A 144,179-nucleotide genomic window follows, 5' to 3' on the forward strand; every position below is an offset into this window, starting at 1 on the left:
TACAGAGGATGGAACGGGAAGGCGTTATCAAACCGGTGAAAACTTCTCAGTGGGCCGCGCCCATCGTTCCTGTATTGAAGCGCGACGGCCGGGTTCGGGTCTGCGGCGATTTTAAGACTCCCATAAACCCGGTGACAGTCGTCGAGTCCTACCCAATTCCTAGGATTGAGGAACTTTTTGCGCGGTTTACAGGGGGCAAGAAGTTCACAAAGCTTGACTTGCAAGACGCCTACCAGCAGGTCCCACGCGATGAGAAGTGCCAAGAGCTAGTCACCATTAACGCTCCGAGGGGGTTATACCGATTCACAAAGCTGCCGTTCGGGGTTTCATCAGCTCCGGCTATATTTCAGCGAGAGATGGAAAATCTTTTGCACGACCTTGACCATGTCGTAGTGTACTTTGACGATATTCTGGTCACAGGAACCAGTGACAAAGAGCATTGGGAGAATTTGGGCCGAGTGTTGGATCGCCTGAGAACCGCGGGACTGCGACTGAAGTTATCCAAATGCGAATTCTTGAAACCAGAAGTCCAGTACTTGGGCCATATCATTAGTGCGGCTGGACTGCGTCCAAACCCGGCTAAGACTGAAGCAGTGCTGGAAGCCCCCGCACCCCGAGCGGTCAAGGAACTTCAGAGTTACCTCGGGTTGGTTAATTTTTACAGAAGGTTCTTTCCAAACCTTTCTGCCGTGTTACAGCCGCTCAATAGTTTGTTGGCGTAGGGAGCACAATGGCGCTGGGAAACTGATGAAGAGCAGGCACTTCGGAGAAGCAAGGAGCTATTGGCCTCTGCTGCTATATTGGCACACTTTGACCCAGGAAAGCCAACTGTGCTTGTCACTGATGCCTCTTCCTTCGGTATTGGAGCAGTACTGGGGCAGCGAGAGTCATCTAGAGAAGAGCGCCCCATTGGTTTTGCTTCCCGCAGCCTGGCAACCGCGGAGAAAAACTACAGCCAATTAGATAAGGAGGCATTGAGCCTTGTATTTGGCGTTACAAAGTTCAGGCAGTACTTATAGGGCCGGCATTTCGAGGCCGTCACAGATCACAAACCGCTGCTCGGCCTGCTCGCAGCAGACAAACCAGTTCCCGAATCCTGTTCTCCGAGAGTGCTAAGGTGGGCCTTGCTGCTGTCGGGGTACAGTTACGACCTGAAGTATAGGCCGGGTTCACAAATTGCACATGCCGATGGGTTAAGCCGGCTACCTCTGCCAACTCCCGAATTTGTTGTTGACTGCCCTGCCGAAGTCTCAATGCTGGAAGAAGCATACCCAGGGGTGCTGTCGTAACATGTTGCTGCAGCTACCTCCAGAGACCCGGTGCTGCCGCAAGTAAGAGCAGCATTGTGGTCAGGCTGCCAGATAAACCTAGGGTCAGAGGGAAGACCCTACGAGACGCGCTTTCTTGAGATGAGTGTGCATGAGTGTCTATTGTGGGGCAAGAGAGTCATTGTTCCAAAATCTTTACAAAGGGAAGTCCTCCAGTTGCTGCATGAGAGTCATCCAGGATTGTCCAAAATGAAGGCAGTTGCGCGTAGCCATGTGTGGTGGCCTAGCTTGGATAACGACATAGCGATAACCATTCAAAGCAGCCGTATGTGCCAGGAGCATCAAAGAGTGTCACGACCAGCGCCTGTCATGCCCTGGCCGTTCCCGGAGAAACCGTGGTCACGGCTGCATGTGGACAATGCAGGTCCTTACAGGAACACCTATTTTTTTATCGCAGTCGATGCGCTCTCAAAGTGGATTGAAGTGTTCCCGGTCTCGGCACCCTCGGCTGAAGCAACTATTTCCTGCATGCTAATTATGTTCGCAAACCAAGGCCTTCCAGATGTGGTCGTGTCGGATAATGGGCCAGCATTTACCAGTGAGGTCTACTCCACATTCCTCAAGAAAAACGGGGTGAGGCGAATGCTGGTGCCGCTGTATCATCCAGCGTCTAACGGTGCTGCAGAGCGGGCAGTGCAGACGGTCAAAAACAAGTTGCGGAAGGCTGGCCCTGGAGATATTCGCACTCAAATTGCTCGTATGCACCTGACTTACAGGTCAACGCCTCACGAGGTCACGGGTTGCTGTCCGTCGGAGCTGTTGTTGGGGCGGAAGCTGAGTACTGCGTTGGACCTGCTACACTCAGACCTCAGGACTAAGGTGCTACAGAAGCAACTTAAGCAGAAAATCAGATGCGACCAAGGAACAAGACTCAGGGTTTTGGGTCACCCTGGTGACCAGGTGTTCGCAAGGAACTTCCGCCCAGGTCCTACGTGGCTCCCTGCAGTCGTCGCCGAACAACGCACTTCGTCCATGGATGTTCTACTGGAGGACGGACGGCGTTTAACTCGACATCTGGATCACATCCGCCAGCCGCCTGAGGAACTAAGTGCAGACAACCAAGAGTCGGGCAGCCCAGTAGCTACAGGTCTGGCTCCAAGCTTGGACGTGGGTCAGAGGCATCTAACTCCGGATCGCCTTCACGACACCGAGTCTAGGCAAGATCCCAGGGAAGACGTGGCGAGAGAAACGGAACTTGCTGTCACAACACCCAGTACTCCTTCCCTGCGTCGAAGTACCAGAATTCGACGACGACCAGTATCGCGCTACTCACCTTGAACAAATTGCTTGCATCCATTAATAAAGGGGGGAGGGATGTGATAAGATTAGTTTGCCGTTCCGGCGCCCGGGGGCGTCGATGTTGCAAAGAAATAAATATGGCGCACATGACCAGCCAGTCATGTGTTTAACCCGCCAACGTACGTGTGTGTGTGATTCGGTCCGGTGACCGGCATGGCCCAGGACTACCCGGTTATCACATGTACATAAAACCAATTCATATTTACACCTAGAGGCAGTTTCAATTGTGATTCATCTAACGTGATGTACCTCCTTGAGTGCGGCACCTGCCACATGCAATACATAGGGCATACGCAAACACCATTCAGAATCCAGTTCAACAATCACAGATCGCATGCCAAATCCCAACTAAACCTTCCACTATCAAAACATGTCAACATGCCGGATCACTCATTTAAGAACCTCAAAGTGATGATACTAGAATCTGGATCCTGAATCGTTCCTTCCTGAATCGTTCCTGATTCATAAAATTAACTCTCTCCTCTGCAATCAACGAAATAGTGATGCAACAGCTGCGCCAATTTGATACAATTCCGTATTTTTGTGCGAAGCTGAGCCAAAACCTTGAAATTTGTTGAAATTGCGCCACGCTGCACCAAAATGCCCGACCAGCTTCAAAATGTTCTCAGTTGCGGAAATTTTATCGAGAAATGGAGGCCGCGTTGGTCATCAGCAATGTGGGCATCATCATAATTCAATACAGACGCGCAGACCCTAGCCCTAACCCCCCAGCGAAAGAAAAGAAAAAAAGTCAGTTTCGCCGCAAGGACTAAGCAATATATGCAATACCAAAAATTTGTAATGTTATACGAAGTGAGGCTGGCAGCAAACTCTTTTGTATTCGATCTTGTGTAACTCTCAAAACATTGGTGTAAGAGAATGCGGCCGCTCCAGGGAAAGATGCTCGTTGTGCACAGTGTCTTCGCACTGAGAGCGCAGCACGTAGCAGGATATATGAGGCGCCCGCTGACGGCTGCCGAGATAGCGCGCGCGCCAGCGATCGCGACCGCGCCCTTATAATCAAAGTTCAAAGTTACTGCTCGAGCGACAGCCCCCCACTCCTTGCGTCTTTTCATGCTCGTTCAAGACGGGCGGGGCGTTTTCTCTCTGCTTCGACGGCAGGCTTCCCGAGCGGAGTGGTGTTCTCGCATGCTATGTGCGGGGGAATGCTGCCAATTCGGACTTTATACGGGACATGACGGTAAAAACCCGTCAAGATCTATGTTCATATAATTGCTATCGCAATAAAAAACGCCAGGCCTGCGCGGAAAGCGCAGCACAGTCACAGTGAAAGCTCGAAAAGCAACATTTCTGGAGCCCGTTATAAACTCTCTTTTGGCTACTAATACAACTACACTAGCAACGTACCCACTACGCCACAAGCGATAATTTTTGTGAAGTTGGAAGCACCCACCACGACATTACTCGTCATTCTGCAGAGAAGCGAGGTACCATCTTTAAGGCATTATGTGCAGTTTCTTGATGCGACGACTGATGACGATGAAGAATTATGACTGAGCCTTTTGTAATGGGTTGGAAGCTTTAAATGATCCACTAGTTACGTACTTCGCATTGTGTGACGCCCGGTCGTTATTTCATTCTCCCACCACTTAACGTGAGAAAGAGATAGAGAAAGGAAATTAACTTTATTGAGACCCTGAGGAAATGGATCATGGCAGCCTTATGGGCTTCCTTGGCAACCAATAGAAGTGCACTTGCGCGGAACCCACTACGCTATAAATCATAATTTTTGTGAAGGAAGGAAGCAGCCACTACGCAATTTTTCGTCATTCTGCGCAGAACCGTAGTATCTGCTAAACACCTGTAAGACATTATGTGCACTTTCTTGATGCTGTGGCTAATGACGATGAAGAATTATGGAAGAGCCCTTTGTAATGGGTTGGAAGCATTCAACAACTCACTCGTTGCGCAATTCGCATTGTGTGACGCCTGGTTACAGAATTCGCATTGTGTGACACTTGGTTGTTATTTTACTTTTCTACTACGCTACATTACATATGTTAATGTGGTTCCTTCCCGACATGAAGACTGTATAGGGTCTTTTTGGAAGGCAGTTTCAAGCACCGGCATGGCTCAGAGGTTGAATACTGGGCTCCCACGCAGAGGGCCCAGGTTCAAACCTCGTTCCATCCTGGAATTTTTTTTTCTTATTTCGAGCGATAGTGGTTACGGACACCGGCGGCGGCGGCGGCGGCGGACAACTACGGCGCCAAAAACGGCCGGTGAAATGATCTCATAACAGCTTTCGCTTGTAAAATGAGAGTGGTTCCTAAATTTCCTGATCCTTGTTTTATTGCGTGCAGAACGCTTTTTAAGCTACTTTTCCTGCAGTACACTGGTGTCTTGCAGAAAAACGTATTGAGATTTAGAAGGGGCTATTAGTCATAGCTGCCAGGGACACAGCATATTTTGTTCTTTAATTACTCATTCGTGCGCGCGTTGTGTAATTACGAGTGCTAGTATGATCGCTGACGTCTAAAAATTATTGGCAATCACTTGAAGCTGCTGTGTATGGCGTTTCTGCGGCCTTGAGAAAGAAATAGATAAAAACGTACGCCAGTTTTATTTTTCCGCCTCCCCCACTTGCTCCTGCTTTACGCAACTCCCGAATTTCGAGGTTGCCAGGTTCGCAGGTCCACATTAGCATTTGCAGTGTCGGTCGAATTATTTTACAGGCCCTGCAAATGCTAATGTTGACTTATTTACTATTCGCATTGTAGGGTGGCTCAACACAATGCTTTTATTGAAATCGCAGTGTTCACGTGCACTGCGCACGAATTAGCTGATTTTTAATGGTTTGGACGTATTTCTGTTTTCTAAAAGTACGCCTTCTTTTTTATACTGTTCCAAATTTGGGATTTCCTGCTGAAAATTCAAGTGTTTTTTCGAAACTTGCTCCAAATTTGGATTTTTGTGCTCCAAAAGCAATATTTTGCTGCTACAAAAATTGCTCCAAATCCTATTTCGTCTGTTGTACCCCTGACGAAAGCAAAGGAAAACTAACTTGTTTAGCGCTAGATTAAGAATGAAGATGCGCTTGTTGCACAGTGTAGCGCCTGTATCGCGCCTTCTGGCTCTTTTTTTCTCGTTTAAAATTTTTGTTTTCAATTATTTATTGCAATGGCTTGCATTGTACGCTCATTTAACACCCTCGCTACACTGAGGTTGTACTTATACTGTCATGCCTTGTCATTACACTTGTGCATATGTACATCTTCTAACTACGCATAATCACGGTACCACGTCATAGTTATCGGAGAGATTCGATCTGTGTATCTCACTGTCTGTATTCGCGTTCTTTCTGCTCTTGAAACACGTGATAATATGTGATGCGCATTGCTGTGCTAATCAGTGCATTTGGCGCTGACTTGTTTTCGAAGAGTGCTTTTAAACCTATGTATCAAATGTTCTCGCATTACTCTGACGAAGGCTGGTCCACCAGCTGAAAACGCTGAGTTAATCTTCTTTCAAGAAAGTTTCGTCGCCCCTTCCTTGCACATAATACGTCGAGTCCAGCGTGAATGACGTTCAAAAAATCTGATATATATATATATATATATATATATATATATATATATATATATATATATATATATATATATATATATTGTTACGGGAGGTTTATTGAAGATTCTACAGAGCGACGATCGTAGCAGCAGCGCGCAGGGCGTAGCCAGAGAGCGAATTGTCGGTGTGTGCCAGCCGATGGCGATGGGCCTTCATGCTTGCCGATCTTCTTCCTCACAATCACCCCCGGTAAGGAGAGGTAGCCATCCTGGCGACCTAGATAGAAGTCAGAGGATCATAATATGCGTCGAGGCGGTCAGTGTGGACTGTCTCTCGCCCGCGACGACGGAGATCGGAAGATGGCGTAACGGGTTCGACCACATAATTGACAGGGGAGGTTTGCGCATCCACGCGGTAGAGTCCGTGGTACTTTGGAAGGAGCTTAGATGAAAGGCCGGGAGCAGCAACTGGAGGCACCCAAATCCACACGAGGGAGTCGATAGGAAAAGGGTCTGGAGGTGGCTTGGAGTCATGGCGCAGTTTTTGGCGACACTGTTCATCATAGGCGAAAGATCGGGCATCTCTCAGCGTGCTGTTATCGGCATCTCTCAGCGTGCTGGGCGAGCTCAGACACAGGTTGGCAGTCGGCAGGGTCTGGGTGATACAGGAGAATTGTATCAATCGTGCTGGAGGGCTCGCGGCCATAAAGCAAAAAGAATGGTGAAAATCAGGTAGTGGCTTGGCAGGCGGTGTTGTGCGCGTATGTGACAAACGGAAGTACAACATCCCAATTGCAGTGGTCTGAGGCAACGTACATAGACAACATGTCACCAAGGGTCCGGTTAAATCGTTCAGTTAAGCCATTGGTCTGTGGGTGATAAGCGCTAGTAGTGCGGTGAATAATTTGGCATTCAGATAGGAGGGATTGTAGCAGGTCCGAGAGGATTACACGTCCCCAATCACTCAGGAGTTCACGAGGTGCGCCATCGCGAAGAATGAAGTTGTGTAGAATAAACGAGGCAACGTCTTTTGCTGTTGCAGCTGGCAATGCGGCGGTTTCAGCATACCTTGTCAAATGAACTACGGCAACGACAATCCATCGGTTTCCAGCACCAGTGCATGGAAGGGGCCCGTATAAATGATGCCGACGCGGTCAAACGGGAGGGGTGGGCATGGGAGTGGCTGGAAAGGTGCTGTGGAGAGGTCGAAGACTGGTTTGCGTCGTTGGCAGGGGATGCAAGAGCGGACGTACTTGCAGACGAAGTTGTACATGCCCCGCCAATAATATCGTCGACTGAGCCGCATGTACGTCTTTACTCCACCGTGACCACATTGTGGGTCATTGTGGAAAGCGGAGCGCAATTCTTGACGAAGATTACGGAGTACGACTAGTAACCATGTGCGGCCGTCGTTGTGGTTGTTGCGGCGGTATAAAAGTCCGTCGCGGATAGCAAAATGCTGTGCCTGGCGTCGGTCGCAGTGCGCGAGGTGCCGACGCTGTCGGAGGGCTTGACAAAAAGTTCAAAATGGTGGCCATCCATGGGTCGTTTCGTTGTTCTGAGGCCATGTCCAAGATGTCAAGCGGCGACATATCTTGATCGCGAGTAGAAGTGCTGTCGTCTGAGATGAGGGGAAAACGAGAAAGGGCGTCAGTGTCAGAGTGTCGGCGGCCAGAGCGATAGACGACGCGGATGTCGTAGTCCTGGATTCGGAGAGCCCAACGAGCGAGGCGGCCTGACGGATCCTTCAGGCTCGACAACCAGCAAAGAGCGTGGTGGTCCGTTACGACGTCAAAAGGACGACCGTAAAGATAGCGGCGGAATTTCTGAAGAGACCATATGATAGCCAAGCACTCTTTTTCAGTGACGGAGTAATTGGTCTCAGGTTTCGTGAGCGCACGACTGGCATAGGCGACCACGTATTCGGTGTTGGCGTCCTTAAGTCGTGCGAGCACAGCACCAAGGCCAACACAACTGGCATCAGTGTGAATTTCTGTCCGTGCGCTGGGATCGAAGTGGCGCAAGATTGGCGGAGATGTAAGCAGGCGGCGAAGAGTCGTAAACGCGTGATCACAGGCTTCCGACCAGGTAGACAGTTCATTGTCGCCGTGGAGAAGTGCATTCAGGGGTGCGATGACATTAGCGAAATTGCGAACGAAGCGTCGAAAATACGAGCATAGGCCAATAAAGCTGCGAAGTGCTTTCAGGGTAGTGAGCTTTGGGAAATCGGATACGGCCCAGAGTTTAGCAGGGTCGGGGAGAATGCCTTCTTTGGAGACAACGTGGCAATATAGTGAGTTTTCGAGCCGCAAACTGGCACCTTTTCAAGATAAGCTGCAGGCCAGCATACTGGAGACAGGTCAAAACTTGATGTAAACGGTGCAGATGAGTCGAAAAATCTGGGGAAAAGACGACAATGACATCAAAATAGCAGAGACAAGTGCGCCACTTCAGGCCGCGCAGGATGCCGTCCATCATGCGTTCAAAGGTCGCGGGCGCGTTGCAGAGACCGAACGGCATTACAGTGAATTCGTACAATCCGTCCGGTGTTACGAACGCCAACGTGGATTTTTGGGCTAGTTGGTTATATGCTTCAGAATGGTGCATAGCGCTAACACACACGGACGAGGAAGAAGCGCCTGTCCTGTTGTCTCTTCCTCGTCCGTGTGTGTTAGCGCTATGCCCCATTACGAACGCCGTTTTCGAACAGTCAGCGTCAGCCATTGGCACTTGCCAGTAGCCAGAGCGGAGATCCAAGGAAGAAAAGAACTCCGCACACTGCAAACAGTCCAGGGCGTCATCAATACGGGGTAACGGATACACATCCTTTCGGGTAATCTTGTTAAGCCGTCGATAATCGACGCAAAATCGTATGATACCGTCTTTTTTCCAAACCAGGACGACTGGCGAGGCCCAGGGACTGTTGGAAGGTTGAATGACACCACGTTGGAGCATGTCTTTCACCTGCTCATCGATAACGTGCCCTTCGCTCACCGTTACTCGGTAAGGACGCTGTCGAATGGGCGCATGGCTTCCAGTATCGATGGTGCGCGACACAGCCGTCGTGCGGCCAAGCGACGTTGCGTGGGAGTCAAACGAGGATGAGAAACCTTCGAGCAAGCAAAGAAGGTGGTCGCGCTGCGTCGTCGTAAGGTCGCTTGCAATAGTTGGTGTGAAAGACCGCGGCAGTGACTGAGGAGGCGAGGTCTCGAGGATGGCCAGGTCAGCGGAGTCTTCCATGATGTCGAAAATTGAAGAAGATGGCAGTGGTTCGGCTCTACCTAGGCTTTCATGGTGGCGCAAAGTGACTGGTGCGGACGTTGGGTTTGACACGTACATCACAGAGGTGCCAGAATTGAACTGAACGACGGCAAACGGCAGTGGTAGTGATCGGCGGCGAAGTAGAAGGTCAGAGGGTGCGAAAAGCAAGGTGTCGTCGTTGATAGAAGTACAAGAGATGCTGACAAGAGCAGTAGACCAGGCCGGTATAACGGTGTCTTTGGAAACTGCGATTTCACAACAAGAGTCTGTGTGGCCATTGATAATATCTGGTGAAAACGGAAACAAGTCGATTTCGGCGCGGGCACAATTGATGATCGCGTGATGCGTAGAAAGAAAATCCCAGCCTAATATCACGTCGTGGGAACATGATGGCAACACGATGAATTCGATGACATAGACGACATTCTCTATGACGACACGGGCTGTGCAGGCGCCGAACGGCTCGACGTGCTGTGCGTTGGCGGTACGAAGAGAGAGTCCAGAAAGTGGTGTCGTCACTTTTCCGATTCGGCGGCAAATGCGGGCATCAATTGCTCAAAGAGCAGCGCCAGTGTCGACGAGGGCTAGCGTCCGTATTCCTTCTATGGCGACATCAATAACGTTCTTCGGGGAAATTTGAGGCCTTAGACATTTCGCTGGCACCGCAGTTTTTGTCTCCTGAACTGCGCTAGTTAGTTTTCCTGGCGCAGAGGGCTCCACTATCCTTGCATGGGTGAAAGGGAATGGCGGTGAGGAGAAGGCGAACGGCGGGAGGAGAATGGTGCCTCAGCGACAGGAGCAGATTCGTGGTCGTCCGAATAACTACGGCGGGGCTGGCGTGGCGCATACGTGACCCATGGTGGACGCATATTGTTGGAGACGTTCGGTACACGAAAGCGACAATAACGTGCCACATGCCCAGGAAAACCACAATGAAAACAGATAGGACAATTGTCTTCTGTGCGCCAAGGATCTTCAGCTCGTGCGTACTGGACTGCTGGTCGGGCGGGTGGAGATACAGCGGGCGCATATGTGGGCGACGTGGGCCGTAACATTGCAGCACAGGCCTCGAAGCGGCTTCAGCGTACGTCAGAGGAGCAGCAGTTGGAGCCTGAAGGAGAGAAGGTGGAACATGATCGGCTACCTGATCCCGGATGATGTTCTAGAGAGCGGACGTCAATGGAGAACTCGACTGGCCGTGAATAAGCGGCATCAGCGAAAGCTGACAAGCGACTTCTTCTCGAACGAAATCCTTAATCTGTTGCAGCAGGGACGTGTGATCGGGAGCAACAGCCAAGCCGGACATTGAAGTCGCGGGCGGTAGAGATTGGCGGGTGGCTGCACGTTGTTTGCGCACTTCATCGAAGCTTTGGCAGAGGCTGACTAGGTCACAGACTGTTGATGGGTGCCTCGCCAGCAGCATCTGAAAGGCATCTGCGATTCCTTTCAAGATATGCCTAATCTCCTCGGCATCGGTCATTGCTACATCAACGCGGTTACAAGAGACGGACCACAGCGCTTGGTCCGTCTCTTTCACTGTCCCGTGTGTCGCGCTGTTTCTCGTATCGTTGTACATAGGTCTAGAACGTCTTCTATGTAGCTTGTGAAATTCTCACCGCTCTGCTGCGCACGAGCACGCAAACGTTGCTCAGCGAGAGGCTTGCGAACGGCGGGGCGCCCGAATGCCTCCGTCACGTGAGTTTTGAAGGCAGCCCATGTCGGGAGGTCACGTTGGTAGCTTCGATGCCACACGCTGGCGACACCGCTCAAGTAAAATGACAGGTAGTTGAGCTTTCCTGCGTTGGTCCCAGCGGTTTATCACGCTCACTCGTTCGTATTCAGTGAGCCAGTCTTCCACATCTTGCTCTTCTGCACCGCTGAAGATTGGTGGGTCGCGTTGAAGGAACGGGCCAGGGCAGAGCACGGTAGTCACCGTGGCACCGAGTTGTTGCTGCATTGGTCCCACTTCCGTCATTGTAGAGGCGGGCTTGAGTTTCCCGTAGCGTAGTTCCAGATTTGGTTACCCCGCAGCTCCACCACTTGTTACGAGGGGTTTATTGAGGAGTCTACAGAGCGACGATCGTAGCAGCAGCGCGCAGGGCGTAGCCAGAAAGCGAATTGTCGGTGTGTGCCAGCCGATGGCAATGGGCCTTCATGCTTGGCGATCTTCGTCCTCACAATATATATATAGTTGAAGAAATGAAGGAGCACACTTAGGAAGAAGAACGTGTTGCTGGGCGAGTTGGTGCTTGCTGAATGATATTGTCACGTGGTCGTAACGTCGACGAAGACAGCAGTCGGCGTTTGCAGGATGAAACTGTTTATTTGGCCGAACTTGTGGCCGGAAAATCAGAACTAGAACTACAGCAATACACGCTGTTCAATGATAGCGGCGAACAGGGCGTCGTCCGTCGATCAACTGACAAGCGGTCAAGCGCGTCGGCTTTTATACAGGTGCTATGGAACTTTCCAGCAATATCGCTGGTGGCGGCGTTATCTCTCGACAACGCTGGAATATTCGCGTGCGGCGCGCAATCTTAACAAAACGATCTACCAGAATCGTGAAGCTTCTCGAACACTGCTTCGGGGCCAGCGTCGAGCGTTGATAACCGTCCTTGCTGGTCAAACTCGAACACATCAAAATAAAAGCAGAAGCGGGCGTGGCATTGCCCCCCTCTGAAAAAGCATCGTCCCGATGCTTGCAACAGAACATGGAAAGGAAAAAAAACAAGTGCATACACAAATAAATTACAATAACAAAGGAAAAAAGTAGAGTCTCCAGGGTCGCTAACGCGCAAAAAACGGCTTAAGGCGCACGACATGGACGACTTCAGGTCGTGCGCGGCGTCGCTGGGAGTTCGTAATGCCGTCCGGGACGACCTCGTAGTCAAGAGCGCCGTGACGTCGAAGCACCTTGTATGGCCCGAAGTATCGCCGAAGAAGTTTTTCACTGAGCCCACGTCGGCGTATCGGCGTCCAGACCCACACACGGTCACCGGGTTGGTACTCCATGTGGCGTCGTCGAAGATTATAGTGACGGCTGTCGACCCTCTGCTGGTTCTTGATGCGCAGGCGGGCGAGCTGTCGAGCTTCTTCGGCGCGTTGCAAATAGGCGGCTACGTCGAGGTCGTCTTCGTCGGTGGCGGTTGGTAGCATTGCGTCGAGCGTCGTTGCCGGGCTCCTTCCGTAGACCAGCTTGTACGGCGTCATTTGCGTCGTTTCTTGTATGGCCGTGTTGTATGCGAAGGTCACATACGGAAGGATGGCATCCCACGTCTTGTGTTCGACGTCGACATACATGGCCAGCATGTCGGCGATGGTCTTGTTTAGCCGCTCGGTGAGGCCATTGGACTGTGGGTGGTACGCTGTGGTCCGGCGGTGGCTTGTTTGGCTGTATCTCAGTATTGCCTGAGTTAGGTCAGCAGTAAACGCCGTACCTCTGTCGGTGATGAGGACCTCTGGGGCGCCATGACTCAGGAGGATGTTCTCAACGAAGAACTTCGCTACCTCGGCGGCACTGCCTCTGGGTAGGGCCCTTGTCTCGGCGTAGCGGGTGAGGTAGTCGGTAGCTACGACGATCCATTTGTTTCCGGTATTGGACGTCGGGAACGGCCCCAGTAAGTCCATCCCGATTTGCTGGAACGGCCGTCGAGGTGGCTCGATAGGCTGCAGAAGTCCGGCTGGCCTAGTCGGCGGTGTCTTGCGTCGCTGACAGTCCCGGCAGGTCTTGACGTAGCGAGTTACGTCGGCGACAAGGCGCGGCCAGTAGTACTTTTCCTGTATTCTTGCGAGAGTGCGAGAAACACCCAGGTGTCCAGACGTCGGGTCGTCATGCAGAGCCTGAAGGACCTCTGGTCGCAATGTCGAGGGCACTACGAGAAGGGAATCGGCTCGAAGCGGCGAGAAGTTTTTCTTAAGGAGAACACCGTTGCGCAAGAAAAACGACGTCAGTCCTCGCGTGAATACCTTGGGAACAACGGTGGTCCTGCCCTCGAGGTATTCCACAAGGCCCCTGAGTTCTGGGTCCGCTCGCTGTCGTTCGGCGAAATCTTCGGCACTTATGGTTCCCAAGAAGCAGTCATCCTCCGTGTCGTCCTGCGGCGGTGGGTCGACGGGGGCGCGGGACAGGCAGTCAGCGTCGGAGTGTTTTCTTCCGGACTTGTAAACGACGGTTATGTCAAATTCTTGAAGTCGTAGGCTCCACCGTGCGAGGCGACCTGAAGGGTCCTTCAAGTTAGCTAGCCAACACAAGGCGTGGTGGTCGCTCACAACTTTGAAGGGCCGGCCGTAGAGGTAGGGGCGAAACTTCGATGTAGCCCAGATGATGGCCAGGCACTCCTTTTCTGTTGTAGAGTAGTTGATTTCTGCCTTTGATAGCGACCGGCTAGCATAACTGATGACCCTTTCGAATCCGTCGATCTTTTGCACAAGGACGGCGCCGAGTCCTACGCTGCTTGCGTCGGTGTGGATTTCCGTATCGGCGTATTCGTCGAAATGCGCAAGTATGGGAGGCGTCTGCAGGCGTCGTTTCAGTTCTTGAAATGCTTGAACTTGCGACGTTTCCCACCTGAATTCGACGTCGGCCTTCGTGAGTTGCGTCAGTGGCTCGGCGATCCGTGAAAATTCCTTGACGAAACGTCTGTAATAGGCGCACAAGCCGAGAAAACGGCGTACGGCCTTCTTGTCGGTGGGCGTCGGGAAGTCGGCGATGGCAGCTGTTTTCCGCGGGTCCGGGCGAACACCATCCTTACTGATTACGTGACCCAAGAACAAGAGCTCCTCGTACGCGAAGCGGCACTTTTCAGGCTTCAAGGTGAGTCCGGAGGTCTTGATTGCTTGAAGTACAACTTCAAGGCGCCGAAGGTGTTCGTCGAAGTTTGAGGAAAACACAACGACGTCGTCCAAGTACACGAGACACGTCTGCCACTTCAAGCCGGCCAGTACTGTATCCATAACCCGTTGAAAAGTCGCAGGTGCCGAGCAAAGACCAAAGGGCATGACCTTGAACTCGAACAGGCCGTCTGGTGTTATAAAAGCAGTCTTTTCTCGGTCTCTCTCGTCGACTTCTATTTGCCAGTAACCGGTCTTGAGGTCCATCGACGAAAAGTACTTTGCGTTGTGTAATCGATCCAGGGTGTCGTCTATCCGGGGAAGGGGATACACGTCCTTCTTCGTGACTTTGTTCAGGCGACGATAATCGACGCAAAAACGTAGAGTCCCATCCTTCTTCTTCACTAGCACCACCGGGGATGCCCACGGACTCTTCGACGGCTGGATGATGTCGTCGCGTAGCATTTCGTCGACCTGTTTCTTCACGGCCTCGCGTTCTCGCGTCGAAACTCTGTACGGGCTCTGACGGAGTGGTCTGGCGCTTTCCTCTGTTATGATGCGATGTTTTGCCACGGGAGTCTGCCGAATTCTTGACGACGACGAAAAGCAGTCCTTGTATTGCAAGAGCAGGGTTTTGAGCTGTTCTTGTTTGTGCTTCTGAAGGCTGGGATTGATGTCGAAAGCTGGTTGCGGTGCTTTATTCGTCGGAGTACGCTCGGGAGAATCGGTGAGGCCGAAAGCATTGCTGGCTTCTACGATTTCTTCGATGTAGGCGACCGTCGTGCCTTTGCTCACGTGCTTGTGCTCGTTGCTGAAATTCGTGAGCATAACTGTTGCTTTCCCTGCCCGCAGCTCTGCTACTCCTCTTGCGACGCAAATCTTGCGGTTAATCAAGTGGTGCTGGTCGCCTTCAACAACGCCTTCCAGGTCTGCTGATTTCTGAGTGCCGACGGAAATGATGACGCTGGAGCGAGGGGGAATGGTGACCTGGTCTTCCAGCACATTCAAGGCGTGCTTTCTTGGCGGAGTGTGCGGCGGTAGTGCCTTTTCCGTGGACAGTGTTATTGACTTAGACCTCAGGTCGATGATTGCACCATGAAGGCCTAAGAAGTCCATACCAAGGATGACATCTCTCGAGCAACGCGGCAGGATTACGAAGTTCGCGGGATAAATCCGGTTGTTAATGATGAGTCTCGCTGTGCAGATTCCCTCCGGGGTTACGAGGTGACCTCCAGCTGTCCGGATTTCGGGGCCTTCCCAGGCTGTCCTAACTTTCTTCAGCTTCGTGGCGAACGGTCCACTGATGACAGAATAGTCGGCTCCGGTGTCGACGAGGGCTGTGACGCTGTGGCCGTCGATAAGAACGTCGAGGTCGCTAGTTCGTCGTCTTGCGTTGCAGTTAGATCGTGGCGTCGGGTCACGGCTACGTCGGTTTGTTCCGCTGCTTCCACGTTGCGTCGACAGGTCTACTTCGGTCTGCGAGGTTTCGTCGTCAGGGGTTCGCGTCGTGTCCTGGAGCCTTCGTCGTGGCGGCGGCGTCGGCGGCGGAGGGTCTTCGGTATTTCGTCGTACAGCAACCGCACCTCCATCGGTTGCTGCCCTTAGTTTTCCGGATGCGGGCTAGGTGACCGGCCCCGGGTTGGGCCAGTGTATGGTCGGCGTTGGGGAGAGGCGTAGCGGCCTGGCGACGGCGATCGGGAAGGCCCTCGGGGGGTCCACTGCGCTCCTGCCAGGTAGTCGGCGATGTCACGTGGTCGTTCCCCCTGCTGTGGACGCGGCGCGTCGACGGCGAACCCACGCAGTCCCATCTGTCGATAATGGCAGCGGCGGTAGGTGTGGCCGGCTTCTCCGCAGTGGTAGCAGAGTGGACGATGGTCGGGGGCGCGCCAAACGTCGGTCTTCCTCGGCGCGTATCGCTGACCGGCTGGCGGGCGGTATGACGTCGGTGGTGGCGGCGGTGGCGCCTGGCGGCGGAACTGCTGGGGCGGCGCGGCGTCTTGACGTGGGCGAGGAGGGGGGGCGTTGCGTCGGGCTGCAGCAGCATAGCTCATTGCTTGCAGCTGCGGCGGTGCCGGTTGAGGAACACCCAGTGATTGTTGGATTTCCTCGCGTACAACGTCCGCAATCGACGTCACTTCGGGCTGTGTAAAAGGTGCGAGCTTTCGCAGCTCCTCTCGCACGATGGCTCGTATCGTTTCGCGCAAGTCGTCGGAGCCGAGGGCGTGAACTGCTGCGCTGTCTTGGAATGCGCGGCGATTGTACTGCCGAGTGCGCATCTCGAGCGTCTTCTCGATTGTTGTTGCCTCCGCGAGGAATTCTTGGATGGTCTTGGGTGGGTTTCTGATTAGTCCCGCGAACAGCTCCTGCTTGATTCCTCGCATGAGGAAGCGAACTTTCTTCTCCTCGGGCATCTCAGGGTCTGCGTGGCGGAACAGTCTCGTCATTTCTTCTGTGAAGAGTGCCACGTTTTCGTTTGGCAGCTGCACGCGGGTTTCGAGCAGAGCCTCGGCCCTCTCCTTGCGGACAACGCTGGTGAATGTTGCCAGGAACCTGCTGCGAAAAATGTCCCATGTTGTCAGGGTTCGCTCTTGGTTCTCGAACCACGTTCTAGCTGCGTCCTCCAAGGCGAAGAAGACATGCTGTAGCTTGTCTTCACTGGTCCAGGAATTGAAAAGGGCGACTCGGTCGTAGGCTTCGAGCCAGCTTTCCGGGTCTTCGAACGACGATCCGCGGAAGGTTGGCGGCTCCTTGGGCTGGCGAAAAAGGATTGGCGCAGGCTGCACGTAGTCGGTCATCGTCGCTGTGGTCGATGTTGAGATCTGCGGCTGCCTGGGTTTTTCGGGAAGGAGCCCGTGCTCTGGCTGCAGTCCCTTCTGCCTGCGGCTTGTTCGACGATCCGGGATTTCCTTGCCGTCGTCCTCGTCGCGGCTTGGGCTTGGGTCAGCGCTCCGCGGTGGCGTCCGGATCATGAAGCAGCACCTCCACCAGATGTCACGTGGTCGTAACGTCGACGAAGACAGCAGTCGGCGTTTGCAGGATGAAACTGTTTATTTGGCCGAACTTGTGGCCGGAAAATCAGAACTAGAACTACAGCAATACACGCTGTTCAATGATAGCGGCGAACAGGGCGTCGTCCGTCGATCAACTGACAAGCGGTCAAGCGCGTCGGCTTTTATACAGGTGCTATGGAACTTTCCAGCAATATCGCTGGTGGCGGCGTTATCTCTCGACAACGCTGGAATATTCGCGTGCGGCGCGCAATCTTAACAAAACGATCTACCAGAATCGTGAAGCTTCTCGAACACTGCTTCGGGGCCAGCGTCGAGCGTTGATAACCGTCCTTGCTGGTCAAACTCGAACACATCAAAATAAAAGCAGAAGCGGGCGTGGCATTATAATGCAGCGCTAAAAACACACACAGCACAAAGTAAGGAACACAAACCGACGGGACAGGCGCTACTCACAACTTTAATGAAACTACAAGATTGTGGCACATATATACACATCCCAATGCGCAAACGCAACGTCACAACCATAGGGGGCGTATCATATCAAAGATTTGAAAAAATTGTGTTCCGCATTGTACAGTAGGACTGACGTCTGACTGACGCAATCATCATTCTTCTCTTTGATGTAGAAAGCCTCGAGAAGTTCACGCGCCGTTTTATCATGGCTTCTGCCCAGAATCCTCACATCATTAAATCTTGGCACACAAGAGCAGGTCTTACAATGCGCCGAAAGATGCGCAGTGAAATCCTTCTTTAGAATGTTTGCGTGTTCTCTCATGCGGTCATTAACACATCTGCCCGTTTGTCCCACATAGGACTTCCCACAAGTTAGTGGTATTCCGTACACCACCCCCGTCGCACACCGAGTGTATGGGGTGGCATGCTTGTCTTGGCAGCCCGTCTTTGAGGCGCCCATGATGCGGGGGCACAGTTGGGCCAGCTTCTTGGGTGCGGAAAAAACCACAGGTACATCGTACCTGTGACCCACCTTTTCAAATTGTGGCTCACCTTATGCAAGTAAGGCACAACAACCGGCCGTTGGCCGCTCCGCTCACCAGCTGTAGCCGCCCTGCTTTTAGCTTGCGGTGCAGAGAACCTGCCACAGATGCAATGACCAAATGAGGGAAGCCGGCTTTTGATAGCCGTTCCAATTGGTGAAGAAAGCTGTCCCGCATCTTGTGCTCACAAGACTTTCTGAGCGAGGATCCCAGACATAGTGTGGCAATGGCCCTCTTCACCAGCTTGGAGTGGGCAGACTCGTACGACAACAGTTCTTTTTTAGCTCTCGGTAAATAGCACCAGCAAACGTGATCCTCTGAAAAAGTTAGTCTCAAATCTAAAAACTGTACGCTAGGCAGTTGTCAATGCTCTGATGTACTTCCGATAGGAAAATGTCACAGAGTAAAGTTGCTACAAATACAAATGCCCTTCTTTTGAAGATACAAACGGTTGTCAAAGGTGATAAAGGTATTCACAAGGTAAGCATCAAGTAAAACTAAAAAGCAATCTACACCTATAGCCACGGCATTTTGAAACTGAACTTCCCCATTATATTCAACACATTTCTTAACCGTAGAGAAGAGAGCATCATGTGGCACAGAGTAAAACAGTTCTTCAATATCTACAGAAAAAGCGTAGCCAATTCTCTGATTATCCTGAAAGAACCGACATATTTCATCGGAGTTACAAACACGAAAAAGATCACGAATTTTCAGCTGTTTCAAGCACTTCAAGAGGAATCTACTAACATGCAATTGCCAAGTACCGCGTTCACTCACAATAGCTCTCAAAGGAACACTAGGTTCGTGCGTCTTAGCATTGAAAAAAATTGACAAAGCCCCACGAGCACTCATCTATGTTTCTCGCGAGTTGCTGCAAATTATTCTTATCACAAAGATTGAACATGTTCTTCTTCGCTCTTGACATGGTAACTTTAACCGGCTCGAAATTCTTGTGAACAGCCTGTGATGCTTTTTCAGTAAACAAATCCTTAGGCATTACAACAAAATTGCCCTCTTTGTCAGCCTGTAGAAGGCAAAGATTATTGCCTTTAAAATACCTAGTCAAGCGCCCTAGGGGGGCACTTTTGCTAAGGCAGTCTTTGTTTGCATACTTTTGTAGGCAGTCCATACCTTCTAGAAGGCATCTTTCGCGTTCTTCTGCAGTATATTTCTCATACAGTGTGCCCTGCTTTCCCTTCTCCTGTGTCTTCTACATTTCCTAATGTGTTCACGCTCATCGCCAACATCGTGGAGGCTACCTGTCGGGTGAGATAGATCGGCTTTTGTACCAGGAAAGGCTTCGTCCCAAACGAAGTGGTTGCCTTCTTCGGCACTACCACACCGACTTGGAGCCACGTTAAACGGGTGTGCAAAATTCTACGGTACGAATTGTGGAGCAAGATTCGTCTATGTCATGACTGGCTAAAACTGTTGTGCTTCTCTCGTCACCCGCACTTTATAGCGGCGAGAGAGTTACAAGGCTTTAGGCGCACCGTCCATGAAACCACAGAGGCTGCCTGGAATAGCATCCTGGTCAAGCTACTGGGACACCTTAGAAAGCCTCAAGAGAAGGACGGAAATAACAGCAGTACTATGGTTTGCTAGTGGTGGGAGGTGCGTCCGTTCCCGACGACTACGCAAGGATTCTTGGAAAAGGTCCCAAATACGATGTGGCTCCTCGGATACCCGCGCATGAGCTGGCAGCACTGAACAGACGTTTGGCGGGAACTACGAACTCTGAGCAACGCGAAAGATGCCTTCTAGAAGGTATGGACTGCCTACAAAAATATGCAAACCAAGACTGCCTTAGCAAAAGTGCCCCCCTAGGGCGCTTGACTAGGTATTTTAAAGGCAATAATCTTTGCCTTCTACAGGCTGACAAAGAGGGCAATTTTGTTGTAATGCCTCAGGATTTGTTTACTAAAAAAGCATCACAGGCTGCTCACAAGAATTTCGCGCCGGTTAAAGTTACCATGTCAAGAGCGAAGAAGAACATGTTCAATCTTTGTGATAGGAATAATTTGCAGCAACTCGCGAGAAACATAGATAAGAGTGCTTGTGGAGCTTTGTCAATTTTTTTTCAATGCTAAGACGCAAAAACCTAGTGTTCCTTTGAGAGCTATTGTGAGTGAACGCGGTACTTGGCAATTGCATGTTAGTAGATTCCTCTTGAAGTGCTTGAAACAGCTGAAACTTCGTGATCCTTTTCGTGTTGGTAACTCCGATGAAATATGTCGGTTCTTTCAGGATAATCAGAGAATTGGCTACGCTTTTTCTGTAGATATTGAAGAACTGTTTTACTCTGTGCCACATGATGCTCTCTTCTCTACGGTTAAGAAATGTGTTGAATATAATGGTGAAGTTCAGTTTCAAAATGCCGTGGGTATAAGTGTAGATTGCTTTTTAGTTTTACTTGATACTTACCTTAAGAATACCTTTATCACCTTTGACAACCGTTTGTATCTTCAAAAGAAGGCATTTGTATTGGTTCGTGCGTAGCACCTTTACTCTGTGACATTTTCCTATCGGAAGTAGATCAGAACATTGACAACTGCTTCATGGGCACGCCTGTTTTAAAGGTTTTTAGATATGTCGACGACTTTTTAATTGTGATGAACCACGCGTGCTCTTTTAAAGTTTCCGAAGTCGACAAGGTTTTAGATGTTTTTAAAGCCAATGGTAAAGGCCTCACTTTTACCCATGAGAACCCCATTGGAAATAGCATACAGTTTTTAGATTTGAGACTAACCTTTTCAGAGGATCAGGTTTGCTGGTGCTATTTACCGAGAGCTAAAAAAGAACTGTTGCCGTACGAGTCTGCCCACTCCAAGCTGGTGAAGAGGGCCATTGCCACACTGTGTCTGGGATCCTCGCTCAAAAAGTCTTGTGAGCACAAGATGCGGGACAGCTTTCTTCACCAATTGGAACGGCTATCAAAAGCCGGCTTCCCTCATTCGGTCATTGCATCTGTGGCAGGTTCTCTGCACCGCAAGCTAAAAGCAGGGGCGCGGGAAAACGCGGCTACAGCTGGTGAGCGGAGCGGCCAACGGCCGGTTGTTGTGCCTTACTTGTATAAGGTGAGCCACAATTTGAAAAAGGTGGCTCACAGGTACGATGTACCTGTGGTTTTTTCCGCACCCAACAAGCTGGCCGAACTGTGCCCCCGCATCATGGGCGCCTCAAAGATGGGCTGCCAAGTCAAGCATGCCACCCCATACACTCGGTGTGCGACGGGGGTGCTGTATGAAATACCACTAACTTGTGGGAAGTCCTATGTGGGACAAACGGGCAGATGTGTTAATGACCGCATGAGGGAACACGCAAACATTCTAAAGAAGGATTTCACTGCGCATCTTTCGGCGCATTGTAAGACCTGCTCTTGTGTGCCAAGATTTAATGATGTGAGGATTCTGGGCAGAAGCCATGATAAAACGGCGCGTGAACTTATCGAGGCTTTCTACATCAAAGAGAAGAATGATGATTGCGCCAGTCAGACGTCAGTCTTCCTTTACAATGCGGAACACAATTTTTTCAAATCTTTGATATGATACGCCCCCTATGGTTGTGACGTTGCGTTTGCGCATTGGGATGTGTATATATGTGCCACAATCTTGTAGTTTCATTAAAGTTGTGAGTAGCGCCTGTCCCGTCGGTTTGTGTTCCTTACTTTGTGGTGTGTGTGTTTTTAGCGCTGCATTATGTCATTCACACTTGGGAAAATTGCATATTTTTCCTCATTTACGTTCCGGCCGTGCCACGGCCGGAACGTAAATGAGTAAAAATATGCAATTTTCCTAAGTGTGCTCCTTCATTTCTTGAACTACATGTGCACCGGATCTTCAGAACTTTATTTTGAATTATATATGTATATATATATATATATATATATATATATATATATATATATATATATATATATATATATGAAGATCGATGGGTGCGGTGCAATAGATGAGTGAAAAGGACTCATGTACGAAATGTAGTTTTATTAACATTTCGGCTGGTGGGCCAGCCTTCGTCAGAATGAATGTAGTACATGTGACAGACACTATTTATAGGTGTGTAGCTTCACACCGTGGCGCAGTGCAACACAATCAAACGTTCTGCGCATCGAGAACCACAGGTGATAGGCGCATGGTGAACACAACACTGCGAATAACAATAGGAATAACAAAGATATCGCGTTAAACAAGAAACCGCGTCACTGGTCAGTGAGATACCGCGCGATATGACAATATCAGATTCATTGGCGTCATGCAAGGCGTACATAGCACAGAAGCCCACTCCGCGAATAGCATCGGACAAAAAATACACTTTATGTAAAGAATGCATGTCTAATCCAACAAAGGCAAGTTTGTGCCAGCAATGAAGTGTGCACTGTACACTAGGCAAGTACGCCAGCCGGCTTACCCGCGTTTTCGTTTAAGCCACCAGAAACCGTGTTGAACTTGTGAATTAAAAATGACTCGCACGTTTCGCGCTGATAATGTGACGTAAATCACGATTTCAATATAGTCGCCGTAAATGATTGAAAGGTATGCCCGGTGCTGGCGACGTGTCTAGATATTGGCAAATGAAGCATGGAGTGCACATGCGCCTTGTGGTTGTTGAAACGGTAGCGAAATGCATTTTATTGCGATAGCAATTATATGGACAGTCTCGGCTGATTTTTGCCGTCGCAGTCGCCGCCGTCATGCTGCGTATATGTATAAAGTATGTATATATAAATCAATATCCCAAAGAAAAATGAATCAGAAAAATGCTTCCAAAGCGCGGAATCGAACCAGCAACCTCTGAATTTGCAGCGCGGTGCGCTAAGCACTACTCCACAAAGCGTACATCTCTCAGGTAGCTAACGGCGAGCGTTATATACACACCCTTTACCGTTTGCAGTCCTCCGAGACGGAGGCGCTTATAAGCTTTTTCTTCATTACCAGCGAGATGGCGCTAGGGGTGCGACGGGCGCACTTAAAGGCGTCGGCCAGCTCTCTCGCTTCTTATATTTGCGCAGGGAGAACCTTGCCCTTCCGCTGTCTGCTCGCGCGGGCGCTCGAACAAGCTACCGCAGTGTTCATGATTCTCAGCAGATGGAGCTACGTGGTAGCTCTCACCGCGCGTCGCGTACGTGTAGCTAAAAGCGTTTCAGATGTCGTGCACGTAACGTACGTGTACTTTTCACGTTTGCGTATGAGAAGTCCCTACGTACGTGAAATTAAAACTGTCTAGTAGCTGCCGGATAGTGATGGACACACGGTAGTCGCAGCGCGTCCATCACGGGCCGCTTTTCTTGCTATCGCATTGATTGCTTCGCCCTTGCGGCGAAACTGTGACTTTTTTGGTTTGACCGATATACTGCAACTTGCAGAGGGAGCACTCAAGCAAATAAACTGCATGATCTTTTTCACACGTAAAATCGCCACGAATTTTCAAGTTAAAACTATTGGCGGTGCGTTTAGCCACAGTGGTGGTCGTCGTCTGAGTGCATACTTTGCATCGAGGTTTGTGACATGTATGGCAACCAGCGTGTGGGATATAGTTATTTCGAACTTTGGAGGACGTAAGGATATCCTGCAAATTACTACAACGCCGATACACGGCAAGGGGTGGCCCGGGAAAAACTTTCTTTAAATGCTCGCTTTGAGTCAACATGTTGTAATGCTTCTTCAGAATTGCTGCTACATTGGGCGCTGACGCGTTATGCGTGAGTAAGGTTAGCGCTATTGAGGCTACGGGGACGTTTCTCTGCGTTGATTAGCGTTTTACGGTCAAGCGTGTCTGCGTGTGCCACGGCGTCATCAATAATCTGAACCGGGTATACTTCTGTTTTAGAAGGGAAACACGTAGTTTATCGCTGCTGGCGCTGAAGCCTGCTTGCTCTGAGCAAATGCGCTTAAAACGGACTGCTTGACTGTATGGGATGCTTGATTTACAATGTTTAAAGTGACTACTGTTGAAATGAAGATATTGCTGTCGATCAGTAGGCTTCTGATAAAGCTTGCTGAATAAGTTCCCGTTGCTTAGGCATATAGCGACGTCAAGGAAGTTAGTAGTTTCCGCCGAGTGGGCGTGCGTGAAAGGTATGGACAGGTGAACGTTATTAAAATCTGATATAAATGCGCGAAGTTGAGATTCACCATGCGGCCAAATAAAGAAGATGTCGTCAATGTACATTTTGAAGCATAGCGGTTTTAAATGGCAACTGCGTAAAAATTGCTCTTCAAGCCTCCCTATAAATATTTTTGCATAGTTCGGTCCAATCTTAGTTCCCATAGAAGTGCCGGTAACATGTAAGTGGACTTCATTAAACACGAAATTGCTCAGCTGGAGAATCATTTCAAGTGGTCTCGCTATGGTTGGGCTGTCTACTGGCTTATCACCGGAAAATTTGTCGTACGCTTCAACAACCGCCAAGATGCCATCCAAATGAGGGATGTTTGTGTAGAGGGACGACACATACATCGTTACAAGGAAGGAACCATTAGGCACGGTAATATCAATAATTGCCGACAAAAAGTGGTTGGTGTCTCTCACGAAAGACTGAAATGTTGCTGGAATGTTACAAATTAGCGAGTCGACATAAAAAGACAGGTTTTCTCTGACCGTTCCGTTAGCGGAAACAATGGGGCGGCCAGGATTGTTCGGCTTATGAATTTTTGGCAGCATATAAAATCGGCCTCCAGATGGACATAGATGGACTAGTGTTGTGGCTGCCTTATCACATATTTTTTTCTCTCTGAAGAGTACGCTGATCGTTTCTTTCAAAATTCTTTTAAAGTGCTTTGTGCGGTCTGCATCAAGTCGCCTATAAAATGTACGATCATTAAGCTGCCTCAGTGCCTCCCCAATATAGTCTGCAGTGTTCATAACCAGAATGCAAGATTGAATTTAAAGAATGCATGATTGGACATGCATTCTTTAAATAAAGTGTTTTTAACACGAAAGTGTTTTATGCCGGGGTCCACCAAGACATCAGTGACGTATTTTCGTCACGGAAATGACGTTGAAAAAATGTACACCATCAAATGGCAAAGAAAAAACATTGGCCGCGTATCTGCGTGCTTCGCTGCAAATATCGTCTAAAACTATAGAAGAGGCGCTGCGTGAGATATGGACGCCATCTGACAATACGTCGGGAAACATGAGTGCTGTGTTGCGGGCTGGTAGTCCCGGCGCAGCGGCAGACGAAGACCGGCGGTGACCAACGCGACCGGCGGGGACGCCGGCCAGCCCGAACACGCGGTTTGGCGTGATGCGCCGAAGGAGAAGAAACATCCGCACTCAACGAGTACTCTCCACAAACTCTCTTATTTACACGTCGCCTGGGTAAAACAGGAATGCCAGAGTGGCGCCCCCTCTCATTCGTGCAATGCAATACTGAACCGAAACCGAAACACAACATGAGCTTTGTGCAGAGGGCACGGAGGAAGACAAGTTTCAGCGCAGTCGCATTCTCAGCGCAGCTTAAGAAACTAGGGTCTTTCAAATTGCGTATCTATGTATATTCTATTAAAGGAACACACCACCTAACACTTACCTAATGATGTTGTGCCTCAGATATGCGTAATATTTACTTTTTGATCGACAACGTTCATAAGTATGAACAGCCATATATACCTGTTCAAGATGGGTGGGCGGTAAGCAAAAGGTTCAGCTTTGGCCGGGTGGCTGAATCGAGTGACGTGCCGACAAACAGAAAGACAGACCAGAACTTCTGCGTTTAAGTTCCCCAAGAAAGACTATCGTTTTTAAAAAAAAAATCACAGCATATCCACGGAGTAGAATTATGATGAGTGGGCGAAGCTGCGGAGGTTCATCGGTAAACCGTGAATCTTCCGTGAATTCTGCCCAGTACATCATCACCGACGTGAGATCGGGCGCGTTTATTCTAAAGGTTCGATGAGAGTTATGACGACTTGCAGCTCACTTTAATTTTACATGTACGCTGTGAATTTTCATTGTTTAATCACGCACAGGAGAAATCGCACACACGCACTACCTTGGAGGTCAAAATCCAGTGCCTATATATACGGGGTGGTCAGTGAACGGTTGTGCAGCGCGAGCGGTCGGTTTTTTCAATCAAGACGCTGCCGCCACGCTGCCTCGCGACGCTGCCTGCGTCGGCGCCGCTGCGCCGTAGGAGGACCATGAGGCGATGCGAAGCCGGAGCACTTGCACGATAGCGTTCCGTTGGCGTTCGTTGGGCATGCTACCGACCTCGCGTCGTGGAACGCGAAGAGGGACGCTACGCGCGTCGTATCTTCCATCTAGCCTGGCCGTTATTTCTCACAGGGCGAGCGGGGAACGCGGTCGACAGGCGGGCGAGAGGGGGGCAGCGTAGGAGAGGAGAGAGAAGGGGAGGGGACGCGCATGCGCTCGAGCTCATCGCGGCGTTGCGCAGGAGAGAATTTCGGCATGTCTAGCCCGCGTTTCAGAGGAAGGGTGGAAAGGGGAGGGGAGAGGGAAAGTGGAGAGGAGGTGTGTGGAGAGGGTATGCGCATGCGCAGTAAGGGTGGTCACGCCGCACACCACCACCACCGGACAGATACTGCCGGCTGCCGGGAGATACGCCGGACAACGGAGACGTGACAAGGTTAGACTAAGAGGAGCTACGCCCCTAAAAGTTCCGTCAACGGGCATAGAACCCACGACGGCTCGGTCCGCAAGAACAGATGCCAGGCACGCTATCCACTGGGCAACAGTCATAGACTCTAGACGCTTTACAAACGCGCCTTCTATATCTCACATTCTCCTCTCACAGTGCTCTCGGTCGGCGGGATGGTGTTGCCCTTTATGAGCGGTAAAGTAATTCGTCATTACTGTGGCCTCCGCGAGTAGCACCTGCAACGCTTGTTGCTAAACGTCCGTCCCATTCGGCGCGTTTTCAATAGAATTGCAATTTTTTCAATGCCTTAACACACCCTAAGGTGGCGATCTTAGCCCAAGCGTCATAAAAGCGTCGGTCTCGCTCATAGCATTACGCTAATCCAAACAAAAATAGCTCTGCGACGCGCGCCTGCCTCACCTGGCTGTAGCGCGGCGTACGCCGCTTACGCTCCCCCCGAGAAAAATTGCGGCTGGGCTACAGGGGCGGTGCGACGCGCTTTGCGTTTCCCTCTAGTCCGGCCGTGGTGTTCAATCACACTTTAACATGCCACGGGATGGCGACCAAGTTCTGCGCCCAATATGCGACGCTCTTCTGGCTATCACACCTCGTTCTTTGATTACGCTTTCACCGTTAACTACTACAGCTACCACAAGAGTTTGTTTAATCATTGAACGTGTACGTTAGTCGTCGGGATGGAGATGAACCACTAAGCATCAAAGTGGGTGCATCGACGTTAAACGGTGCTATAGCTGCTGGAGATCTATATACATTGTGCAAACTCTCTCTCATGTAAATCATAACAAACATCCAACTACTTCTGTAAGGACACGTTTTACTTTCGTGTTATTCCGATTCCTATGACGGAGAGATCAACCATGTTTTTTTTGTCACATGCTATTCGTGGAGTGCGCTCCTGTGCTATGTACGCCTTGCATGGCTCCAATGAATCTGATATTGTCATTTCGCGCGGTATCTCACTGGCCAGTGACGTGGTTTCTTGTCTAACGCGATATCTTTGTTATTCCTATTGTTATTCGCAGTGTTGTGTTCACCATTCGCCTATCAATTGTTGTTCTCGATGTGCAGAACGTGTTGCACTGCGCCACGGTGTGAAGCTACACACATATAAATAGTGTCTGTCACATGTACTACATTCATTCTGACGAAGGCTGGCCCACCAGCCGAAGCGGTAATAAAACTACATTTCGTACGTGAGTCCTTTTCATTCACACACACACACACACACACACACACACACATATATATATATATATATATATATATATATATATATATATATATATATATATATATATATATATATATATATATATATATATATATATATATATATATATATGTAACGTACGAACAAGGCGATGGTAGGAGAAGGCGACGAAGAAGAAGTGCGCGTGCATTAGAATAAATGCATGGCAACTGAACCACGACGCATCTCTGTTTTGTAACGTTACACAAGTCGACAGGATCGACCTCATCAATCTGCCATGGCTAAGCCGAAGCCTCCGCTCAACATACCGAAGTACAAGGGAACACCAGAAGACGTCCCCGTCGACAAGTGGCTTCTTCTTTTCGATACGAAGGCGGTCGAGGCATCGTGGACACACAGCGATCGGGTCAGTCACTTCAGCGAATACATCGAAGGGGAAGCGTTCAAGTGGTACCTAACAGAGATTTTCGGCAAAGGCGAGACATGGGACGATATCAAGAGCGGCATGCAAAACCGTTTTGCTACGACCGACGGAGATGCCTTCCGTCTCTTCATTCACTACCGGCTGAAAGGAGGGCAGACCATCAAGGACTACTACGACGAGAAAAAACGACTGGGCTCCTTGGCCGACCTTAAAGAGTGCCACATCATTTCTGGACTGACTGACGGTGTTCCTCCTGATGTGGAACTAGCGCTCGCCGGACTGTCTTTCACCTCGTCATCAGAGTGGCTCGCCGCTGCTCAACGGGTCGAGACATCCTTAAAACGGGTGAGAGGAGTTTCTTTTGCTCGTAATCCTGGCACTACATCAGGAGCTTCACGTCTCTTCAGCAAACCGCAGCAGCCAACGTTGACTTCTCGACCGCGTGCCCCACAAAACGAATGTAGATATTGCTCAGCTGCTGGCTTCCCACGGCAGTTTCATTGGCACAACGAATGTCCGCGCCGCGGCAACGTGTCCGCTATTGAGACTAGACCGGGAAACGAGGAGAGCGACCCAGAGTTTCATTAATACGCTTCAAAGCTCTCATCAACGGAAGGTCAGTAACTGCAATTCTTGATACAGGAGCAACCATTACTTGTATCAGTGAGGATGTGTACAAACAGCTCAAACTTCAGTTGATGAGAGACTCCAGCATCGCTGTCCAGCAAGTTACTTCAAGCATTCGAACTTTGGGTCGCGTAAACATTCACTTGCAAATTGGGAATGTAACAAAGAAAGTTTATGTACACGTTCTGCGAGGCATGAGAACACAATTAATTCTTGGCCTAGACAGCGCTTCGTACTTCAATCTTTCTGTAAATTTGGAAAGCAAGTCAGTGACGCAAGGAAGTCAAAATTTGAACCTACCGGATCATAATGAAAAGCAAACCATTGAAGTCCCGCTGATGAACACCCTAACTTTGGAAAACTTATCAGAGCGTGAAGCTGCAGTGCTCGACTCTCTTTTAAAAAAGTATGACGAGATCTTTTCGAAATCCCAAACAGATATTGGATGCATCACTACTGAGCAACATAGGATCGCACTTACCAATGCTGTCCCAATTCATCGAGCGCCATACAGATGTTCACAGGCAGACAAAGCGGAGATTAACAAACAAGTTGACGCCCTCATTAAGCAAGGGGTTGTGAGACCTTCGTTGTCCCCCTACGCCGCACCGGTCATCTTGGCGGAAAAGAAGGGCGAAGGACGTACTCGGCTATGTATTGACTACCGCAAGCTCAACGCCATAACGGTACCCGACTATCAACCAATTCCACGTATAGATGATATTCTTGACCACTTGGGAAAGGCGGAGTTTTTCACTACATTGGATGTAACGTCCGGATACTGGCATGTCCGAATGCATCCCGATGACATTCAGAAAACTGCGTTTGTCACGGCTAATGGTCATTATGAGTGGTTGGTAATGCCGTTCGGGTTAAAGAACGCTCCGGCTACATTTGAAAGAGCCATGAAATCAATAATAGCCAAACACCAGCTCACTAATGTTAACAACTACTTTGACGATGTGGTCGTATACTCGGAGACATTTGACGATCATATACGACACCTTGAGGCTTTATTGAAAGCTCTTAAAACCGAGAACGTAAGACTAAAACGAAAAAAGTGCCAGTTTGCAAGATCCAGCATTGAATATTTGGGCCACAAGATTTCACATGGAATAGTGACACCTAAGCAAAGTAACGTGGCTGCAATACTCAGATTTCCGACACCTAAACGAGAGAAAGATCTCCAGCGTTTCCTGGGCACTGTAAACACTTACAGACAGTACATCCCACATTTCAGCGATATCGCTCTTCCCCTCACGAAACTACTCTGCAAAGGCAGCAAGTGGTCGTGGACAGAAGCATGCGAGCAAGCCTTTCGGGAACTGAAGGAGCGAATGACTGAAGAACCGGTGCTTCGCATATACGATCCTTCTATACCATGTACTGTGTACTGTGACGCGTCTGCCGAAGGCATTGGTGCAGTGCTGAAGCAGCCTGACGACAAAGGCAAGGAACATCCTATTGCCTATTATTCCCGCAAACTACTGAAGCATGAGATGAACTATGCTATTACAGAGAGAGAATGCCTTGCCATTATAGATGCCATTGATAAATGGCATTGCTACCTTCACGGAAAGCCATTCACTGTCGTAACGGATCACTCTGCACTTCAGTGGTTGAAGAATGTCAAGAATCCTCAAGGTCGTCTCTTCCGGTGGTCTTTAAAGCTGTCAATGTATGAAGTCAACATCAAACATCAAAAAGGCGTAAGCAACGTAGAAGCGGATACACTCTCCAGAGCCCCCATAGTTCAACTTCTGTCACACGACGAACTTCAACGATGCACCAATGAGCACCCAAGAGGACCGTATTCATTGGAAAACAACATAGTCATCGTCAAAAGAAAAGGACTAAGGAAGATATATGTGCCACATGAACTGCGCCCTACCATTCTTAAGAACGCACATCAACATTTCGGGCATGTCGGAGTGAAGAAGACACTGTCACTCCTGTCTCCACAATACTATTGGCCGGATATGGTAACCGATGTTGCCACCTATATTCGGCATTGCGATACATGCCAGAGATGCAAGAAGACGAAAACAAAGAAGTATGGGACACTTGAATCTCTGCCTCCAGCTGAAGAGCCTTTTGACCTCTTCGCAATGGACACCATTGGGGGATTTTCTGGATACGGCTCATCGAAAAGATTTATCCATTTGGTTATTGATCATGCTACTCGCTACGTATGGGCGTTCGCACATAAAAGTGAAAACAGTGACGCCTACATCTCATGCCTGAAAACCATTTTTGCTGCGGGAAAACCAAGGAAGTTCCTTTCAGATCGTGGCACGGGATTCACTGCAGGAAAATTTAAGCAGTTCCTAAAGCACAACCGAATACATCAACTCTTCACTTCATCTCATCATCCGCAATGCAATGGTATGAATGAGCGGACAAACCAGACCATTGTAACCAGACTTAAATGTAAGATCAATGACGAGCCACAGAAGTGTTGGACAAAACTGCTCTCGGAAGTAATAGACGAGTACAACAGAACGCCCCACGAAGTTACCGGCTACGCACCTTCATTCCTGATGTATGGAATTCCATCGTATCCAACTATTCTGGAACAACGAGAAGAAACTGTCGAAGAAGCGCGGAAAGCTGCGGTTAACAATTCCATCGCCTACCACAATAAGAACAAAGTCCTCTATGATAGGAAATTTCTCCCGATTGAGTTCCAAGTCGGTGACTTTGTCCTTTACGAGACACCATGGCATCCCAACAACGGCAAACTGAGTTCCATTATGGAAGGTCCTTTCAAGATTCTACGCAAGGTCTCACCAGTGAACTACGAGATCAACCGCTCTGTGTTTCCTTTAGGTAGAAACACTGATATTGTTCATGTTAGCAAACTGCGGCGTTATTTTGTACCTTCTGAACTGCGACTTTCTCGGGGGGAGGGGGAAAAGTGTAACGTATGAACAAGGCGATGGTAGGAGAAGGCGACGAAGAAGAAGTGCGCGTGCATTAGAATAAATGCATGGCAACTGAACCACGACGCATCTCTGTTTTGTAACGTTACACATATATATATATATATATATATATATATATATATATATATATATATATATATATATATATATATATATATATAGTTAAGGTGTTTATTGGACGGCACTCAGCGGCAATACGCAGTGGCGACAGTCAAGACAAAAGCACGGAAAACGAGTGCGAGCGGCGTTCAGCAGAGGACGACCCACTAGAAGCCTCTGGAAAGCACCACTCATTAAACAGTACCAAGGCTTCGCCACAATTACCCCGGGTACGAAAAGGGAGCCGTCCGGCGACCTAACAGCTCGTCTCTATGAGTGGATCATCTCTAACAGCTCATCTCTATGAGTAGGCCTTGAGGCGCTCCACGTTGACTATGTCTCGCCTTCGGCGGCGCATGTCAGAAGAAGGCTCAATGGGTTCGATCAGGTAGTTGACCGGGGATGTTCGTTGGACGACACGGTAGGGGCATTCGTATTTCAGCAGTAGTTTTGTAGAGAGGCCAGTTGCAGTGGTAGGGACTGAGAGTCATACGAGCGCTCCCGGGAGAAACGTGGGCTCAGAAATGGTGGTGTCACCTCGAGTGCTCTTCTGTCACTCTTTTTCATGCGTCGTAAAGGTCTGGGGAAGCTCGCGACACTCTTCAGCAAGTCTGGCTGTGGTAGAAATAGGCGCAGACTCAGATGGAGCCGGCTTGCACGGAAGTATCGTGTCGATGGTGTGCGACGGATGCCTTCCGTACAATAAGAAGAATGGTGGAAAACTAGTAGTGCTCTGAAGGGCGGTATTGTATGCTGTGGAGATAGGTTTAGCACAAAGCTTACCCTACGAGGCGACCGGGAAGGGACGCGACGTTCTCCACTGCCTCAGCGAACAAAGACGCTACGGCCGGGTTCGTCGACTCTCCGGCACGGCGCAGAAAATGCACTCGAGGCAGAATGTCAACATACACGGGTTTATTAACCCAAGATGTAGCACAGTACGACAGTCATGGGCTTGCAGGCCGTAAAGAGAACTCCGCAAGACCGATCGAGTACGTTTGCCAGAGGCGCTACGACCATCACACAAAAGGCAGCAGTCGAGCGCACGGACGAGAAGCCGCCTGCCAGAGCAGCGCGCAAACCTCTCGTGCCAGCCTGAGTGCATCTGACGCGGGCAAGCTCGCGTCAGACAGAATCGAGATCATGGGGGAAGGGGGTTGTCACTGGCGGCCACGGTGTTAGAATAGTTAGGTGGAGCGACGGCGTATTGGAATGAGGAGAAATCGGGGACCTCTTTCCCTTTCTTGCCGAAAGGAGGCGCGCGCGGGACGGTGGCCACCTGGCTATACCCAGCACAAACCTGACGCTTATAACATTCGGTGTTTTAGCGTGTTTAGCAATATCGCAAGGCCCTGTGAGGATTGTGTGGCGTTGTAATATCATATACATAAGTTAGATATAAAGACTTAGTAGTGTTTTATGCATGACAGTTCGGCATGCGGCGTGAAGCTCATAAACACCACCTACGGCCTCGGCAACACCGTGGCCTAGGCGATCGTGCCCGCATTTGTCTACAAATGTAAATCTGCAGTTGCGTGACGCGTGTTGAATTCACCCTTCATTTACTCTCGAAAGATTAATGTATTTGCAGTCAGCATCATATAAAGAGCAGGTGTCATGTTAAGGGGCATTTCGCATATGAGATCAGGTGAACCTTCAGAATCTTTTACTACGAACCGCTTATTTGCAAATTCCGTAAACATTTGCGAGAAGACGGATGCTTTGATGTAATGGAATAAAATAACTCTATTTAGGTCTTTCGGGGCGTGCACTAGCAGGTGACGCGCCGCTCCCACGTCGGAAAATACAGGATTCAAAGAGAATGCAATGAAGCGGGCGACAGCTTGTGGCCGATGACTACGAAACCGCTCTTTGACATATTCAAAATAAATAGACTGCAAGATATATACATTGTGGTGCGCCAAGAATTTTATCACAGTATTGGCACGATCTACGAATTTTACATATTTCTGCCTGAAAAAGCTGCTTTAGCTTGAGTATTGTATGGTGCGGCTAAATGATACGAAATAATGTTTCCTCACAAGAACGTTTCCTTTTAAATAGCGCTTCCCATTATTTGGTGACAAATCGCGCATCAAAATGTTTTTCACAAACAAAATTTGTTTGCGACTCGCGATTTTTCCGTGGAATAGCAGTGGCCACATTTTCAAGCGGTCACTATCCTTCGGAGCAGCGAAAAAGCAAATTTTCTCCGTGCACAATTTGTAGCCCGAGATGCATCGCGGCAAAGAGCACTTCTTGCCCATCTGGACAATATAAGTCGTGTAAATAAGGACACGATGAACAAGGATAAGCTATTTCAAATAGGCTAGTATTGAGGCGGCAGGCGTTTCGACTGGCGAACGTATGTGCGCGAATGGGGCCTCGTCTGGTTTGGCGTGTTAGTTTTAACGGGTCAGACAGTGACGTCACGGAATATGGTGTCACTCTCAATTCCTGTCATTCCCGAAATAAGAAACTGGAAAGAAAATGGTTAATATAGGACGCTGAAAAGGAAACGGGCACGACCATTTCACGTTTGTGCACCCAGAGCAGGGCACAAAGTTCTACTTCTGCTACTGCAACAAACAGCATGTCTGTGACGAATAACGACAGGCAGAATCAGAATGGCACATGGTGATTCATGATGGATTGGTCGGTAAACGGACGTTAACCTTCGCTACCACGCGCCAGCCAGCACATGTAAACGTTGCAAAGGCAGCTGAACAAATAACACCGTGGGCGGCTGCTTTAATCCATGCGATATGGTGCATGCACAACGACAAGCCATGAAAGGAATTTCTAACCTACCATTGTCAAATGTGTTGCTTTCTTCTTACAAGCATCATATAGAGAGACGTCAACCCCCCTCATCCCCGCTTTCTTTTTCAGGGAATACCTTTTTCTTTTTGACTAACCTAGTTCGGGTCCGCCACGGTGGACCAGTGGCTAAGGTGCTTGGCTGCTGACCCGAAGGTCGCGGGCACGGTGTTCCGTTGTCGCGGTTTTGATTCCGGCCGCGGCGGTCGCATTTCGGTAGAGGCGAAATGGTAGAGGCCTGTGCGATGTCAGTGCACGTTAAAGAACACCAGATGGTCGAAATTTCCGGAGCCCTCCACTACGGCGTCTCTCATAATCATATCGTGGTTTTCGGACGTAAAACACCAGATGTTATTATTAACCCAGTTTGTCGCGGCGGCCTCAACCAATTTGCCATAATGGCCTTATTTGTGCACGAGCTAAAATATTTTTGAAAATTCGTGTTCACCTGTAAACTCATTATCGCTGTTCGCAGAAGCTATATTTCCTATCTATTTCCATCTGTTGGCTACCGCCACTGAATTTCTTGATGTTGTGCATTTACTTTCAAATCAGATTGATATGTGCGGTTACCCTGATAAAAAACGAACGGCCAGCAGTTGAAGAGTTGTCGCAAATGCAGCTTTGTAAGCGACGCGGCCCCCGTTGAAGCGGCTGACCTGAAGCCTCGATACACCCAGCGCAGCCTGTCGGAAAAAACGCGAAGCGCGTCCCCATGTTCGGCGAGGAGGCTGCGTGGCGGAGGCGGAACGTCGGTACACATAACCTATTCTAACATCGTGCTGGCGGCCAATGAGGACAGGCGAAGCGCAGTGACGTAGGCTAGCGCAGTAAGCCGCGAACAGTGTTCAGACATGTCTGAACACGCGGTGCCGTGCGGGGAAGACCGATGCATGGCTCGAACCAGGCAAAAAGGCCTGGCGGCGTAGCCACGGTAGCCATATTGCCGATTAACGGCGGTTCCTGGCGCTCGAGCCGCGCGGGGCCAGCTCACGCGCTACCTGGGGAACGAGGCGCCAAAGGGGAGGGCGCGCTCGATTCCCACAATGCGTAGGTGCCGAAGGGCAGAATGGCATCTCAATTTGCGTGATCGGCGGTGATGTACAATGAGAGCATGTCGACGAGCGTGCGGTTGAAGCGCTCGGTTAGGCCATTCATCTGCGGGTTGTAAGCAGTTGTTTTGCGGTGAACAGTATGACACTTCGAGAATGGCTTCAACGACTTCCGACAAGAAGACACGGCCTCGATCGCTGAGAAGCTCCTGGGGTGGACCGTGACGCAGTATGAAGCGGCGTAGCAGGAAGGAAACAACATCGCACGCTGTAGCCGCTGGGAGGGCGCCGGTTTCGGTGTATCGCGTGAGATGGTCAACAGCGACGATGGCCCAGTGGTTACCAGCCGACGTCAGAGGAAGTGGTCTGTACAAATCGACGCCCAGGCGCCCAAATGCACGGTTAGGGCAAGGTAATGGTTGTAGACCTGGTGGCGACACGTGCGCTGCAGATTTTCGGCGTTGGCAATCGAGGCACCAGCGAACGAACTTCTGCACGTAACGGAACATCCCTCGCCAGAAGTATTGTTGTCGAATGGGGTGGTAAGTTTTGGATACACCAGAGCAACGTTACTAGAACAAACTCAGTTTAAAAGCTCCGCCGGAGAGGCGGTCCGCGTGGCGGTCGTGTGAACTAGTGGCGCTGCAGTCACGTCTAGCTCCCGCGGCTGGCGCTTGTTGTGATCGGCGCCGCCGATGTACGAGCGCACGTGGGTTACAGCGTCGTCTGCGCTTTGTTGGCTCGTCATTTTTGCGACTGTTCTTGACCAGGCTTAGCCTCTTGTACGAAGACACGTGCATGATGTACGAAGCGTAACGAGGGCGAACAGATTCACAGTGCGGTATGCCGACTTGCTTTGCGCCGGGCTGCAAGAGCGGCTACCGCAACAACGACTCCGCTTCACGACACTTCTTCGGACCTGCAAAAGACCCTACGCCATTCAAGCTTTGCATCGCAAAGATAGAAAGCTTACTGCGAAATGCAAGGTCTGTGACGTTAATTTTGAGAGTGACGACTTTGTAAAGCACTATCGTCGTGTCATTGCGGGACAAGAAGTTTTGATCCCACGTGGAAAGTGGGAACTCGCGCCAGGTGCCGTGCCCCGCTTGTTCCCAGCACTTCCACCCCACATTTCAAAGCCAAAATGTTCGGGGTTTAGGCGCAAATCCCCTCCAAAACGCACGGCGTCCCGCTAAAGCCAAGTGCCCAATTTGGAGGAGCCGCCAGAAATAGAACAGCAAAACGAAAGGCAGGCGATTGCATATATACGCTACCGAGAATGAGAGTTGCATCACACTGACATTCGATCAGTTGTCAGCTGTCGCTATGCCTTCAAAGCAGTGGATTTTCGAGAGATTTTACGACGAGGTATTGAACAAGATGTGCGGAATATTTTACACTCGCCGGCTCGGGAACGGGCTGCTCAGCGCAAAAATTTGACACGGTACACATAGAAAAGACCAGGACCAGCGCTGGTCCTCGTCTTTTCTATGTGTACTGTGTCAAATTTTTTGCGCTGAGCAGTTTAATAATGGAATACCAACTAGCCCAATCCCACACTTTGCTTCGCGAAGGGAGACTTACTTGTGCAAAAGATAATTGTAGTTGACGAGTAGTTTAACTGCGTAGTGAACGGCTACAGCACGAAACGCAAACGGCTGTCGTACAGTGTAAAGTGCTGCGGGCATGGAACATCTGTTCGGTGAAGTTGAAAAACTGAAGTTGAATACTGACGACTTTTCTAGCGACAGAGTACGCGCGAATAACTGCTCGGTGCTCACATCACGGCCGATCTGTTCGAATTGTTAAGGCAGCGTAGAAGGATGCGACGTAGAAAGATGAGACACCGAAAATACAACTATCCGCTGAAAATTTGCTCAGAGAAGGCATCTATTCGATGTAATCGCGCACTGAGATTTCATTTACCGAGTTCTCGTAAAATTTTCCGATTTTGGGTCAGTATCCCTTTAACCGTCGCGAAAACGTGTCTTGTAAACATTGCAAAGCATTGGTGATGTTTTTCGAGAAAGTTTTTTTCAATAAATTGTAGAAACATGAGTACTGTTTTTCTAGAACGTTCTTGTATCTCGAGTAAGTACGCTTATTTGTGCACTATAAAGGCTTTTACAAATGTGTTGGGTTGTTCTTGGTCTAGATAAGACGGCAGCGGCTAAAATTGTGGTAGTAGTTATAAAAATTACCCTGAAAACCCTCATTCGCTTAGAAACACCTATGCTTGGAAGTTAAGCGCAATGTAGACAGCTCAAATATTGTCAAAGGGTCGTGACGTCGACGAAGGCAGCAGTCAGCAGGTCCGAGATGAAACTCCTTATTTAGCCGAACTTGTGGCCGGGAAACTGAAAGTCAAACTGATACACTGAAAGCAATACACTGATAGCGGCGAACAGAGCGTCGACCGTCGATCAACTGACAAGCAGTCAAGCGCATCGGCTTTTATACAGGCGCTATCGAACTTTCCAGCGATATCGCTGGTGGCGGCGTTATCTCTCGACAAAGCTGGAACATTCGCGTGCAGCGCGCAATCTTACCAAAACGATCTATTACAATCGCGAAGCTTCTCGAACACTGCTTCGCGGACAGCGTCGAGCGTTGGTAACCGTCCCTTGCTGGTCAAACCCGAATACATCAAAATAAAACAAGAAGTGGGCGTGGCAATATAGACCGAACATCGATTCTTAGCCAATCAATGAACAACGCACGCGGGCCAATGCATACAGACGACCTTATGCATATCCACCTAACTAGTACAATAAGAAAGTTGCCGCGCAGTTGCCGCGAGCAACTGCGCGGCGTACCACACCGTTATGCCGTGGCAGCAGACGACGCGCCGATAGTGGCGCAAGACGGAACTGCAGCGCCGCTAGTTCTCGCGACCGCCGTTCGGACCACCCTCCTCCGCTGGCGGAGATACGGAGCTTTGAAACTGAGTTTGTTCTAGTAACGTTGCACCAGAGTGCGTGCATTGCGGATCAGAGTGGAATGACTCGCACATTCCAGAACGCAGACAGCGGGGTATCACGAGTAACCACTGGCGGCCGTCGGCGTTGTAATTCCGTCGGTGCAGTAGGTCGTCACGTATAGACGCCAGGCTCTGCCCAGGCAGCGTTGCGAAAAACCGGCCACCAGCGCCCCCTATCGCAGCCGCAGCAGTAATTGAGTAGTGCTCGGCAAGCGAAGGCGCATAGGCCACAATGGACCCCCCCTCTTTCGGTTTTGCTGAGGCACGGTTTTCTTAACCTCAAAGACCTCGAAAGCTTCTTCCGCCCATCCACGCTTCAGAAAGGGAGGAAGCTCTTCAAAGCGAACTGCGTGTGCGACGTAAAATAAGTTTCAGATGTCATTTCGGCGCGTTGCCATTCGCAAGTACAGCGATCGTCGTACGACATCGAGTTCGAGGTAAGCACTCAGAAGTCCGTATTCTAGCGCCTAATTGTGTTAAATTTGTGTGTATACATGATGTCAAAGTGATGAAGTACATACACGATCAATTTGGCTAGCTATGTAGCTTACGACCAGTGGTGCAAAGCTCGTTTTATCAGCTGGGGGGCATGGCCCCAGTGACCTTCGCTTTTTCCTATTGCGTTTTCGCTTTAGCTCTCGATTCATGTGCATTCGACCGTTTTATTGCGCGTCTTCGAATGTTCTGTTGGCGGTTGTCATCCGTTTGTACTTACTGCAAATGGGTATACGTCGATTTATTTCTAAGCGCACGTGTTAGCATTTACTATTCAAAAACCAGAATGTTGAGCCGTGATAATGTACGTGCGTGACGCTGTGTGGTGACGAACAAATCTGATTATGGGAGGTCGCGGTGTGCGCGATGTGTATCACGCGTGTTGAGCCTGCCTCTAGCTGCTTACTCACACGGCGGGCGCCGCGGTCAAAGGCTGCTGACCTTCATAGCCCGTGGGAACGTGTCTTGCTAGAAACAGCCGTCAATGAACTAAAGGAGACCCTGCGAAGCGGGGTTCTTTAACTTCAGGGGAATGCCCGAGAGAGACGAATCTCCGATTGCGCAGTGTGTGCATCGCGCAATAAACGAACTGCATTTGCTCCAGGCAGTTTAAACTTTTCTCATCAGCGGATGTACAGAATCAGGAGAAAGCAGCTCGTGAACATCCCTCAAAGCATAATTAATCTGTAGCTGTTCCCCACAGCTCTAAATTTCGTAAATGACGAACTGAGACGAGTGCACTCTTGACATATATTGATCAATACTTCAAGAAAACACACACACGCAGACACACACACACATTGCCTCAATGCTTGAAAGGGATATGCTTGTATTCTAGGTATATTGTGTGCCTGCACGTTACATTCCTTTACTTATCTGCGAACACTGCATTGCAGCTCACCTCTCATCGTTGCATTGCAACTGCAAAGTGCACCTGCAAGGCTGGGTGCCGTGGCACATGCAAACACGCTGCCGCTGTAGATGTCTGCATAAATGAACTGCAGCTGCCTTCATGCACAGAGCAGCCACAGGCGTGGGGCCGTCCGTCAAAGCCAGACATTGATGCCAAGGAGTCTATTGAGGAACTATTTGGCCGTGAGTTCCTTCTGTAATTTGTTATGTTCAAGAAGACAACTTTTTTTCTTTCGTTAGGCAGACCCTGCCCACTTTGCTACAGTGAATTTAAGGTTGACATTTTTCGAACCAGGTGACACGGAGGTGTTCCTAGGTGGATCAAGGCCAGCAAGAGTAGCACATTCATATGCATGGGAGCACTTTCCTGCAATTGTGTCTCCACACAACCAGATACAAGAACTTGCTGCCGTGAATACGGTTGACAAAGAGGTGAAGTGCGTGCTTGAAAGCTTACTTGATGAGGTGTGCAAGGCAGCAGAACTTTCACGCCTGCAAGAAGTGTGCACTCGGGACAAAAGTATGCTTGTTTATAGTGTTTTAGCACTCTGAAACGCGGTTCCGAAAACACAGCGCGGTTTATAAAAGTATCTCCACCATTGTTCCAACTATTTCTTCTTTCTCCTCAGCAGACTACCCACTACTAGTTTATGTCCCAAGTGTGTCGTGCCAGAAGAAGAAGAAAAGTATGCCACAGATAGCCCCCCCCCCCCTGCAGACAAGTGGCCGTGGGCACTTGAAGAAAAAAATGATCAGACGGAGCTTGTCGGAATGGGTGCCGGCTTGATCCTTTCAATGCTGACTGTGTCTTTATGCCCATTACGCAGGATTGTAAAATGATGTCCAGAACGCTTGATGACTGGGAAAGGACCGTGATAGCGAGGCTGAAGAGCACGGCGAGACGCATCGACACGAGCAAAAACGTGTGAAGATGTCTGTAGGTTTGCCGGCAGAAAAACGTCGTTCTTAGTGTGAGCTGAAGTTGGTGATGGGCGCAAGTTTTGCATGAAGATCCGCAGACGCTGGACGAAAGAAGATGGATCCGAAACACACTGCGTAGTAACGGGGCTGACGAGGTCACCAGGCAAACGGAGTGTGCAGCCATAAACCATCTCGGCTACAGAGCAGGCAAGTTCTGGCCGAAGTGTTGAACGCAGGCCGAGAAGCACGATGGGGAGGCGTGATACCCAATCTTCGGCGTGAGGCTGCGAGGCGAGTGCTCCTTTTAGATGACGGTGGAGTCTCTCCACTAAGCCATTTGATGCTGGATGATACGCAGTTGTGCGAATACGCGCACAACCCAGTAGAGATGTGACAGAGGTGAAAAGCGCTGACTCAAACTGTCTGCCTCGATCGGTAGTCACCGTTGATGGTACACCGAAACGGCTAATCCAGGTAGCAAGAAAGGTACGAGCAACTGTTTCTGCCGTGATGTCAGGCATTGGGGCTGCTTCAGGCCACCTAGTGTACCTGTCAATACACGTAAGCAAATACGTATTTCCCCGACATGGAGGTAAAGGCCCGACAATGTCCAAATGAAAGGTGTCGAAACGTGCATCAGGGAGAGGGAATTTTCCCCATGTAGGCTTGGTGTGCCGTTGTAACTTGATACGCTGACACGCTGTGCAAGTGCGAACCCACTCACGAATGTTAGCGCGTATGCGCGGCCAGACATAGTGTTCTGTGACCAGGTGTTGAGTAGCTCTTACGCCTGGATGGCAGATGGAGTGGAGAGTGTCAAAAACAGCACGACGCAGCTGTGAAGGAACATAGATAAGAGTGCAGTTGTGTGAAACATCGCACCAGAGCGTAACGTGGTCGTCGGGAAAGTTGATTTGTTCCAGTCGGAGGGAAGTAGAGTATCGGAGTCGTGGAAGCTCATCGTCTAATGCCTGTGCATCCGCGAGCGAAGACAATGAAAGGTCGGTGGTGCCTGTCGTGGCATTGATGGTAATACGACTGAGAGCGTCCGCTGCACTGTTAAAGCTGCCTTTTACATAACGTATGTCTGTGGTGAATTCGGCAATGAAAGCAAGGTGCCGAAGTTCTTTAGGAGTGTGCGTGGCACTGCAGGAACGTAAAGCTGGAACAAGTGGCTTGTGGTCGGTAAGAATCGCAAATTGTCGCCCTTAAAGGAAGTACCTGAAATGCTTCACCGCAAGGTAGGCCGCGAGGAGCTCCCTTCCGAAAGTACTGTATCGGCGCTCAGTGTCGCGTAACTTGCGGGAAGAGAAGGAAATTGGAGCCCATGCACCATTGATCCATTGATGAAGAGCGGCTCCAACTGCTTCTGAAGAAGCGTCCACTATGCGGCTAGTGGGAGCAGTTGGTGAAGGGTGGTGCAGGAGGGTGGCCTGGGCGAGTTTGGTCTTAACGGCGGCAAAAGCTTGATCCGCGACCGTGTCCCAGGGAAGTGCGGCTGACTCGGCTTGCGAAGTCGAGAGTAGTGCTTGCAGAGGCTGCAGCAGTGTAGAGCATGTAGGGATGAAGCGGCGATAAAAATTGACGAGTCCGAGAAAACGTCGCAGACTACGTATGGACGTGGGAGGCGGGTACTCGAGGATAGCTTGAACCTTGTCAGATAGAGGAGCGATGCCATCTTTCGTGATGTGATGTCCGAGGAATGCTATCTCCTAGACTCCAAATTGACACTTTTCTACATTGATGAAAGGTCGTAATCACGCAGTCGAGTGAAAAGCTCACGTAGATGGGCCTTGTGCGTTTCAGCGTCCTTGCTGGCAACGAGAAGATCGTCGATATAGGCGAAACAAAATGGCAAGCCTCTCGTGACTTCGTCTATAAAACGCTGAAATGTCTGAGCTGCGTTTCTCAAACCGAAAGGCATTCGTAAATACTCACAGAGCCCAAATGGGGTAATTATTGCAGTTTTGGGAATGTCAGAAGGCTCAACGGGGATCTGGTCATAAGCTTTCACGAGATCAATCTTCGAGTATACTGTTGCGCCTGTTAAAAAGGCAGTACAGTCCTGAATATTAGATAACGGGTATCGATCTGGAACGGTGACTGCATTGAGAGCCCGATAATCACCACAGGGCCGCCAGTCATTGTTCTTCTTGGGAACCATGTGTAGCGCCGACGACCACGAGCTTGATGACGGACGAATGATCTGCAGCTGTAACATATGCTCAAACTCGTTGCGAGCAATTCGAAGTTTATCAGGGCCAAGTCGGCGAGGGCGGCAGTGAACCGGTGGGCCTGTGGTTACGATGCAGTGGGTCACAGTGTGCTTGGGGGTCCCATCCATTGGAGACTGCGTTGTAATATCCGGAAACTCGTTGAGCAGAGCTGTATATGGTTACGTAGGCGGTTTCACGAAAGTGGGGTTTAGGGCCGTAGCGCGTGACAGAAAACCATTGACCGATAAGCCGGTATAACTATCCACCAGGCGACAGTGGTTCATATCTACGAGCAGATGAAAATGCCTTAAGAAATCGGCGCCTAAGATTGCGTAGCGTACGTTTGCTATCCAAAATAACCACTGCAGTTTCCTCTTGAGACCGAGATCAGGGGTCAGAGACTTCTGACCGTAAGTTGCGATGACCGAAGAATTGATCGCTAGTAAAGGAGTTGACTTCTCGCGGAGACGCCGGTCAGTTTTGGACGCTGGAATTATGCTGACTTCTGCTCCAGTGTCCACCAGCAAGCGAAGACCTGTGGTTCTGTCGGTGATGTAGAAGAGGCGGCTTGATGCTTGGCCTTGATCGCCCGCTGCTGTTATTGACGATCGGCCGGAGCGTTTCCCATGCGCCATGAGCAGGGTGGCACACATCTGCGAGCCGCGGCACGAAAAAGCCCGTGATAGTAGCATGTGTTCTGCGGTGAAAAGCGGTGCTCGGGTTGGTGGAGGGGCCGTTGCGGAGCAGGCGACGTGAGAGATGGTCGGTGTGGACGAGGCTTGTCATTTAAGTTGGGAATGCTCAGCAATTGCAGACGCAAGTTGGCGACTTCAGCTGCGAGATCTTTTACCGCTTCTCGAAGGGAATCTGCTTCGGAAATCTGAGAGGTGTGGGCAGCGTTTATGACTGCCGGAGCAACGTCAATCATGTCATCGGCCATTTCTGCCAGCTCCGACAGCGTCTTATCCTGAGCTGGGACAAGAGCCATTCGTACGGTAGGTGGAAGACGCTGTAGAAACACCTCACGTAGCATGGATGTTTCCAAGCCGTCCGGCTGGTCCCCAAGGAGGTGCTGCAGGTGACGTAGAAACTGTGTGGGACGGCGGTCCCCGAGCTCTTCGTTGCACAGAAGTTGCTGAATGTGCCGATGCTTAGGAGGAACGAGTCGCTGAAGAAGAGCCTGTTTGACTGTCGTATATGGAGTGTCACCAGGCGGGCCCACGAGGATGTCGCATATTTCGGCCATTGCCTGTGGCGGCAACGCTTCAACGAGGATCTCATGCTTGCGAACTTCTGACGTGATGCGATTAATGCGGAAATTGTTCTCGACTTGAATGAACCATAAGGATGGATCGGCAAGCCACAGCTGTGGTAGGGTTATGGTAGTAGTACCTCCAACAACACCCGAAGAGGGTACGTGGCCGGGTGCAGTATCAGGGCTGAGGCCGTCGAGATGCTCACGCTGCTCCATGGAAGGTCGCGTTCGTAGTCCGGGTCACCAATAAATATAGCACTCTGAAACGCGGTTCCGAAAACACAGCGCGGTTTATTATTGTATCTCCGCCATTGATGATGATGATGATGTGCCTCTACACATGGCTCATACCCACACTGGGGGATTGGCCAAGAATTGTAGATATGAAGATTTAAAGTTCTAACTACTGAGTTAACACAAAAGGCAAGCAAACATAAAAAAGAACTAGTGCAATAATTATTTCTACATTCAGCCGAGGCTTCTCATCCTAACTAGGAATTAGAATAATGAAATTAATGTGGTACCGAACATCTTCTTTTTTATTGATTTTGTTCCAACTACTTCTTTCTCCTCAGCAGACTACCCACTACTAGTTTATGTCCCAGGTGTGTCGTGCCAGAAGTATGCCACAGTGTAATGACATCTCAGCTTAAGGCACCAACCACAATCACCTTTGCACGTCGCCAACATGTGGATCATATGTCAGTCGCTGAGAGAGACTTTTTTTTTCCTCATGTCATGTGCACTCAGGAAGGTGCTGAAGAGATTGCTATCAGCACGGTGAAGCAGACAGGATCTGGAAGGTATATCTCCTCATAATTGAAAAAAATTATAACTGCGCTAAGGACGAGACACCAGAAACGAAGTGGACACGACGATCGCAGACTAACAACTGGTTTATTGAAACATACACCACCCTTATGAAACAAACTAAGCGCGTGCGCAATGACATTCATGACCACGTGACAGGTTTCACCACCCCCAAGACTCCTATCTACTACAAAGGAAATCACGCTCTTTTCTGGAAAGATACACGGATGTGTCGCTGACGCACTTATCAGGCCCGTGTCTAGCTATCCAAGATGCCTCCCAGATTTCTCTTGCTCTTTGGCTTCTGGCTCGGCCTGTCACCTTGGTGCTACTGAAGATGGGCTTGCATCCCTGCGCACATGCGCCACAATGAACTGGTAGGTGCTTCCCACTCCCGTCTCCTAATGAATTAGCATGCTCTATCAAACGCTTGTTAATACACCTTCCGGTCTGCCCCACATAAACCATTCCACAGGTCAGGGGGAATTCGTAGACCACTTCAGATGTACAGGGTACATACGCACGTCTGTGCTTAACATCACATCCTCTATTGTTCACTTTGCTCGCGTTGGACATGGCACACAAACGCGACAACTTGCAAGGCGCTGAAAAAACCATATCGACCCCGTATCTTCTCGCCACCTTTTTAATGCCGTGCGACACCTTGTGTATGTACGGCATCACTTTAAACTTGCGCCTTTCATTCTTCTCCGATTCTTTTCCTTCATTTACTTCTGCATTTCCGTCAGCTGCAGTGGTACGGTGGCAAATGACCCTTAAAAGTGATTCTGCTACAGCCTGAAGCAGCGTCTGCGGGAAACCTGCAATTCGGAGACGACTCACTTGTGTAGAGAAACTATCATTGACATAGTGGTGACATGACTTGGTCAAAAAAGACCTTAAGCACGACACCGCCATGCCCCTCTTCACAAGCTTTGAGTGCGAGGAATCGAAATGCAATAGGGCCTTGTTCGTGCGTGGCGAGTACGACCAGCACAAGTGTTTCCTGTCCTTAAAAAACAACTTTAAACCTAAGAACTGCAGAGATGCATTGTCAGGCAATTCAAAAGTAAAATTCAACTTAGTTGCTGTGGATTTAAAAGACTGAAGAATGCGCTTAGCTATCTCTTCAAGGTCATCGTTAGAGTCAGTTTTTACAAGTACTAAAAAGTCATCTACGTATCTACGGACACGAGCAATGTGATCGTCGGTGAGGACACGGAACAAGGAACAATCTATATCAGCTAAAAATATTTCCGCGAGCACTGGCGCTACGCAAGACCCTATGCATATGGGGTCGATATGGTTTTTTCAGCGCCTTGCAAGTTGTCGAGTTTGTGTGCCATGTCCAACGCGAGCAAAGTGAACAATAGAGGATGTGATGTTAAGCACAGACGTGCGTATGTACCCTGTACATCTGAAGTGGTCTACGAATTCCCCCTGACCTGTGGAATGGTTTATGTGGGGCAGACCGGAAGGTGTATTAACAAGCGTTTGATGGAGCATGCTAATTCATTAGGATACGGGAGTGGGAAGCACCTACCAGTTCATTGTGGCGCATGTGCGCAGGGATGCAAGCCCATCTTCAGTAGCACCAAGGTGATAGGCCGAGCCAGAAGCCAAAGAGCAAGATAAATCTTGGAGGCATCTTGGATAGCTAGACACGGGCCTGATAAGTGCGTCAGCGACACATCCGTGTATCTTTCCAGAAAAGAGCGTGATTTCCTTTGTAGTAGATAGGAGTCTTGGGGGTGGTGAAACCTGTCACGTGGTCATGAATGTCATTGCGCACGCGCTTAGTTTGTTTCATAAGGGTGGTGTATGTTTCAATAAACCAGTTGTTAGTCTGCGATCGTCCTGTCCACTTCGTTTCTGGTGTCTCGTCCTTAGCGCAGTTATAAATTTTTTCAATTATGTCTTACCAACTAGCCCCCCAACGTACGCTTCTCGAGTTCATATCTCCTCATGTTCTTCTGCTGGCAAATTGTAGCAAAAATAATTTTTGTGCTTGTTTTTTCAATCAGCAATTACTTGTGATCATCAGCATGCTCAAAAGAAAATTTCAGTTTGAAGGCCTCTACTTTTACTTAGGTGGCACAAGGAGAGGACAATACGTTTGTCGAGCTCAATTGCCCATAGAGTTGTGACTCGGAGGCTGCCACTTGAGAATCTTGGACAAGAGCTTCTCCGCAGAAAGCCGTTCAGTGGGAAGGCAGTGTTGCATGGTAACACAAATAACCAGCATGTTCACTATTGTTTGCACAAGCTTAAGCTTACAGAGAATTGTTCTTAATATTGTTATGGCTCCTGATTGCTTTTCATACTTTAGGGATGAGAACAGAAGCTGAGGCAAGGAAAGCTTTTGAGCAGAAAGCTCATATATCAGTTGTTGAGGTGAGTTATGCATGTGGAGATTTCCTCCTGACAGTAGCTGTCAAAGTATTTGAGAAATATATTGTAGCAAACCAGAAATAATATAATTTTTTTGTAGCATCAAATGTTTTATAAAACAGAAGTACGCAACGAAAAATGTGTTGCATAAATTAAGTCAGCTGTACTTGTAGTTATGTTTATGAAGAACTGTGTTTCAAATGACATATAGTAGATGAGTTATTGTCGTGTTACTACACCACACAGTTATTCAGTAGTGGTTACATTAAGAGACACAAGTTCTAGATGACATGTTTACATAAATAGCTATATGAGTTCATTTTCCCCAGACAAGTGTTGGCTTCAGCAGTAACTGTGCGCTTGCACATATGTACCGCTGGAGACAGAGTGACATCACAATACCTACTCCTTTCTTTCTGATCTAATTTCTAAAAAATAGAAATTGCAGTTACATGCATTTGAAATCCCAGAAATTGATACCAAGCACATCTTAATTGTGACAAACTTACATCTTGTATTTCAGCTTCAAGATTTTCTTGGGCTGCACAAGAGCTTGGTACAGTGCTGCTTGCACTCTCAGCAGAATTCGAGGGGTCTGTACTTCGCACATTTGTAGCTGCTGCATCTGCCTGGTGTCTTTTCTGCCATCTGAAAGTAGAAATGCTGAGGCATGTATATGACGCATGTAGATAGTGAACAAGAGTTGCTATAAATTTTCCAGTAATATATCTTTAGCTCTCTCAGGCACAAAATTGTTAATCGAGTTCGAGCCCACCTGTTTTTTTTAGTTTGTTCTACAGGTTTGTTCATAGGCATATTAGCATAAAAATCTAGGAATTTCAAAGTGGTTCACTATAAAAATGTCCTGAACATCAGACATGAGTATCTTCTCTATTTTTAGGCACATTATTGTAAGGTTTATTCCAGCAATTATTTACACAAAGTAAATTGTGCCAGTATTTTAATTTTTTAGAGCAGGAAAAATACAATATCTAGCGTGGCACTTTAAAATTCAATAGCTGTTCAAAAAGGCATACTGTGCTTTCTTTTAAAGCTAATCAAGCAGTACCGTGCTTGTTTAAAGAAATTATGGGGATAACCAAACCGTCTCAGACTTAACAAAACTATACAGAGCCCTTTCAGCTACATGTTAGTGTTCGTTAAAATAGAATGAAGGAGTAAAACTTATTTGCTGAACACGACTTCATGCACGCGTATTACAAGTCAAAGTCTCCGAAGATATGTGCACAAATGAACCATTCAATTGATATATTCGGAAACGATAAACACTACACACCAAACTCGAAGGATAAGTGACCGGCTTGTGTATTTGAAACGAATTGCCGTTTTTCCAGACCATATTCTGTTGCGACGCGCTGTTTTTTTGAAGTTCGTCACTTGGACTTCCCATCTGACGCAACAAAGCTGCTGCCTTTCCTGCGCGCTAAGTTTGGTATCGCCGGGATCGGGGCCTTGAATTTCGATTATTAATATCTCAAATTACATGAGTTTTTGGGGTTCTTTAAAAAATGGGTGTGCCATAAACACGTCCAGCATCTTTTCCTACAAAACAGCTGCCCCAAAGTTAATAATAAAAAGTTAAGGAACGAGCTTTTGTGAATGACATTTTAATGAAACTTTTGCGGCAAAGTTCTTCCGCCTCCGCGTTGAGTTCGTTTGCGGAGACGACAGGGACCTGAGTGTCAAAAAAGTTTTATTTTAAAAAAATTGTATTGTAAAAAAACGCCTTGCATATATGAGAGTGTCCATATAATTTCTATCACAATAAAAATATTTCATTGTGAAAAATATTTCATTTCAATAAAATATTGTCTTGTGTATACGCGTCCGTAATTCAGCGCCCACACGTCGTCCTCGGGCGCCACGGAGCGCTGGTTCAATCACTGCGCGTCTCTTCTCAGCCAGGGCAATGAGATATGGCGCGATGCGGTTCGGTCGCGCGCATCTCGAGATGAAAGTATGTGATATATTCTGTTACAGCATCAGAAAAACAAGAAATAGCGAGTATTCGGGGAAGTCTTCCAGACTCGAAAAGCGGCATGTAAGGGGAGACTACTAAAGGTGCATGCACGCGGTGCGAGAAAAATCTAGCTTCGGTGCTCACTCTATTCTTCTGCAAGCGATGCTATCAGCTCAGTAAGTTGCGCGGCTGCTTTTTGTCGTCTCCACCAATCTTCACGCTAGCGTTTAGCCCCGCTATCTTTCGTTCGCGGCACGGCAGTAAACCAACGAGTGTGTGTCCTATTAGTCTCGGCGGAGAACGCACCGGTGTACGCGATACCTTCGTGTGTCTGCGACACTACCAGCTACATATCGACAGGTGTTTTGGCGCCTCTTGGTCAGCAAGGGACGGTGTCCTTCAACCACATTTTTCGAGGCAGCAAAGAGCGTGCGAACATAAACGAAAAATAAATGTCGTGCAGTATACCCGCGCGCCGCATCTTTCTATACCGCAGGAGATATACGTACAGCACTGCTCAGTACCTTTGAATTTTTCGCAGACGCTTCAAACGCATTCACACCCACGCACGCGCGCACACACATACACAGAAATAACAAAATAAACACATAATTATTTAGACACGTGCGCGTTACCTACTACTCATCCAGTTCTCCAACAGCAACATTAATGCTCACATTTAAAAACCGCAGTCGAAAGGGGCTCAATGCATTGCGAAACATGCTAAAGAACAAAATTTTGAATTCTTAAAGGAACAAAAGGGTTGGTTAAACTGACCTGCCAAATCTTTCCTTTCCACTTGTTGAGTCAAGCGGAGGCGGACGTCTGTAAAGAGGTGGGAAGATTGATGGCACATAGGCAGGATGGTTTGCCACGTTATTTTTTCTGTTGCCAACAAAGTGGCGACTGCATATTCTTGCATTCTCGGCTTGTTGCCACAGTTCTCCGTCAGGACTACGCAAAACAATAACAGCAGAACAGCATTATCACACTTCTCCATGCGAGCGGCTGTGCTGTGGAGATGCAAGTAATTCGCTTACCCAACACATTGAACGGGTATCCAGCGCTAGTCGCCTTTCCGTTCCATACGACCGCGATGGGAAGCGGTAAAAGTGAACGTCGTTGTCGAGTCCTTCACGTTCGTGGCAATTAACAACACAACAGTACCGTCGATTGCGGCGCGTCCAACTGGCGGAGAGAAATTCATAGCTCCCCTGAGTACTAAATGCACAAAACTCGCAATATTAAGATAAATAGTTCTTTCGCACTGGCTTGTTGCACCTGGTTTCATAGCAAACTGTGCAAAGGAGTCGGACTTTGCACTACCCAAAACTGCTCCGACAGGTGGCGCCATGCGTCTGCAAAACTCCAGAGTCTGACGTCTATGGGGAAATGGTGGGCTTGACGACGCAACGCGCGAGTAGAGGGTGTTGCCGACGGATCAGTGAGCAAGTCGATGAAGGAGGCGATCCATTTATCCTTGCGCTGTTCGGTAGCGATGGTGTGAACGTCGATAGAAGAAACGGCAATGAAATATACTGAGCAAGGTGCGTTGTCGTCAGGCAAGGGGGAGCGCGAAATGGCGTCGGCGTCAGTATGCTGACGTCCGTTACAGAACAGCACGCGGATATTGTAGTCTTGGAGGCGAAGTGCCCAGCGGGCGAGACGGCCTGAGGGATCCTTCAATGACGACAAGCAGCACAGTGCAGGATGGTCGGTGACGACATCAAATGGGCGACCATACAAATAAGGTCGAAACTTTGCAAGAGCCCAGGTTATTGCCAGGCACTCTTTTCCATGACGGTGTAATTGGTCTCGGCTCTTGCAAGCGTACGACTTGCATATGCGACGACATATTCGGGGAACCCTGGTTTGCGCTGCGCAAGGACAGCTCCGAGGACTAAACCGCTGGCGTCCGTGTGTACCTCCGTTGGGGTATGGGAGGAGACGTCAACAAACGACGGAGCTTTGCCAACGCGTCGCCGCACTCGGACGACCACGAATTTAGGGGCCCGTTACTTCCAAGCAGCTTCGTCAGCGGCGATATTGCCACGTGCGTTTCTTATTATCACTTTTGCTATATTCGGTTTTCGCCCACAAAGGCTGTCAGCAACGCTCAGCGCAAACCGCGCCTCATTGGTCGAGAAGCTTCGCGATTATTGTAGATCATTTTGTTAAGATTGCGCGCAAGACGCGAACACTCGAGCTTATTCTAGAGATTGCGCAGCAACCAGCGATATCGCTGGAAAGTTCGATAGCGCCTGTATAAAGCCGACGCGCTTGACCGCTTGTCAGTTGATCGACGGTCGACGCTCTGTTCGCCGCTATCAGTGCATACCGTGTGTATTGCTGCGGTTCGCCATGTGAAGAACCCGAAACCTGGCTGGAGACGTTTGAAAGGGTCGCAAAATTTAACATCTGGAACGCCGACGACAAGCTGCGCCACGTGTACTTCTACCTGGAAGAAGCAGTAAGGACATGGCTCGAGAACAGGGAGTCCACACTTCAAACCTGGGATCTCTTTTCGGAGTGCTTTTTTGGAGACGATCACGAGCGTCGTCCGAAAGGAAAGGGGCCGAAACCTTGCTGAAGACACGGGTTCAACTCCCGAACGAAAAACGTGACCAGGCCGAAACCTTGCTGAAGACACGGGTTCAACTCCCGAACGAAAAACGTGACCATCTCTGCGGAAGAAATGACCCGGCTGTTCCGCCACGCTGACCCCAACATGCCAGAAGAGAAGCAGGTTCGCTCCCTCATGCGAAGAGTAAAGGAAGAGCTCTTCGTTGGACTTATGAGGAATCCACCGAATACCGTCCAGGAATTCGTCTCAGAAGCCACGGCCATCGAGAAGACGCTGGAAATGCGAACCCGCCAGTAAACCGCCCCTTGATCCAAGACAGCGCAGCGGTTCGAGCCATCGGCTCCGACGATTTGCGCGAGACCATAAGGGCCGTATTGCACGAAGAACTTCGCCGAATGCTCCCGTCGTGCCAGCCTCAAGCTGTCTCAATCACAGACATCGTCCGAGAAAAAATCGAGCAGTCGCTGGGCATCCCCGAGTCAGCGCAGCCGCAGCTGCAAGCAATGAACTACGCTGCTGCAGCCCGACGCAACGACCCCCCTCCTCGCCCACGTCAAGACGCCGCGCCGCCCCAGCAGTTCCGCCGCCAGGCACCACCGCCGCCACCACCAACGTCATACCGCCCGCCAGCCGGCCAGCAATACACGCCGAGGAAAACCGACATTTGCCGCGCCCCAGACAACCGCCCTCTCTGCTACTACTGCGGGGAAGCCGGCCCCACGTACCGCCGCTGCCAGTACCCACAGATGGGGCTATGCGGATTCGTCGTCAACGCGCCGCGCCCGCAGCCAGGCGAACGGCCTCGCGACACCGACGTCTACCTCACCGGAACACAGCGGCAAGAACGGTGACCTTCCCGCTCGCCGTCGCCCGGCCGCCACATGTCACCGCACCGCCGGCAGTACACTGGCCCAAACCGGGGCCGGTCGCCTAGCCCGTATCCGGAAAACTAAGGGCCGCAACCGATGAGGTGCGGTTGCTGTACGACGAACTACCGAAGATCCTCCGCCGCCGACGACGACGCCGCCACGAAACCTTCAGAACACGACGCGAACCAGACAGACCCCTGACGACGACATCTCGCGGACCGAAGAAGACCCGACGACGCAACATGGAAGCAGCGGAACAAACCGACGCAGCCGTGACCCGACGCCGCGACCCAACCGCAACGCAAGACGATGAAGTAGCGACCTCGACGTTCTCATTCACGGCCACAACGTCACCGCTCTCGTTGATACTGGAGCCGACTATTGCGTCACCAGTGGGCGCTTCGCCACGAAGTTGAAGAAAGTTAAGACTGCTTGGGAAGGCCCCGAAATCCGTACCGCTGGAGGCCATCTAATAACGCCGTCTGAAGTCTGCACAGCAATAGTCATATTCAATAATCGCACGTATCCTGCGAGTTTCGTAATCCTGCAACACTGCTCCAGGGACGTCATACTTGGCATGGACTTCTAACCATCACGGCGCCGTCATCGACTTAAGAACGAAGTCGATAACCCTATTGTCGGAAAAAACGACGCCGCCGGACACGAATTCATGTCAACATGCCCTGAACGTGCTCTGGGATCAAGTTACGAACCCGCCTCGCTCCAGCGTCACAATTTCCGTCAGCACCGAAAAAGCTGAAGACATCGAAGGAGTCATCGAGAGCGATCAGCGTCTGCTGCTATACCGTGACATTTGCGTCGCAAGGGGCACTGCTCGATTTCATGAAGGAAAAGGAAGCGTGATGCTAACGAACTTCAGCCAAGGATACAGACACCTGAGCAGAGGCACGACGATTGCATACATCGAAGAAAGCTTGGTCGTCAGCGATGCTTTTGCCTTTTCATATTCTGACGAAGCTACGACGACTACGCTAATACCTGAGTCACCCTTCGACGTAAACCCAAGTCTTCCTGCTCTCCAACAGCAACAGCTTCGATGCCTTCTGCAGGAATACAAGGACTGTTGCTCGTCGTCATCGCGGGTCCGACAAACGCCCCATGCTAAGCACCGCATTATAACAGAAGAAAATGCTCGACCACTCCTTCAGAGTCCCTACCGGGTTCCGACGCGGGAACGGGAGGCTGTTGGAAAGACGTGGTTGATCCCTCCGTCATAGGAATCGGAAAAACACGAAAGCCTGCCCTTACAGAGGTAACTGAATGTTTTCTGTACGTTGATATAAGAGAGTTTGCACAATGTATATTGATGTCTGGCAGCTATAGCACCGTTTAACGTGGATGTACCTACTTTGATGATTGGTGGTACATCTCCATCACGACGACTAACGTCCGTGCTGAATGATTAAACAGACCCTTGTGGTAGCTGTAGTAGTTAACGGTGAAAGCGTAATCAGAGAACGAGGTGTGATAGCCAGAAGAGCGTCGCATGTTGGACGCAGAACTTGGTCGCCATTGGTTAAAATGTGATTGAACGCCACGGCCGGACTAGAGGGAAACGCAAAGCGCGTCTTACCGCCCCGGTAGCCCGGCCGCGATTTTTCTAGGGGTGAGCGCGTGTGCGGGGAACGCGGTGTTACAGCCAGGTGAGGCAGGCGCGCGTCGCAGAGCTATTTTGATTTGGATCAGCGTGATTCTATGAGCGAGGCAGACACTTTTACGACGCTTGGGCTAAGGTCGCCACCTCGAGGGGTGTAAAGGCGTTGACAAAATTGAACTTTAGAAAGCGCGCCGAATGGGAGGGACGTGTAACGCGTTGCAGGTGCTAATCGCGGAGGCCACAGTAATGACGAATTACATTACTTTACCGCTCCCAGAAGGCAACACCACGCCGCCGACTGGGAGAGTGGTAGATATAAAAGGCGCGTTTGTAAGCCTTCTGGAGTCTGTGACCTTGGCGCAGTGGATAGCGTGCGCGGCATCTGTTGTTGCGGACCGAGTGGTCGTGGGTTCGATGCCCGTTGACGGAACTCTTTTTTTTCTTTGCCATCTGATCGTGTATATTTTTTCGACGTCATTTCCGTGACGGAAATACGTCACTGAAGTTTTGGTGGACCCCCGCATAAAACACTTTCCCGAGTAAAACAAGTCGACGAAATGCTACGCGATGACATCATCCAGCCGTCCAACAGCCCGTGGGCGTCTCCCGTGGTGTTAGTGAAGAGGGATCGGACCCTGCGTTTCTGTGTTGACGCCTGAACAAAATAACAAAGAAGGACGTGTACACTCTCCCGCGGATAGACGACGCCCTGGATCGACTCCACAACGCAAAGTATTTTTCGTCGATGGACCTCAAGACCGGCTACTGGCAAATGGAAGTCGACGAGAGAGACCGAGAAAAGACTGCCTTTGTAACACCGGACGGCCCGTTCGACTTCAAGGTCATGCCTTTTGGTCTTTGCTCGGCACCTGCGACTTTCCAACGCGTTATGGATACAGTGCTGGCTGGCTTGAAGTAGCAGACGTGCCTTGTGTACTTGGACGACGTCGTTGTGTTTGCCTGAAACTTCGAGGAACACCTCCGGCGCCTTGAACTGTACTTCAAGCAATCAAGACCTCCGGACTCACCCTGAGGCGAGAAAAGTGCCGTTTTGCGTACGAGGAGCTCCTGTTCTTGGGCCACGTCATTAGCAAATCTGGAGTTCGCCGCGACCTACGGAAAACAGCTGCCATCGCTGCCTTCCCACCGCCCACCGACAAGAAGGCCGTACTCTGATTTCTCGGCTTGCGCGCCTATTACAGATGCTTCATCAAGGAATTTTCACGGATCGCCGAGCCACTAGCTCACCTCACGAAGAGCGACGTGGAGTTCAAGTGGGGAACGGCGCAAGTCGAGGCATTTCAAGAACTTAAACGGCGCCTGCAGACGCCTCCGATACTTGCGCATTTCGACGAATACGCCGATACGGAAATCCACACTGACGCAAGCAGCGTAGGACTCGGCGCCGTCCTTGTGCAGAAGACCGACGGATTGGAAAGGGTCATCAGTTATGCTAACCGGTCCCTATCCAAAGCAGAAGGTAACTATTCCACAACGGAAAAGGAGTGTCTTGCCATCATCTGGGCTACGTCTAAGTTTCGCCCGTACAGCTACGGCCGGCCCTTCAAAATTGTGAGCGACCACCACGCCTTGTGTTGGCTAGCCAACTTGAAGGACCCTTGAGGTCGCCTCGCACGGTGGAGCCTAAGACTTCAGGAATTCGAAATTACCGTCGTTTACACGTCCGAAAGAAAACACTCCGACGCCGACTGCCTGTCTCGTACCCCCGTCGACGCACCGCCGCAGGACGACCACTATGATGAATGCTTCTTGGGAACCATAAGTGCCGACGACTTCGCTGAACGACAGCAAGCCGACCCGGAACTCATTGGCCTTGTGGAATACCTCATGGGCAGGACCGCCGTTGTTCCGAAAGTATTCAGGCGGGGATCGGCGTCATTTTTCTTGAAAAACGACGTCCTCGAAAAGAACTTCTCTCCGGCCCGGGCCAACTACCTTATTGTTGTACCTTCGGCCCGGCGGCCAGAAGTTCTGCAGGCCCTGCACGACGACCTGATGGCTGGCCACCTCAGCTTTTCCCGCACGCTCGCGAGGATACGGGAAAAATACTGCTGGCCACGCCTTCCTGCCGACGTCACCCACTACGTTAAGACTCCCCGAGATTATCAGCGACGGAAGACACCGCCGATAGGCCAGCGGGACTTCTACAGCCAATCGAACCACCTCACCGGCTGTTCCAGCAAATCGGGATGGACCTATGCTGGGGCCGTTCCCGACGTCGACTTCCGGCAACAAGTGGATTGTCGTAGCAACTGACTACCTCACCCGTTACGCCGAGACAAAGGCCTTGCCCAAAGGCGATCTTCAAATACAGCGAGACGAGCCACCGCCGCACCACCGCCTACCACCCGCAGACCAATGGCCTCACGGAGCGTCTAAATAAGACCGTCGCCGACATGCTGGCCACGTACGTCGACGTTGAGCACAAGACGTGGGACGCCATCCTTCCGTACGTGACCTTCGCTTACAACACGGCCGCCCAAGAAACGACGCAGATGACGCCGTACAAGTTGGTCTACGAAAAGAGCCCGGCGACGACGCTTGATGCCATGCTACCCAACGTCACTGACAAAGAAAATCTCGACGCCGCCGCTTACTTACACCCTGCCGAAGAAGCTCGACAGCTCGCGCGCCTGCGCATCAAGACCCAGCAGCACACCGACAGCCGTCGCTACAATCTTCGACGACGCTTCGTGGAGTACCAGCCCGGCGACCGTGTCTGGGTCTGGACGCCAATTAGACAACGCGGACTGAGGGAGAAGCTTCTTCGACGATACTTCGGACCGTACAGGGTACTTCAACGTCTCGGCGCACTCAACTACGAGGTTGTCTCCGACGGCATCACGAACTCTCAGAGGCGCCGAGCTCGACCCGAGGTCGTGCATGTGGTGCGCCTTAAAGCGTAATGTGCTCGTTAACGCACCTGAGGACTCTAATGTTTGCTTGCTTAATTTTCTCTAGTATTGCATGTATTCATGTTCTGTTTTAGGGGCGAAGCTCCTTAAAGCGGCACCCGTTCGTCCCTCGTAGTGCGTAACCAGTCGTAACGCTAGTACCAGATCTTGACCTCCAAGGTGGTGCCGGTGGGAGATTTCTCCTGTGCGTTGTTGAACAATAAAAAATTCGCAGCGTGCGCGTTAACTAAAAGCCGAATTCTTCTGTCTCTCATTCCCCATTAGCAGCCATTGGCATATTCCAGTAGGAAAGCTTAGTAGAAGTAGAAGTGTCAGTGTTAGCTAAAAGCCGACTTCTCTCTCTTATTCCCATTAGGAGCCATTGTTTACCTCCAAGGTAGTGCCTGGTGAGATTACTCCTGTGCGTGATTAAACAATAAAAAAATTTGTTCAAAACGCCGTTGATTGATGAAATAAACCAACGAAAGACGCCAGATGTTTTCTAAAAGCAAAACGAAAGAACGCCAGATGTTTCTAAAGCAAAACGAAAAGACGCCAGCTGCTTAACGAAAGACGCCAGATGTTTTCTAAAGCAATGGTTTTCTAAACAATGAAAATTCACAGCGTACATGTAAAATTAAAGTGAGCTGCAAGTCGTCATAACTCTCATCGAACCTTTAGTATAAACGCGCCCGATCTCACGTCGGTGATCATGTACTGGGCAGAATTCACGGAAGATTCATGGTTTACCGATGAACCTCCGCAGCTTCGCCCACTCATCATCATTCACTCCGTGGATATGCTGTGATTTTTAAATGCGAAGCATTTCTTAGCGAACTTCTGCGAGTTTGAGCGTATCCATCCATCCATCCATCCATCCATCCATCCATCCATCCATCCATCCGTCCGTCCGTCCGTCCGTCCATCCATCCATCCATCCATCCATCCATCCATCCATCCATCCATCCATCCATCCATCCATCTATCTATCTATCTATCTATCTATCTATCTATCTATCTATCTATCTATCTATCTATCTATCTATCTATCTATCTATCTATCTATCTATCTATCTATCTATCTATCTATCTATCTATCTATCTATCCACCCGCCTACGACTTTGTGCTCTCCTGGCCATTTCGTTAATCGGATGTATAACAAAATTGGTATGGAATAACATGACCGTATTACAAACATAAATGACAGCTCATAACACGAAAATCATGACATGCTTGTCATGAACAGCATGATTTGCATTCCACGGCCTTGGGGCTCTTGCGGCCATTCCGTTTTTTCATATATACCAAAACTGGTATGACGTGACAAGAGTTCATGGAGAACATAATGACAGGTCCTAACGTGCAAATCATGACACGCATGTCATGTGCGGCATGATTTACATGACATGGTCTCGGGGCGCTCGCGGCCGTTTAAATGAATGGATATATACGAAAACTGGTATGACGAGACATTTCGACATGACGAACATAACTGACACGTGGTAACATGAAAATCATGACACGCGTGTCATGCACGTCATGATTTACATGCCACGCTCATGACGCACTCGCGGCCGTTTCGCTAGGTTGATATACACCAAAGTTGGTATTGCGCGATGTGACTGTATGAAGAACATGAATAACAGGTGGTAACATGAAAACCATGACATGCATATCATGATTTACATGCCACGCTCATGGTGCATTCGCGGACGTTTCACTAGCTTGATATAGACCAAAAGTGGCATTGCGTGACGCTAATGTATGCCGAACATAAATGACAGGTGGTAAGATGAAAACCATGACATGCATGTTATGTATGGCATGATTTACATGCAACGCTCATGGTGGACTCGCGGCCATTTCGCTCGTTTGACATACACCAAAATTGGTATTGTGCGATGTGACTGTATGACGAACATAAATGACAGGTCCTAACATGCGAATTATGTTATGCATGTCATGTACGGTATGATTTACATGACACTGTTATGGTGCGCTTCCGGCCGTTTAGATAACTGGATATATACCAAAATTGGTATTGCCTGACAGGAGTGCGTGATGAACATAAATCACCGGTCACGCAGTGTATATACCAGAATATACGTTTCATTGGCATGGTATACACTACATTGTGCATGCACGCGTGCATGGCAAACATGCAATATATGGTGAACTAGATGCCATGGCATGAATGATTTCATTCGGCTCAAAAATAAACAAAGCGATGTATGCAGCTCTTTGCTGGCTGCTTCGCATTACATCGATTCCCACAGTGCGTGGGATCTGCCGGATTTTTAAGCATCGGGACGATGTTTTTTCAGAGGGGGGCATTGCCACGTGCGTTTCTTATTATCACTTTTGCTGTCTTCGGTTTGCGCCCACAAAGGCTGTCAGCAACGCTCAGCGCAAACCGCGCCTCATTATTCGAGAAGCTTCGCAAATATTGTAGCTCATTTTGTTAAGATTGCGCGCAAGACACGAACACTCGAGCTATTCTAGGGATTGCGCAACAATAAGCGATATCGCTGGAAAGTTCGATAGCGCCTGTTTAACTGCCCACGCGCTTGACCACTTGTCAGTTGATCGACGGTCGACGCTCTGTTCGCCGCTATCAGTGCATGCCGTGTGTATTGGTGTAAATTAACTTTCCGTTTCTCGGCCACAAGTTCGGCCAAATAAAGAGTTTCATCTTGGAGACGTCGCCTGCGGTATTCGTCGACGTCACGACCACGTGACAATATGATGGTGGCAAAGTTACGTATAAATCGTCGAAAGTACGAAGACAGTCCTACGAAACTGCGCAGTTCTTTGCAGGTTTGCGCAGGTTTGGGAAATTCAGCCATGGCCCGAAGCTTGGTCGGATCGGGAAGGATTCCGTCCTTGGACACGACGTAGCCGAGGATGGTCAGCTGCGGTGCTGGAAACCGGCACTTCTTCAGATTAAGTTGAAGGCCGGCGTTGCTCAAACGCGTCAAAACATGCCGGAGACGTTGGAAATGCGTGGAGAAGTCCGGAGCGAAAACGACGACGTCGTCCAGGTAACACAAGCACGTGTGCGATTTCAAGTTGCGCAGAATGGTGTCCATCATGCGCTCGAAGGCCGCGGGCGCACAACACAGACCAAACGGCATGACGTTGAACTCGTACAAGCCGTCCGGCGTGACAAAGGCTGTCTTCGGTCGAGCGTCATCAGCCATGGGCACTTGCCGGTAGCCCGAGCGCAAATCAAGAGATGAAAAGAATTCTGCTCCTTGTAGGCTGTCAATCGCGTCGCCGATTCCCGGCAGCGGATAAATATCCTTGCGAGTAATCTTGTTGAGCCGTCGGTAGTTCACACAGAACCGCACAGAACCGTCCATCTTCGCAACGAGAACAGGAGACGCCCACGGGCTGTCCGAGGGCCGTGTTGAAAAATAAGCCGGAACGGAGCAACAAGAACGTGCGGCACCCGAGGTTAAGAGGAGAAAGCTGAAGTGTGGGAGAGCTCGGGACTGGACTGAGCGGCGGACCGTTCGCCATGATTGTAGATTAAAGAAGCGTCCCTCTCTTACCGTTCGGGAGCCAGTCATTTCGCAATATTGTTGGTGCCGCGAAACCCGGGACGGCCCCTCGAGAGACGCCTTCACGTCACGGCCATGGCGAACTCGGAACAGCTGCGTAAGAAGCGTGGTGCACTCAGGGCTGGCGTCACGCGAGCCCTAACACAGTTAACGGACCTGTTACAGCAAACGGATCCCGACCTCTCGGAAGTTAGCGTGCAAGTCGACTATCTCAAGGACAGGGAATCAGCGTTATCGACGCTGGACGACGCAATTCTTGCATTAACAGATGAAGAGAACCTTGACCGCGAAGTTGAAACGGCACAGGATTACAGCGAAAAGATCAGCTGCGCTATAGGCCTGACTGGCTGCCCAGGCGGCGCTGCGAAAACGGTGCTAAAACGCGCCCCCTACGATAAGTGTTTTGGTTTCGAGTAGTCAGACTGGCGGCCGCATACAGCACTAAGCTCAGATGCGCAATGGAGCCGCCGCTGTCGGTTGTGCTGCGCTTTGGATCTCGGCCAATTTCTGGAATGGCTGAGTTCTTCAGGCCAAGCAATCTGCGTAAACGCAAGAATCTCGTCAACGTCAAGTATGTTTACGACGTGCAGGAGATTGACGGAACCATTTCGACGCGCTGCAACTCGCAAGTGCAGCGAATCTCATACGACGTTGAACTCGAGTTAAGTTTTACGAGGCATGCTCGCGCGATTAAAGACAGTGCATAAACGAAAAGATTGCTGTTAAGAAAGCCGAAATGATTTGCATTACACGACGAAACGGAATCAAGAAAGGTCCAGTGACGAAGGCTAGCCGTCAGCGGCCCGAATGAGCGCATTCGCGCCGTGTGCCGTTTTCTGCCGCATTCAGTCGCAAACACACTTTTTCCCCATGCACGGTCGTAATTTTCAACATTTGCTTCTAGGGAATTCGTCAAATTCTGTCAGCGTGCGGTGGCGGTCGAGAAGCGACGGCAGCAATGTTTACAGCCGGCCGCTGGAAGCAGCCGGCTGTAAGCTGCCGGAAAAATCGTAGGCACATACGCAGGGTGACTCATGGCATCGTTTTTCTCGTTTCCCACTAAATGCCGGCTGCATATCCGCGTGGTCGCCGTCGGCAGCCACGGCGTGCTGTCTGGACTGCACACTGGGAATATATACATAGATAAACGCGTGCACGCGCGTACGAAAAGTAATCAGCACGTTGCGTTGCAAACAACGTTTTGCTCGCGTACTCACTTCACGCGTCGGACGGCACGTATCCAGCGGTTCCGTCGCTCCACTTCGTACGGCTTTCAGGGGAACCAGTAAGACGCGACTGCATGATGAACGTAAATGAGATGTGGTAACATGGAAATCATGTCATGCAGGTTATGTATGTCATGAATTACATGCCGCGCTCATTGTGCATTCCCGGCCGTTTCGCTAGCTTGGTATACACCAAAATTGGTGTATGACGAACGTAAATGAAAGGTGGTAACATGATAATCATGACTTGCATGAAATGTACAACATGATTTACATGCCATGCTCATGGCGCACTCGTGGCCGTTTCGCTAGATTGATATGCACCAAAATTGGTATTGCGCGATGTGACTGTATGAAGAACATGAATAACAGGTGATAGCATGAAAACTATGACATGCATGCCATGTATTTCATGACTTACATGCCACGCTCATGGTGCATTCGCGGCCGTTTCGATAGCTTGATATACACCAAAACTGGTATTGCGCGATGAGACTATATGATGAACATTAGTGACAGGTGGTAACATGAAAAACCATAATATTCATGTCATATATGGCATGATTTACATGCTCTACTCATGGTGCACTCGCGGCCATTTCGCTCCTTTGATATACACCAAAATTGGTATTGCGCGATGTGACTGTATGACGAATATAAATGAGAGGTCTTAACATGCGAATCATGTTATGCATGTCATGTACGGTATGATTTACATGCCATTGTCATGGTGCACTTCCGGCCGTTTTGTTAACGTGATATATACCAAAATTGGTATGGCATGACACGAGTGCGTGATGAACATAAACGACAGGTCATGCATTTATATACTAGAATATGCGTTTCATTGGCATGGTGTACACTACATGGTGCATGCATGCGTGCATGGCAAACATGCGATATATGGTGGACTAGATGCCATGGCATGAATGATTTCATTTGGCTCAAAGACAAACAAGGCGATGTATGCAGCTCTTTGCTGGCTGCTTCTTTGAGCCTGAAAGCTAGGCGCAAAATTAAGTAAAACGCTCAAAGCAACTGAGAACTGCGTAACTCGCCGGTCGGCGTCCATTTTTGACTACCAAAGCAACTTCGGCGCACGTCACCAGGCTCCGCCACAGTACTCAAAACTCCAGCGCGTCAGCCCTATAGCGCGCGCCAAATACTGGCTCCAAGAACGTCAACAGGCTACCAGGACACATGCTCAAGCTTCTGGATCCGGATCAAGCAACTTAGAGCTTCCAAATTCCGTCGACGCTCCGGACCAGGTGAGAGAGCAGCGTCAGCGATCGGTTGTGCTGCCTAGACTACAGATACCTACGTTCGACGGCAACCTGCGTGAATGGCAGCCCTTTTGGGACCATTACGACGCCACGATCCACCAGAATGACGAATTACCGCGCATCGAAAAGTTTAAGTATTTACTCACGTACCTGACCGGCAGCGCGAAGCGGTCCATCGAAGGCATCCGGTTAGCCGAACAGAACTACGACTTCGCAATTAAAACGCTTACGGATCGGTTCGGACGGTGAGATCTTCTGATTAATGAACACGTGGATCATCTTTTGGCGTTAATTCCCGTGAAGAGCTCGTCACATGTTGCCAAACTTCGTACACTCCACGACAACGTGCAGTTCCGAGTGAGCGCATTAGAAGGCCTTGGAGTATCACCGGATCAGTACATCGTGGTGTTGAATCGCGTCATGATGCGCTGCTTGCCAGACGACCTGGCTACTATGTATCGACAAAAGACAAAAGAAGATGACCGCGCAACGAGCGGTACTGAGACTCCGGAAGACCGAATGCGTCGAGCGAAGGACCTTCTAACCTTCCTTCGCATCCAAGTAGAAGTGCGGGAGGAAGGTCGCCTGCAGCCACGTCGCCGTCCATATGAAAGCGAAGACAACATGGCGACAGAAAGCACGGACTGCACGGAACTCATTCCATCGGCTGCTGCTCTCACAGGTTCAACTAGGTCGGTCAGCCAAGTATGCCCACTTTGCAACAGAAATGATCATAGCATAATTTCCTGCACTGCCGAGCTGCCAGTGGACGACAAGCGCGTGAGGCTACGGAATAAAAACTGCTGTTTCCGCTGCGGTACCCGCAACCACATCGCAAGGTTCTGCAAAAAATCCAACAGTCTTACCTGTGGTACCTGCCGTCACCGCCACCTGACCATTCTGTGCGACCTATCAAGACCAGTCGTCGAGGGCCTAGCGCCTACTGCTGAACTCGTTGCGCTGGGAAGACCATCTTCGCCAAGTCTTCGAACCGTGACAACCGCCCAAAGCACTCACTGCGGATACACGGCTGTACTGTTGCAGACAGGCCGCATATGGGCAGAGTACGGTAACCGACGACTTCTCGTTCGAGTGCTTTTAGATAGCGGTAGCCAGCGGAGTTATATTCGCGCAGACGCGGCCAGAAAACTTCACTGTTCCGTCGTTGGAAGGGAAGAGCTTTCCCTCATCACCTTTGGAAGCTCCAAATCTCAGAGGCGACTATACGCCGAGCGTGTCTCCGTGCGACTGCGCAGCCAATTTGACGATGCTGCAGTGGAATTGGAAGCATTAACAATTCCAGATATATGCTCCGTAACGAGTCCACCGCTGGAGAACAATATCTTGCAGGCGCTCATCGCCAAGGAATATAAGGTGGCTGACGCATGTCAAGCGGATACGTGGCAAGAAGGCGACATAACCGTGCTTATAGGAACTGACACCTATTGGAAGGTGACAACCGGAAGAATTGATCGCATAAACGAGAGGCTAACAGCGATAGAAACAACATTTGGATGGATGGTACAAGGACCCTTATTGCCTGACATCCAGTTCCCGTCTAGCGCACTGTTGGTCTCGAGCAGCAATTCTTCTGCAACGGACATAGACATATCTTCGATGTGGCGTCTTGATGCCATCGGAATTGATGGAAGTTATTCAGAACCGTTACAGATCGACGCGCACCTCTCCGCATTTGAGCGCTACATAACGAAGCAAGGCAGGCGTTATCAGGTGCCGCTCATGGTCGGAGAGCCAGGGATACCAGCCGGAAACAGTAATCCCCGACTAGCAGAACGTCGACTACAACTTCAGATCAACCGCTTCCGAGAGCAGCCAACGTTACTAGAGAAGTACGACCAGGCCATTACAACATATTTCGATGACGGACATGCTGAAAGGGTACAAGAGGAGCAGCCACTCAGAGATAATGTATATTACATGCCTCATCACGCAGTAGTTCGTCGGGACGCCGTCACAACGAAGCTTCGAGTGGTGTTTGATGCATCATCACATGAAGCAGGTCGTCCTTGCCTTAACGATGTCCTGTCGAAGGGTATAAAACTTGGTGCCGACGTCATCCAGCTACTCCTAAAGTTCCGTTGCCACCCCGTAGTTCTCGCTGCTGGCATAAAGAAAGCATACCTCCAGCTTTTGATTCGGCCTGAAGACCGCGACACACTGCGGTTTTTGTGGCTGGAAAGACGGCCAACCAAGGAAGAGCCCATGCCACCAACCACAACTTGGCGGATGACCAGAGTCCCGTTTGGAGCTGCATCAAGCCCGTTTCTGTTGGCCGCTACAATTCGTCATCACCTGTTATCCTGTCAGCACCACTATCCAGACACTGTCGCCTTATTGGAACACGCATTCTACGTAGATGATCTTATCGTCGGGCTACCAAGCGCGCAGGCGGCAATGAAAGTATATGAAGAAACAAAGAGAATATTCTACGAGGCAAGCATGGAACTTCGCAAGTGGGCTTCGAATTGTGACGCGTTGAAGGAAACATTCTTACGTGACACCTGCGCCATCGAAAATGAAGCTGGAGATAATCATATTGTAGCGAAGCCTTTGAGTTGAGTAAGGGGTTGCGCTCTCTATAGCCTTCTAGTGGGTCGTCCTCTTGGGCTCTTCTCGCTCGCGCTCTGAGCTCGTGTTCTTGCTTGACTGTCGCCATTGAGCATCGTCGCCGACTGAGAAGCTCCTGGGGTGGACCGTGACGCAGCATGAATCGGTGTAGCAGGAAGGAGGCAACGTCGCGTGCTGTAGCCGCTGGGAGGGCGGCGGTTTCGGCGTATCGCGTTAGATGGTCAACAGCGACGATTGCCCAGCGGTTACCAGCCGATGTCAGAGGAAGTGGTCCGTACAAGTCGGATGCCCACGCGCCCGAACGGACGGTTAGGGCAAGGTAATGGTTGTAGACCAGCGGGTGACACGTGCGTTGAAGGTTTTCGGCGTTGGCAATCGAGGCAGGAGCGAACGAACTTCTGCACGTAGCAGTACATCCCTCGCCAGAAGTATCGTTGTCGAATGCGGTGGTAAGTTTTGGATACCCCAGAGTAAGCGCATTGTGGATCAGAGTGAAAGGACTCGCATATTTCAGAACGCAGATTGCGGGGTATCACAAGTAGCCACTGGCGGCCATCGGCGTTGTAATTGCGTCGGTGCAGTAGGTCGTCACGAATGGCGAAATGGTGGGCTTGACGACGCAATGCGCGAGTGGTTGGTGTTGCCGACGGATCAGTGAGCAAGTCAATCAGCGAGGCGATCCATTTTTCCTTGCGCTGTTCGGTAGCGATGGTGTGAACGTCGATGGAAGAAACAATAATGTTACGTGACGAGCATGGGGTATTATCGTCAGGCAAGGGCGAGCGCGAGAGGGCGTCGGCGTCAGCATGCTGGCGTCCGTTGCGGTACAGCACGCGGATGTCGTAGTCCTGTAGGCGAAGCGCCCAGCGGGCAAGGCGGCCTGAGGGATCCTTCAATGACGACAACCAGCATAGTGCATGATGGTCGGTGATGACATCAAATGGGCGACCATACAAATAGGGTCGGAACTTCGTAAGGGCCCAGATGATCGCCAGGCATTCCTTTTCGGTGACGGTGTAATTGGTCTCGGCTTTAGTAAGCGTACGACTTGCATATGCCACGACATATTCAGGGAACCCCGGTTTGCGCTGCGCAAGGACAGCGCCAAGGCCAACACCGCTGGCGTCTGTGTGTACCTCTGTAGGGGCCGTAGGGTCGTAGTGGCGTAGTATGGGAGGCGACGTCAACAAACGACGGAGCGTTGCGAAAGCGTCGTCGCACTCTGACGACCACGAATGGAGGGGCCCGTTACTTCCGAGGAGCTTCGTCAGCGGCGATATGATAGTCGCGAAGTTTCGAATGAAGCGCCGAAAGTAGGAACACAGTCCTACGAAACTGCGCAGTTCTTTGACGGACGTCGGTTTCGGGAACTCGGTCACGGCCCGAAGCTTGGCTGGATCGGGGAGAATTCCGTCCTTGGACACGACGTAGCCGAGTATTGTCAGCTGCCGTGCTGCAAATCGGCACTTCTTTAGATTCAGTTGCAGACCAGCGTTGCTCAAACGCGTCAACACATGCCGGAGGCGTTGAAGATGCGTGGAGAAGTCTGGAGCAAACACAACGACGTCGTCGAGGTAGCACAAGCACGTGTGCCATTTCAGGTTGCGCAGAATAGTATCCATCATGCGCTCGAAGGTGGCGGGCGCATTACACAGCCCAAACGGCATGACGTTGAATTCGTACAAGCCGTCGGGCGTGACAAAGGCGGTCTTCGGTCGAGCGTCATCAGCCATAGGTACTTGCCAGTACCCTGAGCGCAAATCGATGGATGAAAAGAATTCTGCTCCTTGTAGGCTGTCAATCGCGTCGTCTATGCGCGGTAGTGGATACACGTCCTTACGAGTGACCTTGTTGAGTCGTCGGTAGTCCACACAGAACCGCACAGAACCGTCCTTCTTCGCAACAAGAACGACAGGAGACGCCCAGGGGCTGTTAGATGGTCGAATAACATTGCGTCGAAGCATGTCGTCGACTTGCTCGTTGATTACGCGGCGTTCTGTGGGAGATACGCGATATGGACGTTGCCGCAGGGGCGGTTGAGCGCCAGTGTCGATGCGACGCGTAACGGTGGACGTGCGGCCGAGTGAAGTTTGAGCGACATCGAAAGACGCGCGAAATTCTTCCAAGAGACCCAGAAGCTGGGAACGCTGGACTGGCGTAAGGTTGTCAGCAATGGAAGAAGCGAATACGTCATCGGGTGATGAACCAGACGTGGTAACAGCACTGAGCGTACTGGAGTTGGGGCAGTGCGTGTCATCTGGTTCGTCCATAACTTCTGCGTCTTCGAGGGGTTCCACGCTGCCGAGACATTCTCCTCGCACCAACGTAACACTGTACGGAGATGGGTTAATAACAAAAATTGACGCGCTGCCCTGAGTGACTTGCACGGTCGCGAAAGGCACCAGCAAGCCTTTCCTCGTGCAAACACGGTCAGATGGCGAGAGGAGTGCAACGGTGTCGGAGAGACTGGCGCAGTAGACGGACACCGCCGTTGACGAGTTTGCAGGCACTGTGGTGTCGTCTTTGACAAGTACCTTGCTCACAGACGATGGACAGTCAGCCGGCGTCAGATCAGAGAATGGTGAGAGCTCTATTTCGGCTGGTGTGCAATGAATCACGGCGTCGTGGTGGGAGAGAAAATCCCATCCTAGGATGACGTCGTGAGAGCATGCTGGAATTATGATCAATTCGACGGCGTACAGAGCATCGTTAATCATGACGCGGGCTGTGCACACCGCTGTAGGGTGAATACTTTGTGCGCTGGCTGTACGGAGGGAGAGCCCGGGAAGTGGCGTCGTCACTTTTCGCAGTAATCGGCTAAGTTTGGCGTCAATAACGGATACGGCGGCTCCAGTGTCGATAAGGGCAGATGCGCGAACACCGTCCACAAACACGTCTAACACGTTCGATGGGCTTCTCTGAGGGCTTTCGCAGTTCGACAGCGTCGCAGCCCTTGCCTCGTGGACTGCGACGACTAGTTTTCCTGGTCACGTGGGACCGGACGTGGCCGCATCGGTGACAGTGATCGGCGTCGTGGGGACGGCGAACGGCGTGTAGATGGAGCTGAGCGAGACGACGGTGACATAGGCGGCGGTGAAGCGTAATACGGGCGGCTTGACTGGCTGGTGATGGTTGAGCCGACACGAGGCGGCTGCACGCGATTGCAATAGCGGGCAACATGACCGGCGCAACCGCACGCGAAGCAGATCGGGCGGTTGTCAGAAGTGCGCCATCGATTCGTCGGGGTAGGTCCCATCCATGACGCAGGACGCGGTGGACGAGGCGTCTGCTGATACGACTGCATGATGGGCTGCATTGGTGGCCCAGGTATGACGTCGGCAAACGCAGCCGGCACACTCGCTTCAAAAGCCTGAGGTCTGGCGACGGCTTCGGCGTAAGTAAGTGGGGCAGCCACAGAGATCGCTTGGGGTGACCTGGCTACAACTTGCGCGTAATTGAGCGGTGCAGGCGCCGGAGGGGGCTGGTGGTATTCCGGCATGACCTCCGCGATTTCCTGCTGAATAGCGCGGCGTAAGGGAGGCAGCAGCGTGGTCCATGGCTGTTCAACATGCTGCTGCTGAGGGAAGGCCAGTAGGGAGAACTGGCGGGCAATTTCCTCGCGCACAAAGGACTTGATCTCGGCTAGCAAGGCGGACTGATCAGAAATGGCCGACAAGCCAGCGAGATCGGCGTCGCGTGATGCAGGTCGACGGGTCAGCAACCGCTGCCGGCGCAGCTCCTCGTAGCTTTGGCAGAGCGTGATCACCTCGGCCACAGTACGAGGGTTCTTGGCGAGCAGCATAGTGAAGGCGTCGTCGTCGATGCCTTTCATAACGTTGCGGATCTTGTCAGGCTCAGGCATAGCTGCGTCGGCTTTCTTGCACAAGTCCAGGACATCTTCTATGTAGCTCGTAAAGGACTCACCGTTCTGCTGAGCTCGTTCGCGTAAACGTTGTTCGGCTTGCAGTTTACGAAGGGCAGGGCGGCCAAACACGTCGATGATGGCGGTCTTGAAAGCAGACCACATGGGGAAATCGGTGGCGTGGTTGTTGTACCACAGGCCCGCCACACCCGCGAGGTAGAAAACCAAGTTGCTGAGTTTGCCTGCCTCGTCCCATTTATTGGGTACGCTCACACGCTCGTACATCGCAAGCCAGTCCTCAACGTCGGTCCCATCCGCGCCGGTGAAGATAGGGGGGTCGCGGATGCGGGGGACACCGGGGCAGGAGGTCGTTGTTGGAGGAGGCGTTTGCTGAGCAGCGTCTTGAGGCATGGTAGTTGGTAGGGTACGGGATCTTAGCTCCAGGGGCATCGAATGGGAGCACAGCACTCTCCACCAATTTGTTGAGGTGTTTATTAGACGGCAGTCGGCGACGATGCTCAATGGCGACAGTCAAGCAAGAACACGAGCTCAGAGCGCGAGCGGGAAGAGCCCAAGAGGACGACCCACTAGAAGGCTATAGAGAGCGCAACCCCTTACTCAACTCAAAGGCTTCGCTACAATATAATGAAGATCTTGGGTGTTCCCTAGGAACGTTCGGGTGATTGCCTTCTCTTGAGCACTCAGCACGCAGCCATCTTCAGTGCCGGAAGGCCGGCTACCAAACGTACAGCACTCAAAACCTTGGCAAGAGTTTACGACCCGCTTGGTTACCTCACTCCATTCACCATAAAAGCGAAGGTAGTGTTCCAGATTCTATGGAAGAAAAAACTCGCCTGGGATGCCAGTATGCCAGAAGACGAACAGGCTGAATAGAATAGGTGGTGTTCCGACTTGTCCGACACGTCTGTCACTATCCCACGGTAGATATTCCTACGAGACAACATTGATCCCTTTTCATTTGAGCTGCACGTCTTCGCAGATGCCAGTCCCAGAGCATACGGTGCGTGCGTTTACGTACGAGTGAACTCGCAACCCGACACATGTTTCGCACGATTCTTGATCAGCAAGGGCCGACTTGCCCCCTTGAAGATGGTATCGCTTCCTCGCCTGGAGCTCCCAGCATGCACCATCGCGGTGCGGCTTATACGCTACGTGCAAAGGGTCCCTTTTCTCCAGCACGCCGCTGTTTTCTTGTGGACAGACTCGCTTGTGGCGCTAAACTGGATAAGAAGTACAGCAACCAAATTAGAACCATTTGTAGCACAACGTGTAATCGAAATCCAGCAGTATACCAAACCTTCACAATGGTTTCACTGTAACAGGAAGGAAAATCCCGCCGATGTTATAACTCGAGGACTATCACGCTCTGACCTCACCAAATCATCGAAGTGGTGGAATGGCCCAGCCTGGCTTTCTGACAACACCAGATTTTTCGAAGGTATAGACATCAACCAATCTAACGCAAATATACTGTTAAATGTGCCGGAGCAACCGAAGAATGATCAAAGCTTGTCCACAGGATCTACGTCTGTCTTTTCATCCGCCATTAGTGTTCGCAAAAACGTCATGCCCCTGGAAAACTACAGCTCTCTAACAAGACTGCTGAGAGTAACTGCATGGATCCAGCGTTTCAGCCGCAACGCAAGACGCTTCCTGTTGTGACTTCCTTTTCTTCGTCATTCGTCTACAGAAGACCAAACATCATCATTATGGATGCTCCTCACGAGCTGACGCGTGCTCACGTAGCAGCGCTGGCTCACCCTCTTCTTTTCTTTTTTTTCTAGTTCCATTAAAGCGGTTCATCTTGCAAGACGTGTTTTTGGCTCGATGTTAACCACGCCGCAGTTGGAAGGCTTAGAGGTCCAACACATGGTGCCGAAAACCCGGGACCTTTAGACACCGCTGACATCATCGACGCACGGAGCCGCGACAGCTAAGAAGACGCGGCGCCTGCGACCTCGGCGAGATTCCCCGACTGCGTGCGACAGAATGGAACGACAGCTTAGACGACGCAACAGCCTGCGGTCTCAACTAGATGTCCTGTTGGCCGAGGCGGAAGGCAACTTGCGAGAGAATCGAGAGGTCACGAAAGCTACTGTAAGTGTACTCCTCGATCGAATCAGCTCCTTTTACGGACAGATAGAGAAAGTTGATGAGGCGATTTTTGAAGAGACGCCAGACGACCTGTTAGACAGCGAGACGTTAGACGCTGGAAAATACCGTGACAAGGTTGTTACCCTGACAGCGAACCTACGCGTCAAACTGAATGAATGTCTGTCGCCTTCAACCCCAGGCCCTACTAACGTTCATCCGTTACCTTCCGGCAAGAGCAAGCTTCCGCAGCTAGAACTCCTAAAATTTGACGGGAACCGCAGACAGTGGCCGCGATTTTGGACCCAGTTTACATCAGCAGTTCACGACAACAGCGAGCTGAGCACAGCTGACAAGTTCAACTACTTGAGCAGTCTGGTGACCGGAGCAGCCGCCTCAGCTATATCGGGATTGCAAGCTACGGAAGAGTGCTATGCAGACGCCATTGAAATTTTAAAGAAGCGTTTTGGAGATGAACAGATCATCGTTCAAGATCATCTACAAGGTTTGCTAGACCTCAAACCGGTGTCATCATCAGCAGACGTCCATCAGCTGAGGAAACTGTACGACAAAGTACAGGTTCATATTCGAAGCCTCAAGGCGCTTGGCACGAACTCGACAACTTATTGCACCATGCTGCGAGAAATCCTGTTAAGAGTTCTCCCGACTGACATGGTACTTCGGTTTCATGAGGCGCGCAAGGCATCATCATCAGCTGCAGCTTCTTCGAATAAAGAAGATAACGAGCTTCAAATGCTTTTGGAATTCTTCGACCTTCAACTGACTTGTCGGGAAGCTGTGGCCGAACAAGAGATACACAGAAGTCGTCGCACACCAGAGCAAGGAGGATTAAAGCCCAGCCATCCACGAGACGTTTCCACGACAGCTGCTCTACAAAGCTCAGCTAGTAGTCCGCAGGAGTGCCTGTTTTGCCGTTCCGAAAAGCATTCTGCTGAAGTTTGTGATAAAAAGGAGATCAGCCTCTCGCTCAAAAAGGAGATGCTTACCAAAGCCGGAAGATGCTTCCGTTGTCTAAAGCAGGGCCATTTGGCGAAAGATTGCAGAAGCCGGCTGAAATGTGGAAAGTGTGCGAGAAGGCACGCAACATCCGTTTGCGCATCGGAAGAGATCAGAAGCGACAAGGAGAAGGTGCTATCTGCATCGGTCAATCTAATCTCCAAGCAGCCAAGCTCAGTCGTAATGCTGCAGACTCTGACGGCCACCATATCAGGAACCAAAACATCTGGTCGCTACCGAGTCCTTTTCGATGGCGGAAGTCAGCGGAGCTTCATTACAACGAAAGCTTCCCAAAGACTTGGCTGCGAAGTAATAGAAGAGGAGACGTTGACCGTAGGCGTGTTCGGTGGTGAAAACGCGCGGAAAACCATGCAGAGGGTGCGAGTATCGATTCTCCCTGCGAAAGAGGAAATTCCGATTTCAATCGATGCGCTGGTGGTGGACACAATATGCAGTGAATGCATTCCGGTACCAGAAGAAAACGTTTTGAGAGAAATGAACAAGATGCAATTGGATACGCAAGCTCTCTCTCTGCAAGGAGTTGAAGACAAACAGGTTGCGGTCCTAATTGGTTCAGACTATTATTGGGATTTAGTAACGTACCGTGAAGCCTGTGCACGAAAAGCTGAAAGCTGTCGAGACAAGACTGGGCTGGACTGTTCAAGGCCCGTTGTCTGCTACAACCAAAGTAATACAGAGTACCAATGTCGTAGTCCTTCGAGCCACGGTGACAGAGCAAGACATCTCGAAACTTCTGACTCGGTTTTGGGATCTTGAAAGTATCGGGATCAAGGCCGAACACGAAGAAACGAAGGTCGCCGATTCAGTGCTGGAAAAATTCGAGAACAACATCAAGAAGAAAGACAATCGGTACGAAGTCGCGCTACCGTGGAAGGAAAGGGTCGACCTGGCAGAGAACTATGCAGTTGCAACCAAACGTCTGCATAGTTTGATGAAGAAACTTAACAAGGACAGCGAGCTCTTGAAAAGATACGATGAGACTATTAGACTGTACCTCGATGAAGGATCTGCTGAAAGAGTACCGGAAACAGAAGAGCATCCACTTGGACCCCTGTATTATATGCCACATCGAGCTGTAATACGAGAGGACCGATCTACTACGAAGGTACGCATCGTATTCGACGCATCCTCTCACGAATATGGTTCAAAGTCCTTGAATGATAACCTGGAAGCTGGCCCAAATCTAAATCCTGACGTAGTGACCCTACTGCTTCGTTTCCGACGCTACAAGGTAGCGATGAATGCCGATGTCGAGAAGGCGTTCCTACAGATTGGCCTGAGAGAACCAGACAGAGATGCGCTCCGCTTTTTGTGGTTCAAAACTTCCCCACAAGTGAACAGCCCAATGCCGGAAATAGAAGTTTGGAGAATGACTAGAGTGCCCTTCGGAGCTACTTCAAGTCCTTTCTTACTGACTGCTACTTTGAAACACCACTTCAGGTCCGTAGAAACCCTCTATCCTGTGACAGCTCGACGATTGCAAAGCTCCATATATATGGACGATCTTCTGATTGGAGCCGACACAGCGGAAGAAGCTATCCAGATGCACAAAGAAATAATTGAGATCTTCACGCAAGCTTCCATGAACATTCGCAAGTGGGCCAGCAACGATCCTGTAGTATCTGCCGCCTTCGAACAAGGAATCACTTCACAGGAAAAATCTCTTTGCTCACCTTCTGGACCTCTGAAAGTACTGGGACTTCATTGGAACAAGAAGACGGATACCTTTTCGTTCAAGCCCCAGGATATCCTCCAGTTCATACAGGAGCATCGGATTACAAAACGCTTTGTGCTTCAGGCTGTTGCAAGGATCTACGACCCTTTGGGGTTTCTTTCACCTTTCTTAGTACGGGCGAAAATGTTCTTACAAGATCTATGGAAGGAAAACCTCGACTGGGATGAGACATTGCCACCCAAATTGTCTGCTGTCTGGCTGAAATGGAGCAAGGAGGTAACCATGCTTAGTGACCTCAGTATTCCAAGGTTCCTAGCAGCCGGCGGAGAAGGCCCGTACCAAAAGGCAGCACTCCACATCTTTTCTGATGCAAGCGAGTCGGCATACGGGGCTGCAGCCTACCTTCGTACGGCCAACTACAGTGGCACCGTCCGGACTATGCTACTGATGGCAAAGACCAGAGTTGCGCCGTTAAAGACGGTCACTCTAGCGAGGCTGGAATTGATGGCAGCATTGCTTGCAGCCGAATGTACGCCTACGTCGTGAAGAATTGCGACCTTGGTATTGGTGAAGCAACTTTTGGTCCGATTCCCAGATTACACTTTGCTGGATTAACAAGGATCCCGTTACCTGGAAGGAGTTTGTGCGGAACCGGACGCAAGAAATCAGAACTTTGACTGAGTATACCAGATGGTGATTTTGTCCTGGAAAAGAAAACCCCGCCGATTTGCTCACTCGAGGCTTGTCTGCGCTCAAACTGAGTCAGTCGCAGTTGTGGTGGTTTGGACCTAGATGGCTTGCAATGTCTGATACGTGCTGGCCCGTGTACGGGGGAAGGATTGACATCGAAAACGGAAAGCTCGAGGCAGCTGAGACAGAACTAAAGGTCAGTACTCATGCTGTTAATACGAGACCATTGCTGCCATCGCTGATTGAAATAGAAGGATTCAGCAGCCTCACCAAACTTTTAAGAGTAACGGCATGGGTCTTCCGTTATGCCAAAAGGTTGAAGAAGGAAAATGATAAGTCTGAGGAGCTGTCTGCTGAGGAAATTCAGCAAGCGGAGTGCTATTTGCTTCGAGAGGAACAGAGAGCTAACTTTGGTAAAGAAGCAGACTGTATCGCGAGCAAGAAACCGCTCCCTTTACAAAGTCCACTTCGGCATTTTAGACTGTTTATAGACGAAAACGGGCTTCTTCGGATACAAAGAAAAGCTCCCAGGGCTGACGTCTCGTACAGTTCTCGCCATCCCATCCTCCTACCAAAAGACTCACACCTCACTATGCTGATAATCAATCATGCTCACGCAAAGGTCTTCCACGGGGGAGTTCGAGACACTCTGACTGAAGTTCGAGAACGATTTTGGATTCTTCAAGCACGACAGTCTGTGAAGAAAACGATAAGACGGTGTGTCATCTGCCAACGCCTACAGAGTAAACCTGTTGAGCAATCTTCACCTTGTATGCCTCAGGATCGTGCTACTCAAGCCCCTCCGTTCCTCGTGAATGGAGTTGACTTTGCAGGGCCACTATACATCAAAGGGCATCCCCACGAGCGCTCCTACATCGCTCTCTTCACATGCGCGGTGACAAGAGCTGTTCACTTGGAACTGGTTGAAGACTTGACCACAGTGAATTTTCTTTGCGCCCTGCGGAGATTCGTATCACGGCGGGGTCTCTGTCACACTATCTACAGCGACAACGCACGAACATTCGTCAAAGCGTCCAAGGACCTACAGAAGCTTTGGCGAACGATAAGACACCCCGACGTACTCGCCTTCTTTTCCTCCTCGAAGATCCAATGGAAATTCATTTGCCCGAGCGCTCCTTGGTGGGGCGGGTTCTACGAGAGACTCGTTCGTTCTGTAAAAACCTGCTTGAAGAAGATGCTTGGGCGAAGGCTTGTCAGTCGGACAGAGTTAGTTACTCTACTAACAGAAGTGGAGGCCGTGGTGAATTCTCGACTTTGACTTACGTGTTCAACGATGTGGATGAACCGTACCCCCTATCTGCAGCAGATTTTCTCGTTGGAAGGAGATTGACAACGCTACCACATTACGAAATGAAAATCAACACCTAGTCTACCAACGATGCACTGAAGAAACTTTGGAGCAAGCGAGAAGATGATTTGCAAGCAGTTTGGTCTCATTGGTATAAAGAGTACCTTAATGAACTCAGGAACTTTACATCCAACCAAGCCAAAAGAAATGACTCTTTGAAGAAAGGCAACGTAGTTCTACTCGGGGATAAACAGCTTCCAAGGCAACTGTGGAGTTTGGCCCGCATAGCGGAACTGATCAGCGGACGCGACAGCATTGTCAGGACCTGCTCTTTATGCTTGCCCGACGGCTCTGTTGTGAAGCGGCCCGTACAGCTACTTTACCCGTTGGAAGCCAACTAACGTCATCTGTCGGCGCGGGAGACTGTTGTGACTTCCTTTTCTTCGTCATTCGTCTACAGAAGACCAAACATCATCATTATGGATGCTCCTCACGAGCTGACGCGTGCTCACGTAGCAGCGCTGGCTCACCCTCTCCTTTTCTTTTTTTTCTAGTTCCATTAAAGCGGTTCATCTTGCAAGACGTGTTTTTGGCTCGATGTTAACCACGCCGCAGTTGGAAGGCTTAGAGGTCCAACACTTCCCATCAGCACCTGGACCTCTTAGAGCGGAAGAATTATTTCAAGCTGAACGTTATTGGTTGCTCACATTGCAGGAAGACTCGTTCCCGATCGAAGTTAGTGCGCTCAAGAAAGGCCAGCCGTTGCCTTCAACATCCCCTGTGCTTCGTTTGTGCCCATTTATGGATGAGAACGGCCTAATTCGCGTCGGTAGGCGACTCCAAGAGCTGCATGCTGAACAGGACATTCGTCACCCCATTTTGTTATCAAGCAACCATAAGCTCACCAGCCTGCTTGTTTCAGCAGCACATTTGCGTACGATCCACGGTGGTGCTGAAGCAACTATCACGGAGCTTCGAGAACGCTTCTGGTTATTAAGAGGGCGCCAAACAGTGAAGAAAATTATTTTTCACTGTAGAATATGCAAACGATGGAAAACGACAGTGGAGACTGCACCAATGGCCAAACTTCCACGCGAGAGAATTAGGGAAACCAGCCCCTTCGCGGTCGTTGGACTTAACTACTGTGGGCCGCTGTACGCAAAGTCAACAAGCAGTTCAACAAAGGCTTACATACTTTTGTTTTCGTGTGCCGTTACTCGTGCTGTTCAACTTGAGCTCACGTCGGACATGACCACCGCCACGACTTTGCTCGCTTTCCGTCGTTTCGTCGCACGCCGCGGAGTACCCTCAATAGTGTACTCTGACAACGCCCAGACGTTGTGCTAAGCTCAGGATACAATGGAGGTTTATCGCAGAACGAGCTCCGTGGTGGGGCGGATGGTGGGAGCGTCTCATTCGTATAACAAAGGGAGCTCTCAAGAAATCGCTTGGACGCTGCAGTCTTAACGTGGAAGCCCTCACAACGATACTGTGCGAGATTGAAGCAGTGATCAACAGCAGACCGCTGACCTACCTCGACAGTGAGCCTAACGAGCTACAGCCCTTAACACCATCGCATTTCTGTATGGGTAAACGCAGCATATCATTACTGCAACAGATCTGCACATCAGAGCCTCATACTTCGGTTGATCTGCAACGAAAGGCTCGTCATCGCCAGCGTGTAACAGCGGAACTTTGGAAGAGATGGATACGAGCGTACCTGCTATTGCTGCGGTCAGCCAGGGCTGGGCAGTATCGCGATACAAGAGTATCGCGATAGTATTTCAGAGATACTTTTGAGTATCTGAATTTCTGTATCGAGATACATTTGAAAAATGTATTTGTATCTCAATAGTGAAATACATTTACGATGTATCGCCTGTATGCAGGACACGGGTATCTCGTTACATTGTTTTTTTGCGTCGGAAATGAGTTGAGGCGCGTTTCCAATGGGGGAATGACGTTTTTTTGTTCTTTTTTGTGCCAAGACAAGCAAAGGCGCGCCGCCGGTCGCCGACAGATAGGGCGGCGATGGTTTCCCCTCAAGCACAGAATGGTCCATGTGGTAAAGCGCGCGAAACGCAGACGGCAGAATCGTGGGGGCAGTGTTGTCGGCCTCTGCCGACGAAAGTCTCTGTCTCTCAAGGTCAGTGCAGCACGCCTAATTTTTTTTCGGGTGGCAAGCCATTACTTCGCGACCCCCCGCGCGGATACCGCCTTGGAACAAGCTTTGCAATGCTTCGCGGCCATTCAGTTCTCAAAGTGGCGACACTTCCAAAAGCAGTTCCCGTAGTCGCGGCGGAAGTGACTAGAAGATGGTTATCTCTGACGCGCTTTCAGCCACCTCTCTAATGTCAGGGTGCGTTCCTAATTGATGACATGCGTGAAACGGTCTTTTGTGGTAGCAGGCTCCCCCACCGCCGGAGCCGACTTCGCCTGTTGCGGCTTTCTAAAATGGGTGCTGGTAGCGTCGGTGGTGGTGACAGCTTCATTGAAGCCGACAGGGTCAGACGGCTGAGGATTCCGAAGATGGGGACCGACTTCGGATTCTGAACAGTCAGAACAACCTAAGTGAGGGCGGAAGTGTTTCGGTATCTAGATGACCCGAGAAGAGATATCGCCACGCTGCAGGGCAATCCGGCTATGAAGGCGGTATTTATTCACTATAACACCAATGTGTGCTCACCTTCAGCGGTAGACAAACCTTTTAAATGCGAAGCATTTCTTAGCGAACTTCTGCGACTTTGAGCGTATCTATCTATCTATCTATCTATCTATCTATCTATCTATCTATCTATCTATCTATCTATCTATCTATCTATCTATCTATCTATCTATCTATCTATCTATCTATCTATCTATCTATCTATCTATCTATCTATCTATCTATCTATCTATCTCGCCGCCTACGACTTTGTGCTCTCCTGGTCGCTTGGTTCATCGAATATGCACCAAAATTGGTATGCCGTAACATGACTGTATGACGAACATAAATGAAAAGTCATAACATGAAAATCATGACACGCATGTCATGTACAGCATGATTTACATGCTACGCTCATGGTGCGCTGGCGGCCGTTTCGCTAGCTTTATATACACGAAAATTGGTATCTTGCGACGTGACTGTGTAACGAACATAAATAACACGAGTTAACATGAAAATCATGACACGCATGTCATGTACAGCATGACTTACGTGCCACGCTCATGGGGCGCTGGCGGCCGTTTCGCTAGCTTTATATACACCAAAATTGGTATCTTGCGACGTGACTGTGTAACGAACATAAATAACACGAGTTAACATGAAAATCATGACACGCATGTCATGTACAGCATGACTTATGTGCCACGCTCATGGGGCGCTGGCGGCCGTTTCGCTAGCTTTATATACACCAAAATTGGTATCTTGCGACGTGACTGTGTAGCGAACATAAATAACACAAGTTAACATGAAAATCATGACACGCATGTCATGTGCAGCATGACTTACGTGCCACGCTCATGGGGCGCTGGCGGCGGTTTCGCTAGATTTATATACACCAAAATTGGTATCTTGTGACGTGACTGTGTGACGAACATAAAAACACGAGTTAACAGGACAATCATGACACGCATGTCATGTACAGCATGACTTACGTGCCACGCTCATAGGGCGCTGGCGGCGGTTTCGCTCGCTTGATCTACCCCGAAATTGGTATTGCGCGACATGACCGTGTGGCGAACATAAAAGCACGAGTTAACATGAAAATCATGACACGCATGTCATGTACAGCATGACTTATGTGCCACGCTCATGGGGCGCTGGCGGCCGTTTCGCTAGCTTTATATACACCAAAATTGGTATCTTGCGACGTGACTGTGTAGCGAACATAAATAACACAAGTTAACATGAAAATCATGACACGCATGTCATGTGCAGCATGACTTACGTGCCACGCTCATGGGGCGCTGGCGGCGGTTTCGCTACATTTATATACACCAAAATAGGTATCTTGTGACGTGACTGTGTGACGAACATAAAAACACGAGTTAACAGGACAATCATGACACGCATGTCATGTACAGCATGACTTACGTGCCACGCTCACGGGGCGCTGGCGGCGGTTTCGCTCGCTTGATCTACCCCGAAATTGGTATTGCGCGACGTGACCGTGTGGCGAACATAAAAGCACGAGTTAACATGAAAATCATGACACGCATGTCACGTACAGCATGACTTACGTGCCACGCTCATGGGGCGCTGGCGGCCGTTTCGCTAGCTTGATCTACCCCGAAATTGGTATTGCGCGACGTGACTATGTGACGAACATAAATGACACAATTTAACATGAAAATCATGACACGCATGTCATGCACAGCATGACTTACGTGCCACGCTCATGGGGCGCTGGCGGCCGTTTCGGTAGCTTGATCTACCCCGGAATCGGTTTTGCGCGACGTGACTGTGTGACGAACATAAAAACACGAGTTAACATAAAAATCATGACACGCATGTCATGTACAGCCTGACTTACGTGCCACGCTCATGGGGTGCTGGCGGCCGTTTCGCTAGCTTGATATACACCAACATTGGTATCTTGTGACGTGACCGCGTGAGGAACATAAATAACACGAGTTAACATGAAAGTCATGACACGTATGTCATGTACAGCATGACTTACGTGCCACGCTCAAGGGGCGCTGGCGGCCGTTTCTCTAGCTTGATCTACCCCGATATTGGTATTGCGTGACGTGACTGTGTGACGAACATAAAAACACGAGTTAACATGAAAATCATGACACGCATGTCATGTACAGCCTGACTTACGTGCCACGCTCATGGGGTGCTGGCGGCCGTTCGCTAGCTTGATCTACCCCGGAATCGGTTTTGCGTGACGTGACTGTGTGACGAACATAAAAACACGAGTTAACATGAAAGTCATGACACGTATGTCATGTACAGCATGACTTACGTGCCACGCTCATGGGGCGCTGGCGGCCGTTTCTCTAGGTTGATCGACCCCGAAGTTGGTATTGCGCGACGTTACTGTGTGAATAACGTAAATAATAGGAGTTCACATGAAAACCATGACACGCATTTTCCTCAGTGACATACAAGACGATGTACGCAGCTCTTTGCTGACTGCTTCGCATTACATCGATTCCCACAATGCGTGGGATCTGCCGGCTTTTTTTTTCCGTGAGTCTTGTGCTGAGGCTGAACCGACGCTGTTAGAAGACAGCCTACTTGAGAAGCCTACACAGCAACCTTCTTAGCAAAGCAGATCTTCAAAATAAATGTGCGCTTTTTCTCAATTCACTGAGGTTCATTAGTGCACTAGAAGAGATTCATTAGTGATTCGAGTGATTTGCTTAAAGTGTGCTATTTCTAGTATAGATTAGTTTGTTCGCCAAGTATGTCGATTTCGGTGTCCAAGCCTTGTTACTGTTGCTGTGAAATAGTGTATTTTAATTGCAATTGATACTTGTAAATATGTCATAATTATTAATTATGTACTTTGTCCACCCCCCTTCCCTGCAATGTCTTAATGGCGCTGAGGGTACTGTAATAAATAAATAAATGAACTGAACGTTTCGATGCGCTGTAACTTTAATTACAACATCATGCTGCACTAATACGTGTCTTTGCGTAGTATGAGCATCTATGAAATAAAAAAAGTATTCCAGTATCTGTATCGCTGTAACTGTATTCCGGAATACTTTTTCGTCTTATTGCAAAAGTATCTCCGAAATATCCCGTTACGTTAAAAGCAAATGTATCTCAGTATCTGTATTTTAGGCTTCCAGTTCATGTATTTCGATATCTGTATTCCGGAATACTTTTCTGAATATCTCTGCCCAGCCCTGCGGTCAGCACACAATCGCCCGACATGCCCGACAACAAAACTGCGAGTTGGTGATGTAGTGCTCTTGGAAGAAGACAATGCACCGGCGACATCATGAAAATTGGGCAGAGTGCTTGAGTTACTGCCAGGGAGAGAATGCAGTGCGCACTTGCTCCGTTCCTCTCGCCAATGGTTTTGTTGTGAATCGCCCGGTACAAAGGCTGTGCGCGCTTGAAGCCTCTGATTCACCCTGGCCCGCCCCGGATGATGTTTAAAAATAAGCCGGAACGGAGCAACAAGAACGTGCGGCATCCGAGGGTAGAGGAGAAAGCTGAAGTGTGGGAGAGCTCGGGACTGGACTGAGCGGCGGACCGTTCGCCATGACTGTAGATTAAAGAAGCGTCCCTCTCTTACCGTTCGGGAGCCAGTCATTTCGCAATAGGCCGAATAACATCGCGTCGAAGCATATCGTCGACTTGCTCATTAATTACCCGACATTCTGCGGGTGACACGCGATATGGCCGTTGCCGCAGAGGTGGTTGGGCGCCAGTGTCGATGCGATGCGTAACAGCGGAGGTGCGGCCGAGAGAAGTTTGCCCGACATCGAAAGAAGAACGAAATTCTTCGAGCAGGCACAGCAGCCGAGAACGCTGGACCGATGTGAGGTTGTCAGCAATGGAGGAACCAACCACATAAGCAGGGGACGAATCGAGCGTGGAAACAGCACTGAGCGTATGTGAACTGGGACAGTGCGTGCCATCCGGCGGGTCCATAACTTGTGCGTCTTGGAGGGGTTCCGCTCTGCAGAGACATTCCCCTCGCACAAACGTAACAATGTACGGTGATGGGTTGGTAACAAAAATAGCGGTGCTGCCCTGCGTGACTTCCACTGTCGCGAAAGGTACCAGCAAGCCTTTCCTAGTGTAAACGCGGTCGGATGGCGAAATGAGTGCAATGGTGTCGGAGAGACCAGCGCAGTCGACTGACACAGCCGTCGACGAGTATGGATGCACTCTGATGCCGTCTTTGACGAGGATCTTGCTCGATACCGATGAACTGTCTGCTGGCGTCAAATCTCAGAACGGGGAGAGTTCGATTTCGGCTGCTGCGCAGTGCATTACGGCGCCGTGACGGGAGATAAAATTTCATCCCAGGATGATGTCGTCGGAGCATGCAACAATTATGATGAACTCGACGTCGTACAGAACGTCCTGAATGACGACGCGAGCTGTGCATATTGCCATAGGATGAATACTCTGGGAGCTGGCTGTCAAGGGAAGATGCGCGAACACCGTCCACAAACGTCTATCACGTTCGATGGCCTTCGCTGAGGGCTTTCGCAGTTCGATAGCGTCGCAGCCCTTTCCTCATGGACTGCGACGACTAGTTTTCCTGATTGCGTGCGACCGGACGTGGCCGCATCGGCGACAGTGAAAGACGCCGTGGAGACGGAGAGCGCCGAGTAGATGGAGCTTGGCGTGACGTCGGTGACAGCGGCGTAGGTGAGTCGTAAAACGGGCTGTTCGACTGGCTGGTGGCGGGCGACGCGACTCGAGGCGGCTGCACGCGATGGCAGTAATGCGCCACGTGACCGGCGTAACCGCATGCGAAGCATATGGCGCGGTTGTCAGATGTGCGCCATCGGTTCGCTAGAGCAGGGCCCGCCCATGGCGCAGGACGTGATTGACGGAGTAGCGACTGATAGGACGGCATGGTGGGCTGCAGTCGTGGCCTATGCACGACGTCGGCGTAGGTAGCCGGCACACCCGCTTCGAAGGACTGAGCTCTAGCGGCGGCTTCGGCGTGTCTATGTGGGGCAGCCGAAGGAATTACTGGGGATGGCCTTGCGACAACTTGGCCTTAACTCAGCGGTGCAGAACCCGGTTGGTGCTGGTGGTACTCAGGTATAACCTCCGCGATTTCCTGTTCAGTCGCTCGACGGAGGGGAGGGAGAAGAGTGGGTAATGGCTGTGGAACGTACTGAAGGTGAGCAAAGTCCGGCAGAGATAACTGGCGCGCGATTTCCTCGCGCACGAATGACTTCACCTCTGCGAGCTAAGCGGACTGTTCGGATATGGTCGATAAGCCAGCGAGCTTGGCGTCGCGTGATGGAGAGCGATGGGTCATCGACCGCTGCCGGCGCAGCTCCTCAGAGCTTTGGCAGAGCGTTATGACCTGTGCCACTGTGCTGAGGTTTTTGGCGAGGAGCATCGTGAAGGCATCGTCGTCGATGCCTTTCATTTTGTGCCTGATTTTGTCAGATTCACACATCGTGGCGTCGGCTTTCTTACATAAATAGAGGAAGTCTTCTATGTAGTTGGTGAAGGATTCACCGGCCTGCTGAGCTCGCTCGCGTGAAAGCTGTTCGGGATGCAGATTACGAACGGTAGGGTGGCCAAACAGGTTGATAATGGCGGTCTTGAAGTCGGACCACGTCGCAAAATCTGAGGCGTGGTTGTTGTATCACAGGCCTGTCACACTGGCGATATTGGTCAATTTTATGGCGTCGTCCCATTTATTTGGAACACTCACGCGTTCATAAATCGCGAGCCAGTCCTCCACGTCGGTCCCATCTGCTCTATGGGGGTCGCGAATACGCGGGGCACCGGGACATGAGGTCGGTGCAGGCGGAAGCGTCTGCTGGGCGGCGTCTTGAGGCATGGTAGTTGGCAGGGTACGGGATCGAAGATACAGGGGCATCGAATGAGGACCGAAGTTGTGACGGCACAGCGCTCTACACCAATTTGTTAAGGTGTTTATGGGACGGCACTCAGCGGTAATCCGTAGTGGCGACAGTTAACGCAGAAGTACGGACTCCGAGCGCGAGCGGCCTTCAGAAGAGAACGACCCACTGGAAGCCTCTGGAGAGCGCAACCCATTAAAAAGTACGAAGGCTTCGCCACTATATATATATATATATATATATATATATATATATATATATATATATATATATATATATATATATATTGCTTGCACACCGACGCTAGCGGCCAATGGGATCGGTGCAGTTCTACAGCGGGATGCCACTTCACCAGAAAGAGTTCTTGCGTATGCCAGCCGTGCTTTCGCGGCTGCTGAACAGAACTACTTGATAACAGAGCAGGAATGGCTTGCTGTCGTTTGGGCCATACAGAAATTTCGACCATATCTGTACGGACGCCACTTCACAGTAATCGCAGATCATCATGCCTTATGCTGGCTATCTTTTCTGAAAAACGTGTCTGGTCGCCTGGGTCGTTGGGTACTCCGTCTGCAAGAGTATAATTTTGACGTCGTCGACAAGTCTGGCAAGAAGCACCAAGATGCTGACACACTCTCTCGCTGCTCCCTGCCACTACGATCGTCGAGTACGCTTGTCCATTGCGCGTCACGTGATCACGACGATGCGTCACTTCTTACGTTAACCCAACTAGTGTTTACTGACACGCTGGCTTCTAATCACTACGCTCAATTCGCCTCGTTCCAGCGTCATGATCCATACTGCAACCTCATTATCGAACGCCTAAGTGGCATATTGCCTCCGCCTAAAGCCAGATTGCGTCGACAACTACGGCAATTCAAGCTCGACGACAATGTACTACATAGTTACGTTTACACTACCGATGGACACCGATGGGTTCTAGTTCTTCCACGTTCGCTACGTCACCAAGTCCTCGAAGCCTTTCATGATGACCCATGTGCAGGACACTTGGGATTCCACAAAACATACAGCCGCGTCAGGAGACGTTTCTTCTGGCCTGGCCTATCTACCCTTGTGGCGAAGTACGTTGCATCTTGCCCTCTGTGGCAACGACGGAAGCGACCTACATCGTGTCCTGCTGGCCTATTACAGCCCATCCCGTGTCCCGAGACACCTTTCGCCATCGTTGGAATGGATCTAGTCGGATCGTTCCCAATCATACCAGTAGGTCATCGGTGGATCGTGACAGACCACCTGACACGGTACGCAGAGACTGCTCCTCTACATACTAGTTCTGCCTCAGATGTCGCCGATTTCTTTCTGAACGCCATTGTGTTGCGTCATAGGGCACCGCGCGTCCTGCTGAGTGATCGCGGCAAGACTTTCATGTCCACCATCATTGAATACCTAATGAGGAATTGTGGCACAGTGCATAAGACGACGTCAGCCAACCACCCTCAAACAAATGGGTTGACAGCGAGATAACATCGCACACTACAGATATTTTATCCATGTATATCGGACCAAACCACGGCAACAGGGATACAATTTTGCCATTTGTGACGTTCGCCCACAACACCGCTGTCCAACGCACTACTGGTTACTCTTCTTTCTACCTCGTGTACGGCCATTCACCGACATTCACCATCGACGTCCCTTTCTGAAGTGCTCCAACTAACGCCTCGGCAATCATATCCGACCAGTTCGTCTCAAGACTTGGCGAATGTCGGCAACGAGCTCGCCTCAATACAGAAGCCAGTCGGCAAGATCGCAAACAACGTTACGACAGTTCTCATCGCGATGTCGCCTTCAGTCCTGGGGATGAAGTGCTGCTTTGGACGCCTACTTGTACTCCAGGATTGTGCGACAAGTTCCAGTCACGGTTCATTGAACCATATATAATTACTGAACAAACATCCTCCGTGAACTATCGTGTCACTCCCGCCGAGCTTCCTTCGGATCGTCCTTGCCGTGGTTCTGAGCTCGTTCATGTTTCGCATCTGAAGCCATTCGTTCGACGTCCCTTTCCCATCTAAGACGCGGCCCGGCTGGCCGCTCGCGCGCGGGGAGGAAAATTAGTGTGAGCATTACTCATGCGCTTCATCTTCTCATCGGCTGTATATGCTAAGTTTACGTATATGCTGCAGGGATTTTGCAGGCGACTGAACGCTGAAAAAGAATATGGTTCTTGTTCCACTAAACATAGCGAGAAGTTCGTGGCCTGCGTTAAAGACGTAATTAATTCCGTCCCGCTGTCATGTTCTCGTGTGTACATGGCCAGACCGGCCGTTGTGTGAATCAAAGGTTGAGGGAACATAAGTACAATGTCACGAAAGTTGTTTCCGGAGATCTTGCTATTCACTGTGAAAGATGTGGCTGTTTTCCCATGTTTGATAAACCTAGCATTCTCAACACGGCAAAAGATCGATTGACAAGACAAATTATTCAGGCATATGAAATAGATAAAATGAGTTATATGTGTGTCAGCAAGCCATCTATGTCACTGTGCTTATGATAAAGAAAAGAGATTTCGGAATCCGTCACTCTCGGTAGGTGGCAACTGGTTGTGATTGCGGCAAAACATGCGCGTTTGAGTCCGGCTTTTTGTTTCTTGTTTTTGTTTGCACCTGCTCGCGTCTGTCTATGTAAGCGTCACGTCAATAACAGCGTCACCGAGCACAGTTAGGGTGCTTTCCTTAACACAGGATTCCTTTTTCCGGGACGGAAAGCTCCACAAGGCGCGATTCCACAGGAACTGAACAGAGATGGCAACCTGTTTCTTAAGTTGATCAAGTCGCCTAGACTCCTTTAGAGTATCTTGTCCATTTAGCACAAGACTCTTAACCAGTCTTGAAACATTCTCACTTCCCTCCAATATTCAGACTTTAGTATCTTGCAAATACGCTTGCAGTGACCCCACGAAGGCTGAACGACTCCAAATAACATCTGAACTTCTTGAGGGACTTGCTTGTGCTTGATGCAGAGGGACACAATTCTGGATTGACACGTCGTAACGGCGATCAGGTTGGCATACACAATAGCAGGATCCGAGCGGAAGAGACTTGACACGAGAGGGCCCATTGTATCAGAAATTTGTTCTAGCAAAACTTTGGTTTGGGCGAGCTGGTTCATCGTCGAACTTGTTTGGGGCAGCGCCAAGGAACACATGGACAAAGACACATAGTAGACGCCACGGGCGCAGACTTACAACTGAACTTTATTGCCTTTTCCAGTGCATTTATATGTGCCCTAATCGCTCGTTGTGACAGCCACGTTTTCCCAAAACTAACAAGCAGCGATAAACAACAATCTTAACAATTTTTTTAGCTATAGCAGAGGCATTTCACATGGATCATGCGTGCAAGAGAGGAAAAAAAAACAACTGGCGGACGCTTCGCGTGTAAAAGAAAAAACCATGAAAGATTACATGACAACAAAAGTGAGAACCGCGCTTAAATAAAACCTTTGAGATAATCAATCTCAGCGTCAGACAAAACGATTGAAGGCCTGCTAACGCAGTTGTCACCTACCTTATGTATGAAAAACGCTTCCATGATTTCGCGCTCAATTTTGTCTTTCGCTTTCTTAAGGAACTGTGTACGTTGAAAATCAAGGGTACAGCCACAGCGTTTGCAATGCTCACCTAGAAATCCTCCACTTTGATTGCGCACGTTCAAATTATGCTCTCTAGCTCTCTCGTTAAAACATCGGCCAGTCTGACCGATGTAGCGGCGACCACAACTGAGGGGAATGCTGTAGACAACATTAAAACACACCCTGTAAACTTGTTCCGGTGTTGCGTGACGCAACACGTCGCTTCTTACTGTTAGTCAAGGCACACAACTTTGAGAGTTTGCAAGGAGCGGAAAAACAACCTGGACGTTGTGCTTCTTTCAGAAGCCACGGAAGTGGCTATATCGCGCAAAGAAAACACAAGGGGAGGGTTAAGGGGAGCGCAAACTTGGGACAGTCGAAAGTTTGCGCACCCCTTAACCCTCCCCTTGTGTTTTCTTTGCGCGAAATAGCCACTTCCGTGGCTTCTGAAAGAACATGAACCGACTAGCCCAACAACGTGTGCTTCTGGATTACGTTGTGCTTCCTTGCTATTCGTTTAATATTATGCGACACTTACTGTATATATGGGATGACCTTGACCGGCATGTCCGCTTTGTTAGGCTTGTCGTTTGCTTTCGAACGTTTAATATTTTGCAGGAGACACTCACACACGGCAGTGATAAGTTCTGGGGGTAACCCGCACGCTTTAGTCTCAGAACTTGGGCACAGAAACTTTCGGAAAGAGCATGACTGCAAGTCTTATTGAGGGCTGAGTTCAAGGAGTTCTTTGCGATTCCGCGCTTGGCAAGCTTCGAGTGAGCGCTACTGTGCGGTAGTAAGGCTTTTTTCGATCTTGGGTTGTATAACCAACAGATATGATTAACAGAAAAACGCAACCTAGCATACAAAAACTGAAGCTCGTTGTTTACAGGCCTTTCGAATGTAAACTTCAGACGTTGCCCTTCATTCTGGAAAACACTGGCGACGTTACTAGTCACTGCATCAAGGTCAGAAACATCCTTCAAAAGGGCCAAAAAATCGTCAACATACCTATAGATGCTTACAAAGCGCGGGTCTTGCAATTCCGCTTGGATGCGGCTTCCAACAACGGACAGAAAAATATCGCACAAGAATGGAGCGACCGCCGAACCTATACAGATTCCTTGTTTCTCTACGTAGAATTCGTTGTTGAACTCGACCACGGTAGAACCCAAATAAAGTTCTAACAATGTTACAAATTGTTCACAATTAACACCAGTGGCACTTGAAAACGCGAGCTCACCATGATCCTCGATCCTCTCGCGAATAGCCACGAACAATTCCTTATGCAGCGACACCACGGACCCGTGCTAACGGGGGGGTTTCGACCCCCTCCCACGCCTAGCCGTGCGTGGCTTTGCCGTGTCCGGGGAAAAGGGGATCCTGAGGGTTGAGCCGACGCCGGGTGATTGGAGCTTTAAGGCCCCCCGGCAGACGCAACACACCCCTTTGGCCCCAGCTTGACGTAGACGGCACCCCTGGGCTGACCCACCCAGGGGAAATCGGCAGTCGCCTTTTGCTGTCTCTCTCTCCCCTCATCTTCGTCTTTCTCTCTCACTTTAATCTTTCCTGTCCTCTCCTCTCTTCCATTTACTTCCACTTTTCCTGGCGGCAAGGGTTAAACTTGCGTGTGTGCCCTCTCTTGGGCACATTATATTTGGTTATAGTGGCTGTGTACAGCTGGCGTTGGCATGCCTTATATAAACATAAGTGCTGTCGCGTCCCCATGTTGGGCTCCATGGTGGGCGGCTGGCATGGCTGCCGAAAATACACTTATCTTATGGCCTCCACTTCCTTTCCCAGACTCAATGATCGTCCTCGCACGAAGAGGGGACGCACTGAAGATACAGTTAACCTATTCTTAAAGCCAAATGAAATTTTCCCGCGATTCCACGTCATCCATTGTGAAACACTCGATAAGATTGCCAGAACAATCTCTCCCTTCGTTGTGTCGAAATGCCTTACTGAAACTTTGGGCCATGGTTACCAGGCAACTAGAATGGCTAGCGGAGACCTTCTCCTTGAAGTTCAAAGCAAAACCCAATACGAAAAACTGTCTAAACTTGTTTCACTGGGAAACACACTTGTCTCAATCACCCAGCATCGTTTTCTCAACAGCTCGCGAGGTGTGGTATCAGATCAAGACCTTCTCGACCTGACAGGAGCGGAGCTCCTCGAGGGCTGGAGTGAACAGCATGTGATAAATGTCCAGCGGATCAAAATCAGGCGCGATGACCAAGAATTCTTGACAAAGCACCTAATCCTCACATTTGGCACAAGCACCCTACCAGAACATGTCGCAACAGGATACTTGAAACTTAAGGTCAGACCCTACATCCCCAACCCGCGGCGTTGCTTTAAGTGCCAGCGTTTCGGTCACGGCTCTCAGAGTTGCCGTGGCCGTCAAACCTGTGCCAAGTGCAGTTCACACGAACACCCTGCTGACAACTGTGTCGAAACCCCACACTGTGCAAACTGAAACGGTGGGCACCCCGCCTACTCTCGCACATGTCCTTCGTGGAAAAAGGAAAAGGAAATAATCACACTCAAGGTCACAGAAAACATCTCTTTTAGGGAGGCGCGCAAACGCCTTTCTTTTGCACAGGGTCATTCGTACGCGGATGTGGCACGCACGGGGGCAGTGCCACAAAAGTTCGCGGCGGCCGCGCGTACCACGCACAGTGGACGGGCGGTAGCGCCATCCGCCCCCTCAGCGGAATCAGCCCATGCTGCTCCGCAACCAAAGGGCACGCAGGCCTCTGGATCTGCAGGCCGAGGGCCTTCTGCTCAGGCAGAAAGCCCCAAAGCTCTGACACCCGTGCGCGTAAGCCGCGAGCGGGCATCGAGCATCTCTGCCGAGGCGATGGAAACAACGGCAAGCCCAACGGCGTCTCAAGCGCCGAAGGAACGGCGGAGCTCCTTGGAGCGCGCCAAAAAAGAAAAAGCCCGCATCACAGGGCCTGGAAAGGGCTCTGTGACTTAAGGCAATAGTTCTTCCAGTACACACAGCACTAACTTACACTCAAAATGGACACACAAATTATACAATGGAACGTTAGAGGTCTTCTAAGTAACCTTGACGATATCCAAGAGTTGCTACATGAACACTCGCCAAAAGTGCTGTGTGTACAAGAAACACACCTAAAAGCTAAGAACACCAATTTTCTACGCCACTATCTTATATTTCGAAAGGACCGAGATGATGCTGTAGCGTCATCTGGTGGCGTAGCCGTTATAGTTAATGAAGGCGTAGCATGCACGCGTTTACCACTACAAACGTCCTTCGAGGCAGTGGCTGTTCGAGCGGTTCTTTTGAACAAACTCATCACCATATGCTCTATCTACCTACCTCCACACTACCACCTTCAGAAACATGAATTCCAGTCATTAATGGATGTACTTCCAGAACCGTATCTGGTACTTGGGGACTTTAATGCACATAGCTGTCTATGGGGTGACTCTCGCTGCGATGCGCGAGGTCGTCTTATTGAGCATTTCCTTTTCTCTTCCGACGCATGTCTCTTGAATAAAAAAGAGCCAACATATTATAGCCTCGCCAACAATACCTACTCGGCCATAGACCTCAGCATCACATCTCCATCACTTCTACCCCTACTCAAATGGAAAGTCATTAATAATCCTTACGGAAGTGATCACTTTCCTGTAGTTCTCAGCAGACCAATAGCAAATGAATGCCCTCCACAGGTTTCCAAATGGCAACTTGACAAAGCAGATTGGGAACATTTTCGTAAAGTGGCTCTCCTAAGTTGGAACGACATGTGTGCTTTAAGCATGGATGAAGCTGTAGAATATTTTACTGCTTTCTTTGATTGATGCTGCAATCAAATGTGTCCCACAAACAACTGCACTGCCCGGCAAAAGACGTGTGCCATGGTGGAACACTGAGTGCCGAAACGCGCGCAAAAACCAAACAAAGCATGGAGGCTGCTTCGGGACTCTCCGACAGCCGAGAATTTGGACACTTTTAAGAGCATAAAGTCCCAAGGCAGGAGAACGCGCCGACAGGCAAGAAGGGAAAGTTGGCAGAAGTTTTTATCGGGTATCCATTCATATACACAGGAGGCTAAAGTCTGGAACATGGTTAGTAGGGTAGCAGGCAGACAAGCACATTCACTTCCTCTAGTTAACACACAAGGCGACAGCTTGGAAGACCAGGCAAACTTCCTCGGCGCACACTTCGAACAGGTGTCGAGCTCGTCGCACTATACTGAAGCTTTCCAACGATACAAAACAAGAATCGAAAAACAAACTAGAGCGCAAATCCACAAATCACGAAGCATACAATGAACCTTTCTGCATAGCTGAGCTAGAAGCATCGCTTAATTGCTGCAATAATTCCGCCCCGGGCTCCGACCGTGTTGTATATGAAATGTTGAAACACCTGCCGTCTGAAACCCAAAAGACCCTCCTTTCCTTGTATAATGCTGTTTGGCTTTCCGGCGAGATCCCCTCTGCCTGGAAAGAAGCCATTATTATTCCGATTTTAAAACAGGGCAAGAACCCATCCTCAGTTTCCACTTACAGGCCTATAGCCCTAACAAGCTCTCTATGCAAGGTTTTCGAAAAGATGATAAACAGGCGACTCCTACACTTCCTTCAAACGAACTGTCTACTTGAGCCATACCAATGCGGGTTTCGAGAAGGTAGATCCACAACTGACCACTGCTACGTATCGAGGCACAAATCCGTGATGCTTTCGTCCATAAACAATTCTTTCAATCTGTGTTCCTCTATATGGAAAAGGCCTATGACACCACATGGCGCTTTGGCATACTTCGAGACATCTGACATTTAGGTATACGGAGTAGGATGTTCACCATAATCGATTGTTACTTGTCCAATCGGACATTCCGTGTTCGAGTGGGCAATGTTTTGTCCCGAATATTTGTCCAAGAGGCAGGAGTTCCGCAAGGTGGTGTATTGAGCTGTACACTTTTTATTATCAAAATGAACTCGCTGCGACTGTGCATCCCGCGTAACATATTCTATTCTACGTATGTCGATGATGTGCAGGTTGGCTCTAAGTCTTGTAATCTTATTATTTTTGAGCGGCAGGTTCAGCTTGTTTTGAACAAGGTTTCTAAATGGGCAGAGGAAAACAGATTCCGACGAAATCCACAGAAAAGCGCGTGCATATTATTCTCCAGAAAGAGAGGTATTCATCCCGATCCAGACATCAACCTGTATGGTCAACGTCTGTCTGTAAATACAGAACATAAATTCTTAGGGCTAATCTTATACAGGAAGCTTACCTTTATACCACATATAAAGTACATAAAAAGAAATGCATAAAAACCATGAATGTTCTGAAAGTGTTGTCACGCACTACTTGGGGAAGTGACAGAAAGTGCCTGATGAATCTCTATGGAAGCCTCATATGCAAGCGCCTAGATTACGGGGCGATAACCTATCACTCTGCGACACCAAGCGCCTTGAAGATGCTTGACCCTGTCCATCATCTAGGCATTCGCCTTTCTACGGGTGCTTTTCGTACTAGCCCCGTAGAAAGCGTTTACGTTGAATCAAACGAGTGGTCGTTACACCTCCAGAGGTCCTACCTATCTTTTGTATATTTCCTCAAGGTGAACGCGAACAACGAACACCTGTTACACTCTACTATAAATGATTTGTCCAGTTCTGTCCTGTTTGACAACCGTCCTGCCATGAGAAAGCGCTACGCACTTCGTGTGAGGGGCCTATCTGAAGACATGGGTGTGCCACTTCTTGAACACCGTCTGGTGGCTCCCGCTGCATATCCCCCGCCGTGGCAGTGGACACTCATAGACTGCGATATATCATTCGTGGAAGTTACTAAGCACGCGCCTGCTGCACATATCCGTACACACTTCCTTGAACTCCAGCACAAGTACACTTTCCCATAATTTTTTACCGGTGCCTCAAAGTCTCACACTTCTGTGTCCTACGCAGCGGTTGGCCCATCCTTTTCAGATGTAGGCGTTCTGCACCCCTATACAAGCATTTTCACAGCTGAAGCATACGCGATATTTGCGGCCATCAAACATATTAAAGAAAATAAACTACAAAGTGCAGTGATATACACTGATTCGCTAAGCGTAGTGAAAGCTCTGAAAACTCTTAAAATGCACAAGAACCATGTCCTAGTCTCGGTTTACACAACTCTATGCACGATCTACGCACTCAAACAGCATGTCGTAGTGTGCTGGGTGCCAAGGCACCGCGAAATTAGAGGAAACGTGTTGGTGGACAAGCTAGCTGCTTCTGCCCACGAAAATGCTACCGCCAATACATCCATAGCTGTCCCTGCGCTTGACCTAAAACCCTTTCATAAAAGAAAGCTCCGAGATCACTGGCAGCGGTCGTGGGACAGGCAAATACAAAATAAACTTCATGTCATCAAGCCACATATCGAGAATTGGCCGCCAGTATCGAAGTCACGCCACACAGAAGTAACACTTACCAGATTAAGAACAGGACATACACACAGTACACATTCACACCTCTTATCCGGTGGCGATCCACCTTTGTGTGACAGATGTGGTGAAGCACCAACCGTGCTTCATATTTTAATTGAGTGCAAGGAATTAGAGACGCTTAGGAAACATTTCTCTCTCCCCTACCGACAACAAATACTATTACACCCATCAATGCTCATCGGTAGGGAACCACTTTTCAAACATGACTCATTATTCGCGTTTTTAAAAGATATACATAGTTTTCACGTCATATATCCAGGTACCCGTACGACAACCTCTGAATAGAGGTAGTGGCTGCGGCAGCTACACTAGAAAAGCACCTGCCTCGCGGCCCTTGGACACAAGGGCCGTCGACGAGGTATTCGTGCTGATGCCATGTGTACATAGTTTTATTGTCACGACCTCTTGATATTGATCCTGAGTGAACACATTTCACGTCACTGTCATGATTTTAATACCTCTATGTTTTACCCGCCTTTAGTGCGAGGAATTTTAAGGCCCCTATACAGCCATTCAACGCAATCATTGTTCACATCCCTTACATATAGGAACTCAAGGATCAATGTCACTTCTTTCATAACTGTTCATGGCGCTCTTTGGCCAAGCATGGCCCTTGCGCCAATAAACTCCACATATCATCATCAATTCCTTATGCGGCACAGAGTAGTATAGATCTTCTATGTCGATAGAAAACCCGTTGAAGTTGCCACAGTTCAAACCTTGTAAATGTTGGACGACAATCGTTTTGTCTGACGCTGAGATTGATTATCTCAAAGGTTTTATTTAAGCGCGGTTCTCACTTTTGTTGTCATGTAATCTTTCATCGTTTTATGCTTTTACACGCGAAGCGTCCGCCAGTTGTTTTTTTTTCCTCTCTTGCACGCATGCTCCATGTGAAATGCCTCTGCTATACCTAAACAAATAGTTAAGATTGTTGTTTATCGCTGCTTGTTAGTTTTGGGAAAACGTGGCTGTCACAACGAGCGATTAGGGCACATATATATGCACTGGAAAAGGCAATAAAGTTCAGTTGTAAGTCAGCGCCCGTGGCGTCTACTATGTGTCTTTGTCCGTGTGTTCCTTAGCGCTGCCCCAAACAAGTTCAACTTCCGAGCCTGTTACAATTTTCAATGAAATCTGTACGGTCAAAGCATAATCGTTTAAAACTGTGAGTCTGGCTATAAGGAATTCCTGTTTTTCAATGTCGGGGGTGGTCGCTCTGAAAATGCGGAAGTTCATTTTTTTTTCATTTTCATTTTATTTGCCCTAAAGGCCCGTTGGGCATTACATAGGGGGGGGGGGGGTGAATAACTTGGTACAATGAACACAAAAATTGGATACACGGAAAAAAATATAGCGGTGCTAATAACACTAGTATAATCACTCTTGCATGAAGAAACGTGCGAAGGTGAGAATGTGCAAAAAAAGTATTACAGATAATACTGGGAGAAAAAGTATATACGATTCACCCACAAACGTGGGAAAACCGAAGAAGAAGAAAAAATATATACAGAAAACACTTGTTGAAGGAAGTGCGTACAATTCACTAAAAATATATATATATATATATATATATATATATATATATATATATATATATATATATATATATATGGGAAAAGCGAGCAAAGTGAGAGACAAGTATTTCCAGAAAACAATACAACGATTTGGACATATATATATATACTGAAGCGTGAGATGATTTCTTTGATGGACTTGAATACATCGTAATAAAGCGAGAATGTGTCAGAATCTCTGAGAATGTTGTGGATATGTTAGTGGTTTATGCTAGGCAACAGGAATTTCTTTAGTGCCTCCGAAAATTTATCAGCATTTACTTCTTCAGCTATTGCTCTCGGCAGTTGATTCCACTCCTGGATTGCCAAATGTAGAAAAGAAAAACGATGTAGAGCACAGTACGGGCGAACGGTTGACGAACTTTAAATGAGTGGTCCAAGCGTGGAAACGTTGCATCTGGCGTCGTTAATAATGAGGTAGTATAAGGCGTAGGGTTGTGATACAACTTATGAAAGAATGTTAAACGAGACACCTTCCGTCTACTTTGTAGTGTTGCACGGTCAAGGCAGTCTTTGATTTTAGATACACCTGAATAGGAAGAATAATCGGAGACGATGAACCTAGAAGCTTTGTTTTGTAATGATTCTAGCCTCCTAATGAGGTATGTTTGATGAGGACTCCAAATAAATGAACAGTACTCAAGTTTGGATCGGACAATTGAGTTGTATGCAAGGAGTTTTGTATCTTTATTAGCTTGGCGAAGTGTGCGACGGAGGGAACCAAGAGTTCGATTTGTTTTACCTAATAGCCAGTCGATATGTGTGTTCCAGTTCAAGTTAGAAGTTAAATGAACACCTAAGTATTTAAATGACTCGACCAGTTCAATTACCTCATTATTTATTGTATAGGTGTGCGACACAAAATTATTACAAGTAGTAAACCGCACTAGTTTTGTTTTACTATTGTTAATATTCATGTGCCAGTCATGGCACCACTCACTCAATAACCTCAAGTCTTTATCTAATTCTTCGCAATCATTATGGTGAGTCGGTCATGTCAGTGAATGGGCTTGCGGAACAGGTTTGTGGCAAGTTTTCCTTCGGAAATTGTGACTGTTACGTCGAGAAAATTTACAGAAGTGCGCGAAAATGGGGCGAGACGGGTGGAATTTATTAAACGCCTGAATGAAACCAAGCAGGCTTGCTTCGTCATGAGCCCAGATAAGAAAAATATCATCAATGAAGCGCCTATAGTAGAAAGGTTGAAACGAGGTTTTATTTAAAAATTCGCCTTCCAGAATGCCCATGAAAATATTCGCGTAGTTAGGGCCTGCTTTCGTACCTATAGAGGTGCCGTTAGCTTGTACGTGCTGAATGTTGTTGAATTCGAAATTGTTTAATTCAAGGATGAGTTTCAAAAGAGTAGCAAGTGCTTTCTCATCGATAAGTTTATCAATAGGGGAACTTTCATAGGCCTTTATAACTGCAGAAACACCATCTCTACGCGGTATGTTAGTGTACGGTGATGCTACCTCCAGCGTTGCTAGCATTGAACCAGATGGAACATGAAAGTCTACAATTTCTTCAAGAAAATGGCTGGTGTTTCTGATGAATGACGGAAATGTGGCTGTTATCTTGTTAACGAGGAAGTCAGCGTAACGGGATAAGTTTTCGGTGACGGTGCCAATTCCAGAAATGATTGGGCGGGCACGATTATTTTGCTTGTGAATTTCAGGAAACATGTAAAATCTTCCCGCTACGGGACTGAGTGGTATCAAAGAACGGACTATCTTTTCGTCCAATATACCAAGTTCCAGTAGTGGCGTAAGTGCGTCCTTAAGCTTAAATTTAAATTCTCTGGTGGGATCAGAACGCAAACCTTTGTAAAAGGTGGCGTCTGAAAGTTGCCTGTCAGCCTCGTTAATATAATCAACAGCATCGAGAATGACAATAGCCCCCCCCCCCCCTTTTATCGGCTGGTTTTATGATGATGTCATGATTTGTCGACAATTGTTCGAGAGCGACCCTCTCTTCTTTGGACAAATTGCGGCGGTAAGGCACCGATATAGGCATCTAAAATGTCGCGTTGTACAGAGTTTATGCAAATGTCTAGACATTTGTCGTGATGTCGCAGTGGTGTCCATTGTTAATACGTTGGTAGTGCTGGTCAGGTTTCGTTCAGGCTTCGGCGGTCATGATAGTATTCTCTGAGGCGCAAACTGCGGGAAAAATTGTGCAAATCTGTAAGAGTTGAAACTCATCGAAGCCACCTGAAGAGGGGGAAAAGTTGAAATCCTTCGACAGAGCACCCACCTGTGCGTTGGAAAGAACTATTTTTTAAATGTTTAAAACACTCCTATCAAATCGAGGGGACTGGTCTTTCAAATCTTTCGAGTGTCTTGTGTCGCGACCAAACGTGACACAAGACACTCGAAAGATTTGAAAGATTCGTCGAAGAGCGCAAGTGGCTCGGCGATCCGTGAAAATTCCTTGACAAAACGTCTGTAATAGGCGCACAAGCCCAGAAATCGGCGTACGGCCTTCTTCTCGGTGGGCGGCGGGAAGGCAGCAATGGCACCGGTTTTCCGCTGGTCTGGGTGAACTCCTGACATGCATGACCTTGAACTTGAAGAGGCCGTCTGGTGCTACAAATGCAGTTTTCTCTTGGTCTCTTGTCGACTTCGATTTGCGAGAAGCCGGTCTTGAGGTCCATTGACGAAAAGTACCTCGTGTTGCAGAGTCAATCCAGGGTGTCGTCTATCCGTGGGAGAGGGTAGACGTCCTTCTTCGTGATTTTGTTCAGGCGGCAATAATCGACGCAGAAGCGTAGGGTTCCGTCCTTCTTCACTAAAACCACGGGTGACGCCCACGGACTCTTCGAAGGCTGGATGATGTCGTCGCGTAGCATTTTTCTTTATGGCCTCGCCTTCTCGTGTCGAAACTCTGTACGGGCTATGGCGGAGTGGCCTGGCACTTTCCTCTCTTATGATGCGGTGTTTTGCGACTGGGGTCTGCCGAATTCTTGACGACGACGAAATGCAGTCCTCGTATTGCAGGAGCAGGGTTTTGAGCTGTTCTTGCTTGTGCTTCGGAAGTCTCGGATTGACGTTGAAAGCTGGTTGAGGAGCTCGGTTCATCGGAGTAGATTCGGTAGAATCGGTGAGGACGAAAGCACTGGTGGCTTGCAAAATTTCATCGATTTAGGCAACCGTCGTGCCTTTGTTCATGTGCTTGTACTCGTTGCTGAAATTCGTGAGCACCACTGTTGCTTTTAGATGCGAAGCATCTTATGGCGGAGTTCAATCCGTTGGTGTTGGTTGTGTGCGGCGTGACCACCCTTACTGCGCATGCGCAAACCTTCTCCATACACCTATTCTCCACTCCCCCTCTTCCCTCCTCCTATACACTACCATCCCCCTCTCCACTCGCCCTCCCCACTTCCACCTCTCCACTACTCCTCCCCCTCTCTTGCGCAGCGCCGCGATGAGCGCCAGTGCATGTGCGTCTCCCCCCCTTCTCTCCCCTCTCCTACGATCCCCCCTCGCGCGCCTGTCCGCGTTCCCCGCTGCCCTGTGAGAATTAGCGGCCAGGCTAGAGGGGAGACATGACGCGCGTAGCTTTCCTTTTCGCGTTCCACGACGCGAGGTCGGTAGCATGCCCAACGAACGCCAACGGAACGCGATCGTGCAAATGTTCCGGCTTCGCATCGCTTCATGGTCCCCTTTAGCGGGAGATGGTGTAATATTTAGGGGCGAAGCTCCTTAGGGTGTGGGTCGTTCCCTCCTTTGTAGTAGTAGTAGTAGTAGTAGTAGTAGTAGTAGTAGTAGTAGTAGTAGTAGTAGTAGTAGTAGTAGTAGTATTATGTAGCCAGCTCTAGTTTAATGAATTGCTCACTAGATGAGCAATTCACTAGATATCATAATATACAAGACATCGTAGTGTTCCTTGATTTAATCACACTAAAAGACATACTTTGCGGGCGACATATTCTAGTGAGCTTTCAACTTTTCATCTTAGTGTACATGATAAAGAAATTATTTCTACGAAAAACGCAAAGCATACCCTGAGCAAGATGTTTGGTTTTGGGACGCTTTATGTACAGAAAACGCCGTGCATTATTCGCGAAGCCGGAGCACTTGCACGATCGCGTTCCGTTGGCTTTCGTTGGGCATGCTACCGACCTCGCGGCGGGAACGCGAAGAGGAACGCTACGCGCGTCGTGTCTTCCCTCTAGCCTTGTCGTTAATTCTCACAGGGCGAGCGGGGAACGCGGTCGCTCTCGGCGTGCTTTCTCTTTCGCTCGGAGTCGCGCTCGCTCTTGGTGCGCTTTCTCTTTCGCTCGGGAGCGGACACTTTCCCTGCATTTCACCGATCACAAAGCGGTGATAATGATGGGACCACGTAAACCAACAGTACAATAAATGTTTGATGTTTAATATATACACGGTGTTTCACACTCTTTATATGATGTACTGGGCGAATTTCACGGAAGGGTTTCACGGTTTACCGATGGTTCCTTCTGGAGCTTCGCCCCATTTATCATCATTCACCCCGTGGATATGCTGTGATTTTTTTCTCCACGCAGCTCAGCTATTCCTCTTGCGACGAAAATCTCACGGTTGATCAACAAGTACTCGTCTCCTTCAAAGACGCCTTCAAGGTATGCTGATTTTTGAGTGCCGACGGAACTGATGACGTTGGGGGGGGGAGCGTGGCATGGTCTTCCAGCACATTTAAGGCGTGCTTTCCTTGCGGCGTCTGCGGTGGTAATGCTTTTTCTGTGGATAGTGTTATCGACTCGGATCTCAGGTCGATGACTGCACCATGCATGCTTAAGAAGTCCATACCAAGGATGACATCTCTCGAGCAATGCTGTAGCACTACGAAGATCGCGAGAAAAGTGCGCTTGTTAATGGTGACTCTCGCTGTGCAGATTCCCGCCGGCGTCGCTAGGTGTCCTCCAGGGATCCGCATTTCGGGGCCTTCCCGAGCAGTCCTAAGTTCAACTTTGCGGCGAACGGCCCACTGATGACGCAATCATCGGCTCCAGTATCTACGAGAGCGGCGACGTTGTGGCCGTCGATGAGAACGTCGAGGTCGCTAGTTCGTCGCCTTGCGTTGCGGTTAGGTCGCGGCGTCGGATCACGGCTACGTTGGTTTGTCCCGCTGCTTCGCCGGTGCGTCGTCAGGTCTTCTTCGGGCAGCGAAGTTGCGACGTGAGGGCTCCGTTCGGGTTGCGGCGGGTTCTTTAGATTTTGTCGCCGCGTCGGCGGCGGAGGATCTTCGGTATTTCGTCGTACAGCAACTGCACCTCCATCGGTTGCTGCCCTTAGTTTTCCGGATAAGGACTAGGTGACCGGCCTCGGGTTGGGCCAGTGTATGGTCGGCGTTGGGGAGAGACGTGGCGGCCTGGCGACGGTGATCGGGAAGGTCCTCGGGGTGTCCACTGCGCTCCTGCGAGGTAGTCGGCGATGTCATGTGGTCGTTCACCCCGCTGTGGACATGGCGCATATACGGCGAACCCACGTAGCCCCATCTGTTCATGATAGCAGCGGCGGTAGGTGTGGCCGGCATCCCCGCAGTGGTAGTAGAGCGGTCGGTTCTCAGGGGCACGCCAGACGTCGGTTTTACTTGGCGCATAGCGCTGGCCGACAGACGAACGGTAGGGCGTCGGTGGTAGTGGCGGCGGCGGTGGTGTCTGGCGACGAACTGCGGCGATGCGGTTTCTTAACGTTGTCGCGGAGGGGAACGGGACGGCTAACTAGAGCAACGTAGCCGATAGCTTGCGGCTGCGGCTGTGCTGGCTGAGGGCCACCAAGTGATTGCTCAATTTCCTCGCGCACTACTTGAGCAATCGATGTCACCTCAGGCTGCGGAAAAGGGAGCTTCCGGAGCTCCTCTCGCACGATGGCTCGGATAGTTTCGCGCAGGTCGTGGGAGCTAAAGGCGTGCAGAGCTGCGCTGTCGGGAATCAGGCGACGGTTGTACTGTCGGGTGCGTAAATTCTTGAATGCTAAGAGAACACATTTTTGGACAAGCTGGTTTGTTACGTTCATTGAAGCCATAGAGCTGATAAGACAGGGACCACAGAAACCACAGAGAAGACAGGGACCACGGCAGCTGCTCGGTGGTTTCCTCATCAGTCCGGCGAAGAGCTCCTGCTTGACTCCTTGCAGCTTGCGGCTGCGGCTGTGCTGGCTGAGGGCCACCAAGTGACTGCTCAATTTCCTCGCGCACTACTTGAGCAATCGATGTCACCTCAGGCTGCGGAAAAGGGAGCTTCCGGAGCTCCTCTCGCACGATGGCTCGGATAGTTTCGCGCAGGTCGTGGGAGCCAAAGGCGTGCAGGGCTGCGCTGTCGGGAATCAGGCGACGGTTGTACTGTCGGGTGCGTAAATTCTTGAATGCTAAGAGAACAAATTTTTGGACAAGCTGGTTTGTTACGTTCATTGAAGCCATAGAGCTGATAAGACAGGGACCACAGAAACCAAAGAGAAGACAGGGACCACGGCAGCTGCTCGGTGGTTTCCTCATCAGTCCGGCGAAGAGCTCCTGCTTGACTCCTTGCAGCTTGCGGCTGCGGCTGTGCTGGCTGAGGGCCACCAAGTGACTGCTCAATTTCCTCGCGCACTACTTGAGCAATCGATGTCACCTCAGGCTGCGGAAAAGGGAGCTTCCGGAGCTCCTCTCGCACGATGGCTCGGATAGTTTCGCGCAGGTCGTGGGAGCCAAAGGCGTGCAGGGCTGCGCTGTCGGGAATCAGGCGACGGTTGTACTGTCGGGTGCGTAAATTCTTGAATGCTAAGAGAACAAATTTTTGGACAAGCTGGTTTGTTACGTTCATTGAAGCCATAGAGCTGATAAGACAGGGACCACAGAAACCAAAGAGAAGACAGGGACCACGGCAGCTGCTCGGTGGTTTCCTCATCAGTCCGGCGAAGAGCTCCTGCTTGACTCCTTGCATAAAGAAGCGAACTTTCTTTTCTTCGGGCATGTTAGGATCTGCGTGGCGGAACAGTCTGCTCATTTCTTCTGTGTAGAACGCCACGTTTTCGTTTGGCAGCTTTACGCGGGTTGCGGACGACGCTAGTGAATGTTGCCAGGAACCTGGTGCGAAAAACGTCCCATGTTGTCAGGGTTCGCTCTTGGTTCTCGAACCATGTCCTAGCTGCGTCCTCCAAGGTGAAGTAGACATGCCGTAGCTTGTCTTCACTGATCCATGCGTTGAAAACGGCCACCCGGTCGTACGCTTCGAGCCAGCTTTCTGGGTCTTCGAAGGATGATCCTCGGAAGGTTCGCGGCTCCCTGGGTTGATGCAGCACGACTTTCGCGGACGGTGGCACAGTGGCTGTCATCGTTGCCGCTGTCGTAATCATGGCCTTGGTCTTCCGGTTCTTGTCGGGTAGCGGCCCGTGCTCTGGTGGTACGCCTCCCTGCCTGCGGATAGCTCGCTGGTCGGGGTTGGTGTCGATGTCTCCTTCGCGATTGGGACTGGGTTCACGTCTTGATGGAGGCGTCCGAAGCATGAATGCACCCAGCACCTCCACCAGATGTCACGGGGTCGTGACGCTGCGAAGGCAGCAGTCGGCGTGTCCATAATGAAACTCTATCTGGCCGAACTTATTGTCGTGAAATGGAAAGTCAACCTACAGCAATACACATTGTACAGTGGTCAACTCTCATATCTATAACGACGGAGCGTCGTGCTCCGAACTGCACGAGCGACATCTACAGTTGAAAACGGGGCACCTCTGAGCATGCGCAGCCCCACTGATGCGCCTACCTTGCATTTTCGATCGTTGGTTATCACCGCGAATGCAACAACTGCTTTGGCCGTTGGAAGCGCTGTCAACAGTTTATGACAAAAACAAAAACGAAAAAAAAGGAAACGAAGCGAAGCCAACCGTTGTCAGCGCGCGATGAAAGCTATGCTGCGTGTTGATTTGCCGTTCGCGGTCACATTGTCCCAGCAGCAGATTTGTGTCCACTTATAAGTGTATCCATTGTCCGACGCATTGTCGGTATGATATTGCCACGTGCGTTTCTTATCATCAATTTTGCTGTATTCGGTTTCTCGCCAACAAAGGCTGTCAGCAACGCTCAGCGCAAACCTCGCCTGATTGTTCGAGAAGCTTCGCGGTTATTGTAGATTGTAGAGAAGCATTGGAACGCTCTAATGGGTCGTCCTCTCAAGCGCCTCCTAGTGGGTCACCCTCTTCGCCTATCCTCGGAGAGCACGCCCCTCGTGCTCGTGCTCGTGAGAGTCTGCGAGTCTGCGCTCTGTCGTTGTGCATCGTCGCCGTCAATAAACGTCTTCACAAAGTGGTGGAGAGTGCTGTACCGTCACCACAACTTCGGTCTCCATTCGATGCCCCTGGAGCTTCGATCCCGTACCGTGCCATCTACCATGCCGCAAGACGCCGCTCAGCAAACGCCGCCTCCTGCTCCTACCGCTTGTCCCGGTGTCCCCCGCATTCGTGACCCTCCTGTCTTCACCGGCGCAGATGGCACCGACGTGGAGGACTGGCTCACGATTTACGAACGGGTGAGTGTCCCAAATAAATGGGACGAAGCAGGCAAGCTGAGCAACTTGGTTTTCTACCTCGCGGGTGTGGCAGGCATGTGGTACAACAACCATGCATCCGATTTCCCGACGTGGTCCGATTTCAAGACCGCCATCGTCGACGTGTTTGGCCGCCCTGCCGGCCGTAAGCTGCAAGCCGAACAGCGGTTGCGTGAACGGGCACAGCAGGCCGGTGAATCGTTCACGAGCTACATTGAAGACATCCTTGACTTGTGCAAAAAAGCCGACGCGAGCATGCCGGAGTCTGAGAGAATCAGGAATGTTATGAAAGGCATCGACGATGATGCCTTCACCATGCTGCTGGCCAAAAACCCTCGCACAGTGGCAGAGGTCATCACGCTGTGCCAAAGTTACGAGGAGCTGCGCCGGCAGCGCTTGATGACCCGTCGACCGCCATCACGCGATGCTGATCTCGCGGGCTTGTCGGCCATTTCCGACCACTCCACCTTGCTCGCCGAAATCAAGTCGTTCGTGCGTGAGGAAATTGCCCGCCAGATCTCTCTACTGGCTTTCGCTCCACCGCAGCGTCTTGACCAGCCGCCCACTACCCTCCTGCCTCCTCTCCGCCGAGCGATTCAGCAGGAAATCGCAGAGGTCATTCCTGAATACCACCAACCGCCTCCAGTGCATGCGCCACTAAGCTACGCGCAAGCTGTAGCCAGGCCGCCCCCAGCGATTCCTGTGGCTGCACCGCGAAGTTACGCCGAAGCCGTCGTCGGACCCCAGGCCTTCGACGCGCCTGTGCCGCCTACGTACGTCGACGTCGTCCCCAGGCCCCGACTCCTGCCCAGAATGCCCTCATATCAGCAGCCGTCTCGTCCGTCCCGTTCTGCGACATGGATGGGAACCGCGAACCGCTGGCGCCTTTCGACAACCGCCCCATCTGCTTCGCGTGCGGTTGCGCCGGTCACGTCGCATGCTACTGCAATCGCATGGAGACGCCTCGGGTCGCATCAGCCCTCCCCAGCCAATCAAGCCGACCTTATTATGACCAAGCGCCGCCTATGTCACCGACGTCCCGCGCCGCAACATCTACCCGCCGGTCACCCTCTCCACGACGTCGCTCACTGTCGCCCATGCGGCCACGTCCGGTCTCACGTGACCAGGAAAACTAGTCGTCGCAGTCCACAAGGCAAGGGCTGCGACGCTATCGAACTGCGAAAGCCCTCAGCGAAGCCCATCGAACGTGATAGACGTGTTTGTGGACGGTGTTCGCGCATCTGCCCTTATCGACACTGGAGCCGCCGTATCCGTCATGGACGCCAAACTTAGCCGGTGCTGTTTCCACGTCTGGTTCATCACCCGCTGATGTATTTGGTTCCTCCATTGCTGACAACCTTACGCCAGTCCAGCGTTCCCAGCTTCTGGGCCTGTTGGAAGAATTTCGCTCTTCTTTCGATGTCGCTCAAACGTCTCTCGGCCGCACGTCCGCCGTTACGCATCGCATTGACACTGGCACCCAGCCGCCACTGCGGCAACGTCCATATCGCGTATCTCCCACAGAACGCCGTGTAATCAACGAGCAAGTCGACGAGATGCTTCGCCGCGATGCTATTCGACCTTCTAACAGCCCCTGGGCGTCTCCTGTCGTTCTTGTGGCGAAGAAGGACGGTTCTGTGCGGTTCCGTGTGGACTACCGACGACTTAACAAGATCACTCGCAAGGACGTGTATCCACTACCGCGAATAGACGACGCAATTGACAGCCTGCAAGGCGCAGAATTCTTTTCATCTCTCGATTTGCGCTCAGGGTACTGGCAGGTACCCATGGCTGATGACGCTCGACCGAAGACCGCCTTTGTCACGCCCGACGGCTTGTACGAATTCAACGTCATGCCGTTTGGGCTGTGTAATGCGCCCGCCACCTTTGAGCGCATGATGGATACCGTTCTGCGCAATCTGAAATGGCACACATGCTTATGCTACCTCGACGACGTCGTTGTTTTCGCTCCGGACTTCTCCACGCATCTTCAACGCCTGCGGCATGTTTTGACGCGTTTGAGCGAGGCCGGTCTGCAACTGAATCTAAAGAAGTGCCGATTTGCAGCACGGCAGCTGACAATACTCGGTTACGTCGTGTCCAAGGACGGTATTCTCCCCGATCCAGCCAAGCTTCGGGCCGTGACCGAGTTCCCCAAACCTACGTCCGTCAAGGAACTGCGCAGTTGATGATATGTGATGTTTTATGGCGCAAGGGCCAATTAATGGCCAAAGAGCGCCAGGTCGTGGGACAAAAAGATGTGAGCAATGATTATGGTAAGTGGCTGTATAAGGGCCTTAAAATTCCACGCCCTAAAGGCGGGTAAAAACATATATCTATTAAAATCATGGGAGTGACATGAAAATGTGTGAATAGGTCTATATATATATATACAATGAAATTATGGCGATGACGTACGGAGTGAATAGCACGTGTGCCTCCTCAAGTCCTTTGTGTCCAAAGGCCTGGAGGCAAGTGCTTCTCTTTGAGAGAACTACCGCAGCAGCGGCCTCTGTTGAGAAGCCGTGCTGCGGCTGCCTGGAAATATAACATTAAAACTATGTACATCTTTGAGAAAACCGAGGAGTGAATCATATTTAAAAACAGGTTCGCTGCCTATGAACATTGAGGGATGGAGTGGGAGATGTCGGCGGTATGATGGAAAATGCTTTTCTCTGATGGCATCAAGATGGGTGCATTGAAGGAGGATGTGGAATACAGTGAGTGGCGCGTCGCATTTCTCACACATGGGTGGGTCACCGCCGGACAAAAGGTGTGCGTGTGTACTATGTGTGTGTCCTATTCTCACTCTACAAAGTGTGACTTCTGTATAGCGTGACTTTGACACCGGTGGCCAGGCACCAAGACAGGGCTTGATGACATGCAATTTATTTTTGGTTTCTCTATCCCACAAGCGCTGCCAGTGTGCCCTTAGTGATTTCTTTAGAGCGGGCTTAAGGTCCAATGCAGGGACTGCCACAGATGTATCGGCAGCGCTTTCTTGGACGGTTGCAGCTAGTTTGTCTGCCATAACATTGCCTTCTATCTCACGGTGTCCTGGGACCCAGCACACTACAACATGCTGTTTGAGTGAGTAAACGGTACATAGCAGTGAATACAGCGAGACGATGACAGGGTTTTTGTGTTTCTTGAGGGTTTTCAATGCCTTTACGACGCTTAATGAATCTGTGTATATGACTCAATTTTGTAATTGTAATTGCTTAATGTGTTTAACGGCAGCATATATCGCATAGGCTTCTGCGGTGAAAATACTTGTATTAGGGTGCAGAACGCCGGCATCGGAGAATGATGGGCCGACCGCCGCATAAGACACACCAGTGTGAGATTTTGAAGCATCTGTAAAGTATTCAGGGCAGGAATATTTGTGCTGTAATTCAAGAAAATACGTGTGCATATGTGCAAGTGGGGCGTGTTTAGTAACCTCTACAAAGGATAGGTCACAGTCGATAGTCTGCCACTGCCACGGTGGGAGCTCTATTGCGGGAGGCATCACGTTGTGTTCAAGAAGTGGAACACCCATTTCCTCTGCCAAGCCTCTCACACGCAGAGAGTAGGGCTGTCTCACTCGGGGGCGGTTATAAAAGAGGGTGGAGCTGGACAAATCATTTAAGGTAGGGTGTGCGGGGTTTTCATTGTTCGAACTAACTTTTAAAAAATACATGAATGATAGGTATGACCTCTGCAATTGAAGTGGCCACTCGTCAGATTCCACATACAGGCTTTCTACAGGACTCGTCCTGAAGGCACCTGTAGAGAGGCGAATACCTAAATGATGGACAGGATCGAGCATCTTTAGGACGCTTGGTGAAGCCGACTGATACGTTATGGCTCCGTAGTCGAGACGCGTGCGTACAAGACTCCTGTACAGATTCAACAGACATTTTTTGTCACTACCCCACGTAGTGCGTGACAGCAGTTTTAAGAGGTTCATTGTTTTCAAGCACTTGTTTTTCAGATGTTTTATATGTGGCACAAAGGTTAATTTTGAATCCAGAATTAAGCCTAAAAATTTATGTTCTGCATTTACTGGTAGACGCTGACCCTGCAGATCAAGTTCGGGATCGGGGTGTATGCCTCTTTTCCTAGAAAAGAGCACGCAGGTGCTTTTTTGTGCATTGAGGCTGAACCCGTTCTCGTCTGCCCATTTAGCCACCTTGTTTAGGCCGAGCTGTACCTGCCGCTCACAGATTGCGAGGTTGCACGACTTAAAACCTATCTGTATGTCATCCACATACGTGCAATAGAACAAGTTGCGCGGGATGGAAAGACGCAAAGAGTTCATTTTTAAAATAAAAAGAGTGCAGCTAAGCACCCCACCCTGTGGTACTCCAGTTTCTTGGACGAACAGATCCGATAAAACATTTCCCACTCGGACACGAAATGTGCGGTTCGACAGGTAGCTCTCTATAAGATTCAACATTCTACCTCGGATGCCTAAGTGTGAGAGGTCTCTCAGTATTCCAAACCGCCATGTTGTATCGTAAGCCTTTTCCATATCAAGGAATACTGAGAGAAAGAATTGCTTATGGAGGAATGCATCACGAATTGCTGCCTCGATACGTATTAAATTATCAGCTGTAGATCGTCCCTCTCGAAATCCACACTGGTATGGATCGAGAAAAATGTTGGATTCTAGAAAATGTAGCAGCCGCCTGTTTATGATCTTTTCGAATAATTTACAGAGACAACTGGTTAGGGCTATAGGCCTGTAACTCGTAACAAGAGATGGGTCCTTGCCCTGTTTCAGGATGGGAATTACGATGGCCTGCTTCCAAGCTGAGGGCATCTCGCCAGAAAACCATATAGTGTTATAGAGACTGAGGAGAGTCTTCTGTGTCTCATGGGGCAAATGTTTCAGCATCTCATACACTATTCGGTCAGAGCCAGGCGCAGAATTGTTGCAGCAATTGAGCGACGCCTCCAGCTCTGCTAGGCAGAATGGTCTGTTATATGGTTCGTCTGTTGTGGATTTGCGTTCAAGCTTTTGTCTCTCAATTATTCCTTTGTACCTTTTAAACGTTTCCGAATAGTGAGACGAGCTGGAAACATGTTCAAAATGTGCACCGAGAGCGTTGGCTTGGTCTTCCAGGGTGTCGCCCTGTATGTTTACTAAAGGAAGTGAAAATGTATGTTGCCCTCTTATTTTCTTAACCCGGTTCCAGGCTCTACCTTCGTCGGTGTATGAGTTTATTCCCGATAGAAACTTCTGCCAGCTTTCTCTCCTAGCCTGCCGACGCGTTCTCCTCCCTTGGGATTTTGCTTGATTAAATATTACTAGATTTTCAGCTGTGGGGGAGTCACGCAATAGCGTCCACGCCTTGTTTTGTTTCCTCCGAGCCTTACGGCACTCGTCGTTCCACCAGGGGACACGACGTTTGCTTGTGGCCCTGGCTATTTCCGGTATACATTGAGCGGCAGCGTTAATTATAAAAGCAGTAAACTACTCAACAGCACTGTCAATACTAAAAGAACACATGTCCGCCCACGAGATATTAGTAAGCTTATGGAACTTCTCCCAATCGGCTTTGTCAAGATTCCACTGAGGAGCCTGGGGTGGATAATCATTTGCTCTTTGTGTTTTGAGGAGTATTGGGAAGTGGTCACTCCCAAAAGGGTTTTTAACCACTTCCCAGTTAAAATCTAGTAAAATAGACGGGAAAATGATGCTAAGGTCGATGGATGAATATGTTTTGTTCGCAAGGCTAAAAAACGTGTGTTCTTTCTTGTTAAGTAGACATGCGCCCGTGGAAAAGAGAAAATTTTCAATGAGGCGGCCTCGCGCGTCGGTGCGAGGGTCGCCCCACAGGCTGCTGTGTGCATTAAAATCGCCTAGAACAAGGTAGGGCTCCGGCAACTCGTCTATAAAAGATTGAAATTCGTGTTTGTGTAGCTGGTACTGTGGGGGTATGTATATTGAGCAGATAGTCATGAGTTTGTTTGCAATTATAGCTCGAACGGCTACTGCCTCCAGTGCCGTTCGGAGTGGAAAGTGCTGGCATGCTACGCTTTTGTCAAGTATGATAGCTACCCCGCCAGAAGATGCGAGAGCATCCTGGCGATCTTTCCGAAAAACAACATACTGGCGGAGGAAGTTTGTGTGTCTTGGATTTAAGTGTGTCTCCTGTACACACAGCACTTTTGGACACAATTTACTAAGGGGCTCCTGTATGTCGTCTAGGTTGTGTAATAGTCCTCTGACGTTCCATTGTAATATTGTGTCCATGTTGAAAGTGTACGTGTGCTGTGTGTCGCAAAAGGTGAAAGTGACTTATTTTACAGAGCCTTTGTCAGGCCCTGTAATTAGGGTTCTGTCTTTTTTGGAGCGGTCGAGAGGTTCTCGCCGCTCCTTTGGCGCTGCCTGCGCCTTTCCACTTGGAGTTGTGTCCATTGCCTCGTGCGAGGCATCGGACAAGCGTTCCAGCGAGCGGTGTGCGCGCAGTGTTGGCTTCGCCTTCAAAGACAAAGCCTTTGGCCCGACCAACCTGGAGGTCGAAGGGAGCTCCTTGACCTCCGAGGTGCCATGGTTGGAAGAAGCATCTGGCATGGCCATGTTAGAGGAAGGCAGGGCAGCCTTGGCTGCTCCCACCGTGGGGGCTGATGGCGGTAGCCTCGGCACGCTACGCGTGGCTTCGGCAACCGCCTCATGCCGTTGTGGTGCTGCCCCCCGTTGCACCACTTCGGCGAAAGATGTTTTCGCGGCAATGTGCGGCGAGACACGCTGTCTTGCCTCACGGAAACTGATGTTATGTGTGACTTTGATTGTTAGAATTTCTTTTTCTTTTTTCCACGCAGCGCAGGACCTGGAATATGCTGGATGGTCACCGTCGCAGTTGGCGCAGTGTACCTCGGCCTTGCAATCATCATCGGTAGAGTGTCCCGTCGTGCTGCATTTTGCACAGGTTAGCTGCCCTCGGCAACTCTGCGAAGCATGTCCGAACCGTTGACACTTGAAGCAGCGTCGCGGGTTTGGAATGTATGGTCTCACGCGTAGTTTCAGGTAGCCGGTCTCAATTTCATCTGGTAGAGTGCTTGAGGCGAAGGTTAGGATGATGTGCCGGGTTGGTAGCTCTTTGTTTTCACGTCGGATTTTTATGCGCTGCACCTGTACGACGTTCTGATCTTTCCATCCAGTAAGGAGTTCCTCGTCTGATAGATCCATTAGGTCGTCATCTGACACGACACCCTTGACGGTGTTCATCGTTCGGTGAGGCGTGACAGTTATGGGCTTGTCCCCAAATGATACAAGGTTTGCCAATTTCAGAAACTGTGTCTTGTCTTTAACCTCTAGCAGAATGTCCCCACTGGCCATCTTGGTGGCCTTGTAGCCACTTCCGATGGTCTCTATGAGACACCTGGACACAAGGAACGGTGAGATGTTGCGGGCTTTCTTGTCTGGATTCTCGCAATGGATAAAATGGTACTTGGGGAACGGGTCTTGTTTTTTTAAGAGAGAGAATGCGTTTGCATAGGTGCGCCCCCTTTTAAGGGGGCGATCAAAACAGAAAGGGTTTGGTGATCCCATGGGAAAATGTGTTTTTTCGGCAACGACGCCTACCGCCCACCACGGAGCCCAACAAGGGGACGTGGCAGAGCATGTAAACAGGTCTGCACAACGCCAGTAGTACGCCGTTACTATAACCTAATATATATATCCAAGGTTGGACATGTACACCAGGTTAACCCTTGCCGCCGAGAAAAGTGGAAGTAAACAGAAAGGATGAGTAGACAGGAAAGATTAAAAGTGAGAAAGACGAAGATGAGGAGGGAGAGAGACAGGAAAAGGCGACTGCCGATTTCCCCTGGGTGGGTCAGCCCAAGGGTGCCGTCTACGTGAAGCCGGGGCCAAAGGGGTGTGTTGCCTCTGTCGGGGGGCCTTAAAGGTCCAGTCACCCGGCGTCGGCTCAACCCCCAGGATCCCCTTTTCCTCGGACACGGCAAAGCCACGCACGGCTAGGCGTGGGAGGGGGTCGAAACCCCCCCGTTAGCTCGGGTCCGTGGTGTCGCTACACACCAAACGCCTGCTTGCGCAGGCGCCCCTGCGGGGGAACTGCGCAGTTTCGTAGGACTGTGTTCCTACTTTCGGCGCTTCATTCGAAACTTCGCGACTATCATATCGCCGCTGACGAAGATCCTCGGAAGTAATGGGCCGCTCAATTCGTGGTCGTCAGAGTGCGACGAAGCTTTCGCGAAGCTCCGTCGTTTGTTGACGTCGCCTCCCATACTACGCCACTACGACCCTACGGCCCCTACAGAGGTACACACGGACGCCAGCGGTGTTGGCCTTGGCGATGTCCTTGCGCAGCGCAAGCCAGGGTTCCCTGAATATGCCGTGGCATATGCAAGTCGTACGCTTACCAAAGCCGAGACTAATTACACCGTCACCGAAAAGGAATGCCTGGCGATTATCTGGGCCCTTACGAAGTTCCGACCTTATTTGTATGGTCGGCCATTTGATGTCATCACCGACCACCATGCACTATGCTGGCTGTCATCATTGAAGGATTCATCAGGCCGCCTCGCCCGCTGGGCACTTCGCCTACAGGACTACGACATCCGCGTGCTGTACCGCAACGGACGCCAGCATGCTGACGCCGACGCATCCTCGCGCTCCCCCTTGCCTGACGACAATACCCACAGCTCAATGTCTCACAATGCCGTTTCTTCAATCGACATTCACACTATCGCTACCGAACAGCGCAAGGATCAGTGGATCGCTTCACTGATAGACTTGCTCACTGATCCATCGGCAACACCATCCACTCGATTAAACATGATGAGTGGTTTTCAGCGCAAACTACGAATACACAGAGAAGAAGGAACACGAACACCAGCGCTGTCTCACAACTAACTTTATTAGCAACGAAATCACACATTTTAAAGCACAACCTATCCCACGTGAGCGCACACGTCGACGATGCCATATCAGCGATACAGTACAAATTCAAAGGTGTAACTAAACATAATGTATCACGAAGCAAAACAGTTCAAGAAAGCAATCTCTCTGTCATGCAAGGCGATAGACGGCACACTTACACAACTAGGGCCTTTTTTGAAGATGTAAAACGCCTCCATAATCTCCCTGGTGGCTTGGTCCGCATGCGCGAAGATACATACGGTGTGTTGAAACATCGGTGTGCATGCGTGTTCTGTGGAATGCTTAGCCAAATGAGAATACGGATTGCCTACCAGTGAGCGCTGATGTTCCATTAGTCTAATATTCAGGCAACGGCCCGTTTGGCCTATATATACGTGACCACATGAGAATGGGATTTGGTACACAACGCCCACTCTGCATGGGACTACCGGAGATATGTGTTTCACCTTGCACGTTTTTTTATTAGAACCTGTTCTTTTTTCAAGCAATTTCCGATCTACGATTCCACAAATGTTCTTCATTTTGTTCGGGGCTGATAGGAGAACGTTAACGTTGAAACGTCCTGCAACGTTTTTTAGACCATGTGACAGTCTGTGTGCATAAGGTATTACGACACATTTAGCTTTGTTCGTTGGCGCCGAATTTATTTCTGTGGTGCGAGTTACTTTCATTCTTTTTATGAGCTTCTGCACACTCATCCTGAGAACATTATCTGAAAATCCCGACGCTCTGAGACGCTCTATCTGTGTTAAATAACTGTCCGAGATTAAATGACTACATGTTTTAAACAATGCCGCGAACAAGCAGGAAAAAGCTATACCATTTTTTACAACTTTCGAGTGTGCAGAATTAAAACTTAGTATGGGTTTGTCGGATCTTGGGCTGTACTTCCAGCACACATGTTTTTCGCCTAGTCTAAGGCTGACATCTAGAAATTGCAACTGTTTATTCTTCGGCACTTCATAGGTGAAATTCAGACCACGCCCACATTCATGAAAAAGATCAAGCACGTTTTTTACCGTCTCTGGGAAGCTGGACTCTTCAACAAAAATTAAAAATCATCCACATAACGCAACACCTTGATTACATTTTCACCCAGTTTACGTTTTACATTCATGTCCACCCTTCCTAGAAATATATTGCTCAGAATTGGCGCGACCTTTGATCCTATGCATACCCCCGATCTTTGTATGAAAAACTTCCCTTTCCATTCTACACTCGTTGACGTTAAGTAAAAGGACAGAATTTCCAGAAACGCGCCTACCCAAACACCACACCCACTAGCGAAGGCTATTTCATTATTATCTTCAGTGATACACATTTCTACACTTTGCATTAGGGCATCATGCGGTAAATTATAATATAAGTCTTCCACGTCTACACTAAACATATTGCATTGACCAGGGTTAGACGAGACAAGCAAAGAAACGAGAGCATTTGAATTGCGAACAAGAAAGGGATCCACAATTACCAAAGACTTAAGGTGTCTTTGCAAATACGACGACACACAGTATTGCCAGCTGTCCCTTTCCGTGATTATCGCTCGGAAGGGAACTTGAAGTTTATGGGTCTTCACAGCGAAGAAAATATCGAAATTAAGCTTTTTTGCCTTGCATACAGCCGAGGCTAACGTTTCCAGATTATGGCGGCGAAGTAGTGACAGTGCTCGTTCCTTAATTTTATCAGGTCTCCGGTATCAGTGTAGACGTGGAAGACTTATAATTTACCGCATGATGCCCTAATGCAAAGCGTAGAAATGTGTATCACTGAAGATAATAATGAAATAGCCTTCGCTAGTGGGTGTGGTGTTTCGGTAGGCGCGTTTCTGGAAATTCTGTCCTTTTACTTAACGTCAACGAGTGTAGAATAGAAAGGGAAGTTTTTCATACAAAGATCGGGGGTATGCATAGGATCAAAGGTCGCGCCAATTCTGAGCAATATATTTCTAGGAAGGGTGGACATGAATGTAAAACGTAAACTGGGTGACAATGTAATCAAGGTGTTGCGTTATGTGGATGATTTTTTAATTTTTGTTGAAGAGTCCAGCTTCCCAGATACGGTAAAAAACGTGCTTGATCTTTTTCATGAATGTGGGCGTGGTCTGAATTTCACCTATGAAGTGCCGAAGAATAAACAGTTGCAATTTCTAGATGTCAGCCTTAGACTAGGCGAAAAACATGTGTGCTGGAAGTACAGCCCAAGATCCGACAAACCCATACTAAGTTTTAATTCTGCACACTCGAAAGTTGTAAAAAATGGTATAGCTTTTTCCTGCTTGTTCGCGGCATTGTTTAAAACATGTAGTCATTTAATCTCGGACAGTTTTTTAACACAGATAGAGCGTCTCAGAGCGTCGGGATTTTCAGATAATGTTCTCAGGATGAGTGTGCAGAAGCTCATAAAAAGAATGAAAGTAACTCGCACCACAGAAGTAAATTCGGCGCCAACGAACAAAGCTAAATGTGTCGTAATACCTTATGCACACAGACTGTCACATGGTCTAAAAAACGTTGCAGGACGTTTCAACGTTAACGTTCTCCTATCAGCCCCGAACAAAATGAAGAACATTTGTGGAATCGTAGATCGGAAATTGCTTGAAAAAAGAACAGGTTCTAATAAAAAACGTGCAAGGTGAAACACATATCTCCGGTAGTCCCATGCAGAGTGGGCGTTGTGTACCAAATCCCATTCTCATGTGGTCACGTATATATAGGCCAAACGGGCCGTTGCCTGAATATTAGACTAATGGAACATCAGCGCTCACTGGTAGGCAATCCGTATTCTCATTTGGCTAAGCATTCCACAGAACACGCATGCACACCGATGTTTCAACACACCGTATGTATCTTCGCGCATGCGGACCAGGCCACCAGGGAGATTATGGAGGCGTTTTACATCTTCAAAAAAGGCCCTAGTTGTGTAAGTGTGCCGTCTATCGCCTTGCATGACAGAGAGATTGCTTTCTTGAACTGTTTTGCTTCGTGATACATTATGTTACACCTTTGAATTTGTATTGTATCGCTGATATGGCATCGTCGACGTGTGCGCTCACGTGGGATAGGTTGTGCTTTAAAATGTGTGATTTCGTTGCTAATAAAGTTAGTTGTGAGACAGCGCTGGTGTTCGTGTTCCTTCTTCTCTGTGTATTCGTCGTTTGCGCTGAAAACCACTCATCATGTTTAACGCAATCCAACTCGCCCAAATGTCGGTTCTTCTGCCATGCACTCGCGCGTTGCGTCGTCAAGCCCATCATTTCGCCATTCGCGATGACCTCCTTCACCGACGCAATTATAACGCCGACGGCCGCCAGTGACTACTAGTAATACCCCGCAGTCTCCGTTTTGACATATGCGAATCGTTCCACGCTGATCCGCAGTGTGCGCACTCTGGGGTATAGAAAACATACCATCGCATTCGCCAACGGTACTTTTGGCGAGGGATGTACCGCTACGTGCAGAAGTTCGTTCGCTCCTGCATCGATTGTCAGCGCCGCAAAGCTTCAACGCACCAGTCACCAGCAGGTCTACAGCCTTTACCTTGCCCTGACCGGCCGTTTGGGCGCGTTGGAATCTATTTGTATGGGCCACTTCCTCTGACGTCGGCTGGTAACCGCTGGGCCATCGTCGCTGTAGACCACCTTACGCGATACGCCGAAACAGCCGCCCTCCCCGCGGCTACAGCGCGCGATGTAGCCTCCTTCCTGCTCCACCGGTTCATGCTGCGCCACGGTCCACCCCAGGAGCTGCTCAGTGATCGAGGCCGTGTCTTCCTGTCGGAAGTCGTCGAAGCCATTCTCAAAGAGTGCAACGTTGTTCACCGCAAAACTACTGCTTACCACCCGCAGACGAATGGCCTCACCGAACGCTTTAACCGCACGCTCGGCGACATGCTATCGATGTAAGTCGCCGCCGATCACACAAATTGGGATTCGATTCTGCCTTTCGTCACCTACGCCTACAATACCGCCCCTCAAAGCACCACTGGTTTCTCACCCTTTTTCTTATTGTACGGCAGGCACCCGTCGCACACAATCGACACCATCCTTCCATACACGCCGGATCGATCGGAGTGTGCGCCTATTTCTGCCACAGCCAGACTTGCTGAGGAGTGTCGCGAGCTAGCCAGGACCTTTACTACGCAGGACCAAGAGCGGCAGAAGAGCATTCGCAGTGCCACCAACACTTCTGCACCCACGTTCCTCCCTGGAGCGCTCGTATGGCTCTCGGTTCCTACCACTGCAACTGGCCTCTCTTCCAAACTACTACCAAAATACGAAGGCCCCTACCGTGTCGTCGAACGCACATCCCCGGTCAACTACCTGATTGAACCTATTGAACCATCTTCCGACATGCGCCGTCGAGGGCGCGACATTGTCAACGTGGAGCGCCTCAAGCCCTACCATGACCCGCTCATAGTGACCAGCTGTTAGGTCGCCAGGCGGCTCCCTTTTCGTACCCGGGGTAATTGTAGAGAAGCATTGGAACGCTCTAATGGGTCGTCCTCTCAAGTGCCTCCTAGTGGGTCACCCTCTTCGCCTATCCTCGGAGAGCACGCCCCTCGTGCTCGTGAGAGTCTGCGAGTCTGCGCTCTGTCGTTGTGCATCGTCCCCGTCAATCTCGCCGTCAATAAACGTCTTAACAAGATAATTTTGTTAAGATTGCGCGCAAGACGCAAACACTCGAGCTTATTATAGAGATTGCGCAACAACCAGCGATATCACTAGAAAGTTAGATAGCGCCTGTATAAAAGCCGACGCGCTTGACCGCTTGTCAGTTGATCGAGGGTCGACGCTCTTGTTCGCCGCTATCAGTGTATTGCTGTAGTTTGACTTTCAGTTTCTTGGCCACAAGTTCGGCCAAATAAACAGTTTCATCTCGGACGTGCTGACTGTTGTCTTCGTCAATGTCACGACCACGTGACAATATGATACTGCGAACCGAGAATAAGTGCGCAGTATAATACACGCCGATCCGGTGATTGCACTCTCTCTTTTGTTTAGGCGCTATACGGTTGACAGTGCTTCCGAAGGCGAAATCAGTTGTCGCGGCCGCGGCGATAACAAGGACGGAAATTACATGGCGAGCGCATCAGTGACACTGCGCATGCTCTGATGTGGCCCGTTTCAAGCTGTAGATGTCGCTCATGCAGTTCCGAGCACGACGCTCCGGCGTTATAGACATGAGAGTTGACCACTGTACACTGATAGCTGCGAACAGAGCGTCGGCCGTCGATAATCTGCTCTGCGGTATGGCGTGTCGGCATTTATACATGCGGCATCGAACATTCGGGCATTATCGCTGGTGGCCGCGTTAGTTCCAAAATGAACTCAACTGTTCGCCATGGCACAACTTCAAAGCGCTAAAAAACAGGGACAAACGAAAAAGAGTGGACAGGACGAGCGCTAACTTCAAACTGAAATTTATTACACGAAAGACTGGAAAAAGGTAAACCCTAATACATGGCGCACATGCGTGCACACTTGCGCAGACTGCTCAGAAAAGTCCAAGAAAAAGAAAAAGAAAAACACCACAAAATCACTTTGGTATGACGCCAGATTTCTGCAGTAGATTAAACTCGCATTCCAACAGACTCAGTGAAGTCTGTCTGACACTTCAGTAATTTTCAGACACGATAATAAACTAACAAGGGAGATAGTCGAAGCCTATCTGATTAAAGAGAAAGGCGATGGGTGTGTCAGCCAGCCTTCACTGAGTCTGTTGGAATGCGAATTTAATCTACTGCAGAAATCTGGCGTCATACCAAAGTGATTTTGTGGTGTTTTTCTTTTTCTTTTTCTTGGACTTTTCTGAGCAGTCTGCGCAAGTGTGCACGCATGTGCGCCATGTATTAGGGTTTACCTTTTTCCAGTCTTTCGTGTAATAAATTTCAGTTTGAAGTTAGCGCTCGTCCTGTCCACTCTTTTTCGTTTGTCCCTGTTTTTTAGCGCTTTGAAGTTGTGCCATGATGTCTTACAAACTCGCCCAAGCTTCCGTGCTTCTCAACTGTTCGCGTTTGCGCGCTGAAGCCTATAAGAAGATTCTGAAATAATCTGGAAGGTTCCCAGCCATTAAGGCGCGGTCTGCGCAACACAGCGATTACACGTGTAACGGACCAGTTCGATAAACATAGCAAAGGAAGCGCGCGTGGCAGTATAAAGGCTTTTGGTGTATCGCGAAAGGAATCACGGATACGAGAAGGCACACAGGAACACCACACAGCGCTACTAGCAACAACATGTTTATTTTCAAGAACCAGACCGCTGGTATACCATCAAAATCAGGCAGACAGCTTAACACGTGGGATCACTCAGATAATGCGTAAAAACCACTTCGCCAAGCAAAAACATGACAGGAATAAAACTGTAAATCACCGCTTGCGCAAGAACCCCAACTCTTTAGGTGACAATGTTATCGATGGCTTGCTCACACACAACTCACCAAGCGCATCGATAAGCTCGGCTTCAACTTAAGACGGGTGATCTCTTCTTTATGTTGACCTACAATGACGGTGTTATGAAACAATGGTCGGCAACCGCATGCATGAACGTGGAGTGCTAGAAAGGCATCAGGCGCCACTCTATTCGATTTGTAATGGTGCTCTCTTAATCGCTCATTGACACATCTGCTGGTTTGTCCGGCGTATTGCTTTCCACAAGAAAGCGGAACACGATAAATTATAAAACACTTGCAATCTAGAGCACTGCACGGGCCGTAATTCTCGGCCCGGGCCCGGCCCGGGCCCGGAACTCGTTCAAGTTTACCCGTCCGAACCCGGCCCGGTGACTCAAATTGAGACCGGGGCCCGGCCCGAACCCGATAAAAAATTTCGCCTACCCGGCCCGGCCCGGCCCGACCACAGATCAGGCCCGACTGAGGCCCGACCCAGTAATCTAGGTGGTGGTGCCCGAACATGGAATCGAAGCAAGGTGTTTTAAGTGGCAAATATCTACGCTTTGTTGGCGCATGTTTCGCTAACAATTATACTTTAGCATACGGTAATTTCTTGTGAAAAGGGGCTCATGGTGCAGTTGAGCGGGCATGATGGATACAATGAATGTTTGTTCGCGAGGTGTATACTGTACCCATTTTTTCTGCAAATACACTGGGGATCATGAAGGGCGTTTTGTAGCAGACATTGTAGCAAAGAAAGTGATTTGTAGCACGAGTTCAGTTTCGACAGGGAGCGCAATAGCAACAAAGGATGAATTGACGGATGGATATACGTTATTATGGTCCATCGGAACGCGCTCTAGCACATTGCGGGCACTTCCGACATCGGAACAGAAAGACCAAGTGTCTGCGCTGCCTCGCGGGCCCGTTGGACTGCTCACATAGCTGTTCTAGCGCGGAGCTGGTAAGAACAGCCTCCCATTTGGACGGCGTGATGACTTTGCCGCCGCGTAACACGGAGCACCGCCAGAGCATGTGTTCTAGATTGGCGTGGCAGAGAACAAAACGCTCACTTCACTTTGTTTTTATTGCACTCTATAGCTCAATGACATTTATAGCCTGCTCTAACTACAAAGCCAGTCATGCATTCTTCTCGATATGTAGCATCTGTCTTCACCATTGTAGCACCTTGCCACAGCAAGAGAAACAGAGGGAAAAAACCAAATTTGTGACCGTTGCTGTAAATACACTAATCTTGGTAAAGGTATGGAACCGCGAACACCACGAGTATGCGTATAAGCAGCCGAAAGGAAGAAAAAAAAACAATTGGTCGTAGCATTATTTTCATATACCACACCACTGCTACTATATATAGTCTCTAAGTGTCTTATGGCATAGTTTATAGTTAACTTCTTCACATGTTATTGTGCGAAAAATCAAACTATAAAACGATTCCTGCTTTAAGCAGGCCATGCGCTGTTGCATCGCATATCCTGCCGCGTTAAAGCTTCTTGCACTGATCGCGCTGGCCGCACGGGCGCACCACATCTGCCTTGCTAATTGCGAAGGCGTCGGCAGTCCTTGTTCTTAACTTCCACTACTGGAGCAAATCTAGGATGTCTTTGTGGACCTCTGCAGAATGACCATAGCTGTTCAGCTCATCCTTTCACTTCTCTGGTTCCCGAACATCGTGCCACTCTTCAATGTAATCTATAAAACTACTCTTTAAGGGCTTCTCCTTGCAGTTTTCAGCAGTGTATACGTTATGTACGGTTTGCACCGTGCTCGTTTTTTTCATAATAAAATGGTTTATGCCTTCCCAGCGATGGTGTACCGGGAGAAGGTGGCCATTGGATTATGCGGTTAGGGCTGGAAGGAGGTGTACGAAGCAATTTCGATATATTTTCGGGGTTCTTTCGAGTTTTGTAATAAAGGCGCGACTAAGCTTCTTGAATAAAACTGAAAATTGGGCTAGATGGTGGGGATTCATTGTGGGCGAAGCGCAAAAAACATAGACGGAAAAGAGGAGAACGACACAAGACAGGCGCTAAACTTCAACTGGCTTTTAATCGCAGAAATCACACGCAAGAAAACTAACAAACAAAGCAACCACGGCAAAACACAGCCTGATAACAAAAGAACGAACACCAAATCCAACTGTGAACAGGCGAGGAACGTGCACCACATGGGTGACGTGTCCCTTTGCAAACAACCTTGCTGCACCACGCGCATGCCTACCCCTTTTCCAACAAGTGTATTTCATTATGTGATAGTGCCACAGACGACTGGCTGATGCATGAATTTCCATGTTTATTTATCTGGTAGGCCTCCACCACTTCACGTGCCCTCTGGTTTTTATGACGAAAGATCACGGAAGTTTCACCGAAGACCGGTGCGCAGCCGCAACTTTTGCAGTGCATGGCCAGATGAGAATACGGTGCACCCTTCAGTGAGCTATGATGCTCACGTAATCTTACATTTAGGCACCTGCCAGTTTGGCCTACGTATGCCTTCCCACAACTGGTGGGCAAGCGGTATACTACTACGCACTCGGAGTAGTATACCGCTTGCTACTACTCCGCACTTGGAGTAGTAGAAATATCTAGGAGTCACACTTACCAGTAACCTCAGCTGGGAAATGCATGTTGAAAATGTTTGTACGGGTGCACTGAAGAAATTGACCTTTCTGAAGAGAAAACTGCGTAATACTCCTCCCACGGTAAAACTGAACGCATATAAAGCACTAGTGCGACCAAAATTGGAGTATGCCGACATTATTTGGAGTCCTTGGCAACAATATTTGATCAATAAAATCGAAAGAGTCCAGAATTTAGCTTTGCGCTTTATATATTCCGCTTACTCCCGACATTATAGTGTAACAAATCTACGTAATAGGGAAGCCTACAAAAACTTGAGCAGCGCAGGATAGTATCCAGATTAAAATTCATCTACCAACTTTATCATGGGGACTTCAAATTATCACGGGAACGTTATCTTCAGCAACCTTCAAAACTTTCAGCCAGGACGAATCACAATAAAACTTTTAGGCAGCCACCTAGCCACATAAATGTCCACAAGTTCGCTCTCTTTCCTCGCGCAATTTTCCATTGGAATGCGTTATCTGCGGAAGCAGTGAATGCTGCCTCGACGGATTCATTTATGAAACACATTGAAAGTATTAGTTTCTCTGATATAAGTGATGTATATTGAATATACATTGCTTTGAGTGCAATTCAATGGCTTACTTATATTGAAAAATTTTTTAGTTGAGTGTAGTTATGTTGTCTCACAAAAATATATATGCACTGAACATTGATGACTTTCCTGGTGTGTACTTGTTATTTATGTATTCTTTGAATTATGCCAAGCTATCCAGTGTATAACTACTTATTCCTGATTGTATTGTTTGTATTTCACTCCTGCATGGGCCCGAGGAGGGCCTGCTGTATCTGTAAATAAATAAAAATATGGTTCGAGGTAAGGAGACATCACCCGCACGGAATCTGTCATTGTCCTTTTTCAAGCCACATATTTCCTCAAGTGAATATACTTCACCCCACGCCTTGTTTAATGGACCTATTCTGTTCCTGCACATTCCAACGCTCTTGCGGCAGTGTCATGTAGCTCTCGCACTATATGGCGCACTATATAGGGCCTCAAACACGCGGCTCGCGGACCTCTTGCTAGCGGCCCTCCGCCCGCACATGACAAGTCGAAAGCATATATTTCGTGAGGCATTCCCTGCGGTTACCGTGTTGATGCATAACCGTGAAACAAAAGCTATATTTCAGAATCGGCGTCCAGAGTTTAGTCGTTATGGGTATCGATATGCTGTTGGAATCCTGCCGCCAAATCCGCTTCAGAAATGATCGCGTGTATGAGATATGGGAAAGGTCTGCTGTGAAATGACAGCAGTTTTAAAACAACCTGTTCCCCCTCCGACGCTCCTATCCTCGTCATTGCCCTAGCCCTTGCGGGAGTAAATTTTCGTGAATGCGGCCCGTTAGCTCAGGTGAGTTTGAGACCCCTGATAGGGCGGAACAAGACGAAAGCTCAGACGTTAACAATGTGGGCACAGAAAGCTGGCTGTGTATGTCCATCTCGCGCCTCATGACCACTGGGAGCCGTCACAGAGTCACGTAAAAAGAGTGTGCCTTTATAGGGGTTCTATGTATCAAGACTCCATGCAGTCATTTCGTTTTAGAGGGGGCTGCACTTTCAACAACGTTTCCCCGCTTTGGAGCTCTGATTTTATTATATTACATTTATTACTGCGATTACAGAGTAACATTTGGGATATAAAATAGTAACGAAAGCAAATAAAGCATGGAAAAGCGAGATGTTAGATATAAGCGCCTGGTCTATTAACTTTTAGCTCGCCCGTTTCAGATAAATCAAGTACCTTATCTGCAACAAGCAAAAGAAGTTCAGTTTTTATCCCTCATAAAACTTCTCGAAATAGCTTACCGCGCCTAAAAAGAAAGCGTTTTTCCGAGATAAAATGTGGAACATATATGTATGCACAGCGTATGCTGAACAAGGCACATTAAAGAGAATAAAGATTTTTCTATTATCAGTAAATTACTCTTTTACCATTCCAAAAGCACCACGCTCGCCTCGAGAAGACTCTCGGTAAGAGAGAAAATTCGCAAAAAAAATGCGGGTAACGACGCTACCTTGAAATTCACTGAGCAAACGCCGTGACGTCATAGATTCTGACGGCATCTACTGGGCCCTACGTAGTTTATAGTAAGTAAACATGAAGTACATTGACCTCTGAGGGGGTCATAAACTTAACATACCAAGTTTCTGAAAATTTCGTTGAGCCAATGTCCACAAAATATGACGAATACAGTTTGAAATCTGTGATGTCAGACGCGGAGATTTTGAAATGGTACTTTGGTCCTTGATTTTCTCCCTTATTAATAAACTTATGATGACGAAGTTAATGACATTCGAGTTCTCAGAGTACACTTTATCAGTCTAACCCGATTCAGCAGTGTTTAGTGTCCCTTTAAGAACCCAGCAAAGTCCAAGCCCGGCCCGATCCGAGCCCGCCACCTCAAACCCGGGCCCGGCCCTAAGCCCGGAGCTTCAGGCCCGTGCCCGGCCCGGGCCCGCCGTGAAAATTACTTTACCCGGCCCGGCCCGGCCCACGGGCCGGGCCGGGCCCGGGTTTTCGTGTAGGCCCGAGCCCGCGCAGTGCTCTATTGCAATCAATAAATTTGCTTTGTATGCTTTTTTGTGCAACCAACTTTTTCTGCTGTAACAGGATTTGTCATGGCGCACAGTTTCCAGAGCTTATCGGGCACTGAAAAGACTACCCTAATATTATCGCGAAGTGCCACCTTCTTGAGATTATGACAGCTGGTGAACATAGGGGATTACAGCAGTGCGTCTCGTTTCAGTCGTTACGCGGCCTTGCGCGTTACACTCGCTTGAAGTTCTGAGACTTCTTTTCAACTGTTTCTCTGCGACAGATACAAAAACATGATTTGGATAGCCAGATTTCTTCAGGCGGGAAATCTGGTTCTGGAAGCTATGCTTCGTTAGGTGGCCACAAGATTTGTTCAAAGCGTTGCTGAGGCACATTGTTGCCATACCTCTCTTGGTTAGTTTCGAATGATTCGAATGAAATGGGAGTAAAGCTTTTCGAGAACGTGGTTCGTAGCTCCAGCATAGCTGGTTGTCAGAACAAACGAGACTTAAGTCTAAAAACCTAATACGCCCCTCGCTCGGCCATTCAAGTGTCACTTCTAGGGGATCAAGACCTTCCCGAAACACATCCAACACATTGGCACTCTCACTTTCAAAACTGTTCCACGAGTTGTCAATAAAAATAATAAAATCGTCTACAAAACGAAACACTTTCTTAACATTTGTCTCCTCGATACGATCTGCCACACATCGGTCAAGTTCCGCTAGAAAAAGGTTGCTTAACACAGGCGCTATACATGAGCCTATACAAATACCCTTTTTTGTAAAAGTGTCTCATCGTTCCATTTAATGAATGTCGAAGTCAGATAAAATTGTAACAAGGTAATAAAATTGTCAGCAGATACGCCCGACTCAGTAGAGGACTTGACCACACCGAATTCATCAATGCTGGTTTCGACACATTTTAGCAATTGTGCATGGGGGAGGGAATAGTATAAGTCAGTCACATCAATAGAAAAGGCTTTTAGCCCTTCATTTTCGTGAGCTTTCATGAAGTCTAAGACGTTGTCTCAACTCTTTACTAAAAATGGGTCACGAATATCGAGAATATTGAGCTTGTGCAAGAAAAATGTAGCAAGTTCCTTTTGCCAGGTACCTATTTCCGATACAATGACTCGAAAAGGTATCTCAGCCTTGTGGGTCTTCGAGCTAAGAATACGTCCGAGCTATCCTTCTTACTCTTTTGAATACCCTTAAGAGTTCCAAGGACTTTCATGTTTTTGCACAACTGAATAGCCTTGCTTTTACTTTCTTCAATGACACGCCTTTCTTTACCTTAAATAACCCAGAGCTTTTTCGGCAAAGCAAGAATGCGAAAACACTGCGAAGCCTCCCTCTTTATCTCCCTGTATAACACACAGCGAATTATCGTTCAAGTACGACAACACGCGCTTTTGAAGAAGACGTGAGACAACAGGCTTACACCGAGACAAGACGTCTACTCCTTCAGATGTAAGTCTATCTTCCTCACCTTCAGTAGCACGCCGCGACACCTGACGAACGACGGTCAGGAACTCAGGGTCGTCCTCTGTTTTTGAACACCACACTTGGGGCCGAGTCCTAGGATTTGAACGACGTCATCAGGTGGATGGAGGTCTTCAGGCACGTGGACCTTGCCCCCAGCTTTGTATATAAGCGGTATATATGGTATACAAGCGGTCTGGTTCTCGAAAATAAACATGTTCAGTTCAGTTCAGTTTTATTTCCTTAAAGGCCCCCATTCAGGGGGTGTTACATAAGGGGTGGGATTACAAATAAATGACAAACAGCGAACATTCAATTAACATTGCAAATAAGACAAACGGCGAAGTTTCAAATTAACATAGCAGGTGATCACTAACGCGTTCCTCGAAGGTAGATGATGAGGCAATGATGAATGTTGTTGCTAGTAGCGCTGTGTGGTGTTCCTGTGTGCCTTCTCGTTTCCATGTTTCCTTTCGCGCTATACCAAAAGCGTTTCAAATGAGTAACCAACAAGCCCACGTTGCAACCCTCGGCAGTATAAAGATTCGTGGCAAGTTTGATTGCGACACCTACAATGTTGTGTACATGTTGGAATGCAGTGCCTGTTCAAAACAATATATTCGTCAAACGGAAAATACATTCAGAATACCCTTTATTAAGCACAAATTACATGTAAATAATTTCTCTCATCTACCGTTATCACGACATGTTCGCATGCCAGGCTACTCTTTTGACCAAATGAAAGAAACCATTCTTCAACCTGAAATAACAGAGAGCTGAGCTAGTTGGTAAGTATTCATTCTAAAAAGACAGGGCGTGCACACAAGGACACAAGGAAGCAGTCAGAACACCACATTCGGGCGTTTGTGGTGCCCTGATTTCTTCCTTGTGTCCGTGTTTGCACGCCCTGTCTTTTTAGAATGAATCTTGAATCTGGTGCTCGCTCAGATCATGACAGCGAAATCCGGGAATCGTACCTGATATTCAAATAAAATGCTTTGGTTGGCGCGTTGGTTCATTCTGTAATATATTGAGCGCAAACGGACGGGACACAGTCGTCTTGTCTTCTTGTGTCTCGTCTGTTTGCGCTCAATCTATTACAGCCTGATATTCAAGTTCAACACTCCAGCGGATGGTATCAGTGAGGATGCAGGCATATTGACGTGTCTTCCTTCTGCCTAATTTAACTTGCTCAACAGCAACAAGTGTGCTTCTTTAGCACAACCCAGTAGGATGACAGTGGCATGTCTTCCGAGAGTGCGTTCTACTGAGAATGTAGAACGTGAAAAACCAAGAACTTTTGTAATCGTGCTCAATGCCTCCGCTGTGTTTCCGTCATTGTTTTTTTTTTACTGTTAACGCTTGTTTTTTTTAGTTTTGTCATCTTGAACGCGTATTTTTCACGAAACGACTTTCATTACTCACTTTCTATGAAAATACTTACGCTATTGTATCGCTGCCGCTATGTACACATATATCAGTTAGACCACGTCGCTTGCCAATCGCTGACACATGGTGATATCACACAGTGCTGTATTTTTGATTAGTGAAAACTTCTTTGTGCTGACACAGAATTGCCTTGTTCATTATACTAGAACACGTGTTTGGGGGCCCCCGATCTTCGGCATCCATAAGTGCGCGAATTTTTATGCTCTGTATTCCTAGGCGAAGGCCTGTGTGATACTTCCTGTAGCCCCTACACACACACACACACACACACACACACACACACACACACACACACACACACACACACACATATATATATATATATATATATATATATATATATATATATATATATATATATATATATATTGTAAGGAATGAGACCAGAGACAGCACCCGATCCTGGGCCAGTTGATCTATTCTAAACTACTTCTTCCTCTGCCCCGGTGTTTTCCCAGCTCCTCGCGCAAGCAGCCGAGCCGCATTGCCGTTCTTGCCTTTCACACTCGGCCACGCTGCGGACGTGGCAAACAAAAAGAAACAACAGTTCAGTCCAAACGACGCACTCGTTTCTTGAAGCGTGACACATGCACTGCTAAGTTGTTCGTTTTCCGCCGATCGAGTTCAAAGCTTGGATTTGAGGTGTTAACGCGCCAGGTATTTTGTCCTAAACGTTCGGTGATCGTGAAGGGCCCCTCGAACTTTGGTAGTAACTTCTTGCCCGGGCAGCTGCCGCCCCTTTGCGCCCACACCTCGTCTCCAATTTTATATTCCGGTGCAGGGCGCCGGCGGCGGTCATAATAGCGCTTTTGTTTTTCTGGTGCTCGTGCGGCTCTTTTCTTCGCCGCAGCTCTGATCTTCTGACAGGCGTCTGTACGGCTGTCATAGCGTGTGACGCTAACAGGAGCCTCTAGGCTGAGGACCGCGTTCAGCTAGGGCAGCTTTCCGTATACCGATTTCGTACGGTGTCGCACCAGTAGACGTCTGCAGCGCCGTGTTAACTGCATAGCCAGCAGCCGAAAGGTCTACGTCCCAATCGGCCTCTCCTTTCTTGTCCACTTTGGTGTACGGAGCGAGTCTTGCCTGAATACTGTGATTAGTGCGCTCAGTAAGGTCGTTTTCCTGGGGATGGAACGCTGATGCGTAATTGTGCTGTACACACGCCTTGGAAAGGTACGTTCGCAGTTCCCGGCTACGAAATGTTGTTGCACGATAAGATATCAGTTTTTTTGGCAAGCCATGCCTCCATTCAAATCTGCGCTGCAAGAAATTGACTAAATGAACGGAGGCAAGAGATGGTATGGCTGCCACTTCTACGTATTTGGAGAGATAGTCCACAGCTGCAATGATATAGCGGTTTCCAGCAGTGGTGGTGGGTAGCGGCCCTATGTAATGGATGCCCACCGTATGAAATATCTGATCGGGTATCTGAACTGGTGTTAACAGTCTAGGCTGACACCCCGGCAGTCGTTTAAACCGTTGACACTCTTCGCAACTGGCTAAGTAAGAGCGCACATTACTCTGCATTTTTGGCCACCAGAAGCGTTCTTGCAGCTTGCGAAGCGTGGCTCGTTGTCCAATGTGACCTCCTTCGGGATCATCATGAATGGCCCGTAGTATTTCGGTACGCAGACATTTCGGAACAGCCAAGAGGTAGCGTTCTTCCGAGAGATCGTGGTGCCATTGACGACGGCACAGTACATCATTGCGTATTGCGAACAACGAATTTGTTTCCGTGCCCGTTACAGATGCAATGATTGGCGCCAAGTCCTCGTCCTCTTCATGGGTTTTGCGCACGTTTACATGGGCAAAATAGATGTGATTTTGCTTGCTTCCTTCAACGCACATGAGTGGGTTGCGTGACAAGGCATCGGCGATGTTGTGCAAGACTCTAGCGCGATGACGCACGTCAAAGTCATACTCTTGGAGCACGATAATCCACCGAGCAAACTTATGCTTGAGCTGTTGCTGGGAAAACATCCAAGTCAACGCGGCATTATCAGTTACCACGGTGAAGCTGCGTCCGAACAGATAATGGCGGAATTTATCGTGCACGCTCCACTCCACTGCCAGACATTCCAGCTCATTGGAGTGATAGTGGCGCTCGGTCTCGGAGAGTTTCCGGCTGGCATAAGCGACGATGTGCTCGACGCCTTCTGGATCACGCTGGACTAGTACTGCCCCTAGACCAACTTGGCTAGAGTCGGTCTGCACTTCAGTGGCCCAGTCATCATTGAAGTCACTCAATACAGGACAGGCAGTGAGCTTTAGCTTTATCGTCCGAAAAGCAGTTTCTTGTTGCGGCGCCCAATTCAAACCGGACGTCCTTTTTGAGGAGATCGCTCAGGGGAGCCGCAATCGAAGCGAAGTGGGGAATAAACCTCCGCAGGTAAGATGCCATGCCCATAAACGACTGCACTTGTTTCAAGCTGGCTGGGGTGGGAAATTCCGACACTGCTGCGATGCGCTCCGGGAGTGGCTGTATACCGTCGGGAGAAATGTGATGTCCAAGGTACGCTATCTTAGACAGACCGAACTGGCACTTCTCTCGGTTTAAGCGGAACCCCGCCTCGTAGAGCTTGTGTAGCACTTCGTTTAAATTGCGCGTGTTCATCCTTAATGGTGCCGACGACGAGGATGTCATCTAAATAGACCACGCAGGCTCGGTTCTTCAGTGAGCCTTGTACGGAATTCATCGCGCACTGAAATGTGCTAGGGGCCGTTCTGAGCCCAAAAGGCATGCGATTGAATTCATATAGGCCTGACGGAGTGCGAAAGGCGGTCTTGCACTTATTCTCTTCTGCGACGCTAATCTGCCAGTACCCTGCGCGCAAGTCGAGGAGGAGAAGAATCTGCAGTGGCGGACTGTATCGATGGCGTCGTCGATGCGAGGCAATGGGTACGAGTCGGGCGTCGTACACTTGTTGAGCTGCCTATAGTCTACGCAGAACCGCATGGACCCGTTTTTCTTTCGCACGAGCACGACAGGTGCGGCCCACGGACTTGACGAAAGCCTAATTATGCCCGCGGAGAGAATTACGCGTACTTGATCTGCGATAACGGCGCGCTCCTTCTCAGCGTATCTTCTCAACGAAACGCATATCGGAGAGCGGTCCCCGGTTGGTATTGGATGAAAAAGTATCTTAGTACCCGGGAGATCTGCCATAGTGTCGGCGAATATTGCGTTATGCCGAGTCAGTATAGAACTTAAGGTAAGCGGACTCGGCGGCTCACCTCTCGGCGTTGGCAGGGGCGTCGCCGCAGCCTCGGTTGACGAAGGCCGGAGCTCTACATGGCCGCGATCGATGGCGATCTGAATGTTATCCGACAACAGGAAGTCTATGCCCAGAATCATGTCGGCAGGTAGGTCCTCGAAGACAGGAATGGCTTGCAGAAACTTTGTCCCCGCTGTCGTTCGGGCATAGACGTCGAGCATGCCCACTTGCATCACGCTGCCTCCCAGTCGGCGGAGTGGAGGCTGCGTCCATGGGAAAATGGCGTCGGGAGCGTGACGGCCGTGCAGTGCCGTTCGTTCAGCGGCGGCATCAATAAGCGCTGACAAGTCGCCGATCCCTTCAACATGCACTGGTAACACTGGAGTTTGAAATGCTTGGTACTGAATCCGAGGTTGGGACGATCGGCGGCACTCCTTGGCGTTGTGTCCAATACGTCCGCAGAAAAAGCAACCCCGTCGCGCGGAGGTGGGTGGGGACTGTCCGGCCTGCTGTGGCGTGCCGAAGGTAAGACGGCGTCGGGTACTCTGCTGGAGTTCCGCGGCCTTGTGAGCGAAGACGGTGGGTGAGATCTCAGGCAACTGAGAGGACAGGATGGCCGCATAAGTGACGTCCCACATTCCGTCGACCACGTACTGGCGCGAAGCTGGAGACTGCCACGTGATGCCACAGCCGTTGAGGAGCTGGAGCTTATCATAAATGTAGGTCGTGACATCTTCAGTGGACCTTGCCGGCGCGATCGCATTCGCATGAACTGCTCGTCACACGTGGACGAAAGCGGGCGGAAGGCATTCACTAGGGCGGCACTGCATGAGGTCCAAGTGGTGTGGCTAAGTCCGTCGTAACGATGCCAAGCTTAGGCCGAGTCGCGCAGTCGGTTCTCGGCGAAAGACATTTTGACGCCGTCAGGCCAAGAATGTTGGCGGGCTAAGGCATCGATGGTCTGCAGCCAGATCGTTGGGTTGTCTTGAAATCCTCGAAATTCGGGAAGTTGGGTCAGAGATGGCGGAGGCAGTGTTGTATGTGCCAAGGCTCTTGTAATGCATGCGTTTATGTCTGCAACGGACTTCATGGTAGAGACTGCCTGCGTGAGCACGGTGAAGTCGCTGCAGACCGCATTTGAAGTAGGAGTGTTGACTTCTGGCGTCGATGCGGAGGTCGCTTGGGTGGCGGTGTGCGAAAGATAGTCCGAGGGAGCATGGACAGCCTCCCTTGGGACTGAGGTAGCGCCCACCTGCAAGGCAATGAAGTCGAACACCGGAGCTGTCGTGACGCCTGTAGATGAGTCAGTTGGTACAGGGCCGGAGTTGGGCTCGGAGCCCGAAGCCGCTGTAGCGGAAGCCGCTGAACGCGAAACTGTGCGTCCGCTCCGTAGCACTTTGTGCGACTGCAGGTCATCAAGCAGAGGTCCGTCGGACGGCTGCGCCATTGTAAGGAAAGAGACTAGAGACAGCACCCGATCCTGGGCCAGCTGTTCTATGATGATGATGATAATGATGATGTGCCTCTACACATGGCTCATACCCACACTGGGGGATTGGCCAAAAATTGTAGATATGAAGATTTAAAGTAATAACTACTGAGTTAACACAAAAGACAAGCGAACATAAAAAAGAACAAGTGCAATAATTATTTCTACATTCAGCTCAGACTTCTCATCGTAACTAGAAATTCTAACCTTCTTCTTCCTCTGCCTCGGTGTTTTCCCGGCTCCCCGCGCAAGCAGCCGAACCGCATTGCCGTGCTTACCTTTCACTATATATATATATATATATATATATATAGGACAAAAATATATTTTTTTTTGTTTTAGGTACGCCTGCACTTCATATTGTACTATTCACCGAATCCGAGGAACGTAACCCTGTGCACACACACACACGCACACACACACACACACACACATATATATATATATATATATATATATATATATATATATAAACAGTAAAAGTTCGTTATTTCGGATATCACGGGACCGGAAAAAATGTCCGAATGCAGAATTATCGAACGTACGAAGAAAAGAATAGGCAAGTTCTATTACATCAATGCATTTTCATTTGAGGAGGCATTCGTGCTAGTTTCCCTTCTCTCACCTGTACATACCATGCTCACTTGTAAGTCATTCCACACCTATAGATCACATCACGTATCACTGGCATAATTTTATACTCTTTACAAACATTTTACGCTTCTTTATAGCGCGTGACTTTCGGCCCCTATACAGCCAAAATACACCATCATTGCAACCATCGGTCATCGCTAACACTACATCACAGACATGGCGCTCTTTGGCCACCCATGGCCCTTGCGCCACAAAACACCACTAATCATCATCATCATCATTTCTTTAAAAATACGCAAATACACAGCAAATACAGTTTTAGGGGCGTAGCTCCTCTTAGTCTAACCTTGTCACGCGTCCGTTGTCCGGCGTATCTCCCGGCAGCCGGCAGTAAACGGCAGTATCTGTCCGGTGGTGGTGGTGGTGTGCGGCGCGACCACCCTTACTGCGCATGCGGATACCCTCTCCACACACCTCCTCTCCACTCCCCCTCACCATTCCCCATGTCCTCTACCCCATAGAGTTTCCTAAAATGACCTAGAGGGAACTATGGCGCTGCGATCGTTCAGCCACCATGGGAATGATGGGTACTACACGGATTTGCCTAGTCTTCGTGCTTGTGGGCTTCGAACGCACTTGTGGCTTTGCTTATTGCTATGTTTTGGTTTTCTTTCGGATAAAAGAATCGATCATTGTGAACTTCGTGACCAGATTTGAATCGGTGAGCCTAAAGAAGTTAAAGTGGTGAAGTGAAACTGCTGATTTTTGCTGAACTTCGTTTTGCGACAAAGCGGATGCAGGCGACGCGGAGCCAAACGGAGCCGAAAGAACGAAGTTTAGACAAATCCGTGTACTACCCATGATTCCCATGCTGGCTGAAGCGCGATGCATTGCAGCTCCCATAGACACTAGCGCCAGAGTTCCCTCTAGTAAGTATTGTAGGAAACTCTATGCTCTACCCCTCTCCCCTTTCCCTCTCCACTCACCCTCTCACCTTCCCCTCTCCCATACCCCTTTCCTCTCTTCCTCTGAAACGCGGGCTAGACATGCCGAAATTCTCTCCTGCGCAACGCCGCGATGAGCTCGAGCGCATGCGCGTCCCCTCCCCTTCTCTCTCCTCTCCTACGCTGCCCCCGTCTCGCCCGCCTGTCGACCACGTTCCCCGCTCGCCCTGTGAGAATTAACGGCCAGGCTAGATGGAAGATACGACGCGCGTAGCGTCCCTCTTCGCGTTCCACGACGCGAGGTCGGTAGCATGCCCAACGAACGCCAACGGAACGCGATCGTGGAGGTGCTCCGGCTTCGCATCGCCTCATGGACCTCCTACGGTCCCCCCCCCCGCCCCTATCTTGCCTCGCGGCGCTGCGGCGCCGACGCAGGCAGCGCCGCGAGGCAGCGTCGCGGCAGCGTCTTGATTGAAAAATTGGCCGCGTATCTGCGTGCTTCGCTGCAAATGTCGTGTAAAGACGATAGAAGAGGCGCTGTGTGAGATATGGACGCCATCTGGCAATACGTCGGGAAACATGAGTGCTGTGTTGCGTGCTGGTAGTCCCGGCGCAGCAGCAGGCGAAGACCTTTGCAGAGAAACGTCCGCACTCAACGACTACTCTCCACACACTCTTTTATTTACACGTCGCCTGGGTAAAACAGGAACGCCAGAGCGGCGCCCACAACCGGCAGCCTGAAGGCCGCCCACAACGCTGCTTTTTCATTTTTTAAATATTTTTTTCACCTTCTTGGCCTTCTCAAAACTAAAGTTTTTCAACACCAACCCATGGCATTCGTACAGTGCAATACAGAACAGAAACACAACAATGAGCTCGTGCGAAGGGCACGGAGGAAGGCAAATTTCAGCGCAGTCGCATTTTCAGCTTTGTTGAAGCAGCGCTCACTAGACGACGACGAAGTAAAAGAAGGCACAGGACAGGCAGCGCCTGTCCTGTGCCTTCTTTTACTTCGTCGTCTTTTACTTTTAGGAAACGGTGAAGGAGACAGGAAACATTACTGTCTCCTTCACCGTTTCCTGTGTTCGTCCGTTTTTGGCTGGATATATTTCCTCGATCCTACGTACAGTTGAATACATTTTGGATCTGAATGTCGATGACAGTGCTCGCCGCGGTCGTTGTACTGCAATTTTTTTCCCTGTGCCGGGCGCAGGTTCATACAGCATAGGGTTCAATCATTACCGATTTTACATCAGCGTTCTTAACTATCGCAACACTGCGGCAGTATTTATATGAAAACACTATATTATGCTTCTTCTCAAAAAAGTATATTGTACCAGCGTTACATTGTGCCACAGTGTTCGTCATTAATGCTAATAGTTTGTTGATCACGGTCGTTAAATTTGCATGTTATAGTATACGAGTAATCAGCACTCTGAAAGCTACAAAAGATTCACTCAGTGGCGTCGCGCCATATAGCATCAGTCATGGCGTCCGTGATGGAGGCTACTGATTAAGCTTACAACCACGAGTTCGTTTGCTCACCTTGCATGCTTGCTAAGTCATTATTTTCGTTTTCTTACTATTGTTCTGAGCTAATAAAATTTTGCTTCTGTTTAAATGTGAGTACGACTAATTCAAACCGCTTTGACAGAAAGCAGCAAAGAAAGGAAAGTTGAAAAAGGCGCCGTCTACTACTACTAATGTTTGCCACTGTTAAAAGGTAGGTCAATACCTTCAAAAATACATTTTTTGAAAAAAAAAATCCGGCGGATCCCACGCACTGTGGGAATCGATGTAATGCGAAGCAGCCAGCACAGAGCTGCATACATCGCTTTGTTTATTTTTGAGCGAAATGAAATCATTCATGCCATGGCATCTAGTTCACCATATATCGCATGTTTGCCATGCACACGTGCATGCACAATGTGGTATATACCATGCCAATGAAACGTATATTCTGGTATATACACTGCATGACCGGTCATTTATGTTCATCACACACTCATGTCATGCCATACCAATTTTGGTATATATTCAGTTATCTAAACGGCCGGAAGCGCACCATAACAGTGTCATGTAAATCATACCGTACATGACAGGCATAACAGAATTCACATGTTAGGACCTGTCATTTATATTCGTCATACAGTCACATCGCACAATACCAATTTTGGTGTATATCAAACGAGCGAAATGGCCGCGAGTCCACCATGAGCGTGGCGTGTAAATTATGCCATCCATGACATGCATGTCATGGTTTTCATGTTACCACCTGTCATTTATGTTCGTCATACATTCGCGTCACGCAATGCCAATTTTGGTGTATATCAAGCTAGCGAAACGGCCGCGATCGGACAATGAGTGTGGCATATAAATCATGCCGTAAATGATATGCATATCATAATTTTCAAGTTACCACCTGTCACATATGTTTGTCATACAGTCACGTTGCGCAATACCAATTTTGGTGCATATCAATCTTGCGAAACGGCCGCGAGCGCACCGTGAGCGTGCCATGTAAATCATGTCGTACATGACACGCATGTCATGATTTTCATGTTACCACCTCTAATTTACGTTCGTCATACGGTCGCGTCGTGCAATACCAATTTTGGTGAATATCAAGCCAGCGAAACGGCCGCGAATGCACCATGAGCGTGGCATGTAAATCATGACATACATGACATGCATGTCATGGTTTTCATGTTACCACCTGTTATTCATGCTCTTCATACAGTCACGTCGCGCAATACCAATTTTGGTGTATATCAACCGAGCGAAACGGCCGCGAGTGCGTCATGAGCGCGGCATGCAAATTATGTCATGCATGACACGCGTGTCATGATTTTCATGTTACCACCTCTAATTTACGCTCGTCATACAGTCGCGTCGCGCAATACCAATTTTGGTGTATATCAAGCTAGCGAAACGGCCGCGAATGCACCATGAGCGTGGCATGTAAATCATGACATACCTGTCATGGTTTTCACGTTACCACCTGTTATTCATGTTCTTCATGTAGGCACATCGCGCAACACCAATTTTGGTGTATATCAACCTAGCGAAACGGCCGCGAGTGCGTCGTGAGCGTGGCATGCAAATTATGTCATGCACGACACTCGTGTCATGATTTTCATGTTACCACCTCTAATTTACGTTCGTCATACAGTCGCGTCGTGCAATACCAATTTCGGTGAATATCAAGCCAGCGAAACGGCCGCGAATGCACCATGAGCGTGGCATGTAAATCATGACATACATGACATGCATGTCATGGTTTTCATGTTACCACCAGTTATTCATGCTCTTCATACAGTCACGTCGCGCAATACCAATTTTGGTGTATTGGCCTCGAGGCCCACCACTGGAAACGCCGGCGCCACCGTCGGCGTGACGTACTTGGCAGGATCACGTGGTCTCCGCGGCCGCGTCGGCTGCTTGTGGCGCACTGCTGCGTGCTTTGAAAACGAGTTTCAAGTCCAACATGCGCTGCGGTCTATTCAAATTCGAAAGTTTTCTCTCATTTTCCGCTCAATTGAAACCATTGTAATAGATTGACTGCCTCCGAAGGCGACGAACATAGGGCTCTACCGCTCGGTGCCGCAGCGCCGCGCTTACGCAAAGGAGCCCAGTATCAGCCTGCACTGGTAACCGCGGGACAAGAAACAGCGTGAAGCATGGGTTGTAAAGCTAAGAACCAGCAAGTAGCCGTCCGCTACGAGTCTTGTGTGCAACAAGCACTTCCGCGACGAAGACTTTTGTTACTGCGTCGGGCCTGCGATGTTCGGTGAGTAGCAGACAGCGCGCACTGAGACGATGGCTCGCGCGCGTTTCCCGCCGGCGAATGATGCTTATCTGCCACAGGATGGTAAAAGCGCTACATTTTACCACGTGCGATGCCATCTCAGAGCCCTCCAATGCGACCTCTTGATCGTCGGCCCCGTGCTCAGCGTCCACAAAATCGGCTGCAGATGCGCAAGTCATTGTTTAGATGCCTTGAATTAAAAAACGCACAGGGTTCCTTATGCATTCGTTAAAGATGACTAGAAGGCGAAAGCCATCTTCTTCTTGTCAGTCGATGTACTGATTCTCCCGCGTTACTGTATTTTCTTTCTTTTCCTAGGCGTCGCATGCTACTACATGCTCGGTCTCGTAGACTGGTTCTCCTTCCACCAGCAGTCTCGAAGTGGTGAAGCTTTGGTCTATGAATTTGTTGATGACAGAGAGCGGCAAGTTCACTGGAATGCAAAGGGATCGATAATTAATTGGAGCATTAAAAAAAAGGCGTCGCATTTGCTCACGTTTTGTGTGAGCACCAAACGAAACGAATGCGCTGAATAAAGAGACAGAAGCAGCGGCATTTGCCCGCTGAGAAGGCCGATCAATACGCAGTGCGAGACAACTTGCCAAATGACATTGAAACGTGCCCGAATTTAGACCGAAAAAGAAAAAAAAAACACTCAATCGTCGGGACGGCAGATCACAAAGTTGTCATGCGCACCGAAGCCGCAGTTGTAAGGAAATTGTTTTTGAACTGCTCTGATAGCGTCCGCGCAACAGTAGTTGTTTGTTTACTCACAAATTCTCATGTCGTGCGGCCTAAAGTTCACAGCGCGGTGCCAAAACGCGCTCGTAGCAAAAACGAAACCATCAGTACGAACATACATGCAGACGCTCATACATGTAGAGGCACCGTCAGTCGTCGCTAACCCGTGCGATCGCTGGCTTGAGGCTTCTTTCTGTTATGCTCCGTTTGGTTATACAGGCAGTCTACTCTAACGAGATATTTCGCATAGTTTGCACTGAGCGAGTGACTACCTTTCACGCAAGAAGCCGGTTCAGGGGTCTCCAACGCGGTGACAGCGTGAAGCGGGTGCTCGGTTTTCTGCAAAGAGACAGCGACTGTAGACTACCTTGTGCTTTCAGTTCGTCGAAAATGATTATCTTGACAGTAAAGAACACAGTTCATTTCGAAAGTACTTACAGAAATGCCCTGGATGGCTTCCGCGAGGTGTTTTTGTAGAGCGCGGACAGCAAAACCTATGGGGAGCGCGCCGGCGGCATCCTGCCTAGCACGCAATCGAGGCGTGTCCGACAGAGGGCGACTCCGTAACTCCTCGAGGCCAATATCAACCAAGCGAAACGGCCGCGAGTGCGTCATGAGCGTGAAATGCAAATTATGTCATGCATGACACGCGTGTCATGATTTTTATGTTACCACCTATAATTTACGTTCGTCATACAGTCGCGTCGCGCAATACCAATTTCGGTGTATATCAAGCCAGCGAAACGGCCGCGAATGCACCATGAGCGTGGCATGTAAATCATGACATACATGTGAGGGTTTTCACGTTACCACCTGTTATTCATGTTCTTCATGTAGTCACATCGCGCAACACCAATTTTAGTGTATATCAACCTAGCGAAACGGCCGCGAGTGCGTCATGAGTGTGGCATGTAAATCATGACGTGCATGATACGCGTGTCATGATTTTCATGTTACGACTTGTCAGTTATGTTCTTCATGTTGAAATGTCTCATCATACCAGTTTTGTTATATATGAAATTAACGGAATGGTCGGAAGAACCCCAAGGCCGTGGAATGTAAATCATGCTGTTCATGACATGCATGTCACGATTTTCATGGTATGACCTGTCATTTATGTTCGTATTACGGTCATGTTATTCCATACTAAATTTGGTATGCATCCGATTAACGAAACGGCCATGAGAGCACAAAGTCGTAGGCGGATAGATAGATAGATAGATAGATAGATAGATAGATAGATAGATAGATAGATAGATAGATAGATAGATAGATAGATAGATAGATAGATAGATAGATAGATAGATAGATAGATAGATAGATAGATAGATAGATAGATAGATAGATAGATAGATACGCTCAAACTCGCAGAAGTTCGCTAAGAAATGCTTCGCATTTAAAAAGATTTTTTTTGTTTTACCATTGTCAAGTTCTCTGTCTATTCAAGAATATTAAACAGAAAGAATTATGTAGTTATCTTGGGCCGTTCGAAAGTTACGGTCAATTTTCTGAACCCCCATAGCAGTATCCCAAACCGAAACTGAATGTTTCTGATTCCACAACACCTGGAATCTCGTTATAAATGTCTCTTCGTGTACATGTTACGTAATGCTAAGTTGTCTAAGCACGTTCTGAACATTGTCAGACATGATGTTTTCTATTTATTTATTACTTTCCACTACACGGCTACAGCACTCTGTTTTAAATTGCGCACGTTTTCGTTCGCCTGTCTGTGCTTTTTCGTACGCCATTTCAAGTTCTTGGACTTAGTTTTGGCCTTTCAAGGAGAAAGTTACTGTACTCCATGAAATATGGCGAAATATAGGACGAAAAAACATTCACCGCCATATCCACGAAGTGAATGATGTTAGGGGAGCTTGCTCCGAGATGATCGGGTAACCCGCGAATGCTCCGTGCACATTCCTCTACCATCATATATAGACGTGACAACATTGTTATACATACATTACATCCACGATGTTTATTAATGTAAGGCTGGATGCACTATATACATTTTGATGAAGTATATATACATTTTGATGAACTATAAACATTATATATACACAAGAGATGTTGTTTTACCAAGTTCAAGAAGGGCGTCCCTCGATGAGTTCGCGGACTGGTTTCCCTTTAAAGATGATTGCTTTATTACGGATGAACTAAATGCATTACATATACACAAGAGATGTTCTTTTACAAAGTACAAGAAGGGCGTCCCTCGACGAGCTTAGGGACTCGTTTCCCTTTAAAGATGATTGCTGTATGATCAGTAAAGTATGTTGCCAAGGGATCGTCGATGATGGGACGCAATGGAAAGTTCGAGAAGGCAACATCGATACAGATGCCCCTGATAATGGTGGGACGTTTGCAGTCGTACGATACGCATCGGAGAGCGTAACGTGACATCATGTGTTGGCTGGTTATTGGCAAGGCGAGATCTTCCCGAGCTGCTGCTGCGTTGCGAGCCCGTCGATACGCATCGAAGAGCGTAACGTGACATCATGTGTTGGCTGGTTATTGGCAAGGCGAGATCTTCCCGAGCTGCTGCTGCGTTGCGAGCCCGTCGCGCTGCTGCCGTTCATGCTGCGGAGCGGCAACGAAGAGTGTTCACTTATACCCTTGTTACACAGGCAGCCTAAACCTCGGTTAGTGTAACCGCGGTTACGCGCAACCGCGGTTCGCTTATGTTACACGGTATGCGAAACCGCAGTTATGCCGCTAACCGCTGTTGTACCAAACCGAGCTTGGCGACCTCGGTTTGGCAGTTAACCGAGAAAATGGCGGCCTTCATGGAGGATGTATGCACGCAGACGAGCGTTCGTGAAAACGAACGAATTGGACTGCACGAACAACGGAAAGCCTGATTAGGCTTCGGGAAAACAATTTGCGTCATCTGCGGAGCACCTCAAGGAATGCGAAAGTGGACGCGGCAATAACAGCCGAGTTGAACGCCGGACTGCCGCCACACGCAGAGCCATTCACGCCAAAGCAAGTCCGCTTTAACCGGGGACGCTTGTACGCAGTGTAACATCGGCGAACCGTGGTTGGCGCTAACCGTGGTTCAACGCGGTTAACCGTGGTTGGTCGTAACTGCGGTTAACTTGCCTGTGTAACAAGGGTATTAGTGAGCTCCCGGCGAAGAGAAAGCAAGCGAGCCAAACGAGAGGTGCGGCCCTCGAGCAGTCACCAAAATAGCGCTTGCGCCGAGCGTGGTGTGTGCCGGTGTGCCGCCTTGAGCGGAGGCGCCATCTAGTGAGCGTTCCCGAAATTACCGGAGAGAACGCAGCTGCGCCGAGCGTGATGTGTGCCGCCGGTCACGCGTGTGAGGACAACGCGCGAGCACAAGGAGCTTGGCGAGCAAGCTCCTAAAATTCGGTAGATCTCACGTACCGTGGGAATCGATGTTATGCGAAGCATGCGCGGGAGGGCGACGGTGGCGTAATTTCTGATATTGAGCGAAACGTTACAGAATGACGCTAGAGAAATGTGGAAGTACTATGAACACACTCATATGCTGAAGAGTCGCATATGTATTATATAATCAGTTGTTTACAGTTGCGTAACGATGCCAACAGCAGCATGTGTGTTACAACACCAGACGTGGTAAGCTGATATGTAGTGCTTATATTCTTCAATACTGGATAGCGCGAATCCGAACAGCACAAAGAAGAAACACAAATGCATAGGACAGGCGTTACACGCAACTAAGATCATTCAGGAAAGTTCCCCTGGATATACACACAACCTAGTGGAACGTGCAGGCGCACTGCACGTACTTCACAGTCAGAGTTGCAGTTATTACAGTTGCGTTACAGTTGTTATGCTTATGCTTGTTCGTTATGGCGGAGAACGCAAGCACGTTTCACGAACCCGTGTGTATGTGTAGAAGGGGTTCTTGACAGCTCTTGAACAAGGTCATCACCGTGATCAGTTAGTACCAGCAGCTGAACCGGTCTTGTTAATCGG

The 144,179-nt window shown here is 49.4% G+C and overlaps 2 protein-coding genes across 2 annotated transcripts; one reads left to right on the plus strand and one right to left on the minus strand.

Moving 5' to 3' along the window:
• The first annotated feature begins 1,805 nt into the window (after positions 1-1,805).
• LOC119395560 (uncharacterized protein K02A2.6-like) lies at positions 1,806-2,606 on the plus strand. Its single transcript, XM_037662535.1, has one exon. It carries the CDS (start codon positions 1,806-1,808, stop codon positions 2,604-2,606), a length of 801 nt encoding a protein of 266 aa, XP_037518463.1.
• A 3,991-nt stretch (positions 2,607-6,597) lies between these two features.
• On the minus strand, positions 6,598-104,970 carry LOC125758759 (uncharacterized). The gene is made up of 3 exons (XM_049416423.1): positions 104,552-104,970; positions 16,625-16,795; positions 6,598-6,622 (listed from the first exon to the last, which is right to left on the minus strand). Exons 1-3 carry the CDS (start codon positions 104,968-104,970, stop codon positions 6,598-6,600), a joined length of 615 nt encoding a protein of 204 aa, XP_049272380.1.
• Between the last annotated feature and the right edge of the window lie 39,209 nt (positions 104,971-144,179).

This window comes from Rhipicephalus sanguineus, chromosome 6, assembly GCF_013339695.2.
Source record: "Rhipicephalus sanguineus isolate Rsan-2018 chromosome 6, BIME_Rsan_1.4, whole genome shotgun sequence".
Classification (NCBI taxonomy): domain Eukaryota; kingdom Metazoa; phylum Arthropoda; class Arachnida; order Ixodida; family Ixodidae; genus Rhipicephalus; species Rhipicephalus sanguineus.

Bases quoted from the DNA above. Each gene is read 5' to 3' on its own strand.
- LOC119395560 (XM_037662535.1), top strand. From the start codon at position 1,806: ATGTTCGCAAACCAAGGCCTTCCAGATGTGGTCGTGTCGGATAATGGG.
- LOC125758759 (XM_049416423.1), bottom strand. From the start codon at position 104,970: ATGCTTCGGACGCCTCCATCAAGACGTGAACCCAGTCCCAATCGCGAA. The intron at 16,796-104,551 runs GTTCCTGGCAAC...TTTTCGCAGCAG, and splicing joins TGGGACGTTTTTCGCACCAG to GTTCCTGGCAACATTCACCA. The intron at 6,623-16,624 runs GCGAGGAATCAA...GGGTGCCTCCAG, and splicing joins AAGAAAGTTCGCTTCCTCAT to TTGCTGCTCCCGGCCTTTCA.